This window comes from Urocitellus parryii, assembly GCF_045843805.1.
Source record: "Urocitellus parryii isolate mUroPar1 chromosome 13 unlocalized genomic scaffold, mUroPar1.hap1 SUPER_13_unloc_11, whole genome shotgun sequence".
Taxonomy (NCBI): Eukaryota; Metazoa; Chordata; class Mammalia; order Rodentia; family Sciuridae; genus Urocitellus; species Urocitellus parryii.
The window spans coordinates 1,061,577-1,205,755 of NW_027551763.1; the positions used below are offsets into that span (position 1 = coordinate 1,061,577).

The 144,179-nt window shown below is 40.4% G+C and overlaps 1 protein-coding gene and 4 pseudogenes across 1 annotated transcript; 3 read left to right on the plus strand and 2 right to left on the minus strand.

Moving 5' to 3' along the window:
- Positions 1-6,578: 6,578 nt before the first annotated feature.
- Positions 6,579-42,421, plus strand: LOC144251334 (phosphatidylinositol 4-kinase type 2-beta-like; annotated as a pseudogene).
- A 4,686-nt stretch (positions 42,422-47,107) lies between these two features.
- Positions 47,108-51,011, minus strand: LOC144251335 (phospholipid-transporting ATPase IG pseudogene; annotated as a pseudogene).
- A 12,910-nt stretch (positions 51,012-63,921) lies between these two features.
- Positions 63,922-119,219, plus strand: LOC144251336 (spermatogenesis-associated protein 31A6-like). The gene is made up of 10 exons (XM_077794335.1): positions 63,922-64,107; positions 65,096-65,141; positions 66,220-66,280; positions 66,549-69,645; positions 104,558-104,606; positions 105,641-105,701; positions 107,442-107,638; positions 107,758-107,809; positions 109,437-109,562; positions 118,976-119,219. Exons 1-10 carry the CDS (start codon positions 63,922-63,924, stop codon positions 119,217-119,219), a joined length of 4,119 nt encoding a protein of 1,372 aa, XP_077650461.1.
- Positions 119,220-126,472: 7,253 nt separating this feature from the next.
- LOC144251337 (glycerol-3-phosphate dehydrogenase 1-like protein pseudogene) lies at positions 126,473-127,483 on the minus strand (annotated as a pseudogene).
- Positions 127,484-138,396: 10,913 nt separating this feature from the next.
- LOC144251338 (uncharacterized) lies at positions 138,397-139,694 on the plus strand (annotated as a pseudogene).
- The last annotated feature ends 4,485 nt before the right edge of the window (positions 139,695-144,179 follow it).

The window sequence follows — 144,179 nt, forward strand, 5'->3', positions numbered from 1 at the left end:
AGATACTTTTCAATATCTCAATACACTCCTGTCAGAGAAGAGTCTTTCATAGTATGATCTATGCCCCTACCTGCCCAGAAATCCTTAAAGAAACCTTGATCCCCGTGTACCTAAAAATGTGACTATATTTGGAGAAGGGTCTTTGAAGAAGTGTTTAAATTAAAATCAGGTCATTGGGGTGGGTCCTAATCTGTTATGACCTGTGTCTTTGCTTTCTGTTTGTTTGTTTGTACCAGGGATTGAACTTATGGCGCTTAACCACTGAGCCACATCCCCAGTCCCCTTTTTAGTTTTTATTTTGTGAAAAGGTCTCACTAGATTGTTTATAGGCTTTCTTAGTTCCTGAGGCTGGCTTGGAACCTGAAATCCTCCTCTCTCAGGCTCCCAAGAGATTGGGATTACAGGTGTGTGCTACCATGCCCTGCTTGACCTGAGTCTTTGTAAGAAAAAGAGATTAGGACATTTGTACACAGAAGGGAGACCATGTGAAGACACCTGGAAAAGATGGTCATCTATTAGCCAAAGAGAGAGCCTTCAGAAGAAACCAATGCAGCCAACACCTCCATATTGGATTTCCAGCCTCCATAACTGTGAGAAAATTACTTTCTATTGTTTAAGCCACTCAGTTTATGGCACTTTGTTCTGACAGGCCTATGAAACCAACACATGTAAGATTCAGTTAAAGAGAGTTAACACTCTAAGAAGATAACTTACCCAAGATCACACACCAATAAGTGGCAGTGCCAAGACTCATTCCCAAATCCAACCTCAAAGACTCTGTCCTCTTCCATCCTGCCAGGTGGTTCTCTTCTGCACCCATTCCTCCTCTGAACTAAAGAGAGCTTACTTCCCCTAAGATTTAACTGCTCTACATTATGCTTGAATGTTCTCATCAAAAGGTAGAACACTCAGGAAAGATGTGCTCATCAGAATGCAGAAAAGAATGTTTCAGGCACAACTTCTGAAAACCAACCAAGACAAGATGGCAATGAAAATCACTTACCAACATGCAGCATGTTCAGGAATATTTTAAACACTTTAAATCATCCGTCAACCCAGATGGAAGATGATCGTTGATGTAGTCCCCATTGCACAATGCTTTAATATTTTAAGGAATTTTAACTTTTTTGGTTGTGCTATTCTTTTTATAGATCCTGGTAATTTTAAAACTGTTGATTCCCATGAAATTAGAAGGGCATTATTATTTATACCTTGCCTTAGGCAATGCTCTGCTATCTCTGGTAACAACATTTATAAGTAGTTTGAATTCCTGGTGGAGCAGATGATCACCTAGAAATCCCCTTCATTTAAAAATTAATGTCATATATACACATAGACAGGGCAAGAAGGAAAGTCCAACAGAGCTGAGACTTACTAAATGACAACAGCTGACCTGATCTGATAAACTTACTGACACTGAGATGTGAATAAAAGATGGCATCAGAATGAAATAACTCAATATCTTAAATGGAAACTCAATCACAAGATTCTGTTCAAGATAACAATTTGAAGCCACATCTTAATCTTCTCTTCATCCACAATCCTATTGAAATGAACAAGGAAGCATAAAAGTAAGAAAATGAGAGGCAGGAATGTAGCTCAGTGGTAGAGCACTTGCCTAGCATACCCCAGGCTATGGATTCAATACCTAGTACCACCAGGAAAGAAAGAGACAGGAAAATGTCTTTATATATATGGAGTAGGGAAGGTTAACATGAAAGGCTATGCATTCTGAAAAGTGTTTGCAATACATAAAAATCATAATGGGATTGAAGAGGTCCCTGCCTGCAAGTTAACATTCATGTTCCACTTATCTACTGCTGGCTAACTAAGCACCCCTGGATTTAGGGACTTAGAACAACATTTATTTTGCTCATGGATCTCATGTGGGCAAAGTTTGGCAGAATCAGTTTTTGTCTGCTCCATGGAGAAGCTCAAAGCCTGGGATATAGAATGATTTGGAGGCTCCTTCACTCACATATCTAGTGGCTCAAGCTGGGAAGACACATGGGGTCCCTGGGGGCATCTCTCTCTAACTCCATGAGGTCTCCTTACAATGTCTCTCCACCATGGGAGCTTCATCATAGCAAACATCCTGCAAGTGGGCCTGGGACTCCCTAGGTGCATCCATGCTAACAGGAGAACGGTCAGGGGAGAGACAGACAGGAAGAACTAGGATAAAGCCATGATACCATTCATATTCTGGCATCAGAGGCCATGCCTTTTATTCATAAAATCTAGACCATTTTCAATGGAAAATATATTTCCTTCTCAATGGGAAATATATTCCTTTTGTGATAGGAAAGGTTTCGAAGTCAGGCAAGAGAATGGCATGTCACCATTTTGAAAATACATCAAATATGTGACAGAAAAACACAATAGGAGGAAGTGACTGTGGTCACTAACAAAGTCAAAATACAATCTCAAGGTCAGTGGTACAAGGGCTAGAAGTATGGATGAGCTGAGGGGCAAATGGGCCTGGGAAAAATCTCACACAGGGCAGGTCCCCTTGGAGATCTTGCCACAAGGTTACTTGATGTGGGCAGGAGGAGACAGCAAAATGGAGCATTGTTTCAGCCACCTTTGAAGAGGGCATCTTCCTCAGTTAGAAAATACCACCAGTTAACTTCAGGTTGGGACAACACATGTGCATAAGAGTAACTTCTCCGCCCTGGGGCCTTCTCTGATCTAATTTTCTTCCTATCCTTGGCAGACAATGAGAAGCTCGGTTTAATTAAATTAGACTAGAGAAAATGCAAACTTCCTATGTTCTCTTTAGTCTGGAACTAAAATATTTGGACAATTACCCATATAAACTCTGATAAAGTCTCTCTCAGCACCTAAAATTGGATAGTATTTTCTCTGTGGTTAAGAAGGAAGGGAGGGAGGGATGAAATATTTTTGGATATACAAAAAGATAAAATCATTCAAAACAATTTTAAAGATTCAGAGCAAATACAAGCCCACCTCCAAGAAAGAGGGAGAACAGTAAAAATCTGAGACCTATGGTTTCAGAGATCTGAGAAGGCACAATGGGAAGTTATTTGAGGTTATTTTCAGATCTTAAAAAGTAGCAAATTAAAAGTTTGGTGTAGATAATAGAGGTGATAAAATAAGCTAAATACTAAATTAATAAATAAACAATATCAGAGAAGATTTTTGTACATAATTAACCAGGAGAGGATGAAGAAAATTGTGCAATGAGTCAACCTATAAGCACATAGAGATCAAATCCAATAAAACACTTTTCCCAGGAGAGAACAGTAATAATGTGCCTGAAGAAAGACTCAAGAGGCCTGATCAACTATATATAAATTATTTGAGGAAAAAAATTGACACATAGGCATACTCTGGTTAATTAGAAAAATTCAAATTAATCTTTAAATTTAATGGGTATGGAAACCCATAAGCACTGTAGTGTAAAAAAAATATAGTTTAAATGGAAATAAATTAGATTATCAGAATTTCTTGTAATACAAAAATCGCAAAATATAAAATAGTCAAATCCTGATAAATAATTAGAACAAATAAGGTAACTTGATAAGGTGGCTGGTCACAAAATAAATAATCTGAAGTAAAAATCTTTTCTTATTATGAACAATATGACAAAGTAAACTCGATTCTGAAAAAAGCCAGTGGGTAAGAGGGAAGTTAAAAACCTGAAACAATGGGAACCCATGGGAAGGTACAAGGTTTTGGGGTCTTGACTGAGGATTGGACAGAGGATGATCTGGCATGCTACAGAAAAGAGTACCATTGGCATTTCCTGGTCTTTGCCCTTCCACAGCCCCACCTTGCATCAGGCAATTCACAGCTGACTCTTACCCTAGTGGAACAAGAAAGCATCACCCTCAATCTGGTGCCAATTACATCAATGGAGGAGACCAGGCAATGTCACAGGCTGGTGAGATGAATCTGAAACAGCAGGTGGAGGTATCCAGCCCTGGGAATGTCTCCTCTCCCAACTCCTTTGGGCGACATATCTGTCCCTGTTGGCACATAACTCAGGGAGGCAAGATGAGCACACTCATCATTCTCTTACATAGAACTCTCAAGAACCCATGCCATTTAGCAATTCCCCACCCCAACTTAGAGTGCCTGCTTAACTTCATCTGTGGCAGAGAATGTGCACCAGAAGCTTATCTAGGGGTGTTTGCTGTTCATCATGGCAGATAGTTTCACTTAATGAGGTGGAAGCAAGAAGCCTTCCCTCCAAGGTGCTTGCGGTACCCACCACACAAACATACAAACATGCACTCATCACCATCACTATTACCTCTGCACCGTCCCCATCATCATACCATCTCTGAGCCACAAACACACCACACCACACCCAATGCACACACTTACCCAAAGCCACCTGTGCACACCATCACATCATCGTATTGTCTCCATCTCCTATACCACACCATGCTTCACACATACCACACACCACTGGAGACGCCACCCTTAACCCCCAGACACACATGCGTATACGGCACATGTGCACACACCTCATTTTAAGATTCTGTTTGTCTGAAGTAAAACCCGTGACTCTTCCAATATTCTCAGGTTAGTGAATAACTTAGGATCTGGTAAATAGGTGAAGATTTGGTACATAGATTTGGTAAATAGATGAAGAAGGGTTTTGAGGTGAGTCTAAAAAGGAAGCTATGCTGCCAGGAGGCCATTGTTGCCTCTGCTGGTGTTGCTGGGGGACGGGGGGAAAAAGGCTGCCCCTTCTGACTGTGGCATGGCTCAGCACCTTTCTGCATGGCTACTCCCCATGCTGCCCTCACACTTATAGATCCGCTCCCCCTCACTTCCTGCTGTAAATCTTTCTGAAGGCTGAGCATCCCTCCCTGGTAACGCGTCCCACAGGGCAGCTTGCATAAGCCCCACTTTATGAGCAGTTTCTCCAGGCTGCCTTCCTCCCTCTGGCCCAGAAGAGACTGAGTGAGATGCATGAGCTTCACCTAGAGTGGGGGGTCACAAAGTGGACAATCTCATGCTGGCATTTGCCTGTGAACTTTTCTTAAGTCCATAAAGTCAAGGCAAATACTGGTATCCTCTAAGTCCCTACTATTAGGTCCCCAAGGCAATGTGCTGGCTGGACCCAGTGCCTCCAGGAGGATTTGGATTCCCCCTGAGGGGTCGAAGAAGCTCTGTCCAGAGTTGGCCAGATCACTCAGTAAATAGCACACTTTCTGGGCCCAAAGAGGAGCAGCCTCCATAAGACCTCTGTCCCTCCATACTCAGACTTCAGCCAGAATCAGTCTAACTGCTTAGCTGCCCCAAATCTCTCAAGAGAAGGGAAAGATGTGAGCAGAGGACAAAAGTTCTAAGAAAAAGCACAGTATTTAATCAACTTCCTTTTAGCTTTATTTCTTAGTAATATCATACAAGAAGATAGACTTGAGAAATACTGACAGCCCCAATTAGCTTCAGCCCATTTAACTAGGCTCTCCTAAGTTTCACATTTGGAAAGAAGACATTTTCCCATAGGGAGGGTGTCATACACTGGGCTGGGCTCTGAGGACATTCATAAATGCTAGGTGAGCCACCTCAGCTTCAGACCTCATCTGGGGATATAATGGTTGCTATCCGTACTCTAGGGCTGTGCTGCAGATAAAGTAAGTTGTAAAAAGTAAAATGGGTAGCACTGTTCCCAGATCATTATAAATAAGTGTTAGTGTTTAGTGTTCAACAAGTATTGACTGAGCTTGGCCAGTGCTGGGTGATGGGATATGGTGGGAGTTAAAATAAGAAATCTATATTGCCTTCCCTTTTTTTGCTGCCCCCCAGGTCTTGGCAACAGCATCACCTTGTCCAGATGAGTATGAGGAACATGTCAAGGGCGAGGACCTCCTGTCAGGATAAACCCCAGGACACTTCCAAGTCCTGGGCCTGCTTCTGACCCTCTGCTTCCTGCTCAGCACTTAAGGACACATCTACCACACTCTCTCTTACCTTTGCGAAGCCTCTCTTCCTTCCCAGTGGCCGACAAGCTGAAAAGTTTTGCACTTCACTCCTCCTGCCTGCCGAGTTTTCAGAGGATGTTTTTCTGCTGATAACTCAGGGAAGAGCACACTCCTAGGCTTGTGGAAAGACCTCTCCCTTCCCTCCTCACCAGGGCCAAACTGCACCTATACCTGCACATGACAATATACTTACACATGGACCAAGGCACTAGCTCCTTAAGATGGAAAGGTGCCAGTAACAATGACCTGAACAAGTCAAGGATGTTTCTGCCACTCAGCTGAAAAAAATTGTATTCAATGGGTCTGCAGTGGCCCAGCCAGGAGTGGTTTTGTTTTGGTGTGCATGGAGTGAGGGTGTACTAGGGATTGAACTCAGGGGCACTCATCCACCAAGCCACATCCCCAGGCCTATTTTGTATTTTATTTAGAGACAGGGTCTCACCGAGTTGTTTAGTGTCTTGCTTTTGTTGAGGCTAGCTTTGAACTCTTGATCCTCCTGTCTCTGCCTCCCAAGCCACTGGGATTACAGTCATAAGCCACCACACCCAGAGCCATGAGTGTTTTAAAAATTTCCCTGGTGGTTCTGATGTTCACACAAATCCCAGTAAGATCGAAGGGATGCACAGCTCCCTAAGACTCCTGACCATTCAGTACAATACTGCAAGCAGGGTCTGGCTGAGTCCCAAGCCTGGTGGGAGGACGCTGAAGGTGGACAGCAGCTACAAGGGACCTCCTCTCACCCCTCCCCTGGGTCACTGCAACCTGGGAAGGGACAAGCAGGAAAAATGGCAGGACCCCCGTACACAGAAGGTAGAGCATTTGAGAATGATGGAGAGGAAAGGAGCAGAAGAGGAGGAAAACTCACAACAATGGGCAAGGTAAAGGATTCCTTCAGTTATGGGGCTTCCCAGCCAGTCTCAAGATCCTAAGCAACCTCCCTCAGGCCTCTCAGAGATGCCTGCAAATCAATTCACATAATTCAGGAACTGTGTGTGCTGCAAATTGCCATAGGTTTTTTCTTTCTTTCTTTTTTTTTTATTCAAAAGCTCCACTCCCCACCCCCTTTTTTTTCTTTTTAAGTCACAGGATCCCGGCCCTCCTGGCACATCCCAAGGGAGACAAATGGCTGCTGGAGAATGAGCTGTGTGCCCTGGCTCCAAACACGCTGAGACTGCAGCTGGCCCTTTGTGTGCCAGGATGCTGCTATCGCCCTGGGGACGGCCATGGGCTGTGTCCCCAGCAGGTGTGCCAGCAAAGAAGCGAGAGTCTGAAAGAGACAAGAGCTTTGTACAGGGCTGGACCTAGAAGCTGATCCAAGCTACGTTATTATGAAAAGTTATTAACTGATATTCAGTTACAGTATGGTGGGCTGAACAAAGAATGAGGCTCAGCGCAGCTCAAAACCATATGGTATTGGGGCTACGCACACCTGCGAGAGAGCAGCTGGCCTGGTTAGGAACCGTCATCAATTCTAGGAAAGCCATAAAGTTTGGACTTGCGTCATGGCACTTTCTAATTAACTGTGTGGTGAGTTTTCTCCACTTTCTTATAAAGGCCTGTGCCCCCTCCCCCACTCGTCTCTCTCTCCCACGGCCCAAGACATCTGGGGAGAAATTTCCCATTAAGATTCCTCAGCACTCAGAGCATGGAAGTTGTTGTGTGTAGGAAAAGAGCGTTCACCTCTGTGACCAAAGCAAAAGTAGAGGGGAAGCTCTTAGAAAGTTATCACAGGGAGATAATTGAAAAGGGAGGGGGGGGGAATGATGTTCTTAATATAACAGCAAGAAGCTGAAAGCCACTTGCATTGATCACATGTAGGAAAACAGTTTAAACAATATATTTATCCAACAGACCAGATAAGTAGAGAATAGAAGATGAATGTAAATTCTAGGTGGTGACCTGTAAAAAAGACTTAACATGAAATGTAGATTTTTTTTAAGTAGATGTAAAGATGGATGCCTGCTATCATTTTGCTGGTAAAATTACCTGTTCACATGACTCTGAATAAACAAGGGTGATAAAACTGAAGATAGTTTGGCTAAGAGTGGCAGCAGGATTGTGGGTTTTTTTTTTGTTTTCTTTTTCCTTGCCTTTTACTTAGAATTCTGTTAGTGCTTTCATAGTGTTTGCATAATGCTCATTTAAAAATAAAATGAAAAGGAAAACAAAAGTAAAAATTATTATTTAAAAAATGAGGTGGATGGAAGACAAAAACAGACAAGACTGTCAGCGCCAAACCTACTCCAAAGTTTTCCAGAACAGTCCTGTGAAGTGACTTTCATGAGGAACAATTCATTTTTCACTGCTTCTCATCCACATAAGAAGAAAAATGAGCAGGGTGTTGGAACAGAGCAGAGATTTCCACAGCCTTCTTCTGTGGGCGGGGCAGTGATTTGACCATCAGACTCAAAGTTGCTGGTTGGCAGTTCCAGGATGAGGCTGTGCCTGGTTTTACTCCATTTAACTTATGTGATGGGAGCCGGTCAGAGAGATAAATGTCAACCAAGCATAAAACAAGGCCCCCAGAGCCTGGGAGGATGAATGTGTCCCAACAGCTGCAGGGAGCCAGGCAGGGGGAGATGTGTGCAGAATTCTCAGAAAGCCACCCCTGGGCCTCTCTCAGAGGGAGACCTTGCTCTGGGGCAGGCTCCTCAAGGCTTTACTGGAAGACTTGGCCACTAGCTGCCCGGCTGATGGATCAGCAAAGCTGGCCGTGCTGGGGGCCCAGGCCACACTGCACTTTGCAAAGGAGTGGCTCATGAGAACTCAGAAGTTTACTCTTGATGGATTAACAGATCCCCTTCTGCTCTCGCAGGATTGGTGTAAACTCAGAGTCCAGGACCCAGATGGAGGATTGAATGAATATACTTAATATTTAAAGTTCAAGAGACTCCTTAAAAGAGGACAACTCATCTCGGGGCTAGGTTTTCATTCTTTATCACTCTGGATGTGAGAGGAAGATTCGGAAGAAAGGACTGTGTATTCAAAAGAGGAGAAGGGTCAGGGGAAAGGGTCCCCCACCCCCTACACCTCTGTGTGTTCTGGAGAATGAAACGAGCTTACAAAATAGCTCATATTCAGGCCCCAGAAGGGGGGCCGCTGCACTGTGGAATATTTTCAGTTAGGAGAAACACATAAATGTTCAAGAAACAGCCTGGAACAATCAGGGTTATAATTCCTGGCTGCAGCAAATGGAAGGGTGGGAGCAAAAGAAGCCACACAAGAGAAATTAGGCAATTGGGTGACAATGGCTCTGAACTGGCAATCACTGATAAACACAATATAAATTTTTTAAGGGCCACACTGCATGGAACACAACTTTGATATTTGAGAAGCAGTCAGACTTTGCCCTTACGAGGAATCAACTCAAAGCTTGTAAAATACACCTGTGATTCTAGCACATTTTTTTTTCAGGAGAATGTGCTTACTGCTTGCTCTTTGCAGCTCTTCAATATGAAACTGCTATTTGCATATCTTCTTTTGAGGAGTTGGCCTCTTGCTGCATCAGGGATGTTTTAGAGACAGTGGAAATAGTTTTACCAGTTGCTGCATCCCAGCAAGGGATTTCTCAAGGGCCATATTAAATCTGGGGGCAGTTAGCACTCCCTGGAGAAACAAATCCAAAAGATAAAAGTCTTTTTTAAGCCCTACAAGATTCTCTGCTTTCAAGCATCTTCAATGTTTTAAAAACCCCTCCTTTGCTATTGTTTCATGGCATTTACCTTTGTGTTTCAGCAGACACATGAAGATAGGATCTCTGTGAGGATGTCCACTGGAAGCAGGTCCAAAAGAAGAAGTCCTGCTTTTCCAAAGTATATTGTTCTTTCCTGCCTTTTGGTCAAAACTTCCCAAGTTCTTGCCTCTTGCTGCTGAGCATCTTGCAATGGGAAAGTGGGGGGGGGAAAGCAAGCAAGAAAAAGAAAATCTAGGAAACTCAATGGAGATTGAGTCTAACAGTCATAGGAAGACATGCAAAAGGAACAGTTGACCCCATCCCAGGTCACAGGTGTTGGCATACAGAAAATGTCTCTACTCTCTAGATGAAATTCCTTGCCCCCATTTCCAAACCTCCAGCTCCTACCTATTTCTTTCAATGCCTCATGTCCCCCAAAGTTTTCCCTGATCTTCTTAGTCCCATAGGCATGAGAGAATTCATTGTATGCCAGTTAAAGGCACAGACTCTGAAATCAGATTCCCTCTATTCACATCTCAACAATGCCACTTGGCATCTGTGCCCTAGTCTCCTCATCTACAAAATAAGATACAAAGAGCAACTACTTCCCAGTTTTTTATTTTGTTTTGTTTGGAGGGTACTGGAGATTGAAACCAGGGGTGCTTTACCACTGAGCGATATCCCCAGCCTTTTTTATTTTAATTTTTTGAGACAGGGTCTCTCTAAGTTGCTTATGGCCTCACTAAGTTACTGAGGCTGGCTTTGAATTTAAGAGCCTCCTGCCTCAGCCTCCCATGTGACTGGTATTACAGGTGTGTGCCATCACACCCAGCTCATACTTCTTTTAATTAAATGTCAATGCATATGAAGCTCTTATAAAAGAGTAACTATGTAGTAGTCGCTCAATATTTATTAACTACTGTTATTATCCTATTATTACTTTTTTAATTTCTCACAGGATTACTTAGATGCTGTCAATTGGCACTTTTTTTTGCCTTGATTTTTAAATTTTATTTATTTATTTATTTTTGATACTGGGGATTGAACCCAAGGGCACTTAACCACTTAGCCAGATCCCCAGCTCTTTTTATATTTTATTTAGAGATGACTTCTCTCTGAGTTGCTTAGGGCCTCTATAAGCTGCAGAGGCTGGCTTTGAACTCACAATACTCCAACCTCAGCCTCCCAAGTCTGAGGTTGGGTTACAGGTGTGCACCCCTGTGTCCACCTGCCTTGTATTATTCTTATTTGAAAGCATATCTTTTTGGGCTGGGGATGTGGCTCAAGCAGTAGCGCACTCCCCTGGCATGCGTGCGGCCCGGGTTGGATCCTCAGCACCACATACAAAACAAAGATGTTGTGTCCGCCGATAACTAAAAAATAAATATTAAAAATTCCCTCTCTCTCTCTCCTTCTCTCACTCTCTCTTTAAAAAGAAAGCATATCTTTTTTTTTCTTCCTTTCTTTATCTAGTAGAAAAGAGGGATTGTCTATTAAGTGAATAAATAATCAAAGGCATAAAAATGAGAGCAGATAAAAATGGTGTGAGGGTTGGGGAGGTAGCTCAGTAGATGAACACGTGCTTAGCATACACAAGATCCTGATCATGATACCGAGAATGGAAAGTAAAAGAAACTTTGAAATGTCATGGAGGCTTGAATTTTCAGCTGCATAAAGAAAAGGCATGGGGCTGGGCTGGGGATGTGGCTCAAGTGGTGGCGCGCTCGCCTGGCATGCGTGCGGCCCGGGTTCGGTCCTCAGCACCACATACCAACAAAGATGTTGTGTCTGCCAAGAACTAAAAAATGGATATTAAAGATTCTCTCTCTCTCTCTCTCTCTCTCTCTCTCTCTCTCTCTCTTTAAAAAAAAAAGAAAAGGCATGAAATAAAGAGAAGGGGAAAGATCCCAGGGCCACCCAGGCCAGGGAATGACATGTGGAAAGGCGGAGTACCACCAGGTCCAAGGTATGCAGTGTAGATGGTCTGGGCAGTGCTGGGAAGTTTTCTCCAAAACTCTAACCTCAGAGCACATTGTAATCTCCCTTTAGCATCCAAGTGCCCACATCTGTGTCTTCCTAGGATTTTTTCAGCAGCATGCAGAGCTGCTTTGGAAAGATGGAGAACAAACCCAAGGCTCCTGCACTATCTTCCAGGGGACCTGCTGCCCTCCTTGACCTCCCCTGTGTGCCACGCACTCCCCCACAGGAGCCACAGACTGGCCCTGTGCCCCACACTTCCTACCCACAGGCACTCCTGCTTCCCCGCCTCTCTCATGCTACTAGCAAGAATGAGCACTCCATCAGGAGGCTCTGGCCCTCTGGCCCTCTTTGTGCAATGGGGATATTCCCTGCAGTCTCAACCATTTGTGAGGGTAGGCTCCAAAGACACCAACCCAAGCAGTTACACCCATCTGCCAACCCTCAGGAACCACTGGTTGCCCAGAGCATCAGAGCTTGTGAGAGTACCAAGAGCTTGTGAGAACACCAAACATTGCCTGGCCCAGTCTCATTTCAGCAACATGGAGAAGGAGGCACAGGTCACAGGACACAATGGGTAACAAAGCCCATACTGGTACAAGCCAAGGGTGGCTCCAAGTCCTGCCCTCAGTCCCAGGCTCTTCCTGTTCCTTTTTCCTGTGGGAAATACATTTCCAAATTCAGATGCTGTCATTTTCTTCTTCTTGCTGGTCTCATTTTTCACATAGAAATTATATTGAGTCTTCATTATATTTAATAGGATATCAAAAGTATTTAGAACTATGATTTTAAACTTTTTGGATCATAATCCTCAAAAAGAAAGAAATTTCAGACATATACCTTTCAGTATACCTTCAAATATATAACCAAATCAAAGTGTTCACAATGGAGAACTTAAACTAACTATGATGCATACGTCTATATATAAAATTTGTTTATTTATTTATTTATTTATTGGCACCAGGATTTCAACCAAGGGGCACTTAACCACTGAGCCACATCCATGGCCCTTTTTTGTTTTGTTTTGTTTTTATTTGCAAGGTTTTTTTCATATATATATATGACAGCGGAATGCATTACAATTTATATTATACATATAGAGCACATTTTTTCATATCTCTGGTTGTATATAAAGTATATTCACACCAATACATCTCTTCATACATTCCATAGCCCTTTTTATATTTTGTCTTGAGATAGGGTCTCACTAAGTTGCTTAAAGCCTCTCTAAATTGCTGAAGCTGGATTTGAACTCATGATCTTCCTGCCTCAGCCTCCTGAGCTGTAAGGATTATAGGTGTGTGCCACCAAGTCCTGGCCTAATATTTTCTATTGTTCAAAAATGGTCGGCCCTGCTAAATGGAATTCATGGCAGATGGAATGAAAACATTGACTTAGGAAGTGTCTTTGGGTGGGAACCATGTGAAAGCACACTTAAACCTGGACTGTGTGAGGGGCGCTTTCTCCACAGGTAAGTCCAGGAAACATTCCTGACAGGGAAATGAGAAGGAAGTGGGGAAAAGCCACCAGTGAGTCATGTAAACAAGCTGGGGCTAAATCCCATTTGGAACATAGCCCCCAAATTACCCCACCAGGATTGGGGAACCCAGGGTTGGTCACTCACAAACTCCCTGAGTTTGCCGAGGATTCCTGCTGGAAAAATTAAACCTATAAAACTACTGCTGTGCTCTGTGAGTCTGAGCAGCTGCCATAGGGCAATAGGAAGCCCCTCGAACTGAAGAAAGCAGAGGATCCAGGTGCTTAAATTGGGAAACTGACAGCATCAGGAACTGTCCCCCTGGCCTGCAGGCCAACCCGGTGGTGGGTTAAAAAGACCTGCGGGAGGCATCCAGAGCACCTGCCACAGTGTCTCATGCTTCCTCCCCTCCTTGTAAATATCCTTAGTAGATTTCAGATCTTAAAAAGCCAAAAAGTGCAATGTTGGTAAGAAAGAAAGGGTTAGCATAATTAGCAATGCTGTGAGATTCAGTCAACTTGGAGAAAATACCAAACAATCCCTTCTCGGTTTTCATGTCACTGTAATATTGCTGACTTTAAGAAAAGGTGAAGAGAAAATTAACTACAATCTGTAATCAAACTCTGTGGGATTTTGCTGCTTGAAATGTTATGATTTGAAAGGTCTGTGGTAATCAATCCAAATGTGAACAGTATGAAGATTTTGACTTCCAATTTTTCTTCCTCCATTTGGATTTTCTACCCGCCCTCCAGCAGTGGGTGTCCAACAGCTAGCCACCCCCATAATACGTGGGCCTGCAGAATGACCCAGAAAGCCAAACAGAAGGCCCTGGCATATTTCTCATCTAGAACAACTTTGAAGACTTTGAGGTTGAAAAACTCCATGTAATTACAAATTGTCATCAGAACACAAATATGTCTGGGTAGACAAGTTCAAGGGAAGAATGGATTTTCACCAAGGACCAAGCCCTCGAGTTCACTGATCAAACACACATTTCAAATTTCCCAAGCCTGGCATGTTCACACTCCAGCATGTGCGGTCCATCTGGAACACATGGTCAGCGTAGGCAGACAGGCTCCGGAACTGCTGGTAAGGGACCTGGACGCTAGGCATGCTCTGCCCATAGCCATGGGATTTTGGATGAGCTGATTAAGTTCTCTGAGCTTGTTTTCTGTAAATGGTGAAAGCATTTTTTAAGGGTAGGAAAGGGCCATGCCATAATCCTGCACAAGGGAGCAAACAGAGAAGTGCATCTTAGTTGCAGAGTTGGGGACATCCCGCTTTGGTCACTCCCCTGAACTTTCCAGTCCATCTTTAGATGCACAAACTGCACCAAGGACAACAGACAATGGAAAAATACCAGTTTAATCAAAGGGGATTCTCTGTCCAACTGTTTGTCATCATCTTGCTTTAAGCTCCATATCAGATCCAAGAAATGGATATGTCCTTTTTACCTTTCTGTCCTCCTTTTCATATTTACATCCTCACTGTCAGCATCTCCTACCCTCACAGCACACTTGTTAAATTTCTACAGTGTACAGAGCATTGTGCTAAGGAATCAGTGGGGACACAGGGGCTCTTAGGCATGGTTCTCAGGAGGACTTCATTGAAAGATAAAAATCATTTCTATAAATTGAGGCATAACTGCACGAGGCATCATGTGATAAGGACTAGATGAGTGGCCTGACCGTTGGTGTGATCAGAGGTTACCAATGTCCCCTCGTATAAGGCTCTTACTCACAACTGTGCAAAAAAAGTGATTTTCTATTTTTTACTGTTATTTATGGTATTCTTTAATTAAACCATAGGATATTTACAGTTTTACTGTTCTTGGCCTTTTAGATATTTTCCAATTGGGGTTTATTATGAACAATGCTACAATGAATTTTAGTGCACCTATCTTTTGGTGCACATATGTTAAGAATTTCTGTTGTGCATATACCAAGAGGTATAATCTCTGTCATGTAAGATATAATATCCAGTAGATATTACTAGGGAGTGTCCATGGTTTTGGGGCCAACTTACATTCCAATTAGCAGAGCATAAGGGTCCCAGTTGGATTTGCTACCTGAATCTTCACAGAAAATATTTGCCAATCCCCAACTTCAGCCAAAGGACAAGAGGAACAAAAGTCCTAAGGAAGGAAAATACCTGATATGTCTTCAAGAAGTGTAAGAACACCAGTTTGTTCAGGAAAAAAAATTACAACTCAGAGGTCAGCAAACTCTTTCTGTTAAGGGCTAGAAGTAATCTAGCCTTCATGGGTCACATGGTCTCTGTTGTAATATTCAACTGGGCCATCATGGCTCAATTGCGTCCGCAAAGAGTGAGTGAAAATTGTTAGTGATATGTAGCACTAAACTTTATTTAGGGACACTGAAATTTGAATTCTATATCATTTTTACATTATCAAAGAATAATATTCATTTTTTTTTACTTTTTTAAACCATTGGAAACATTTAAGAATCATTTTTAATCTTGTGGGGCAAACAAAAACAGGCAGTGGGCTGGGTTTGGCCTGTGGGCCATAGTTCACTAGCCCTTTCTGCAGATAATGGAGATCTAAACCTAACAATCCAAACTTTATTTGGGAAGCAAAATACTTAGTATTTTTGAGAAAGCATAGGATGTATATAAAGCAGTGTTCTGGCAAAATTGAGGTGGTAGCAATTTTTAGGATGGATGAAGGAGGGAGAAATTAGAGGTGGTATGACTAAGAAGGCCACTGATGTAATCCTCTAAAGGATGATGTGGGTCTATTATTTAATGGTGAAAGAGAGTAAAAGCAAAGAAACATGGTAAAAGCAAGAAGATATTGGGGAAATATAAGAAAAGGGTTTGATGATGATGAGAGAGAAGAATCAGTGCCTGTTACCAGGATTTTGAACATTGGTTATACAATAAATGAAAATTTATTGATATAATGGCTGACAGATACTGAGGGATCAGTATTTAGAGTATGACTAAAGCCCAGATGCCTGAGTCTGAACTTTGCCTCCCTGATTTACCAGCTCCAATCTCTTTCCTCCTCTGCAAAACGGAATAAATAACAACATCTACTTAATGGGGTTGTTAGAAAAATTAAGTGCTTCATTCACATAGAGTGCTTAGAAACAGTGACAGGCACTGGACAAATGCTAGCTTTTATTATTAATTGTATAGTCTCATTTTAAAATTTCAAAAAGTAAAAATGTTAAAGATAGGAGACAAATTTAAGAAGGAATATCTGATATCTGGTTATAAGCAGGTGGAATTTCAGCTCATCCTGGTCATGAGACAGACATGACACTGGGGATGAAGGTTCAGAGAGGCCAAGGAAAGTGCTGGAGTTGGGGTGTGCTCATGTGGAGCATAGCCAGATTCATAGGAGAAAATGGTTCCCACACCAAAGATATCAATGCAAACACACATGGGGTTCAAGAGCTCAGGCTCCAGTTAAATCTCTTCTCTGACATTCTTAGTAGCCATAAAACCTCGTTGGGGATTGCTCTTTAACTTTCCTATACCTTAGATTTCTCATCTGTAAAATGAATATAACCATAATACTTACTATATAGAGTTAGTATAAAGATGTTTATAAAGTGAATGTGAAGTTTCTTAGTCAATTCTCTGTTGTTATAGCAGAATACCTGAGACTGGATAAGACATATAGAAAAGAGGTTTCTTGTGACTCAAAGTTCTGGAGACTGGGAAGTCAAGATCCAAAGGCCTCGTTTGGCAATGACCTTGATCTGCTTCAATCTACTGGTAGAAAGTGGAAGTGCAATTAAAGAGTCAAAATACAGAGGGCAGGCTTAATTTATAACTCATTCTATGTACTCATTCTTACTAATTAACCCATCCTGGGAGAAAGGCATTAATCCCTCTTAAAGACCTTAGTCATCTCTTAAAGGTCCACTACCTCTCAACACTGTTACATTAGGGATCAAGCCTCGACATGCCTTGGATGATGAGAAACCATACTCAGAGCATGAGCTGAGGCCCTAACAGAACCTATGACAAAATGAGTGTTTGAGAAATGTGAGCCTTTACTACTTGACATTTCAGGAAACTAGAGAACCACAGCAAAGGAGTTCCCAAAAGGCAAAGAAATTTGCACAATGCCATTGTCCTTGCAGAAGTCTCTGTCTCTTTCTTTCTCTACTGTACTGCATCAGAATTAGGAAGAAGGATTTTCTGAGAGCTTGATCAACTCTTTTTGGATCCATGGGTGAAATCCCCAACTTTCCATTTAAATGAAGTTGACCTAAATCTCCTGAATGGCAATGTCTTCAGGACAGCTCCTGGTGCTTTTCAAGTGACACTGATTGCATTGCCTAGAAAACCCTCTGTCTTAAGGAAATCTCCTTTTAAGTGAGACTGGGATAGGCCTCCAAATCACTCCTTTCTGCCTCAGGAGGAGGAGGAGCTGCTTTTTCACTGGAAAAAAATCAGCCTCCTGCTCTTATTCTGCCGTTGAGCTCTACATCACATCAGTCAGGTTCTGACACTACAGAGTTGCTCATCTTCTAATCCACTGTGACTGAGGGTTATTTCTTTGTAAGATTCTTAATTTGCTGCTTAGAAAATTACTTTTGGTGGAGGCAATTAGTGTTACTTACTTTTGATAAAAAATAATAGCCTAGCCTACTGACTGCATGGGCCGGAGATGTCCTCAACATCCCATTCCAGTTTCTTCTTCTTTTTTAATTTTTTTCATGACCTCTATTAAAATGTCTGGCCCCTTAAGCCTCCTAAGATAATATCTTGGTGCCATGTTTAAAATTCCCAGAAGCCACACTTGGCAAAAAAAATAAAAGAGCTTAGCTGTGAAGATGTAGTTGACAGTTTCCCAAATAAAAACTGACTTCAGGAAGGTTTTCCTTGTTCTTTGAACTGATAAACACTGCATATGGATCTTCAGTGTAGGGGTCTGGGAGAGGCTGGGCAGGAAATGGAGACTGATGTAGGAAACTCTGTAAATTTTCTTAGTGATTACAGCCTCTCTGATGTTGTCTTGGTCGTTCCTGGAAAAAATCAGAGTGGAAACCTCCAGTAAGCCATCCAAATAGAATTCACTAATGGGAAACAGTCAGAGCAAGCCAGAAAAAGTCTGAGCAGCTGACCACTGAGGAGGGCCCTGGGGATTTGTCAATCTAACCATCAGAGAGAGATCTTCCAAAGAATGGTGATGTTTATGCTATGAAATACCATACTTCTACTTATTTTATGATAGATATTACAGTTCACCCATGCCATAGTGAACCAGGCAAGGAGGCAAGGGAGAAATCTCACAAGTTACTTGGATACAAAGTTCATTGGTCTTGCAGACCCAGGACAGGAGTTGGCGGTGGTTCATTGGTGGTGTTCTTTGGAGAGCGTCTTGCCTGAATTGGTGCAGGCCTAAATAATGTTAAAGGTGAACCTCGTCACACAAATGTGTATGTGTGCAGGGTATTCAAAGCATGGAGTGTGTGAAGAATAAGTACTATCTTTTGGGCCTTTAGAAAGTCCTTATCTCAAATGAGCAGGAATGAGCCCTTCCCTCATCAATTCCCAGCTTTCATTCTGCCTGGATCCGACACCAAGGATTTCATCTCAGTGTGGTCAGCTTTCACAGACTGGTAGAGGTCAGGAGCTTTGCCTCCCTGATTGTGGTGGTACCAGCACTAGCCAGAGGCTGCCTCAGCTCCTCCTATCTGACTCCTGAAGCTGGCAGGTGTCCTGTTTAAACATGGTTGCCTGCCAACCTGCACTTGACTGTCTACCTAGCAGAAGGACTGTGTATATGCCTGGTCATATACACAGAGTTGCAGCTTAGCATTTTCAGGGTCCTTCTCTGACTTTTTTAGCCTCAGTTTCCACAATTCCTATCCCTCATGATCCTTCACACAACTCCTCACCTGAGTCATGTTCTCTGCTCCAGAACCTCAGGGGACAACCTGATGACCCCTTTACCTTCACATGACATGAGATATGGCTGGCTTTGTGTCAAAATCAGCCTGTCCTTCCTCAGGAAAATGGTTCAAGGTCTACAGGGTTATACATGAGGTCATCAGAGTCCAGACTGCACAAGGGAATCCGATTTCATGACAACTCCGTGGAGCCCAGGGGGTCTGCCTGCTCTGTGCCCCTGTGACATGATGGCAGTGGGGAAATTCCCCACTGACTGCCCACAGCTCCTTCCCCTGTCCCTGAGGCTTGCTTCAAAGGACTGAATTGCTTGGGCTCTAACTCCCTTGGCTGTGAAAAATCATGCCTCTCACGGCCCCAGCGTCTTTCTCAGAATAGAAAGTCAATCCAGACTAAAAGTGCTGTCCTGAGAGTCAGTCCCTGGAGGTTCATTCTCTGAAGAGTTCAGTATTTATTTACGGAGAGGAATAAAACTGTCATCCATCTCCAAATGTGTGGGAATGTTATTGAATTGTAATCAATGAGGAGTACAGCCTGAGTGAGCAGAACAGCCTTTCGCCCCTGATGGATTATCCTGTTCCTGGAAATCAGTCAGGCTGCTATGCTAGCAGGGCCTGGGTCTGGATTCTGTAATGCCTGGAGTGGTTTACTCAGTGGAGTCCTTCAGGCTTACAGTTAAGTCTTCCCCATAGGCCCACCCCCATCAACTTTCACACTCATAAACCCAACACTGCTTTGTCTGAAGTACAGCAGAGTTGCTTTCATTTTCATTCAAATTTGAAGGGGAAGGTTGCAAAGGTAAGGTCTGGGCTCTAAAAATAAGTACAAGTTATAATTATATTCTTCACATTATGCTTTTGATTATGTTTTGAGTTGATGGATTGCATACCCCCTACTGCACACACCAGGATCCTTTTGACAAAACTAAATACACATATTTTCCTTCACTTTCCCGGTGGTGATTTCCCAGAAATACTGTTTGTGAAGTTTCCCCAGTGTTCCATGACAGACTGTCTTGCTAAAATCTTACCTCAAAACCACAAAATGACTACCTAATAAGATAGACTCCTCACAGACCTGGGAACACTTCTCTTTGAACATAGAATCTGTTGAGGACCACTGGGGGAGGGGAGGTGCATTTTGATCGAAGCAACCATTTGCTCTATTCAAATACCAGTCCAGATTGATGGTCACCATCCTGAAGTGATTTCTCCTTTAAATGGGTGAACACTGACTCAACAAATCATTTGAGCTTATAGGGTGATGACCTTGGTCACTGTATCTGAGTTCAGCAACTATTTCCTTGTCATACAACCGCAGATAAAAATCACTTCCTGTCTCAGTTTTCCTGACTGGAAAATGATAAACAAAGATATCCACTTAAGCCCCAAAATGAATGCCACTCAACATTCATTATTGTTAGGCTGAGGTTACTATTACTAAGAAATCGTCAATACTTTTAATAATGATAACTATTATTTCTTGCATTGTTGGTCTTAAGAGGATAGGCATGGAAGGAATGGTTTGTTCTAAGTGTTAAAAGAGGAGGAACAATGTACGTTTACTTGGGTTCTTCAATGCCTGTGTTGCCAAGAAGACAGATGGCATGGTACAGAGGAGACAATTACCTCCCTGCTCCACATCTTAAGCTGGTCATGAGTTTTCTGCAAAGAGAAAAGCAGTGGAAGAAACTGGATTTCTCAGAGACTTTATCACAAAAACAACCTGGAGACCTTGAGCAAAGAGGAAAGCTAGTTTCCCCACTGCTACATGCAACCTGCCCCTTGTTTTAGTGAGCTTTTTCACTGCTGTGACTAAACGACTCAACCAGAACAATTATAGAGGAGGAAAAGTTTATTTGAGGGCTCATGGTTTCAGAGGTCTCAATCCATAGACAGGGGACTTTATTCTTCAGTTCTCCAGGTGAGGCAGGACAACATGGTGGGAGAGTGTGGCAGAAAGAAGCAGCTCACATGATGATCAGAGGAAGAGAGAGAAAGACTTGACTGTCCAGAAATATATGCCCCAAATCCATGCCCCCAATGCCCACCTCCTCCAGTCATACCCACCTGCCTCCAGCCACCACACATTTAATCCCATCAGGAATTAATTCATTGATTAGGTTAAGGCTATAACCCAATCCTTTATCTTCCAAACCTTGCATTGTCTGACATGAGAGTTTTTGAGGGACACCACATGTAAACCATAATATCCCCCAACCCCAGAACAGCTAAAAATTGACAGAAACATTGGAGATAAGGATATGGCACTGCAAGTGAACATGGTCATTTTCACATGGCACCAATGGGATTCCTGGTGGACAGTGGACTGAAAGGGCAGCTAGAGCCCAGAGGGAGTCCACACACATACTGAGGGCAGGGCTAGGGCTCACATGCTGCTCCCAAGGAAATGGAAAATTCTCTTAAGGAACATTAGGAAACACATAGAAGGAAGACACTTTAAGGCAGCTGAGAAATCTGGGGAAACTGGAGACCTTTCTGAGTGTGTGGGGAGAAGAAACTCAGGATTTTCTACGTCATTTAGAATTTCATTTGTAGCTGAAGAAAATAATAAAAATTGTCTCAAATATTTTAAAAATAATCAGAAACCAATTAATTGTAAATGTATGGTTTTATTTCTAGGTTCTACTTTGTTCCATTTGTCTGTATGTCTACATTCATGCCAATAACTCACTGTGGTTTATTATAACTAAGTCAATAAAAATAACACATCAAAATGCCATAATTTGACTCTTCTTTAAAGCTGAGTAATATTCCATTGAGTATATATACCACATTTTCTTTATCCATTCATCTATTGAGGGACACCTAGGTTGGTTCCATAGTCTAGCTATTGTGAATTGAGCTGCTATAAACATTGGTGTGGCTGTGTCACTTTAGTAGGCTGATTTGAAGTCCTTTGGGTTGTTGGGATAGCTGGGTCAAATGGTGGTTCCATTCCCAATTTTCTGAGAAATCTCCATACTGCCTTCCATAGTGATTTTACCAATTTGCAGCCCCACCAGCAATGTATGAGTGTACCTTTTTCACCACATCCTTGCCAATGTTTATTGTTGCCTACATACTTGATGATTGCCATTTTGAAAGGAGTGAGATGAAATCTTAGAGTAGTTTTGATTTGCATTTCTCTAATTTTTAGAGATGTTGAACAATGTTTCATTTATTTGCTGATCAATTGTATTTCTTCTTCTATGAAGTGTCTGTTCAGTTCCTTAGCCCATTTATTGATTTGGTTATTTCTTTTTTTTTTTTTTTGGTGTTAAGTTTTTTGAGTTCTTTATCCTAGGTATGTCTCAATAAATGACTGGATAAAGAAAATGTGATGTATATACTCAATGGAATATTACTCAGTTTTAAAGAAGAGTGAAATTATGGCATTTGCCAGTAAATGGTTGGAGTTGGAGAATATCATGCTTAGAGAAGTAAGTCAATCCCACAAAACCAAAGTCCAAATGTTTTTTCTAATATGTGGATGCTAATTCACAATAAGGGGGGGGGCAGTAGACAACAATAGCGTTACTTTAGGTAGAGGGAAGTGATGGGAGGGGAGTGGAGGGCATGTGGGGATAGGAAAGATAGTAGAATGAAACAGACATTATTAGTGTATGTATATATGTGACCACATGACAAATATGATTCTGCAATGTGTACACTCAGAAAAATGAGAGATTATAAGATTATATCCATCTATGTATGATATATCAAAGTTCATAAATGCATTCTACTGTCATGTATAAATACTAAAACAATTTTTTTAATTGTTGATTTTTAAATTTTTTTACAACTATTACCTGGACCTTGGACCTTGAATTCTTGGACCTTGCATATCTCTATGTTTTTGTACAAGCTAGTCAACTTATATTAAAAAATAAATCTTGCTAGGATTTGGATTGAATATGACATAGGTGGTAAGGCAATTCAATGGAGAAAGTGCAGAAACATAGTCTTTTTACAAATGTTACTGGAACAATCAGATATTTACATGAGAGAAGGAGGAAATAATAAATTAAAAAGCTTCAATCCTCACCTGACCATATATAAAAATTAACTTGAAATGGATCATGTAAGAAGAAACCAGAGTAGGAATTCTTTGTGACCTTGAGTTTATGGAAAGATTTCTTAAAAACAACCTAAAAGGCAGGGGCCATAAAGAGTTAATCAATAAAAATTATACATCATCAAAATTAAATACTTTTGTCCTAACTAAAACCCTTTGAAGGAACTGAAAAGACAAGCTACCAACTGATGGAATATTTGTAAAACATATACTAGACAAAAGACCCTTAGAACTCAATAAGATAAAAAATTCAATAAGATAAATGGGAAGTAAAATAACAAGTTGGATACTTTCCCAAAGAAGATTTAGGAAAAGCTAGTAAGCGCATGCAAAGATGCTCAATTTCATTTGTCATTAGAGTTTGAAACTATGGTAGCTCCCACTACCCATCTTCTAGACAGACTGAAATTAAAGACGTAAAATACCAAGTGCTCTTGAGGATGTAGAACAGCCATAATTGTCAAACATTGCTTTGGGGAATGCAAAATGGTAGTGCCACTCTGAAAAAAAAATTGGGCAGTTTCCTATAAAGTTAAATATATGCAGATGTGTATACCAGAAATCCCATTTCTAGCTTTTTACCCAGGGGAATAAAAAATACATATCTACTTGAAGACTTGTAACAATCACTTTCCAGTATAAGAAACTATCTTCCTAATATTTGTTTTGCTATTTTTAAAAAGCTAACATTTTCCTGTGAATAATTTCACTTTTAAGTGACTGGATTTTCTGGCTCTTTCCTTTATATCTTTCTTGACATTTAGAAAATGTGAAATAGAACTCTTCCATCAATTTTAGCATGGACTATTACATGATATTACGATACTTAGTGGATTAGAAAAGAGACTTTAGACCCAAATTGACACATATTATTGCTATGTGAACATCCTGCCAGGAGGATCTTAAGAAGGGTCTAGGTTTTTAGATTGTGTATGTATGTTGTCATCTTTGGAATTCCTCAAAACTTTAATGAGGCAATTATGATTCTTGCTTCAATTTTTTTCTTTCATGCAACTTTTCCATGTGACAGTCTTTACACGTCAAAATGTGTAACCACAGGAATAAAGCCCTCTTCCCATTTCTTTTTGTGGGTTTGATTCTCTGTAGCTACAAATCTTGACCCCTGACATTTTATGTCCCAAGAATAATGATCAAATCAGCCATCAGTACCTTTTAGCTTAAGAGGAGGTCAGCCAGGACAATCAGCTGAAAGTCAAGGTAACAAAAGAGTTAAGGGCTGGTGTGAGTCCTCTTCACAAGCCAGTGCACTTGATTCTTGCTTATTGGGATGTAAGGAATCTGGGGCTATTCCAGGAATGTCAGCAATTTGTCCTAGAGAGACTTTGATCTTCTAGCCTCTCCCTGAGCCTGGTGGGTCATGAACTGCCATCATAAAGACCAGGTCCATGACTGTGTCTTCTCAGAGCCCTGCTTGCTGCTTAAATAAATCTCCTCCCATTGTGCTCCCTTCCAGAAGAAAAACATCATTCTTCCTAACCAATCTGCAAGGAGCTACAACTTCTCGTTTTCACAACTTTTCACTCCAGCTGATGCCCTCTCTGGAAGCAACACCTTTGAAACTGGTAAACAAAGACCAGAGAGGGGAAATGAGTGTCCAACAGCCACAGCTTCCTGAAGACTTCCCAGCTCATCCTCAAAGCCCAAGAGGGAGAGGGCTTCCTGTGGCTTTAGGAAACTCCTTAAAAGGGTGAGGGAAAGAATTATATGTAACTTCTATTGAATCTGATCACAAGAAACCAATTTTGTTTCACACACTTTCTTTCCTTTTAAGCTTTTAACTGTTAATAGTGGCAATTAATATGAATTAGCCAATGCTGGCTTAGGCTTCATTCATTTGAAAATAGCCAGTTGGCTAATGGTTGGGCCTCTCACCTTGAAGAGCAGACTGTGTGGATTGTGCATGTGAAGAAATTCTCCCAAATGTGTTTTCACATAACCAAGGAGCAAAGAAAGATTCCCCTTGTCTCCTTTTTTAATTCTGCTTCCCCAAAGATAGCCTGAATAAAGTCATTTTTCATTCAGATTCTCCCCCACATATTTCTGAGGGTCAGAGGCTGTCATCTATAAGGTTTAGAGATTTGCATGCACTTTATGGTGTTTTCCAATATTAAGAGGCCAAAGTCCCTCAGAGCAATTACTAAGACTCATGTAAAAGTACCTCACCTTAGGAAAAGAAATCACCAACACACTTGTTCAAACAAAACCTGTTCCAGTTTTATCTATTTTATAATCTTATAAAAATGTTTTACTTACACCACGGGATTCGGAACATGTTTATGAACATTTCCAAATGTTTTGAAGTCCATGGTTGGGAGCCCAATAATTGTCAGCTGATGAGTTGGGGGAGCCATTGGAGGGCCTGTGAGCACTAGGCAGGCTTTCTCTTCTCTTCCCACCCACAGAGACCCTGTCTCTTACAGACTCTCAGTGGCCTTGGTGTGCTTGGCTAATTTTGGAGACCAGCTTTGATTTATGAAGCTCTCATGGGGCAATGCTTTAAAAACGAGCTGTTTGCACGGCCACCAGCCCAGTGGTTTCTTGCCTGCTTTCCCACTCGACATCTCCTGATTCCTATAATCACATCAGAGACAAAAAGTTCCAGACCTGGGATGTTCCTGTAAGTTCAGTCTTCTAGGTCATCGAAATTTCTCTCTTACACTATTCAATCAATGAATAAAAACGCATTGAGCACTTCCTAATTGTTCAGTTAGTACTCAATAAAACGTCTTCCAATTTAAAAAGTCTGCTGGGCAAGCTCTATGTACCTTTGGATGATTCAAAAAGTACATCAGAACGGAAACTCTGTTCTCATGCTCTTGGCATAGACTGTGGAAGCGCTCAACCCTGCATTATCCTACAAGTTCATTCACACACACACATTTCTAGAGTTCAACCTGGAATTCAGATTGTAGCAGGCCTTTAGCTAATGAAAACATGTTCTCACTAATCAGGTACACGTGGCGGTAATTATTCAACTTACTCAGGACTCACCTTTAAGAATTCCTTTGCATGGCATTTAAAGACTAAAGTGATTTGGATAATTTCCGATCACACCGAGAGTTTTACGAACATGCTCATAGTGTGTGCAGAGTCTGTGCACACCCTCCCACACATATGTCTCAGCACGGACCCTCTAACGTGCCTGGTCAACTTCCCTCCAAGTAGCAGAATAGTAGAATAAGATGAAGAAGAATCTCTTGGCTCTTCTGTGCTCACTCTGCCTTCCTCCTAAGAACAAAATGTGCTCCATGAGGTCTTTAAAACTATCCAGTATAATCTTATCAGTCTAATTTTATGGATGAGAAACTGAGACACAGAGATGTTAAATGACTTGGCCAAAGTCACAGAATATGTTAGTGACAAAGCTGGGACTAGGATACAAACTGTGGGAGTCCTGTCGCCAGCCTCTGCTCTTCCCACACAGTTCTGCTTCCATACCTTCCCTAGAAAGCTAAGGGTATTTTGCCCACAAAGACCTACAGAGAAAACAACATTTGTCTGAAAAACTCATTTTTCTATATTTAAAAGTGCACACTTCCACTGACACCCTTTTCTGATTTTATCTAATCTGAATTCTCCATGGTATAGAAAAGAAAACACCTGTCCAGGTGGAGATGGGTCAAGGTGGTCACCGTGTAATGCCTCATACAGCTTCTTCTACCTAAAGGGGCTATGAATTTTTTTTTTTCTTTTTTGGCGTAAAAAAATTTTTTTTTTAATGAGGCTTGTGTTCTGAATTTCTTCAGCTTCGTTTCAAAATCCTATGTTTTCCTCTTCAGTTGTATTTGTGGATTTCTCAAAACTCACTCTACATTCTCAGTATCCCTCTTAAAAGATGCAGCTCTAGTTGAGATGCACAATTGGTCACAGGTTTTGCTTGATGCTGACCTTTGTTCAAAGGTAGCACAGACTTACAATGTTGGCTGCTTTCATTGCACAAAATTTTAGCCCTTTCTTTTGATTAAAAGAGAATTCCCATGAGATTAAATGATTTCTTCTTGCAGACACAAGTGCTAAACCAGCCATTTATTTGGGCCCATGAGTAGAAACATAATTTCCATCATTACAATAGATTTTATTTTTAAACGACTTAATATATGACTTCTTGGAGGCCTGATTTGTCTCTTCTTTGAGGTGAAAATATTTGTTACAACCTTGTTCTGCTGCCCAATAAATCAAAATGTTGAACCTCTTGTAATAAAAATAGTTGCTTTGAAGTATGACCTTAAATGTCTAATTTTCTACCGGCAGTAATGAGGTTTTATCCAGCCATTTTGGGGGACTGGGTTTTCTTTTCTTTCTATTTTTTTTTTCTGTCCTTTTGTTTTTTTAACATGTGGACTGTCTAATAACAGGATTTTTGTGTCCCAGATGTTTTGGCGAGAGAAAGCAGTAAGCGCCAGTACACATCTCAGACCTCCATACCACCCAAGTGGCTGTGATGTCACTGGCCAGCGTGAGCCTCTCCAGATGATCTCTGCCCTCCCCTTTTTATTTAATGTTGTAACCCTTTAGTCAGCAACACGAAATAGCAGTAATTCTTGTGTGCAGCTCAAATCCAAAATAGAGGGAAAAGAATCTAAAGCCATACAGAAGTTAAACCCATGTGGTATTAATAAGAAGAAAAGAAAGAGATTGTTTAATTAAGTAATGAGACTCGACTCCCGGGTGGTTAATAAGGTAATTTGCCACATGATTAAAGGTAGATGCAGGGAGAATTTCTATGGTGACGTTCTTGCTCAAACGGATGCTCTCTGGAAATTGGGATTGGTAGTCGCTTAAATACTACAACTCTTTCAACAAGATAAGGGAACAACCAAAAGTGGCTTTGGGAATTCAGTCATTATTAGCTCAATCTTTTCAAAAGGACAGAGGGGACACAGCCCATTATGGAAGACCACAGTCCAGCATGGAGCAGTCAGAGTGAAACTGTTCCTCCATATTCTGGGCTGAGACCACAGGGACATTAAGTGGTCATGGAACAGAGACCAGGCCCTGCTCTGACCATTGCCTGTAATGAATTGAAGTTGGATAAACCAAAGACTCCAAGACACTAGCTCATTTTTGAAATGCTTCAAGGTCTTTACCACTGACCTTCCTGCTCCTGTCTATCCTCCTGAGGATCGCACTGGGCATGTCTCCGATGCTTCTTGAAGTCTTTTCCCTCCCTGGGGAATTCCCCTTCTTACCTTTGCTGTATTTTCTGATGACAGGGCCTGAGGCAGACCACCAAAGGCCTCTCTGCTGGGTAGACCATGAGGCTGCACAGCTGCCAGGAGTGAGACCATCTTGTTCCAGAGTGCTCTTCCAGGTGCCCATGTGCTCAGAGGCCAAGCTGTCCTAGCTAGACTTCAGCTCCTGCCTGCTACTCTCTGTGTGATCCTAAGGGTCCTCCTGCTTCTTACCTGAATGGAAGTAATGATGCATTCTCCACCTCATGTAACTATAGGTGCTGTAGTTCAAATGTTCTCTCAACTGTGAAGTGCTCCATACACATGGTGGATTACTGCCATGGTCTTCTCTCCTCAGTATTCTCCAAATGTCCCTGGGGAAGCCTTGTTTTGAGGCAACAAGGTCCCTGCCAGCTCTTATAGTCCATAATTAATCATTCATCTATCCATTCATTCAACAAGTATTTAGTGAACTCAGGCTATGGCAATGGATAGAAAGGCAAAATCCTTTTCTGGGGCCTGAATTCTAGGTAAATGGCAGAAAATTAATAAGAAAACAAATAGAAAAATCAGAAAGTATAATAAATGCTATGAAAAAAAATAGATAATTGTAACAGATGAGAGCTGCTTTAAAAAGGTATCAAAGAAGGCATCCTGATGTGGGATATTTCTTTCTTTTTTGTTACTTTTAGTTATACATGACAGTAGAACATTATTTTGACATATCATACTACATGGAGTATAACTTCCCATTCTGGTGGTTGTACATGTTGTAGAGTTACACTAGTAATGTATTCATATATGATCCTAGGAAAGTTATATCTGACTCATTCTGTCTTTCACATTCCCATCTCCCCTGTCTGCACCCCACTTTCTCCTATCCAATTCAGTGAACCTCCACCCCCAACACCTGTTGTAAGTCAGCATCTGTTCATCAGAGAGAACATTTAGCCTTTGTTTTAGGGATATTGGCTTATTTCACTTAGCATAATAGTCTCCAGATCTATTTATCGCAAATGGCATAATTCCATTCTTCTGTATGTCTGAGTAATATTCCATTTGTATATGTACCACCTTTTCTTTATGCACTTATCTGTTGAAGGGCACCTAGGTTGGTTCCATAGGTTGCTATTGTGAATTGAGCTGCTATAAACATTGATGTGGCTGTGTCATTGTAGTATGCTGATTTTAAGTACTTTGGATATAAACCAGGGAAAAATCACATGGTGGTTCCATTCCAAGTTTTCTGAAAAATCTCCATACTGCTTTTCCAAGTGGTTGCACCAATTTGCAGTTCCACCAAGCAATGTGTGAGTGGACCTTTTTTCTCACATCCTCCCCAACACTTATTGTGGCTTGTATTCTTGATAATTGCCATTTTGACTGGAGTGAAATGAAATCTCAGTGTAGTTTTAATTTGCATTTCTCTAATTGCTAGTGATATTGAACATTTTTTCATATATTTGTTGACCATTTGTATGTCTTCTTCTGTGAAGTGTCTGTTCAATTATTTTGGCCATTTATTGACTGGGTTATTTGTTTGTTATTTATTTGTTTGGGGTTGTGTGTGTGTGTGTGTGTGTGTATGTGTGTGTGTTAAGTTTTTTTAGTTCTTTATATATATTGGAGATTAACACTCTATCTGAGGTACAGGTGGCAAAGATTTCTACCATTCTCTTTATGTTCTTGATTATTTCCTTTGCTGCAAAGCTTTTTAGTGTGAAACGATCTAATGTGGGACATTCCAACCAGCATATAATAGATAAGACGGAGCTGCACAGAGTAGCAGGAGGCCCATTCCAAGGAGAGGGGTGCAGCCTAGAGGTTTGAAATAGCTTGCATGATGAAGGAACAGAAAAGTGGCTGGTGTACTTGAGCACAAGTCACTGACATGAGATCAGAGAAAGGGTCAGGAGCTCAGGCAGGCAGGATCCTTCAGGCCATGGTACATGTGCAAGTTTCATTTCAAGTACAAATGGAGCTACTAGAGATGCTAAGCAGACATGGGATGTGATCTGATATACATTATTAGACTATCACATGGGCTGCCATATGGAGAATGAAATTTAAGGGGGCAAGATGGAAGAAAGAAGACAAAGAAGAGAGTATTGACATAATCCATAAGGGCGATGAAAGTGGCATGGGCAAGGAAGACAGCAAAGGATAAAGAGAAGACTGAGAAAATTGGAATGTGGTTTGGAGGTAGAGCTTAAAAGACTGAGGGAAAGGTCTGGGTTGCTCCCTATCCCATTGCCAGGGGTAGACCAGCTGGGCACAGTGGTCAAACCAGAAAGAAGAGAAAGAAATTCCAAAGAAGAGTTTTTCTCTTCTGTGATTTATTCCTCTAGGAAAACTGCTTTTGTAGACCTCTTAAGTAGCCTCGTTGTTTTTCGGTCTGTTGGGAAAAACAACGTTTCTACATAAGCCATGTTCTGGTCACATATGGCTAGTAAATGAAAATCAATATATTGATTCCTTTGAAAGGGCACAGGAAACCAGGATGTGTTCCAGACAGAAGATCGTCTTGTTTCAGGTTGACCCACAGACTCCTCAATTCAATTAGTGTAGTTTCTGTCAGCCAGAACTTGACTCAGACATCTTTAAGCTACTTGGGCTTTACCTAGAACTGAAGCCAAACATCAAGGAATGCATGAGAACTACAGCATTCTGGACTCATTCATAATTCATATTCTCTCTCTCTCTCTCTCTCTCTCTCTCTCTCTCTCTCTCTCTCCCCTCCCCCCTCTCCCTTAATTTTGAAATAATTTCAAATTTATAGGAAAATGCAGAGAGTTTTCCTTCACCCAATTCTCCCAGTGTTACATCTTGATAGCAATAAGCCCAGGATGTCGACTTTGGCCTGATGTCTGTTGTCTGTGTGTAGCTCTATTCTGTTTTATCACATGTACAGATTCCTGTGACCACTATCACAATCAAGACACAAACCTCCACAGAGACCTGCTGGCGTCAATGCGTGACTAGTATGAGTGAAGTACAGAAACCTGATCTCCCTTTTAGTCCCTCTGTGCCAGTCTCATCACACCCATGTAATTTACAATACAACGGCCTCGATATTTTCTCTACGTACACTGAAATATACTTCAGACATGCCAAAGTTTTCACTTTGACTGTCCAACATAATTTAGAAAATCGAAGAACAGAAGGAACATCTATGGGTGTTGACTCTTTCTTTTACTCTTTCCATTGTTCTTTCTTCCTTCCAGGTGTTCCAAAATTCCTTCCTTTACCATTTCCTTTCTGTGTCAAGAATACCGCTTAGTTATTTGTTAGGGCAGGTAGGTCTGCAGGTGACAAATTTCCTTGAGTTTGCCTTCATTGAGACCCTCCCTTCCTGAAGGATAATTTCATAGGATAGAGAATTCAGAGCTGATAATTATTTTCTTTCAGCTCTTAAAAATGCCAGGTCACTCCTTTCTGGCCTCCATGGTTTCTGATGAGGAATCCACTGTCATTTGAGTGGATTTTTTCCTCTGCAGGTTAGGTTATATTTCTCTCATGCTGCTTTCCATGTGTTTTGGCCTTTTTTCTTTAGTTTTCTGAAGGTTGATTATACAATGTCTCTTTGCATGGATTTTGTTGCTTGTCAATGCATTTTTATGATGACTGCTTTACAGTCCTTGTGAGATAAAACCAGTGTGTGTGACATCTTGGTGCTGATGTCTGTTGGTGCCCTTGTGCTATGGTTTGAAGATGGGTAGTGACCCCTGAAGTTCCACGTATTAAAGGCTTATTTTTCAAGTGACACTATTGGGAGGTGCTATGGACCTTTAGGTGAGGCCCTATGGGGACCCCTAGGTCATTGATGTATGCCCCCCTAAGGGGACCCCACCTTATCTCTTTCCCTTCCACTTACCTTCCATGAGGTAAGCAGTTTGCTCCTCCACACACTCTGCACTTATTTGCCACCAGAGGCCCAAAGCAATGGGTCCACCCCATCTTGGACTGACACCTCAAAAACTATTAGTGAAAATAAACCTTTTTTAAAAGTGAATTATCTCAAGCATTTTATTATAGTAACATGAAACTGACAAATATACCTCTATTCTCTTTCATAAAACATTTTAATTTTGACATTGTCAGATGAACTCAACAGTCCCATTTGCCAAGAATAATCAAGTTTGCAAGTTTTCTGTGGATTTCTGAATATTTTGGACTATTTCAGTTTTTGTTGCAAAACACAGGCATTTTTCAGTGGTTAGGAGCACAGGCTTTGGCATATGATAGACTTAGGTTGAAACTATTCTACTACTTACCAGCTCTATGACCTTGTTCAAGTTACTTGACTTTTGAGTCTCAATTGCTCATCTGTCATGAGTTATGAATACATTTATTATTAAAGTATTTGGGAGGGAAGTGATAGATCACTGCTTTCCAAATTGGCCACACCAATTTGCAGTCCCACCAGCAATGTAGAAGAGTACCCTTTTCCCCACATCCTCTCCAGCACTTGTTGTTGTTTGACTTCAGAATAGCTGCCAATCTTACTGGAGTGAGATGGTATCTTAGGGTGGTTTTGATTTGCATTTCTCAGACTGCTAGAGATGGTGAGCATTTTTTCATGTACTTGTTGATTGATTGTATGTCCTCCTCTGAGAATTGTCTGTTCAGGTCCTTGGCCCATTTGTTGATTGGGTTATTTGTTATCTTATTGTCTAATTTTTTGAGTTCTTTGTATACTCTGGATATCAGGGCTCTATATGAAGTATGAGGAGAAAAAATTTGTTCCCCTGATGTAGGCTTCCTATTTACCTCTCTTATTGTTTCTCATGCTGAGAAAAAACTTTTAATTTTAAGTAAGTCCCATTTGTTGATTCTTGTTATTAACTCTTGTGCTATGGGTGTCCTATTAAGGAATTTGGAGCCCGACCCCACAATATGTAGATCGGAGCCAACTTTTTTCTTCTAGCAGACACAGAGGCTCTGATTTGATATCAAGCTCCTTTATCCATTTTGAGTTAACTTGTGTGCATGGCCAGAGGAGGGGATTCAGTTTCATTTTGTTGCATATGGATTTCCAGTTTTCCCAACACCATTTGTTGAAGACTCTATCCTTCCTCCATTGCATGCTTTTAGCCCCTTTATCAAATATAACATAGTTGTAACTTTGTGTATTAGTCCCTGTGTCCTCTATTCAGTACCGTTGGTCCACCCGCATGTTTTGGTATCAGCACCATGCTATTTTTGTTACTATTGCTCTGTAATATAGTTTGAAATCTGTTATCACTATACCGCCTGATTTACACTTCCTGCTTAGAGTTGCTTTTGCTATTCTGGGTCTTTTATTTTTCCATATGAATTTCATGATTGCTTTATCTATTTCTACAAGAAATGCCATTGGGATTTTGATTGGCATTACATTAAACCTATAGAGAACTTTTGGTAATATGGCCATTTTGATGATATTCGTTCTGCCTATCCATGAACAGGGTATATTTTTCCATCTTCTAAGATCTTCTTCCACTTCTATCTTTAGGGTTCTGTAGTTTTCATTGTATACATTTTTCACCTCTTTTGTTAGGTTGATTCCCAAGAATTTTTTTTTTTTTTGAGGATATTGTGAATGGAGTGTTTTTCCTCATTTCCGTTTCATAAGTTTTGTCGCTGATATACAGAAATGCCTTTAATTTATGCGTGTTGATTTTATATCCTGCCACTTTGCTGAATACATTTATTAGTTCTAGTAGTTGTTTTGTAGACCCTTTTGGGTCTTCTAGGTATAGAATCATGTCTTCCGCAAATAGTGATAATTTAAGTTCTAATTTTCCTATTTTTATGCCTTTAAATTCTTTTGTCTGTCTAATTGCTCTGGCCAGTGTTTTGAGAACTATATTGAATAGAAGTGGTGATAGAGGGCATCCCTGTCTTGTTCCAGATTTTAAGGGGAATGACTTCAATTATTCTCCATTTAGAATGATGCTAGCCTGAGGCCTAGCATAGATAGCTTTTACAATGTTAAGGTAAGTTCCTGTTATCCCTAGTTTTTCTAATGTTTTGAACATAAAGGGATGCTGTACTTTGTCGAATGCTTTTTCTGTGTCTATCGAGATGATCATATGGTTCTTATCTTTAAGTCTATTGATGTGGTGAATAACATTTATTGATTTCCGTATATTGAACCATGCTTGCATCCCAGGGATAAATCCTACTTGATCATGGTGCACAATTTTTTTGATGTGTTTTTGTATCCGATTTGCCAGAATTTTATTGAGGATTTTTGCATCTAGGTTCATTAGAGATATTGGTCTGTAGTTTTCTTTCTTTGAGGTATCTTTGTCTGGTTTTGGAATCAGGGTGATGTTGGCCTCATAGAATGAATTTGGAAGAACTCCCTCTATTTCTATTTCCTGAAATAACTTGAAAAGAATTGGTATTAATTCTTCTTTAAAGGTTTTGTGAACCTCCGCTGTATACCCATCCAGTCTTGGACTTTTCTTGGTTGGTAGTCTTTTGATTGCTTCTTCTATTTCATCCATTGATATTGGCCTGTTCAAATTGTGTGCATCCTCCTGACTCAGTCTGGAGAAATCATGTGACTTAAGAAATTTATCATTGTCTTCACTATCTTCTATTTTATTGGAATATAGGTTTTCAAAATAATTTCTAATTGTCTTCTGTATTTCTGTAGCACCTGTTGTGATATTGCCTTTTTCATCCCATATATTAGTAATTTGAGTTCTCTCTCCTCTTTGTTAGCATGGCTAAGGGTCTGTCAATCTTATTTATTTTTTCAAAGAATCTTCTTTTAGTTTTGTTAATTTTTTCAATAGTTTCTTTTGTTTCAATTTCGTTGATTTTCGCTCTGATTTTAATTATTTCTTGCCTTCTGCTACATTTGCTGTTGTTTTGCTCTTCCTTTTCTAGGGCTTTGAGATGAAGTGTGAACTCATTTATTTGTTGTTTTTCTCCATTTTTGAGGAATCACCACCAGGCGATGAGTTTTCCTCTTAAAACTGCTTTCATTGTGTCCCATAGATTCTGATATGTTGTGTCTGTATTTTCATTTGTCTCTAAGAATTTTTTGATTTCCTCCTTTATGTCTTCTGTAACCCATTGATCATTTAGTAACATATTGTTCATTTTCCATGTGATGTAGGATATTTCCTTCCTTCTTTTATCATTGAATCCAGTTTCATTCCATTATGATCAGATAAAATGCATGGTATTATATCCAGTCCTTTATATTTACTGAGGGTTGCCCTATGGCATAATATATGGTCTATTTTTGAGAAGGTTACATGTACTGCTGAGAAAAAAGTATATCCACTTGATGATGGTTGATATATTCTATATATATTAGTTAAGTCTAGGTTATTGATTGTGATATTGTGTTCTATAGTTTCTTTATTCAACTTTTATTTGGAGAATCTGTCCAATGGTGAGAGAGGTGTGTTGAAGTCACCCATAATTATTGTGTTGTGGTCTATTTGATTCTTAAACTTGAGGAGAGTTTGTTTTATGAATGTCACAGCACCATTATTTGGCGCATAAATATTGATAATTATTATGTCTTGTTGGTGAATGGTTCCTTTTAACAGTATGTAATGTCTTTCCTTATCCCTTTTGCTTAACTTAGTCTTGAAGTTGACTTTATTCCAAATGAGGATGGTCATCCCTGCTTGCTTACAAGGACCGTGTGCGTGCTATATTTTTTCCCAACCTTTCACCTTCAGCCTGTGTATGTCTTTTCCAATCAGATGTGTCTCCTGGAGGCAGCATATTGTTGGATTTGTTTTCTTAATCCATGTTACCAGCCTATGTCACTTTATTGGAGAGTTTAAGCCATTAACGTTTAGAGTTACTATTGATATATGGTTTGTACTTCCAGCCATGTTTGATTATTTATCTTTTTTTTTAATTTAGTTTGTTTCTCCATGATTAGCTTTCCCCCCGCCCTCTGTCTTTACTGAGGCATTTCCCACTGATGATTTTGGTTATTGTTTTTCATTTCTTCCTCGTGTAATGTTTTGCTCAAGGTGCTTTGCAATGCTGGTTTTCTGGCTGCAAATTCTTTTAACTTTTGTTTATCATGAAATATTTTTATTTCATTGTCATACCTGAAGCTTCATTTTGCTGGATACAAAATTCTTGGTTGGCATCCATTGTCTTTCAGTGTTTGAAATATGTTATTCCAAGATCTTCTCGCTTTCAGCGTCTGTGATGAAAAGTCCGCTGTTAACCTTATTGGTTTAACACCTGAATGTAATCTGCCCCCTTTCTCTTGTAGCTTTTAATATTTTCTCTTTGTTCTGTATATTGGATATCTTCATCACAATGTGTCTTGGCATTGGTCTACTGTGATTTTGTATGTTTGGTGTCCTGTATGCACCTACAATTTGTATATCTGTTTCCTTTTTTATTTCTAGAAAGTTTTCTGTAATTATTTCATTCAGCAGGGTACTCATTCCCTTGGGTTGAATCTCTATATCTTCCTCTCTCCCGATGACTCTTAAGTTTTTTTTTTTTTTTTTTTTTTTTTTTTTATGTTATCCCATATCTCTTGGATGTTTTTCTCGTGATTTTTTAGCAGCTTTTCTGAGTTGGCTAGACTCTTTTCAAGATGATATATTTTGTCTTCATTATCTGACGTTCGGGCTTCTACTTGCTCCACTCTGTTAGTGACACTCTCATTTGAATTTTTAATTTGGTTTATAGTTTCTTTCATTTCTAGAATTATTGTTTGATTTTTTTTTTATAATTTCTATCTCCTGATAAAGATGCTTAACTTCTTCTTTTTTCTGTTTATGTGATTCATTTTCAATGTGTTCTTTCACTGTTTGAATTTGCTATCTCATAACCTCTTTAAGGTTCCATACCATCTATCTAAGGTATTCCTTACGTTCCTTATTTGACCATTTTTTCTGATGCCTCTAGGTCCTCCTGAATATTTAGGCTGTCCTGCATTGTTTGTACTCCTTTTCTTCCTTGCTTTTTCATGCTACTCATATTACTTCTTCTTCTGTTTGACTGCTGAGTTACTGTTTATGCCTATAAATTTATTTGATGCTTGGGAGGAAAGGTATGAGAAGGGAAGGGAATGAGTCACTAAAGAGAATGAGAGTAAGCAGGTAGAATTCAAGGAAGGGGGAATAAGAAAATTGAAAAGAAATGAAAAGACAAAAGAAAAAAATAGAAAATAAAAAAAAGAAATTTAAAAAAAAAATAAAAATTTAAATTAAAATTTTTTTAAAAAAAATTTTAAAAAATTAAAAAAACAACAACTAAAAAATAAAAATTTAAACAAAATTAATAAATTCAATCTTCGAGTTTGATTTTAACTTCTCTTCCAGTAGGTGGTGCTGTGCCCACCAGGCCAAGCTTCTCCTCTCAATAGGCAGGAACCAATCACTATGCAGCAGCTCCTCCTCCCAGACTGGGCGGGTCTCCAATCCTGAGTGCCTAGGGCCTTTTCTTGTGTCTAGGCACTTCCCCACTTTTCCTCAAGCCAGGCCCTGCTCACTGGTGACCCTCACCACAATACTGGCTACACTCCAGGTCTGCTGCTCCTGGGAGCCCCGTTTTCATGAACGACTGGGCACACTCTCCCTGTTTGCCATTCCCTCAGACCCTAAGTTTGTAAAGCTTGAGGCTGAGAACCCTCAGCAAATTTTGCTTGCCCTCCGGTAGCCACGCCCCCGTAGCTGGTGCCAGAGACCTCAGTTGTCAGTACTGGTGGGAGCGGTATCCTGGAGTTCCATGCCGCAGGTCCCGCACCACTCCTGATTCCCTTGGTCTGGCTATCGCACTCAAGGGAGAGCTGGGAGGGACCCTAAGGTTTCCCCGCTGTGAGGAGAGGGAAGGCTAGGGGATTACACACCTGTCGCCGCTGGTTTCAATGAAGTTATCTCCTCCGCCGCATTCTGGTGACATCAGTTCTCTGCCATAGTGGTATCCCATGCAAATGGTTACAGTTCGTTCCCTTTGCCAGGTGATCAATGCAATGGGTGGTTCCTGACTGTCTCTCCCAAGCCCCGTTTCAATCCTGTGGCCACTGCCTATGAAGGCTCAGTTGGCATTAACCTCCATAGGATCCGAAGGGCCGACCAGTTGTTTCAGTGGGATCTTTTGGTGCTCAGTCACAGCAGTTTGTCTGCGAGAAGCAGGCGAAAGGGAGCTTGAATTCAGCCGATCCGGGCTTGGTGTGTGTTCTGAGAGGCCCAGACTGTTGCCCCAGATCCATGTCAGCTCAGCATTGCCTAGTGATCCTGAGCAAGCAGCATTTAGACGGTTTATGACTCCCTATGCCCGCGCAGCTTAAGAGGTCAGAGACTTGATCTCTCTGCGCTTGCCGCCATGTTGGATCTCCCCTCTATGCTTATTTTGTCTTTGTGATTCCTTTTAGATATTTTCCTTTAATCTGCCATGTTTTTCAATAATCTAATAGCATCTTCTTTAAATTTATCTATTATTATAATTTCAGATATTATTAGACTTTTTAGTTAAAAATAACTATTTTTTTTAAAAAATTCCCATTATCTTTAAAAATTCCTCTATTTTTTCTGTTCCCTGAATATATTGATCAGTTGTGTTAAAGTTCTTGTCTACATAGTTCATAGCTGAGCGACCCCAGGACTCTGTTTCTCATAGATCTTCTTTATCACTTATGTTGTCTCTCCTCTTTACATTTTTGTATTTTAAAAGACTGGCAAGATTCACACTTAACTTTTAATATCATTCATATACTTGTCAACAGAGACAGCAATAACAAGGTGAAGTTTTCTAACAAGAAATCTGCAACACAGAGTTCTCTCTCCCTTAGGGCACCAGAATCATATTTAAATTTACATTTTTTTTAAGATAGATATTCAGTTACTCCCAGAAAAATTGCATTTGGTCAGGTTTGGTTTGCAGTTTTAGCAGGTTTTACTGAGGTTTGGTCTTCTCTCTAGTTCACCTCTGCTACTGGCGTTTAGTTCCATCTCTAGGTTCTCCCTGAATGATGATGGAAGACCTACTTTTTCTTTTCAATTTACCCTTGATATAATCAGCCAACAATCTCAAAATCCCACAATCCCCTCCCTTCCCATAGATGGCTAGATGTGTGTTTCAAGGCCTTCAATTTCACCATTCTTACCTCCTCCCTCCCAGGCAGATGTACCCCTACACTGCCTCACTTGCTCCATAACCATGAAGGTGGGCTCTTTCTATGAGACATAGAATGTGGTAGCCAAATTATTGTGGAATAAATTTCAAAGAAACATGAATAGCACAAAATTAAGGAGTATAGTGAACCCCCAAGGGCAGAGTGCTCAGGGAACTCTAAGTTTCTGTTGAAAGTCAGTGGTTGATATTGACTGAGTACACACACTCCAAAAATGTAGGAAAGTTTGCAGAAGGATTTTAGAATTCAGAAGGGTTTCCATGTGGCAATTGGTAGTTTTAATTGATTCTTATTAATATGAACAATTTCACCTGTCACTAAACAAAATATATGAAAATGAAGTCTTATTTTCTGCTGAAGGTGTCAAAGATACCACAAATAAAAATTTTTGGAAAGAAAATATCTGGAGAAAAGTCAGTCTGTTGGATGGCCATCAGGAGGTAGCTTCATTTTGAGGCAGAGTTTCCCTTTTTTAATGTTTCTTGTTTATGTTTAAAGCATTACTCAATGCCTGCCTTACAAATATTATGTAACACTTAGGTGAAACAAATAAATTCATATGTAAACACCAATCATGTAATTTATAAGCAACAAATGTGTATTTTATATGAATAAAATACATGAAAATATTCTTTTCATTTAATGTGGTATATGGTATAATTTTACCATCTATTAACTCACTGGTAAAAATAATCTCTATGATTTTATCTACTCTATTTCCTTTACTAGGTTTCGGGCTAAATAGAGTGGAGTTACCATTAAGTAAATCTAGAAAGTAATCTCCAGTGATGACTGCAACGTGCACTTCTACCATCATGAAATGTTCCTTTGGCAGAGCTGCCCAATATGGTGGCTTCTAGCTACCTGTATGGCTGTTCAGAATTTGAATGGTGGATGGCAAAACTCAAATAAAGTACCCAGTTTTGGTTTTTGTTTGTTTGTTTTTATCGTATTGAGTTTTAAGTAAGTTAAACTTAAATTTAAACAGCCACAGGAGGTCAGTGAGTATCACAGATGTAGAGTGACCTTACCAGTTAACATTGTCTGAAATGACATTTTACAGAAGCCAGATTCTACTCTTGACTTATAAGAAAGTATATAGGGTTCAAATTCAAAGGTGCTTCCTCATTTAGGTAAGTTTTCCTAAAATGGAGAAACTTCAATTCAGAGCAACAAATTCAATCATTGATTAATGCTTTGCTGAATTTTTTAAAAAATACTTTATTTACATTATAATTATACATAATAGCGGGGTCATGCATGCATGAGATATTATTTACTCCATGTCATTCCTTAGTATTTTCTCTTCCCATCCCCTTCTCCCGCCACCTATTCCTCTTTCTGAACTGGTCTTCTATTTTTTTTTTTATTTAATTTTTTAAAAAGATACATGCTTAATCTACTAGTTGAAAACAAGTATTTAAAAAAAAAAAATTTATGAGAGGCCCGCCCCTCCGCCCCAATCTTTCTGCACAAACTCGAGGTGGACACCCTGCGGAGCCAAGAACTGGGGTTTGGCTGACTGCGTGGGGCGGGGCAACTGAGGGGCTGGCACTGATCTGGCCCTTTGGCTAGTGAGGTGGCGTAGGTGTGACGTAGCCGTTCCAGTTCCGCGTGAATCACTGGACTGGGCACCCGCTGCTCACATCAGGTATCAACACTTAAGGCAGAGAGGGAGTCCATGGTGAAGCCCTGTGAGCCTGGCCTGCGGATCCGCCTGCGGCGCGAACGTAGATGAAGAGGAGGAGGAGCTAGAATCGAGGCTGCGGTGGATCTCCTGGGCCCAGCCAAGGAGAGGCGTCTTGGCGGGGCAGGGGTTAGGGGCGCCCTGATGCTGCAGGAAGTGACTTGCTACAAGGGCGCAGCCGCCCTCCGCAGGGCCTGCGACTAGGAATTTCGGCTGTGCCCAAGGACCGTCCCGCGGTCTCTCATGGGCCTGGGTGAAACTTCAGAGATGAATGTATTTGTAGATGATCCATAATTTGTTGGTATTATTATATTGAGAGCAGAACAAACAATAAAAGTGGAAGTTTTTCCAGAAAGAATCTCTGAGGGTCAACTGGAAGTTACTTCGTAAAGGATCTTAAAAGGAATATTATTGATGTGTTTAAACCTAAATCAGAAGAGCCTTAGGGTCAACTGAATCCAAAATGGACCAAGTACGTCCACAAGGTCTGCTGCCCTTGCTGCTTTGGCAGAGGCTGCCTGCTTCTTAACCAAGGGCTCGCTTGACCTACCTTGGGATGAAAAGCTTCATCTGGACATTGTACCCAAAACAAATGTGGTTTGGCTTGTGAGTGAGACATTTAATATAGTGCAATTGACCATGCAAAACCTAGAGGCAAAAAGTATGCCTCACAGAAAGTGCCAAAAGTGGGTAGAAAGATTTATCAGATAGGACTCCCTCCTAAGATTGGTTCCTTTCAGTTATTTGTTTAAGGTTTCAAGGAGGCTGAATATTGGCTTAGGAAATTTGAAGGTGATTCTTTTCCTGAGAATATTAGAAAACAAATGTTTTGGATTACATCATCAGAAATATAAACAAGGCGAATGTTAACTGATTAGTCAGCTAGGAAAAGGAGAAATGTAAAAAGGAAAGCTGCCATGAGGGCTCAAACTGGATCAATGATAAACAATTACTTATTAAAATAGTTGCAGTTGATAAGGGTCTAGCATTTCCTTTTAAACATCTTGAATGGAGAGCATATCCATATCCTTCCTCAAGCAAAAGTTCCTTTTCTGAAGAAATCAAAAACTTGGTTCTGCCATGTATTTAGGACATGAACCTTGTGCAAGATCTTTATGAACTTTTTAAGACTCACAAGTTTTAACAAAGCTTTTGAAAGTCAGATGTTTGTAATGAAGGGTCAGATCTTAAATCTTGCTCCACATTGAGAAATAAGAAGAGTCTTGGTCATCTAGTACAAATGCCTGTGTGATGTGGAGCACAGGAAAGGGGGAAGTCAGGGTTGGATTACTCAGTTGGGCAGCTCCTTTATCCAGACCTTCCATTGCAAGAAGTCATTTTTTTTCCCCCCTCGGGATACCAGGTGAAACAACCCTTGGACATTACTACAGCAATGTAATCTGCTGTTCAGAACTCCAGGTGCAAAAACTTCAAATAATTTAAGTTACTTTATAAAGATTACATTTTGAATGTAATCAAAAGTTTACATTTTTTTGTCCAAATATTAAATGTCTATAGCAGGGAAGAAGTGATATGTCTTCTACATTGTATTTTTGTAGAAAATTTGCATTTTGTGTTTTTGTTAGTTTAAAAGGTAAATTCGTGGTTTACACAGCTAGAGTGACTAAATAACTGTATAATTCCAAGTAGAAAAAAAAGATATTTGTTGACTTTGAATATAATAACTTTTTCTATATTTTTAAGCACTGATAAGAATGTTCTTGTTAACTCTTCTTACATTGTGTTACAAAGGCCTTTGAGGTTGGGTAAATCTAAAATCACTCTTGTGAAGTTTAACAGAGTAGTCAGTACAAAAATAAATAAGAATAAATCAACACTGACTTAATTTTAAAAGCTGCTATTTTAGAACTCGAGTAAGTGCTGCTAAAGTGGTCATTTTAGGAGACCTAAAAATTAAATATTTTGTTGAAGTGACAGATGACCATTTTTGTTTCTTTATTTGTTTTGTATCTTAGAATTTTTTTTTTTTTTTTTTTTTTTTTTTTTTTTTTTTTTTGGTGTGTGTGTGTGTGTGTGGCAGGAATTGAATCCAGGGGCACTTAATCACTAAGTCATATTCCCAACGCTTTTTATTTTTTATTTTTTATTTTTTTTATTTTGAGGCAGAGGCTTCCTAAGTTGTTTATGGCCTTACTCAGCTGGCTTTGAACTTGTGATCTTTCTGCCTCAGCCTCCCCAGCCACTGGGATTACAGGCATGTTCTCCCATGCCTGGCACCTTAGAGTATTTTTGATGAATTGTTTTGTTTTAGTAAGGAAAGACATCTAAAAACAAATGGATATACTCAAATGAGACTTGAGTGGAATGCTATAAATTTAAGATAGACCTCTAGTACTTTGAAATTTCATAATAACTTTAAAAATTCCCTTTTGTTTCTTACATGGGATCAAGTGATTAATCAGTACTTCAGAATAGTGGTCTAATTCATTATTAAAGTCATTGAAAAGCAAACCATAGCCCAGAGTGTATATTGGATTGCATTTTGGAGTTCTTATAAGTTCTTAAAAATAATAGTGGTGCTTGAAATTAAAAATGATTTTATAATTAGAGTCAGTTTTAGGTTATTAGCCCAAATTAGAGGGAAACATGAGAACCACAAATCATTTATATTTGATTTTGAAGCTTTTACATTTTATTTTGAATATCAGTATGTCTCATATTCTTGGAATTTGTAACACTATTAAGTCTCCAAGTGTTTTAAATTGAAATGAGCCTGAAATAAAGATGTGATTCCAGAGGAGAGAAGTTTAATTTCTTCTTCAATCTCAAAGCTTGTAATTAATACTTGGACTAAACTGGGCAATTGGTAGTCTAGGTCTTTTGGTGTTTTAGGTTTACTTTCATGATTTTTTTTAAAATGAGTAATTTTGTGTAAAAAGCATATCCAGGTGGTTATTCTAGGATGTAGGACAGACCTGCAGTTTCTCTTCCTCAAATCATTCTCTTGATGTCCATGGGTGTGATTAATGAGCATACTGCTTCCTTCAAGGAACTAATTGGAAACCTGTGTTTTCCTATCATCTACAACCTTCCATTTGCTCATTGTGAGATAAATGGAAAAAATGACTGGAAAATGAAAAATCAAAGTACTATCTTTAGGTAAATACTAGTAATCAAAATGTGCCTTTCAAAGATATAGCTAAAAGAAAGGATATAAGTTGTTGTGATGTGGGTCTGACTTTCATAAAGTGTTTTTTCAATACTTTGAGGATTCCTATGTTAGTTTTTATAATGAAGAATTTAGTAAGTTACTATCATTTTATATCTTAAATTAGTGTGGACTGGGATTGTGGCTCAGCGGTAGAGTGCTCACCTAACACATGTGAGGCCCTGGGTTCAATCCTCAGAACCACACACACAAAAAAAAAATAAATAAATGAATGAATAAATAAATAAATAAATAAATAAATAAATAAATAAAGATATTGTGTCCACCTGCAACTTAAAAATAAATATTTAAAAAAAATTAAAACAGTGTGAGTATATTTTTACATGTCTGACCATTGTACAAAAGTAAAGTTGAGATATTAAAATAAGATAAAAAATTAGGGTATATTTGCTATGTTTTGTAAACTTTCATGAACTTAATTCTTATTTAAATGTTCTGTTTTCTTCTATAAGTATATTTATATTGTCAAACCTGGTTGACCAAAGGTAATAAAACTCATTGTCTTGAGGCTAAAAAAAGAATTTACAAGTAACTTTTTATGCTTCTGTGTTGTTAACCATTGCATTTTCTTCTTTCCAACAAAGAGTTCTTGTTATTCTTGTAATGAAGAGACAATGTTTATTAAGAAGAACCAGAAATATCAATATGTGCATAGCTAACATGAAGATAATACAATATTTATATAGGGCCTTTGGGAAGTAACCGGGTTTGGTGGAGGTCATGATTGGGGCTCCCACAAAGGGATTAGTGTTCTTATGAGACAGCAGACAGCTTATTTTCTCTGTGTCACAGAGGGACACTAGAATGTAGCCATCTGTTAGCCAGGAAGAAAGCCCTCACCAGAACCCAACCGTGCTGTACATCCAAAACAGAAAAATCAATATTTGGTTGCTTAAGCCACCCAGCCTATAGTACTCGATATGACAATCCATGCTGACTACAGCATAGGCCATTTCTCCAATTTATATAAACCACTTCTAATCTGATTTCCATAGCCAAGGCCTAAAAGAAGTGAAACTTGTCAGAAGGAAAATAAGAATGGAAAGCAAAGGACATTGCAGGAGCTGTGACCTGATGCTCTTTTGGGTCATCATTGGAGGATTTTTCAGTGGTAGAGCCCTTGCCTCGCATGTAGTAGACCGTGGGTTCAAGCTTCAGAACTGGAAATAGAAAGGAAAAAAAATACAAGAATGAGAGGCCTAGACATGCAGGGAAGGGGTTGTCCTTGCATGACTGGGGGACTTCCTGAGCTTGTAGGGACCATGACCTTAACTGTGTGGGTGGGACAGGTCTGAAGCCTAAGAGTCAACTCACTTGAGTGGCCTCCTCCCTGACCAACCTGGCATCTGAAGAAGCCTCCCTCAGGACATTGGAAAGTTTGATGATAGAATTTTTCCATGACTGTACAACCAATTAAAGAAAATGTGAGATAGAAGAGTTTCTTGATAATTTCGTCCAGCAAATAGGAGCCTAGATATTCTGCCTCTTCTCTCCAGCACAAGGGATGACTAAGTAATAATGTACAGTTAACTATTTTGTGTGTGCAACTTTAAAAGACCATTTTAATTTAGCAGCAAAATGTGAGATCATTTATATCAAATGTGTCTGATTTTACCACTGAATGAAATCATTTCATATTTCTTTTTAAGTGAACTCATTAGGAGTCTAAAGTCTTCTAGTCCAGTATGTTGAGGTTCTGACCAAGATCAATCTAATAGTTTAGAATTATACCACTTGCACTGGTCACATTATCTATGTGAGAGACACAGAGTCATGGTTCAACAGGCAAAACCATCTTGAGACAGATCTCATGACTTCCCAAATTGGCAAGTTAAAAAAGAGAAAAACAAAATGTGCTGCATTATGGTGCACAACTGCAATCTCTTTGAAAAAAAAAATTATTTTTCTAGTCTCTCCACATAAAATGATAGAAGGCTAATGTTTAGAATGGCTTTATTTTTGTATAAAAATTATCTCACCCACTTTACCTCAGATTCCAGTAAAATTAACATTGGAAAAAATCGGTTTATTCCCTATTTTGAGTGGCTATTAAGTAACTGAAATTTTTATGCTTTATTTTCGAGTCTAGTAGCCCTACACCTGTAAGTGATATTTAGTTCAGAAGAACAAAAACATTTTTTTCTGTTCACACAATAATACCCAAAGTCAACACATTTCACACAAGTGTTCAAGGTATTTTTGGGCAAAGATATTCTATCAAGACACAATTAGCATGTGGTGAAGAGAAAAGATGAACTACTCTGTCTGATGCATCAATACCATTTAGTCCTTCACTATTTTCAAGAATTCCTTCCATTTGTTTGAAAAAATAATAATTTAAGATGATCACTCAGCAGGAATGCGAAATATGACCCAAACATCCTAATATCTTCTGCCAGGCCAAAAAAAATGTAACATTGTATTTAGTAAAATCTATTCATTCCCATTGCATGACTTCTACTTTATACTATTGTTTCAAATCCATTCACAAAGTCAATGGGTTAAAAGAGCACCCATTTGGTAGTTAGATTATTTTATCTAAAGCCATAATTCTAAGTATTCTTGATTTAAACTTCCATAAATTCTTAACTTAGAACTTTGGCCATAATGGCTAATTACAATAATTGTAAATGCTTAGAAGAGTAATTGGTATTTTAATGAACATTTATTCTGAACCCTATACATAAGAGAGTGGTTTAGTTTTTGTTGCATATCGAATATCCTGAGATGATGACTTTTGTGGTGTTTACTTGTGTTTTCTTGTTTAGCTGTAACCACTGTCAATATGCTTCTGGGACAATAACATAGACAGTTAGAGATTTGCATTCATCTGCATTGGATAATGAAGTTTTTACTATAGTTTTTATGCAGACGAAGAAATTAAATGATGAATCCTGGAATTTGTTCTTTTTACATTCTTTAATACTATTAGGAGAATCTCAGGGAAAAGGCTGATAAATATTAGAAGAATTATGGCCAACCATGTGGATATAGGAGACAGCATTTGAGCAAATATGAAATACATTTTCTGTTGTTTGAGAAAAGGCCAAATAATTTCTCCCCAGAAGGATGAGAAAAAGACATAAAAGGCTAAAGAACCCCAAATGATTTATCTATGTCCAGAATCGAGTATCCAAGGCAAGCTTCAGAGTTACAGTGAATACTAAGACTGTAAAAACAATGGTTCCAAAAGTCCAGTTTCTGTTTACTTTCCATTATCTTCTAGAGTTGCAGTCTGAAAGAGAAAGCAAGTCCCAAAGAAGAATGTTGTCCCTTCAAAGGCAGCCAGAAATGTTCACTCCAAGAAGGGGCCCAACTCTAGCATAGCATTACCAGAAATTTTCATATACAATCATGGGTGTGAGGTCAGAGTGTCAATGTTGATGTGCCATTCCAGGAGACTGTAGGCTAGAATGGGCAGGGAGGTGAAGTGGATATTCTACATTGTAAGTAGCATCATACAGTGGCTATTGTGAGAATCCCCAGAAGAACTAGTATAAAAACTGTGGCAAAATGAAACAAAGTTCTTATAGAAGAAATACCGTACAAGATGTGCTATTCTCACATAGTATAGATGTCAGTGAGCCAATAATAGTTTCTTTAAATGTTTAAACCTGGGAACAGAATAATTGCTGTTCCTGGTTGCTCAGCTACCTTCTTTGCCTTTAATACCTATGCCCACATGGGATTCCAAGATCATGCTAACATTGTTGGCACCATCACTGATGGACAGTGTTATTGGGCTGCCTTTTAATTCTTCACCATTCTGATAATCTGGGCTTTCTCTAACCGTGCCTTCCAGCAGCAAAGCACTGCAATGCACTTCATACAAATTTGTAGGAAAATGCTTTCATAATTGTTTGAACTACAGTCCTGACTAGAATTTAGTATAAATGAGAATGTGGAATCATCAATGATTAATCCATATTCTTGATGTTCTGTCCATGCTTTTTTAAGGCTTCTAGTACTTTTAGAAAATTCATGCAGCAATTTCTTCCAATATTCTAACAACAATTCATGGACTCGATCTTCTTTCCTTTCACTTTCTTCAAGAGATTTTGTGGCCAATCCTAAGAGCTCAGTGCAAGTTTGGAAAAGGTAACAGGCATAGCAGGTGGATTTGGCTGTCTCCATCTTGGCCCCAGTAAGCACCCAGACTTTCAGGCCGACTGCATGCAGAGTTTCACTGGTCTCTTCAGCTTGATCTTGTAGCTTGTCTTCCACTGAAGTGGGTCAAATTAAATTCATGTTTGTCTCAATATCATAAAAAACCTTTTCCATCTTTTTTCTCTGTCTTATAAGGCCATATTTGCCTCCATAAACTGTCTTAATTATTTCATACTCATCTGTAGTAATTTTTTACATTCCACATGAGCTAAAACTCAATTTTATGTTTTTTTTTTTTTTTTTTTTTTTACCCTGGGAAAAACTGCTGAATCTGCTCCATTAAAAAACAAAAGAAGTATGTTTCCTCCTTGAATTTTCACAATTACCCTCAGACATTGGTGGATGGAATCAAAGTTTAAGGTGTGAAGAAGTTCATACTCTTCTATTTTTTTTCTTTGGTTTTCTAGTCTCTTACATCCATTCTGACTTCCTAAAATTGTGAACCCATACTTTTAGCTCCTTTCACCCAAGCTATTTTATCTGCTGAGGAGAAGATACAGGTTAATTTAGCTTATTCTGTAGCTCCATCAACAGCATCATTTCTTTTCATTTCTAAACATAAGGCATGCAGAAAGTGTTCTTCTTGATTCTTATCTGTTTTGTCAAAATATGTTAAATGTCTAAAATAATCCATCAGCTTCCTGAGTTACACCTTTATATCTGTGCCAATCTATGCAGCATTCAATAAATTACATGATATTTTCAGTAAGTGTTCCAGTCTTATCTGTAAGCACATAATCCACCTGACCGAGTTCTTCATTGAGATCTGATGTGTTAACCAAGTCTCCTTCATTAATCTCTTCATCATAAAAGTTTTTATCCCATGAGATGAAAAAGAAGCCCAAGAATTTCTGCATTTCTACTGTGATATACATGGAGACAGGGATGATAAAGTTGAATAGAACCATAAAAGATAGGAAGTCCATGAGCATTTTCAAAACATTTAAAGTCTCCACTTCTTTCTGTGTCTTTTGGTTATACCAAGGTTCATTCATTATATGGGGTACTTTACCATACCTACAATAGAGTAGTGCATCCTGCAGCTTTAGTGAATAAAATAAATAAATATACCATCAAGGAGGCATTAATGTATTTTTCAATAGCAGAACATTTTTGAGATTTCCCTTAATAGTTCAGAGCCATTTTGGTTTCCATCCCAGTGTAAACAGCAACTCCATGTATCTTCTTCTTTTTTTTTTTTTTTAAATGTAGCTCCCTTCATCAAAAGATTTTCAGGTCCTAAAGGCCTGGCAACAGTCTCAAGACTATGACTATAGATATTGATTCGCCCAACACACTTGTATAGGTCAAGTTGAGGCTCTTCAATCACTGCTTGGAGGTTATCACTGGACTCAGCTGTACACATTTCAATGGTATCCCATACTGCATAATCTATCTTTCAGTTAGATTCCCCATCAAGACTAGCTGTAGTGACATAACAGGTTTCATCAATGGTACCAGATGATAGAAGAATAAGATCACAGAGGAAGGTTTCATCTGCATTAACTTCTACTACATCACCAATGTTATTTTTTTTCACTTTTGTTTTGCAGTTGCTTTGCATTTTCAGTAATGTAAACAGTGCTCTTGTTGACTTCATTGTTGACTCTGTGTCTCAGCCCATCTTTATATCCCTGTTTGATGGCTGTACCAGTTATAACAAAGAAAAACCTAAGTCCACTGGTAACTGGGCTAATTGGTGGGTCTACTGTGACCTATACAAGGAAAATCATGAGAAAACAAAAATTTGCAATCCTTCTAAACTGTTCAAACAGGTTCTTAGGGAGGAAATTCCAAAGTGTATACTTAGATGAAATTACTCTATTATCCCAAAATCTGTGCAATGTAAGCTTCTGTTTCTGAAACTGGATGACTGCCAACAAATACTGTGTACGTAACAACTCATTTCTCTTCTCAAGCACAATTCACTTTCTCTATGAGGTTGTAAACTCAGGCTTTGTCCAGTTTAACAGTTTTTAAGAATCTGATCAATAAAATGTGGCTTGAGGTTCCCATCTCAGGATAAGATGAAAATCTGTGGCTGCCTGCCCAAATTCATTTTGTCTCACCATAAAACCTTACCTGATTTTATCCAGAACAAACTCTGCAAACTTACTTTTATATAGGATGTCAAGATTGGCCCATGTTCTACCATGACTTTTCTACTAACATATTACAGTTGATCCAGTTCTCTGTGACAACCCACTGTGGGCTGATCATGTTGAAGACAACTTCAGAAGAGCTGGTTTGTTTCCGTGAGGACTTCAGTGTGGCTTGGAAGAAGGAATTGTGGAAGCGCCCTCTGGACCAGGTGCAGAAGGTGCTTAGGCTCCTGACAGGTATCTTGTAGACTGTATGGGACAAACAGTGTTACTGATGCCACTTCATTACCATCCCCATCCTCAGGAGAAAGTGGTGACTTACTGAGTGACTTGTTACAAAGTCCTAATTCAGCCAAATTGTTGAATCATGCAGTTCCCACCCTCTAAGCTGAGAGATAGCATATTTATTCCCTTGCCTTGGAGTGCCTGGCCCACCTCTTCAGTTGTATTCCTCTGCCTGCCAGCATCACCCCATCTCTCCTCACCTACATCTTCCATTTTGCATACATTGGCTGTGACATCTGGACTAGAAAGATAGCATCAGTGAATGGCAGCAGCCAGAACTATGTCTTGAGTCAGGAGCATTGGCTGGCTTGGGATCCTGGCTGGCCTGCATCAATAAACTCATGTCCAAGAACTTTGTGCTCATGGAATTCAAGGAGTATTTACTGCATATGTTCCAGCAGACTTTCTACTTCCTGCAGAAAAATCACCAAGGATAACAATGCCCATACAGTGAAGAGCAGGCTAGAAGAGCTGATGAGAGAGTGTGGGGATCCTGGTAAGGAACAGAAAGATCTGAGGTGGTACAGGAACTGAGACTGCTGTTTCTACATAGGCAAGAACAGAAGAGGTCCATGGAGGTATAGGAGTTACAATCGCCTTTTATCACTTGGTGTTGCTTGATAATTTTTACTATTTGACTTTTTCCAAGTGAACATCATGCAATGTATAAGATTGTTGTTATTGTGGGTTTTACACAAATGACAAGTTTCCATCAAAAGATAGGAGAGATGTGAATATGGGTCCAAGTTAATGTGGTGCACACCCATTTTGCTCTGTTATGGTTCCCTGGAATGAAGTCTAAAATTTCCCTGGCCCATTTTTTTAAAGTACTTTAAAAGATGACATCATCACAGTAGTCAGAAGAAGTGATCATTATTTATTTTCTTTTCAGACGATGTCATTTATGTGTCTTACAACTTGCAGTAACATGATGCTACTGCTGTATAAAGACAAGGGAAATTGGAAACATATATAACAATAATGTTGACAGTTCAGAAACATCTAAGCTGATAAATTGTATTGAATTAGAAAATATTTATAAATTTCCTGACAGTAAAAATTGTTACTATCTTAATCGGTTTTCCTTGGACTGTCTGTTGTTATTAAGTTATGCAGAGTTAAGCTATTTCATTTTACTTAAAGTTAAATAGCAGAATATAAAGACAACTGCCTAAAGTTAAGAAAGTTTTATGCTTTTATAAATTGGACAATTTTAACTGTGTCTAAAGTTTAAAAATTTGATACATAAGATTATTTTGGTTTGGTCCATTATAAACAAGCTTTATGTGGCATTTGTTTTGTATAAATACAGAAATTCATGGTATAGAATATTTTTTATGACTTAATGATAACTTTCTATATGAACACAGAGGTTTTAGTATTCACATAATTTCATATCTTTTCTAACTTTGGTTAAGAAAGTCTGTCTTATCTTCATATGTAAATAAAGTGTAGCTGCTCTACAAACCATCAAAAACATAATGCTGGAATTCAATATACAAATGTGAATATATTTATGATGCAATATAAAAGACACATCTACTACTTAAAAATTCTTTTATCTACTTAATCTACCAAAGACTATACGTGTTATTATTGAATCTGTATTTAGTATTGCTTGTGAGTACTTTAGACATGAAATTATGGGGATTTAAATAGAATCTGTAAAAATAATCAGTAGTAATGACAATAAAAACAATAGGTGATTTTTAAAAATATTTATTTTTTAGGTGATGATGGCCTTTATTTTTATGTGGTGCTGAGGATCGAACCCAGATCCTGCCTGTGCTAGGTGAGTGCTCTACCCCTGAGCCACAATCCCAGCTTTTATATGAACACATACTCAGCACAAAAATGCCATGAATCAGGAGCAGCTATGATGTCCACTTTGCAGACAAGGAAAGGGAAGCAAAGAGTGGTTTTTCATTTTCAAATATATGCAGCTCATATAATATTATATTCAGGGATCTCACTGTAGAAATCATTAATAGATCATGTTAAAATTATTTTTTGTGCTTTTAAAATTCTTCTCAGAATAGAGATGTAGCTCAGTGGTGGAGCCCTTGCCTAGCATGTGTGAAAACCTGGGTTCAATTCCCCAGAACCACCAAAAAGAAAAAAAAAAAAAAACATCTCATGGCGTTTGTTTTATGAGTAATTCATCTCTTTGGAAAGTGATAGTAAGATTCAGGGACGCTATGAAAAAGGTTGACAATATTCTTTTAATTTCCAGTTACAACCTGTCTCTCATTTATTAAACAACTACTTGGATGACTGAGATGTGGCAAATGCACCTTTTTCAAATTTCTATTCAGTTAACTAATACATTGTGATTACTACTACTATTAACATTAATTAAGCTATGGATAATGCTCTAAAGTTACTTTTTGCAATAAACTTCCCCCCCAAAAAATGAAAATCTGTACAAGGAATTCTGTATACAGGATTTGGTTAAGTGTTCTTTTTTCTCACTTTTAAGAATTGAAATTTCTGACATGTTAAGATACTAAAAATAAAATGGTGTATGATTACATTTATATGTAATATCCAGATTAGGTAAATCTATGGAGATAGAAAGGTTCATAGTGGCCAGAAGGTGGAGGGATGTGAGAATAGGAAATGACTGCTTAATAAATACAGGTTTTACCTTAATGAGTATGTAAACTTTACCTCAATAAAATAAAGTTTCCACAAATATTAGGGGGGAAAGTAGATAGCTCCTCTCTCAAGGGACATAGCCATATTACAAATTCAGATTACCTTAATTTCTAGTAGTTAATCTCAGCCCTGAAAACTAGAGGAAGTGCATCTCTTAGATTGACCAATGAGAGAAGAAGAACCAAAACATATTTTGAGCCATTATAGTACTCATGTGTGTGTGTGTGTGTGTGTGTGTGTGTGTGTGTGTGTGTCCATCCATATCTGTTTATCCATAAATGTTGTTGCTGATGCTGTAAGTGAAAGGTTGTATTGGTCTTAATCAGGGCCCTCACCTTCACCTCATGAACAATCACAATGCACTAAGCAGGAGATTGACTAACTTGGCATACTTCTTAGAAGACCACCCTGGCTGCAAGAGAGTGCATGACAGAAATCAAGGGTGGAGGCTTGTGTCTCTGCTGAGGGCAAGAAAAGGTCAGAAAGATTTGGAAGATGTGAGAGCAAAGACTTCATGGCTAAATTTGAAGCAGCCTTAGGAGAGGACCAGAGTGACTGGATATTGGGAGACAAGGATGTCAGGGACACTGCTGGGTCTGCCTTGTACAGCTGGTAAGATAATAATACCCTCTCCCAAAAGACTAGGTGTGGAGTCAAGGGGTCCATTTCCCACATGGTGGTCTGTGGTGTATTTGATGATTCCTGACGAGGTGGACAAGCAATCCACACTTACAAGCTGAGGCTGGGGAGGCAATGCTCATTCTCTTCATAGTTGTTAACAGAAGCCACTTGCATAGAGAAGATAGATTATTAGATTTTAAAGTGAAATCTAGATCCATTTCTACTTGATGATTGGGGGCAGATCTTGAAGCTTTGGTGAATTTATAGTTGTAGGTCAATGTTAAAGCTAAAAGGGGAGAAATATTAATATTTAGGTTAAACACAAAATTATATTTTTGAAGCTTTGGTGAATTTATAGTTGTAGGTCAATGTTAAAGCTAAAAGGGGAGATATATTAATATTTAGGTTAAACACAAAATTATATTTTAACATTCATTCTAAACACAAAAATGCATTTGGATATTGTCTAACCAATCTGTCCTTCTGGCATTTTCTAATTAGTTATATATCTCACATTTTAGAGCCAGAGTGAATTCATGGATAACTTTGTTTCCTCTCATTTATAATAAGACTTCATGAAGCCAACTTTTACTCCAGAGAAAACCTCTGATGTGTTGAAACCCATGATCCTTGCTTTATATCTGCTTAGGGCTCACTGTCCTTGTCTTGAACTGCTTTATGGCAACCTGACTAATTTTTAAAACTTTGTGTCAAGGTTGACTTCTGTGTATTTCAGTTCTGATGGGATATGATGTGAATTTTCTTTTTTTCTTTTTTTAGGTGCTGGGTATTGAACCCAGGGGAAATGTATCACTGAATACAATCCTAGCCCTTTTTATTTTTTAATTTTGAGACAGAGTCTCACTAAGCTGCTTGAGTATTGCTACTGTCCTGAGGCTGGCCTTGAACAATCCTCCTGCCTCAGATTTCCAAGTTCTGGGATTACAAGTGTGAGCCACCAAGTCCTGACTGGATGTATGAGCCTCATAAACTTTCTCTTTTTTCCCTCTACAACTATCAAACAAACATATTTGTAAGCTAATTTCCTACAAATTTAACAAATATTACACCACTGTATATTTTATTCTATAAATGGGATAAATATCAAGAAGCATGTTCCTGCTTCAAGCATATATTCTCAAGCATACATTCCACCAATCAATCTCAAATGTATTAATACTATTTAGTGCTTACCACACTGTACTCTACTTGTTCCTTTCTTTGTCAGTTTCTTCTGCTGGACAGACAGCAAGTTATTTGATAACTGGAACTTTTTGTTTGTTACATTTTTGTCCCCAGCACACAACACAGGATAAGAAACTATTTGAAAATTGGCTGGAATGTGAGGGAATGTGCAAGAAATTATAAACATGAAAGTGATGGAGTCTGTTTGGGCAAGAGTTATCATAGAGAGACTTGTTGGTACCCTTAGAATGGCATTCTTACAATGTTGGCCCTTGCCTGGCATCCAAGAACTTGGATTTGAGGAAAATGCCCACAACTCTGATGATAATGATAGTGGTTTGCTCTGCCTAACGTACTGTACAGAGTGGGTTTTGCTGAATGCCTTCTTTCCTTCTGAGAGTCTGGAATTGGAGTGCATGCTGGACTGAGGATGCCTACATGACATGTGACCCATTAAAATCTTGGACTTCTAGGCTCAGGTCAGATTCCCTGATGGGTAATAGTTCACAGTACTGGAGGAGTTAAGCTTGCCTTGTGTGACTCCACTGGGAGAAGTATCTCAGGTGCTTGTACCTATATCTTGCAGACTTTACCACTGTGTCTCTTCCTTGCTGATTTTGCTTTATGTCTCTTGTCATAATAAATTCTAGCTATGAGTGAAAATATATACTATGTTCTCTGAGTCCTCCTGGTAAGTCATGAGATTGGGGGGTGGTCTTAGAGACCCTCCATACAAAATCCAATTTAAAATTTGGGGCATTAGATCATTTTCTCTCTACTTTCATCTTCTCTCTTCTACCTTACATTACCTTTGTCACAGAGTTTAAATCACTGTAACTCAGTTCATAAATCATTTATTATCATGGTAATTTATTACCATGATTTTTAAAAAATCATGGTAATTTATTATCATGGTAATTTATTATCATGGTAATTTATTACCATGATTTTTAAAAAATATTTATTCTTAAATTTTAGGTGGACACAATATCTCTATTTTACATTTATGTGGTGCTGAGGCTTGAACCCAGTGAAAAGTTTTTTCTCAGCAAGAGAAATAATAAGAGAGGTAAATGGGGAGCCTACATCCTGGGAACAAATTTTTACTCCTCACACTTCAGATAGAGCCCTAATATCCAGAGTATACAAAGAACTCAAAAAATTAGACAATAAGAAAACAAATAACCCAATCAACAAATGGACCAAGGACATGAACAAACACTTCACAGAGGAGGACATACAGTCAATAAACAAGTACATGAAAAAATGCTCACCATCTCTAGCAGTCAAAGAAATGCAAATCAAAACCACCCTAAGATACTACCTCAGCCCAGTAAGATTGGCAGCCATGACGAAGTCAAACAACAACAAGTGCTGGCGAGGATGTGGGGAAAAGGGTACTCTTGTACACTGCTGGTGGGACTGCAAATGGGTGCAGCCAATTTGGAAAGCAGTTTGGAGATTCCTGGGAAAGCTGGGAATGGAACCACCATTTGACCCTGCTATTGCCCTTCTTGGACTATTCCCTGAAGACCTTAAAAGAGCACACTACAGGGATACTGCCACATCGATGTTCATAGCAGCACAATTCACAATTGCTAGACTGTGGAATCAACCCAGATGCCCTTCAATAGATGAATGGATAAAAAAAAAATGTGGCATTTATACACCATGGAGTATTACGCAGCACTAAAAAATGACAAAATCACGGAATTTGCAGGGAAATGGATGACACTAGAGCAGATTATGCTCAGTGAAGCTAGCCAATCCCTAAAAAACAAATACCAAATGTCTTCTTTGATATAATGAGAGCAACTAAGAACAGAACAGGGAGGAAGAGCAGGAAGAAATGATTAACATTAAACAGAGACATGAGGTGGGAGGGAAAGGGAGAAAAAAAGGGAAATTGCATGGAAATGGAGGGAGACCCTCATTGTTATACAAAATTACATATAAGAGGCTGTGAGGGGAATGGGATAACGAACATGGAGGGAAATGAATTACAGGAGATGGGGTAGAGAGAAAAGATGGGAGGGGAGGGAAGGGGGGATAGTAGAGGATAGGAAAGGTAGCAGAATACAACAGCCACTAATATGGCAGTATGTAAAAATGTAAATGTGGATGTGTAACCAATGTGATTCTGCAATCTGTATTTGGGGTAAAAATGGGAGTTCATAACCCACTTGATTCTAATGTATGAAATATGAGATGTCAAGAGCTTTGTAATGTTGTGAACAACCAATAAAAAATAATAAAAATAATAATGTGGTGGTCCTGAACAGGAACAGGACAAATCAAGGTGACCAAAGCAGTTACTTGTCTTGAAACCATTCTCTGTTAACACTCATATTATTAGATTTGATTGCCTACACAGAAAGGAATCTTTAAAAAAACCAAAAAAAAAAAAAAAAAAAAAAAAACAAAAAAATCATGGTAATATGGAAAAATGGGATCCTGTTGCTTTCTGTTGAAAATGGAAATTGTGTAACCACCCTGCAAAATATTAAGCATAAAATTATCATGTTATCTAGCAAATCCACTTCTAGGCATATACTCAAGAACACTGAGCTCAGTGACTCTCACACACCAGTGTTCATAATAGCATTATTCATATTAGGCAGAAGATGAAAATAACCCAAATGTCCCTAGATAGGTGGATGAACAAGCAATATGTTTTATATGCATGTAATGTATCATTCAGCTGTGAAAAGGAATGAAGTTTGGATGTACGGAGAACATTAATGAACTTGAAAACATAATGTTAAGTGCTAACCATGCATAGAAAGACAAGTATTAAACAATTCTACTTAAAGGAGATATGTAGAATAGAAAATTTCATAAATACATAAACTACAACAGAAATTGGCAGAAGTTCAAGGAGAGGAAGGATGTGGATGAATTTTTTAATGGTATAGAATCTTTGCTTAAAAAAATGAAAAAAAAAATTAGGAATGGTTAATTCTGAGTATTGTTCAGCACTGTGAAATCAATTAATGTGACAGAATTGTATACTTAAAATCATTAAAATGGCATTTTTATTTTATGTGTATTTTTCAACAAAACTCCCATTATGGTATGTTTTTAGTATCAAAACATCATCAATTCAATTTCATTTAAGGTTATTAAGTATTTTTCTTAATTACTTTCTTTTATAAACATGGTGATTGTCATTTTTCTTCCTCACACCCAGTTTTTTTTAATGATGAATTTTCCTATTCTAAGTAAGCACAAGCTGCCCCAAGACCTAATGGTATTTCATAACGAAAAATCTGAAAGAAGAAATTTCAAAGCAGACCCTTCTGAATAGGTTGAAAGGGCACCAGTTTTGAGTGTCACGAACTATTTCAACCTAAGTGTGTACTTAATGGTAATCCCACAGTTCTCTGCAGAAACCTGAGCCTCCACATGCTTGCCTCCAAGACCCACAGCGAAGAGATTAACACAAGGCAGAGCAGCTGCATGAGAAAGAGGGCTTGACATGCTTTTTGATGAAGGGTAAAAATTACCTCTCACTCCGTTTCACCTGAAGAAAATTTATGTCTTCTGTACATCTAAAAGTTCTCTAATCTAACCAAGGATGTAAAATAATTGGACAAGCTGGTTTATAACCAGCCTGATCAGAGCTTAACTGAAGAAACTCTGACATGTGATACACACCCAGAGCACATTAAAGAAGAGGATATGTGTGAAGTCAGAACCAACACATGTACTATTCTCAGACCCAATGACTATCTATAACCTGTGTGGTACATAGACTTTGAAGTCCATAAGTGCAGAAAGAGAAGTTTCCTAAAGTTGGACAGACTTTATTTTAAGGATACCACTGTGTTTGTTCAGTCACAGATTTTGTCATGGTTACTTCCTTTTTGCAGTCCCCTTACTCTTACAGATTCCTTAAAGATGAAGTACACATGTTAATAAGCTATATTAGGCCTATCTTAGATTCCAGATGTCTATCGTTAGCCAAGACAGAGAAAATAATAACTTGTGGATAATCATAAGTTAAAAATATGGGTGCCAGACCTTGTTATGCAACTCACTGATCATATGACCTTGGGAAGGTCCTCTAACATCAAGGCACTTGGGTCTCACCTGACGAGATGTGCCATGACCTAAGGAACTGAGGGCATCTTGATGCAATTTCAGTTGCTTTATAATGTACTGGTGAATAGCTGTGCTGTCATTTTCTCATTGCAATGACTCATATTGCTTGGGTTAGTCAATTTTTTATCACTGTGATCCAAATACCTGACAAGAACAACTTCAGGAGGAAAAGCTTTTTTTGTTTGGGAGGGATCATAGTTACAGGGGTTCAATTCTTGGTCAGCTGACTCTATTGCTGTGGACCCAAGGTGAAGAGCATAACAGATAAAAACTTCTCAGCTCATGGCAGCCATGAAGGAGAGAGAGAGAGAAAGGGTAGTGGATAGAAAACAAAGAACAAACAGACATGGATAAAATATAACTCTAAGGATGCCCCCAGTGGCCAGTGACCTACTTCCTTTGGCCACATTTGACCTGTCTATAGTTACCCCAATAATTCAATCAAATTATTATTCCATCAAATGGATCAACTAATTGATTATGTTCCTGCTCTCATAATCTAATTATTTCACTTCTGGACAGTCCTGAATTAACACATGAGGTTTTCAGGTGACACCTCATATCCAAATCACAATATTACCAATAGATGGGGCTGGAGTTGTAGCTCAGTGGTACAGTGCTTGCCTAGCATGTGTGGGACATTGGGTTCAATTCTTAGTGCAGTATATAAATAAAGGTTTATCAACAAATAAAATAATTTTTAAAATATTACTGTTAGAAATATTTATGTTACAAGTCTTCTTCCTTATTACAGAAGCCCACTTAGAAATAGACCCTGATGCTAAGCAGGTTTGGGCAAGTTATGTGCTTCTAATTTGTGGATCTCTCTCCCTCCAACCCCCTTTCTCTATTATATATTTGCTGTAAGATGTTTCACTCAAAGTAAATCTAAAGTATTTGTTTCCTCACAGTGAGCACTGTGTTTCAGCAAGACAGATTCATTTTCTTGGACTTTGTACTCATTTAATTTGCTTTGCCTTTAGTCTCAGTGAAAATAAATTGCAGCAGAGTTGACCCAATCCTTCTTGTGTTCACTTAACAAGCACACACTGGGCAGCTGCTAGATAAGAAAAATTGCTGTGGTGTGTACACAGATTAGTTAAATTTACAAACAACATTAATTTTTCAAAATGCTGTATAACTCCCAACACATTATCTAGGAGAAAACTCAGGCACATATAGAGAAAACTCAAGCAGGCCAATGATTATGACGGACTTAAAGGATTTTTCAGGAGTTCGTGGAACATGAAGAAGGAGAGATTGCTTTTCGGAGTCCTTAGAAGTGATTTTCCAAAGTCACTATATAAATGTTGTGAGAGTACTATCAAATATGGACTAAGGTAAACTCACTTAGTTACATCCTATACTTATATACAGTAAGCAATTATGTAGTGCATAGTATTTCTTATACAGGAGTTTCTATTTTTTGGCAAGTATACCAGGTTTTCTTGGTGCTGCTTTGGTTAGGATGTTGAGAAACTGAAATGATTGCAAAAAATTCTCCTACTTGTGATCTTGTTACATCTTTTGATTTTTTTTCTCCCCTTAGGATCTGGAGGCACCACAATAATTTTTGCTGCTTGTTCTTTTGATTTGAATTCCACAAAGTCCAATTACTTTGCATCTCCAGTAGATTTATAATGTGGGATACTTACACAAACCATATTGCCACATTTCCCAAATACTCTATCATTCTAGCTGTTATTAGCCATTTGGGAAGTAAATCTTGTAATAAATTAGAAGTAACTTTTCTATGTAAGGTTTTACTAGCTGGAGCCTAAGATTTTCATAATTTCTATAACTTACTTAGAATGTCAATAATTTTAAATTTAATACAAAAAAGAAATAAAATGAAAAGAAAAAACAATATAATAAATAGATCTCTAGACAGGCTAACAAACTAAATAAAGTACAACTCAAGAATAACAAAAAATTAAGGAAGCATCATTAATACTGAATCCTATGGACATCAACCAGATAATAAAGGAACAGTCTGAACAACCCTTTGTCCACAAATTTAATGAACAACACAAAGTGGACTAGTTTCTTGAAAGACAATCTGCCAAAATTCACACAAAAGAATAGACAATCTGAACAGAATTATGACTATTGAAGAAATTGAATCGATACATTAAAAACCTTACAAAGCCAGGCACAATGGTACATGCATGTAATCCCAGCAGCTTGGGAGGCTGAAACAGGAGGATCATAGGTTCAAAGCCAATATCAGCAAAAGTGAGGCACTAAGAAACTCAGTGAGACCCTGTCTCTAAATTAAATACAAAATAGGGCTGGGGATGTGGGTCAGTGGCTGAGTGCCCCTGAGTTCAATTCCCAGTACCAAAATAAATAACCTTCTAAAATAGAAATCCTCAGGCCCAGATAGTTTTCTGGTTAATCCTAACAAAAAAAAATTAAGGAATAAATTCTATATAATCTCTTTCAGAAGGTAGAAGCACATGAACAATATTTTAACTCATTCTATTGGGTCTGTATTACTCAAACGACAAAATGAGACAGAAATAGAATAAAAATACTACAGACCAATATCTTTCAAAAAGAGATGCAAAAGGATTAAAATATAGACAAATATTCTTCAACAATTGATATCAAGAATTACATAGTAAAAACCAACTGAGATTTAACTCTGTGTCAACCCTCATAAATTAATTAATTAATGTAATCTCATTTTAAAAGACTGAAGATGGAAAATTATATAGATTTGGAAGGGAGAAATTAAATTATCTTTGCAGGTACCAGGATTGTCTAGGTAGAAAATTAAACACAATCAATAAGAAAACACATTGGATGAATAAGTAATTACACAAAGTTGCAAGAGAGAAGATTAATGTAGAAAAATCTGTCTCTTCATCACATCCTCTAGATGAAGATAATAAAATAAATTTGAAAATTTTTATTTAAAATTTAAGTAGAAGATAAATTTTTTAATTATTATTTTTATTATCGTCCAAATTAAATATTCAGAAAGAAAACTAACAAAATATTTATAGGACCAATATGAGGAAAACTTTGAAGCTGTGATAGAATAAATCAAGGAAGATCTAAATGAATGGGAAGGTATTTGACAACGTGGATAGAAAAACTGAACATTATTAAGATGTCACTTCTTCCCAATTTGCTCTCTATATTAAATGTGATCCAAACAAACTTCCAACAAGTTCATTTGTGAAGATGAAAAAAAAACAATTTTAAAGTTTATAAGGAGAGACAAAAATCTCGGAAGAGTTAAAACAATGCTGGGGATAAACAAAGCTGGAGGGTGGACAGTACTTGACTTTAAGACCTACTGTGGAGCAATGGTTATCAGGACAGTGGGATACTGGAGAAAGAATAGACAAATAGTTGAGTGAACAGATCAGAGAGACCAGAAACAGATCCGCATCAGACCAGACAATTGATGTATATTCAAGGAGCAAAGGCAACACAGCAGCATGGAGCAGAGATTCTTCCAACAAGTGGTGCTGCATGACCTGGATGTCCCCATCACCACGGCTACTGACACATGTGGAAGGAGAGACCAGAGAGAAAGGAGGGAGAAGGAGGAAGAAACACTTGCAAAATAAGGGCTGGAAACTTATCAAATTTATACACACACACACACACACACACACCATATATATATATGTTTGTGTGTGTGTGTGTGTGTGTGTGTGTGTGTATTCACTAGATTTAATGCTTTGCCTTTGTAAAATAAAAACAAATAGATTCATTCCTAAGCACATCACAGTCAGACTGTGAAAAGGCAAAATCTCTCTTTAGATCTCTCTTAGAAGCAGCAGAGGAAAACTTCTGGACCACAGTAAGGTTATCAGTTGATTCCCAATCAGAAACAAAGGAAGGAGGTAGTGGGATGGCATAATCAAAGGAAGCCAGGGAGGATCACCTTGAGATTCCATAACCAGAAAATATATCCTTTAATAATGAAGAAAAATAAAAATACTCTCAGATAAAGAGAGCATGAAAAAATTTGCTGCCAGCAAAATAAATCCTCTAGATGAAGATAATAAAATAAATTTGAAAATTTTTATTTAAAATTTATATAACTAAATAAACATAGAAACGATTTTAATTATATGTTGAGTTGATACAAGGCAAGAATATATTATATGGAAAAGTTGGAATTTCAAAGAGAGGTGATCCTGAAAATAATAATCCCTGAGAAATAAAAATTACAGAGATAAAATAAATTTCCAAAAGCTATGAAATTAATGGAGCTCAAGCAGAGATCTACAAGGAAGTGGGTCACGTCTGGGTTCTGGGGGGAAATAATATGGAATGGACAAAAGGCTCCTCTGACAGGGTGAGTAGGTGAAGTTGAAAGGAAAGATTTAGAAGGCACAGGAGGGTGGAGGAATTGCTTGGCCAGAGGGTGGGGCAGAGGTGTGGTGCTGCCTCTTCTTGCTACTCCCCTTCTGTCAGGACCCCTTTGTGATGAGAAGGCACAGCCTTATGACACAGGCCAGGACACTACTCCTTATTGCTGAAGCAAACTCTCAGGGCTCATTTGTCCAAACAGGACAGTGTGATTCAGATGATGGAGAATCCTTTCTTTCCTCTGAATAGCATTAGTACCTCATGGCTGAATTCCAGATTCACCACCTGGGAAATGGATATGATCTTTGCCTTTGTGTGTGGACTGGGGCTCTTTCTTCTCTTATTGCCCTTCCTCCAGAGTGATCCATTCTTCCCACCACCAAGGAAAAAGAAAAAACTCAAGAAGGTAAGAAACCCTCAGACCAGACTCAACAAAAACTAGATTCTGTTTTGTCTACTCTTCTTTCCATTTTTCCAAAATAAATAGATGCACTTCAAAAAAGATAAAACTCAGGACAGAAAGACCATCATTCTGGGACAGATGGTTCAGGTCAGGGAAAGACTCTCCCTAGATATAAGCAAAAATAACCAACATGATTTCAGCCCCATAATGAAAATACAAATAACCAGAATGGAAGCAGACCTCAAATGAATCAGAAAGCTGTCCTGTATGCTGAAGCACAGTCAATCCATCAGGCACTGGAAGGGCTCATTTTCTAGGTACAATAATGACCCATGGGTTACAGAAGGAGTCTGAGTTCTATAGTTTACAATGAGGGTGAATTAATCATTGGAAACTGTGAATGGCCCTTAAGAAAGTCATGGAATTAGTTGTGCAGGTTAAAATTTTAACTCAGAAAGGCAGGTGTAAAAAGTTTGAAACCCTTTGTTACTGGTAGAGATAGGAGTTCATATCCTTCCCATTGCTGTTCTTTTTCCTGTGAGACTCATTGATTACCAGATAGCTATTTACTGTGCCTCCTCTCAGAACTCATTTGCAATGGTGGAAGGTTAAAGTCCATAGCCCAGCCTTTCCTCTGTCTTGAGCTGAGGTGAGAGCTGTGCTGAGCCCTGAGGACTCCATCACCCACTGGAGAAACCTCTGGCCTCAGGTAGCAGAACCCTGTGTCACAGCTGAGAAGAGCCTCTATAAATAAGCCTGTTCCTGAGCTTGATCAGTGATTACACCAGGACATGCATTGTGTATTTCATGTAGAAAATCCCAAAGAAGAAAAAATGAAGTATTTTGCCACTTTTAAAATGTTCTCTGAACAAAGAGAACTAGCTAACTGTAGAACGTGATGCTGTTCAGAAAAAAAAGGAATGTCTGCAGCTGATCTAGGAGTGTGGAAGGAGAACTGGGCCACAGCCTCTTTTTCTTTCTTGTTGGTTAGCACCTGAAGATGAAAAAGAAAAGGAAGAAGAGCAACATTCTGAAAGGTAAGGCCCTGCCCTTCCACTCCAGATGGGACTTGTGGTCACCTGTCCCAAAGAGACCAGAGCCATGTCCCAGAGGAAATCAGTTGCAAAGATTTGAGAGGGAGGATCCTGGAAAGGAAATCATCAAAACAGACACACTTCTCAGGTCCTGCACTCAGAATGAAGCTGTGGTGGGCAAGGAGTGGGTGATGTCCAGTAGGGAGGTATGGGCACTATTGGAGTCATGCTATCTGTGATCCTGCCAGTGAGGAGAATCAATCAGGGCCAAGTTCTGTTTCCCCAGGGGTGAAGACTGAACACTCAAGAAATGCAGAGGCAAACACAGAAAGCAAGTTTTACTTAAAGGATAGAATAGAGACAGACTTCTCCACAGAAAAAGGGGTCCCAGGGCTGGGTATTCAAAAAAGTAGGGGTGTCTTGTCCCTTTTGTACACGTTAGAATTCCTCTGTTCTCATAACTTCCTTTTTCCTTTATCTTGCCTCTCCTCTCCCATCCTGCATACATGACCCAAAGATGGGCCCAATGATGAAATGGTCCAGGCAGGAAGGGAACAGCACAGTAGGCATCAATTAACAACTCCTACAACTCCCTGCAGGGAGGAACAATTTCTGGGGCAGTTAACCTAGCAACAGGTTGGAGGATAAGGGGGAAGGAAACATGGGAGGATGAGGGGGAAAGATCATTAGATTTCCGGTACTTTTTACTAGCCCCCATCTTCCTGATTGGAATAGTCATTTATTATTGACAATGACTTCCTTTTGTTCCCCTGCTTTATCTGGATAAGGAGGTGGGACTTCCTGGTCAAAGTGTAGACAAGCTTTCAATTCCCTAAGAAACTTTCCTCTTTGAAATTGTCCAATCTTTCTCCCAATACTGTGGTTATTAGTACAACGGAGGCTAGTGGAGATGGAAGTAAATGACAAAATGCTGCTCCTCTATGTTCTTTGCTATCCATGCCACTTGTCATGTAGACTTGAACAGTGGTGCTTTGCAACCAGAGTCTACCCTCTTTATCGGCCCCATGTGGATATTCCACTCATCCTCACTTCTCCACAATAATCAGGTCTTTTTTTTCAGATTATAGTGATTGCTGGAAGAAAGAGAAAGAGCCTGAAGATCTGCTTTCACTTCTACGAAAGTGAGTAACTTTCCACTTCATCCTGAGTCCTTCCTACTGCTGCCTATGACATCATCCAGCAACACAAAGCTCTCATAGGGGAGGAAGGAGCCTCAGGTGGGGCAGTATGTGTCTAAAGCTCTGGAGTTATGGGACAGCAAGGGCTTTGTAATATTAGTGAGTGGGGCAATGAGGAGCCATGGATCACAGGTGTTTACCCCTGCACCACCTGCCCTACCTCCTGTGCCCATCTGCTCCTGGCTGAAGCCTGTGCCTCTATCTCTTGCAGCCACCTACAGAAGCTCCAGGATGACAGCAGCTTTCATCAGCTCATAAAAGGAGATGACCCAGATAAGTCAGCTGGAGTCCACCAATCACATACACTGCCTGTGGAGGATACTTTGGCCACTGCCTTCTTCCCTTTGGCTTCCCTGATTTCTTTGAGCAAGCGCCCTCTGCTTCTGGCCTCTACTTCCTCACCAGACCTAATGACTTCCTCAGATACTCTTGAGTCTCACTCATCCCTGGGTGCCTCTAAATCAAGAGAGTCTTTGATTCCTCTAGAACAATGTTCACCTCAGCCACACAGAATTTCCTCTCCCCAATCTCATTCTCCTGATCACATGGCCCATTGTGCATCTCTGCCAAGCCCCAGCCTGAATTCTTCTCAGTGTGACTCAATGACACTTTCACTGGGAACCAACCCACAGAGCTCCTCTCCACCCAAAAAATATTGGTTGCCTTCTCCTGTCCCACTGCTATCTCCTGTCTCATCGCCTTCTCCTGGCCCATCATCTTCTCCTGTCCCATTGCCATTTCCTGTCCCACTGCCATCTCCTCTCCCAGAAATTTCAGGCCATATTATCTCCACCTGTCCCATCTCATCCCTCTCCTGGTGGCAGATGGCTGCCAGAGTCTGTGACCTCTCCCACTCCCCACACAGTAAATCCAAGAGAGATCATGCTTCTCACCCACCAGAGGACTCACTCTGGGGAAACGACCCACACTCTCAGGTAGAGACTGAAGAGACCTCTTTCATTAATTCCAACACCCAGAAACTATTGGAGATACTGATCAGCAAGAGAGCAGAAAGGAAAATTTGTAATTTGAAGACAAAAAATGAAACAGTCTACTCCCTGAATTCTCAGGGAAGCAAAGTAAAGTCACTGGGCAGGGAGCAGAATACTACCATCTGGAACACAAAAGGCAAGTCAGAGAAGCTTTCTGATTCTCAGAAGCTCTTTTACACTAGGGTCCTGAGAGATCATTTACAGAAGAAATGCAGCCAGTTCTTTTGGGGCCTCCCCATTCTGCACAGCGAGTCCCTGGTGGCTACTGTCAGAATATCTGGGCCCTCAGCAGACTTTTCCTCGATTGCATTCAATGAAGTGCCTAATTACATTCCAGTGCAGGTGCAGACTACACCTGGACCACTCTTTTCCTCTCAGTTGCTCCACCCTCTTGTTCAACTCCAGCCTGTGATTCCATCCTTATCCTGGTTGCAGTCCCCATCACTGGCTCAGATCCACCATCAGGAACATCTCACATTGTCTCTCCCAAGCATGCCATGCCATTTTCAATTGAATACTGCCTCTGGATTTCCATGCCCCACAAACCAAGAGGGGATCCAGTTGCTTTCCTCTTCTTCTCTGCAACACCTAGAATACCACATTTTAAGAAAACAAGTACAAAGTAGAGAGGCTTTACCTTATTTGGTCCAAAAGTCTCAGAACATCTTTAGCAATCTCATCTCTGAGAACAGGGCCTCCTGTGACCACAAGTCCATCAACAAGCCCCCAGGGAATTTCCTCAGCCTTGAGATTAAGGAGAAACTGGAACAACATCTTCAAAAGTGGTTCATGCTACACCAGTATGGACTACCACCCAATAGGAACCCATTTCTAAATCTGAAGGAGTCCTGGGACAACATCTCAAGAAGAGGTCAGGCAAAAGAAAATTGTGAGTCTTCCTGGAACCCTGTGTTTCTAAACAACAGAAGCCCTCCTATACAGAAGACTAGTTCAAAAAGACCAGAGATAATTCAGGAGGACATGATTCCTGTGGGTGTTTGGCATTCCAGGCTTGGCATATATCATGTCTTTGGCCCACCTGGAAATTCAAAAACCCACAAAAAAACTGGGGATGAAACATCCTTAAAAGGTGGGGAAGCCTTCAGGAACACCTCCCAGGAGATCTCCCTCCTTGATGCTGGCACTCAGCAGGCATTAGAGGCACATGTTACAAGTCTAAGAGCAAAGCACAGGTGGGACCTACCCCTCAAGGTCCTTAAGCACATAAATATTTTGAAGATGAGAAACTCTGAGGCTTCACTACTTCCACAGCCTTCCCTTTCCTCTTCAGTTCCCTGTGACTCCAGGGTTGACTCCATTGCCCATGATGCCAGGGTCCTGGGAAAACCCATTCAGAAAGGTACAGGATTGAAGGAGATAGCACAAACTTCAGTTTCCACCCAGAAGAGTCCTTTCTCTGGCCCATCTTTTGAGTCCCTGAGCAGAACTACATCCAGTGACAACTATGGGCTCTCAGATGCTCCTTCAACTGTACACAAGGGCAGCTTGCCCTCTCAGCCCCACACTTATATTCTCGTGGGCAGAACCTGGCACAATGATGCTGTCCTGAGATCTGGAAGAAACAGCCTAAAACCAAGTCTAGGCCTAGAAATGGACAGAAATGAGTCCTTGGAGAGTAGTGTGAGCTCACAAGTCTCATGCCACAGCGTGTCATCACTTCAGGTAGGGCCCCAATTTTTAAAAGGTGAAGTCAGAAAGATAGAGGATGATGAAGAGGAGTCTTCTGACTGGGGAATCACCAAGAAAATCAGAAAGACATCAAACTTCCTAAATGTTGATATTCATCTGAAGAATTTAAAATCTCAGTGGATCAGTAAAACACCATCCTCTTTCATAAGTTCTATTTCCCAAAGCCAAGGATACTCATGCCTAAAGGCACAGACTAACCCAGAGAAGCAGCCTCAAGAATGGACTACTGACATCATCCTGCAAGACTGTGCCACTGACATGTTTCATGAGGACTGTGGCCCCGAGGCGCTCTGGGCTGCAAATATCCTAACTTCAGAGGAGAGATGGTCCAGCTCCTTAAGCATGACCAGTAGCAGTGCATCAATTTCTCAGGATCTGTATGGACTCTTAACCAGTGAAGAGAGCAGTGAGGAACTGCAGGAGCCCAAGATTACTGAGCTCCAGGATCCTTGGAAGAGCAGGAGAAATAAGTTTAGAGCAACTTCCAAGAATAAGGACAGTGTGAAACTCAGGTCAAAAGCACAGGAAGAAAGGCTTGCAGGAGGGAGGCCCTTATGTGCAGGAGAAATGGGTCCTTCTACCCCAGTCAGGGAGATAGGAGACACTGTGAGTTACAAGTCCTTCCAGGCTCCTTCAAAGAGGAACTTCAGGGACAGAATAAAGAACTTTCTGCAGAATATTTTTTGCAGTAATACCAAAGGACAGGTACACTCCCTACCCAAAATTATGACCCCCTCAACTTCTAACCAAAGCCAAGGGTCAGTCACTGGCCGACTGCTTACAGACAACAGGGCATCAGAAACTCAGGCACTCATTTCAACTTTTGGGTGGATCATAGAGCAGAAAATGAGGTTTCATTATGAACATTCTGCCTTAAAGACAAACAAAGTTAAAGAGGAATACCAGGCCTCTATGGGTAGATAATCCCATTATTCTTGGAGTCCCATTATTCTGGAGCAAAGGAGAGTGATAGGAGCTACGTCTCCTGGTCACCAGGCCAGCCCTAGCGACCACAGCCATCCTCTGAACAGATGGATCAGAAACAAGGACAACAAGCAGGCCTTGCTGCTCAAAGAATCTGTACCTCTGCCCAGCCTCTACACACAGAGGACCAGGGTGGCAGGTATGTTGGAACACACTGTCCACTGTCCAGTGCACTGCGCTCTTCAGAGACGTTTGTTGACTCATCAACATCAACATGCTTCTGACTCCTGTCCTGCTGGGAAGAAATATTTCATATAATATTGATCATATTCAGAAAAACTGTCCCCATGTGAGACCTTTGTTTGAGAATGGCTTCTTCCTAATGTGGTGACAATGACTTAATAATACTGCTTTTCAATCAGAGAGGCTTCTGTCTGTGTTGTGCTGGGTCATAGGGACTAGAAAAGACTGGACATGCAGGGAGGTGACAGTGGCAATGAGTACCCAAATCTCATGCCAGATCCCCTCATTATACCTTAATAATTTATGACATGATCATTACAAAAATAACAGAACACATTTTGGGACTGGTCAAGAGGGGCAACTTCATGAGAACCCCACCCTAATGTTTGAGTCAGCCTTTCCCTTTATTCTGAAATTTGTGAGGCTGTAGGGATTGGTGTGCAGTGTTACCATGAGACTTAATAGCTTCCCATGCTACAAATGGGTCCAGAAAATTTGGGGAAAGATACAGTTTCCTGGATCTGAATTCAGAGATGCTTAGAGAGTCCTGCCTGATGGATGTCTTGGGGAACAGAGGACACCTGCCCTTGGAAACCCTCGCCTTTGGAGGCTAACATGGAGATCGGCCTTGCCAGCTCCTTCTAGCTCAGGCTGCATGCCATGGCCATGTCACCTGATTCTGCTCCTACCTTCCTCACTCTCTAGGGCAGTGACCAGAATGGAAATTGTTTGGTGGGAACATCAAGTTGGCTGCTGAGGGCTATGTCACACGCAGCTCACCACCTCTGTCCCCCAACCCCCAGATGGCACAAATGTGTATTCAATAACTATGCGACAGTGAGGCATAGAGGGTATAGTGGGATGTGGAGAATTGAAATGGAGCCAAAGAAAGAGGCAGAGTAACATGGGGATACCACAGATGGTGTGATGGATGGGAAGCTTCTGCTATCCCAGTACCAGAAATCATGGATTCACCATTGCCTCACCACTGTGTACCATGATCTGGCTCCCAGACCACAGATCTGGAGATGCCTCTTTAGCAATGACACAGGCAATAGAGGAAGCAAACCCTTTAGTAGGGCAGATTCATTTTCTGACATTATACTTAATGGGGCCACATGGCTTTGCCTCTTCAATTATATAAGGAATGAGTTGACAATTTGAGTAGTTAGGACTAGGGAACTCTAGCTGTGACTCCCAGTTTGGTGACCATTATGCACACACATGGCTCTAACTCTTATTCTGCAGTAAAAAGTCCAAAGGGGAGCCTGGGGTCACAAAGCAAATTCTCTGGGCTTCCAGAACTTACTTGCCCACAGACTAGAGGAGAAGAGATGGTTCAGTTAGAACTTGTCATAGCAGGGCAGTGACTTGTCCAAAATGTGGGAGCAAGCTGGGCAGGGGGCAAGCAGGAGTCTTTTATTCCCCCACTGTGCTTCCAGCACAGGCTTATTCTTCCCAGGATCTGTTCACATGGGAAAGCAGGCAGGCCTCACAGGAGGAAGAGGAGAAGCTGTGTCTGCAGAATGTTTGATGCTATGACCCACCTGGGGAAGGCAGGAGCCCCACTCCAGGGAACTCTGCCCTGTTTTTCCCTGATGCAGAGTCCTATACCATGAAGTGCCATCAAGGCAGATGACACAGGCATGGTCTTGCTCTAATGCCTGAAAGTACTCCACATGTAAAGCCAGGCAGTCCCTCTCAGGGTGAGCACAGACCTACAGGCCACCCCTGATTCAGGTCCTGTGCCTTGATCATACCAGATCCAGAGCCACACAGATGGCCCTTCAGAGATCCAACAAAAAGATTGCCACAGAGACCATCAGAGAACCTCCAACATAACAGTTATGGAAACACAAGGCCCTCCCTCAGAAATAACACCAACTTCATGGTCCTCACACAACAACCCTTCTCTGCCACATGGTCCTCATGCAGTGATCTCACAGAACCCCTGACAGACTTCCCAGAGGAACCTCTGACAGATATTTGTACCAAGAGAGGCCTCAGAGACCTAACATAGTCTCCCATAACAACCTTTCAATGCCACATGGTCCTCATGCATTGATTTCTCACAGAGACCTCCCACAGAGTTCCAGACCTTGGGGAACAATCACCACAGAGATGTCCTACAGATTTCCTCAGCAAGAATTTATCACAGAGACCACCCAGAGATAGTACAGAGACATCTTACACAAACACATTGACCTAATGGAGGGTCCTTACACAGAGACCTCATACAAATTTTACACAGATTTTGAGAGGCCCACACAGAGACATCACACAGACACCTCAGAATTCCCACAGGAACTGGAAACAGAGACTTTTCACAGACTTCCCACAGAATTCCCACATCCATTCCTCATTTCTGTAAAACTACTGGGAGCACAAGAGGGACACCACCAGCCTTGTCCTGCCCCTAGAATCCCAGTACACTGAGCCACTGTCAACGTGGCCTCCCAAATAGTGTTCTCTGCTTGGAACAATCTTCAGGAACTTCTGTTCCTTTGTAATGCCATTGCCTCTGAACCGAAGAACTGCAGATTCCAAGTGTAGATCTGCAAAATTCCTTCCTCTATGGGTTTGTACTAGCCTCAGCTCTGACCCACAGTTTAGAGAATAACAAATTTTAAACATGAATAAAATGCCACCAACTTCCAGTGACAGAAATTTCCTTACTTGTCCAGTTTTAATTATTTTCTTAAATGTAGAAATGTCACTTCTTTATTTTATTGGATACAAGAAATGAATTTAACACAGTTGGCTTATTTTGGAAAAATTATAAAGACCTGTGGCAATGGACTCTAAGAATGAAATGAACCAGAAAAGAAGAATCTGGACTCACATTCACTTCCCAGAGGCTGAGCACCCACATATCCTAGTGATCAACACAAACACATAATGTGCAGAAAAGATCAAGAGAAATTTATGGAGTTACAAAACGTAACGTGAGAAAGTAGAAAAGAAAAAGAAAGAAGTTTCCATTAACAGAAAGTGTGCAGTCTCTTGCTCTCACTCTCGCTCTCGCTCTCGCTTTCTCTCTCCCTTCTCTCTCTCTCTCACAGACACACACACACAACTATACCATAATTGAGGAATTGCTACACACTAAGCACTGTGGTTAAAGTGCAATAAATTGTGAATTAAAAGAGAAATAATTTTCTGCTGCTATGAATTATATAGTTCAGGGCAAAAAACACAAAAATAGGAATAGCTCTGCAGCCATCCAGCTACAACTACAACAAGGGCCTGTAACCACTGGCTTCAGCAAGGGAACTGTCAGACCCTCTCTGTACTGAAGCTTTGCCCTCTGCCCTCATCCCCCAGAAGAGTGCTCCACAGGTGCAGGCCTGAAGCACATCACAGTCATCTGGGGAGACAGAGGGAATGGCTCAGTCTCCCACATCTGGAAACAGATTAGAAACACAAGTGGGAGAGAGAGATCACCTGAATGCCCTGCAATACCCTCCTCATCAATAGCCTAGCATCCTTCCCTTCCCTTCCACTTCCTTCTTTTCTTTTTCACAGAGCCCAAAAAATCCCAGCAGAGAAAGCCAAGTGAGCCTCACTTTCCTCAAAATCCTCCTTATTCTAATTCATAAATAAAATATAGCATCATTTGTTAAAAAATAAGGGCAATTAGTATCTATACAATCACCTCACAGTGTTTAAGAGTTACTCATCTCTTATTTTTATATCAAAAGCCACACGTGGTCAAGCTCAATACAGAAGGCATGTGGAAAGTCAAGTCAGGCCAAAAGCCATACCAAGCATCCAAGCTGTAAATGCATAGAACAGGTTCTTATAGGAAATAAAAAGTGCTACTACAGTGAAATTTGCTCTTGGGTACTGAGAGTGTTACCCAGGCCAGAGGATACCCAGGGTCCAGGTGAGCTGAATTCAGTTGCTTACCCAATCACAATTAGGAAGAAATTACACAAAAAGGAAAAAATAGTTGAAAATAGTTTGGCCAAATCTGAGAAAAGGGCTGATCTACCTTTGCTGCCCTACAGAAATGTAACAATTTATAGGAAAAAGGAGCCAGGAAATATGCATATGCCCAGAATGCAGGCCAGGGAAGTGTCATGATTTTATTTCTACCTTTGTGGACAGCAGGACTTTGAGGGACAGCAATATTAGCTTCCATTCTCTTTGTAAGATGATGGCTTCTAGGAATCTGGGACAGAGAAATTAGTTTTACCAGAAAATGAATAATAAGTAGGAAAAATAGTATTTAATGGTACTTGGGGCTTCTAATTTTAAATGCTTGGTATGGCTTTTGGCCTGACTTGACTTTCCACAAGGATATATGTGGGGGTGGTTGGATTTGAATCCAGGGATGCTGAACCACTGAGGCATAGCCACAGCCTTTATCAGCCTTTTTCCATTTGAGACATGGGCTCACTAAGCCTTTTTGTTCTTTTAGATTTTCATTTTGAAACATTTTTATTTTTTAATTTTAAAACAAGTTCTCATTAAGTTGCTCAAGACTTTGAGAAGTTGCTGAGGCTGGGTTTGAATTGTGATCCTTCTGCCTCAGCCTCCAGAACCACTGGGTCTTCCTCCTGATTTTAAAGGAAATTTTTCTAATATTTTTTCATTGAGTAGTCACATACTGGTATCCATTTTCAGCAGCCAGAACAATCCAACCATTAACTTTTCTTGACTTTTGCAAGCCAGTGTTAAAATACAATCATTATTTTAACATTAAATTATATGAATATATACTTAAGCTAATCATATTAAAAACAATGGAAAGAAGTAATCAAAATGCACTATTTAGTTTATTTTATGATATCTTGCTATTTCCCATGCACTTTAGGCTATTTACATATTTTCTATGAAGCCAGTGGAAATACTATATAGGGATTTACTGCACATCTTTTTCCAGCCCAGTGCTAGTTAAGAGATGCCTTACCATTCAGGCTTTTCAAACTTTCTGAGGGCTGCCAATGGGGCTCTAGGAGTAATTTCTATACTTCTGTTCTTAGCATGAGAAAATTAGGAGAAAGAACAGGAAATGAGGAAGAAAAAATCACTTGGGGGTTTTTCCTTTCAAAAGGACGCCTTACACCAGGAGTTCATGTGTGAGAAGGCCAGGACAAGGTTACTGTTAAACATAAGGATCACCATCTTCTACCATGTGCAGGAAGCTAGGGCTGATTATTATGATTTTTTTGAGGTATATTAATCCATTTATGCTACTTGGGTGTCACTGAGTAAATTACTTTTTCTATTACAACAATAATAGTCCAATATTTAGCTAATACACTTAAATAATTACATTAGTTAAAACACATTAAATTCCAGTGTCATACAATCCACCCTTTTCTAACCTCCCAAAACCCAGAATAATTTAAAATTCAATGTGTTTTATTGTTTTTAAAGTAATTTTCTGGTTCAATACAGAGAACATATTTATTAATCAATTAAAGATGTTTCCACATTTTATATTTTGTTTTATATATTTGGTTTTAGTCATGTATTTTATTTACATATATATTTTTTTTTCAATTGATTTATGAAAAGCAATAAAATATTTCTTAGAAAAATATTTACAACAAATCAAAGAAAGGGCTCTTTGAAAGGTATTGAGAGGACTTTATAGAGAATTCTGGGCAGGTTTATGTATGTTCAAGGACCAAAATGAGTGAAGCAGTGCCCAAGGAGCTGAGCACCATAGCCTGTGATCTTGCCACTACATTTTTCAATGTATTTACTAGAATAACTGGTTATTGTGGAGATAGTAATGGCTTAGTATTACAATTAAAGAAAGAATTAAACATTCCTACAGTCTATTTTTGAAATCTCTTCTCCTTTTATTCTAGAGTTCCCATTGTTAGGGGACAGACAGATATGAATGATGGGAACACAAGGAGGGAAATAATTCTATAAAATGGGTAATGATAACTATATGCTTTATTTTCCAAGAAGAAATTTACCTGCAGCCCTGCCTGGCCTAAGTGGACAGGATATGTACATTCCTCAGCAAACTACTTATTATCTGCAGAAGAAATGCAAGCCTGGGAAAAATGTCAATAAGAGAAGCCCAAGTTACCCTGAAAGGGGAGACTTTTTGTGACACTTTTCATACACCAAATCCCAAAACTCAGGGAGATAAGGATGGTATCCTCCTAACCATAAAATCTGTAAAAATTTATTGTTAAGAATCAAATGAGGGGGCTGGGGATGTGGCTCAAGTGGTAGCACGTTCGCCTGGCATGCGTGTGGCCCGGGTTCCATCCTCAGCACCACATACAAACAAAGATGTTGTGCCTGCCAATAACTAAAAAATAAAAAAAAATATTAAAATTCTCTCTCTCTCTCTCTCTCTCTCTCTCTCTCTCTCTCTCTCTCTCTTTAAAAAAAAAAAAGAATCAAATGAGAGCTTAGTGTGCCTGTAATCCCAGCAACTCAAGAGGCTGAGACAGGAGAATTATGAGTTCAAAACCAGCCTCACCAATGGTAAGACAGTGAGGTGCTTAGCAGCTCAGTGAGACCCTGTCTCTAAATAAAATACAAAATTGGGCTGGGGATTTGGCTTAGTGGTTGAGTGTCCCTGAGTTCTATCCCCACTACCAAAAAAAAAAAAAAAATTCAATGAGAACTATTTAGGCATGGGCCAAATGAAATACTGTTGTCATGGCAGTGGAGACTTGAAAGTCTGATGTCATCTTCATATCAATCAAGTCAAGAGGTGGATCTAAACAAGACTCTCTGGAAACTTCTCTGAGGTCCCGATAAAACTGGAGTGCAAGAGAGGCACACCGTTCCTCAATCCTTTAAGAGTGTCCCTTTCCCATTCCTTCTAACAAACTCATTCCTGTTACTCAGAAATCTTTTGCAAGAATCAGGGTTTGAATTGGGGTGGGGTGGGGGGGTTCATGTTCCTTCAGTTTCCAGAAAGGCCCCAGCTCTGTAACACCATTTAAAGTCTAAGGTTGCTGAAGTTGTGTTTTCAATATACAGATTAAAAAATTGGCCCTGATATTAGAATATACCTTAACTTTTTTGTACAAAGAGGCAAATTGCTGAAAAGTTAGCATGTTAAGATATCTGAATAAAACTTTTCAAAACTTATGGATTTTAAGCAGTAAAACCTATAACTGCTTGAGAAAATTGATGCCATTAGATATAAATTTAAATACCTAAAAAATGGATTTGACTGGTTTTTCAATTGATATTTCTTAATTTCAAATAGTTAATATTTTCCATACAAAAGCATATTGCTGAAATTTCTGCATTCAAGATAAGAACATGCTATAGTATTCAACTTCATTTTTCTTCTCCAAAAATCTCCTTAAGAAATTTTGTGTTCCATAGTTATCCAAGCGAAAGTTGAAAAGCAAAAATAAACACCCAGAAAACTGCATCCAAAAGAAACAACGTGAGCCTTGCATTCCACATTTTGCTTGTGTAAGGAGTCCCTTGTTCTGCAGTTATTGTTGCTCTAGGGACCTTGGATCAAGCTGGCTCATAGCATTTACAGAGGCTGCTGCCTTCCAACCTCAACTATAGGTGCAGCCTTGGAGAAGAGAACCATGTTCTTGGCAGAGGTTGGTTGAAATTGACTGGAGAAATCATATTACGTTTTTTTTTTTTTCTTTTCTGCTCCCCACAAATGCTTGCAAACTCATTTCCAGGCCAGGACTGCTCTTTTCATATCTCAGTTGCTAAAATCCTGGGCTGTAAATCTAGAAGTGTCAACTGCTTGCAAGACTCTATCAGAGAGAGTGAACATTTTCAACTGCTTTGATTGCAACACAATCAAAATTAGCATTTAGAATATAGATCATTTATTCATACAACATAAAGTCAATAGAAACAAAAGGAACTGATTGGATTGTTCTGTTTTCTTGTAATTGTCAGCCTTTCCCATGCTGAGCCATTGAATTTGTTTCCTCAGAACATAGACTGCATCCATTTGTTGGTGGTCCAGGAAAATTATTTTTTTCCTAATGAATTCATGGATGAGCATTTTAGAAACTATTTTTAGCATTAAGCTACTTATTTCTCAATTCCATACAGTTACTATATTGGGGAAAATATTTAGATTTTTCCTTAACATACTAAGTGGGGGCTGGGCTGTGGCACAGTGGTAGATCACTTGCCTGGTATGTGCAAGGTATTGGGTTCAATTCTCAGCACCACATACAAATAAAATAATAATAAAATAAAGGCCCATTAACAAGTAAAAAAAATTTAAAAAGATACTAAATGGCTTTTTTCAAAATGAGACTTTATTTCAACTCTGCAATTTTCTAAGTAATATATAATACAAAATTTACTGTCTTTTAATTCAAATACTTTTTAAAATATTAAAATAATAAGTTATAATATCTAAAGATATGTCAAGTCTTAATTAAATCAGAACTATAAATCAAAATTTTGAGGAAAAAATCTTATAAAAGTAAAATTTTCCTGATATTTTTTATAAAACTTATTTTTTTTTCTATTCACATGGAGGATCCTGATGAAGTTGACCTGTTTCAGAAAACAGATTTATTCAAATCACAATAAAAGGGCTTGCAAATGAGATTTGTGTAAAGGTGCATGAATTACAGGGACATTTTTGTCTCTAAATGCAAAATACATAATTCTATTTATTTGTTCTAAAAGTTTTTAGCATATAAGGGCAAAGGGATGTTCTATTTTAAAGTCACCACTTTTTTTCTCATTTTTAAAACTTTTTGACCAAGTGGCCCTGCAAATGTACTATGGATATTGAGGGCTGTGCACAGGCCAAAGCTAATATAATCCACATAAAATATGTGCATGTGTGAGTGCACAGAGCACTGTCTTGGTAGACATGTACCGTTATTTAATCAAATCTTGTCTGGAATGTACAATGGTAGCACATGGGAAGAAATCCTCCAACATAACACAGCTTGGACAGAGTCTGCCATGAAATTGCCACATGGGAGCTCTTTTGTGATTTTCTTACATTCCTTTTCCAGCTTCAGAGTCTCTAAGTACCTGTACACAGCTCAAATTGACAAAAGAGACAAACAAAATAAATCAGTCCAGTTTTTAATATTGCCAGCAAACTTTAGAGGGGCATGATTTTTGTCTATCAACTATGCCAAATTACAGAATGACCCCCAGAATTTGTTCGTTATTTGACCCAGTAGTATCTTTCAGATGAGTGAACTTCTTTCAGGAGTGCCCAGATTTCTTAGTGCTATACCTGATTCTTTGCAGGATGGTATTTGAATGGAATTTTGTGATGGGTGAAGATGTCCTGCTATGTGTCAGCTCTTCAGGTTGGTCTTTGACTGCTAAGGCAGTTTGTCTGATCTTAACTCTGAAGATGCATAGGCATCTGCCCGTGAGTTCTGTTGGATTTCCTCATTAAAGTCTTTTTGGTAAGACCATGTTCCCAGTCATTATGCCCTGTTGAATGTGTTGCATGTCACTTCTTGCTGGTGGCGTAGCTCACTGAAGTCTGACTGTGAGTCTTGTTTCTGGTCTAAGCAGTCAGGCTGGGCCTTGGTTCCAGGTTTCATTTGCTCATGTCAAGTCAAGTCAATCTTTAAGCTCACGTATTTGTCTCACTTTGATGACCTATTGGGAACTCTGGGTCACAATGCAGAAGGGAAAGCATATTTGTTGATTTTGTCCTGACAATTCGGGCTCAGAAATGACCTATCAATTCCTCATTCAACTTATCTTTCAGAACTAATTACATAACCCTACAAACCAGAGGGCATGGAAGTATAACCCTGTCAGGAACTATAGTCTCTGCTTTACCATGGTTCAGAAATTCTCCCTCCAGAATTTCTACTTCCCAAGGCCTAGGAGACTCCTGACTGAGAGCAAGGGCTCTGCCAGAGAACCAGCCTCAAGATCTGGCCATTGGTGTTATCCTTCAAGACTGTGTCCCTGAAGTATTCCTTCAGGACTGAGGTGCTCCTGGTCACAGACATCCTGTCTTCCCAGGACTCTCTTCAGCTTCCTAAGCATATCCAGTAGCAGTTTGTCCATGGATCAGGGGCTATAGGGTCTCAACCAGCAAAGAGAACAGACAGAACCTGCAAGATCCACAAGCTCCTAGACCCATGGAAGAGCAAGAAGAAAAAGTTTGGTACGATAAGAGAGAGGGCTGTGTGTGGCCCAGTTCAGGCATGAGGAAGGAAGGTTTGAAGGAGAGAAGCCCTCCCATGCTGGGGGATGGCCCCCTGCCCAGATCAGGGAGGTAGGAGACGCAGTGTGGAACAAGCGCTCCCAAGCTCCTTCCAGAGAAAGGATTGGCTCCTTCAGAGAGGCACTTCAGGAACAGGATAAGGAACTTTCTACAATGCATGATCCTCAATAAGGGAAAAGAGATGGCATATTTCTTGCAAAAAGTCAAGACCCCATCAGTCATTTTCCAAGCTAGCAGCAGTAACACAAGCACAGAGCACCTGAAGAAAACACTGATAGTTTATGGCATGATGCAGCAACAGAGGTATGCAAAGTATCTCCACTGCACATTCCTAATCATAAGACAGAAGATTCTGGGTCACCATGTGTTTGATACTTTCGAGCATTTTCCTCAAACTAATAACAACTATACTGTTGGCTAGTGCCCCTAATTGTTATGGCAAAATAGACTAAAGAAAGGATAAACTCAGGGATTTGAATTCCCAGCTCAATTCTCACACAAATGACCACAAAGATTCTACATCTGCCCTGGAAGAAACCCTCATTCCTTGTAATCACAGAGCTGATATTGCCAAAAAGTAAACCCAGAATCACATCCTGTGAGTGGCTGAATTATGATGCACATTAAATTCCCAACATTGCAGAGTGTCTGCTGTGAGGGCATTGATTAGGGCCAGGGGTGGGGGTGGGGGTGGTCCATAAATTGAAATGGCACTGTTGGCAAGATCTTGATGACATTTGAGAGGTGGAACCCCTAAATTCCCAGTTCTCTTTGCCATTAGGAGCAGCTGCTCCTCCCCCATCTGAGTTAACCCAGCTTTGCCTGAAGGGACTCCAGTCACCTGCCCTGAGGCAGCCTCCAGGCAAAAAACTACTTATGCTCCTCAGGACCCACTCTCATTGCCCTTTTTGCTTCTAGGTCTACAACCATACTCTACTCCCAATAGACCTTAAAATTATGGTTCAAAGTGGATCCTTGAGGAGGTACACTCCATAAAGGCTACATGATTTTTTGTTCATTTTATATAGACATAAAAATGAGGAAATATGTGTGGCAGTGGACTTATGAGACACCAGTGGAAGAAACCCAAAGTTGGATGAGACCCAATGTACTGATTGAGGCCCACTAAGTAGGGATTCTGCTTTTAATATTTCAGCTCAGTACTAGCACAGGATCTCATTATTTGGTTTGCTGACTGAAATGTGGACCAAAAAGTGACCTAAATTCAATTATTTCTCTTGGAATGACAGAGAAATAATCCAAAGGTTAAGGAAGATATAACTTAGAATGACCTTGTCCTTAGTATCTGCTCACCTACTCTAAAACAAAGTACATAGAATACATCTTTCACAGTGATTTTGAGAAATAAATCTGTACAAATTCCCAAGACCCTTAAAAATATCACTGGTCAATTTTACTGTAGGCCAGAAATTAAATGGGAACTGCTGCCACTAAATTAGAAAACTTAAAGCATATAGTAGGAAAAAGTTGATCCTGAGATGATAGGGGCAAAATAGCAGCACTCAGGTGATTATGATTACCATGAGGATAGTGAGACCAAAGGATCAATTAGAGAGACCTATAGCACTGGTTACTTGATTACTGAGTTTCTAGGAATTAAATAGATGGGGAGTCTACTAAATTCTTACTGAATCTGCATAGCATAAGAGTTCTAGATCAAGTGAACAGAAGTCAAACTTGAATCACAAAAAGAGTTGAATGTCTTCCCTTAGTCAATTCCCAGACTGGAGCCAGTTTGCAGAACAGAAGGCCTTGAATGTAGGGAAGGTTGGGTGCCCTTGTGGAAAGACCCTCTACATTGCCAACATGTAAATGATTAATCTTTCTCCCAGACTTATTCCAAGAGACCTACCACTTCTTACCAGGATGACTGTGCACTGAAGATACTAGAAATAACCAGGTGTTAGGGAGATTATGGGACATGCCTCTGAACTGACACTGATTCTAGTAAACCCAAAACACTGCTATGACCCAAAAGGTAGGATAGAGGCTGGCTGACTGAGGTCAGGTGATCAATGGAATTTTAGCTCAAAAGCATCTCACAATTGGTTCAAAGGTCCCTGATCCCACCTGCTGTTAGTTCACCTATTCTTTAAGGAATCATTGAAATAAACATATTTAGCAGCTGTGGATTCCCCACATTGGTTCCCTGACCCTTGGAGTGGGGGGCTACTATGGTGGAAAAGGTGAAGTGGAAGACACTAGAACTGTCTCTACCCAGAAAAATATTAAATTGAATACAATACTGCATTCCTGGAGGGATTGGAAAAAATAGTACCACCATCAAGGACTTGAAGGATATAGGGGGTATGATTCCCACTGTATCCCATTCAACATTCCTGTGTGGCTTGTGCAAAAAAAAAAAAAAAGATGTATCTTAGATAATGACAGTAAATTACCATAAGCTTAAGAAGATGGTGACTTCAGTTACAGCTGTTCTACCAGATGTGGTTTTATTTCATGAGCAAATTAGCACATCCCCCCATACCTGGCATCATCAGGCAAGGACAACAGTATACTTCCCTTGTCTTACCTCAGCAGCCTTATGTCATAAATCAACTCATGGGGATCTTGATCTATTTTCCTTTCCAAACAGTGATCTAGAGATTCTCAGTGTACTCTGTTTTCAGTGTTTCAGGTGATGCTAGCCATGAAGCCTGAGATGTTCAAAAGGGACTAATAACATAGTCATATCATTTAAATTTATGTATTTATTTTGATATTGGGGATTGAACCTAGGGGCATTTAACACTGAACTACATCCCCAGCCATTTTTCTATACTTTATTTAGAGACAGGGCCTCACTAAGTTGCTTAGGGCCTTGCTAAATTGCTGAGGCTGGCTTCGAACTTGTAATCCTCCTGCCTCAGCTTTCCAAGCTGCTGGGATTAGCAACTTTCTTTCTGTCATGAGAAAAGGTCAGGGCTTGTTACCCTCAAGAATCCATGGCCTCAGTTCCTACACATTTGAAATTTACTCTTATTTGGATTAAAAACTGTTCATATCCACCATGAGGTTTGGTATAATCCATTTTTTTTGTCTAGTCACCATCACCCAAGTCCAAGGACCTGGGATGTACCCTGGGTGGAGACCAGGTGCTGCAGCAAGGGGCAGAATGGGAGAAAGGAAAACTGCCTCAGTCCAACACCTTCAATTTACTGGCAAACATCAAGAAGAAGCAAGTACCGGGGCTGGGGATGTGGCTCAAGCGGTAGCGCGCTCGCCTGGTATGCGTGCGACCCGGGTTCGATCCTCAACACCACATACCAACAAAGATGTTGTGTCCGCCGAGAACTAAAAAATAAATATTAAAAATTCTTTCTCTCTCTCTCTCTCTCCTCTCTCACTCTCTCTTTAAAAAAAAAAAAAAAGAAGAAGAAGCAAGTACCATGTACTGAAGAAGTGCCAGAGCCCCAATTTAAATGATCACAGTGCTTTTGCTAAAACCCAAGATGTTTCAGTCAGTACAGTAGGGAGGTATCAGCAAAGCTTCTCAAAATCAAATGTCACATTTGAATCCTAAAGGTGCTGAGAATGAAGACATGACTCCAGAGCACAACACAGTGATAGGATTCATGTTTTTTTCTCTGTTCTCTTTTTATGCTTTGTATGACACAGGACTCACTGAAAGCTTTTATTTATTCATTTTTGTCATGTCCACTTTTATTTCCTGTGCATTTTTTGCACTTCATTTTTATTTTGCATTTAAAACAGAGAATACCATGTTAACTTATGGGAAAGATGTGAGAAATAATAAAAAGATGAAACCTACCCACGTCCCATCATGTCTAGGTTAGGAAATACTACCCCTATCTTTGTTGGTGCTTCAGGACCCTCTACAATCATATCTGTTCAATATTGTTACTGATTTAATTATGTTTTTATCAAAATAAATGTAGTTTTGAATCTCAGCTAAAGGTCACCATGCCATACAATGCCACTGAAAACTGCTTCTCATAGCTTAAAAGAGTGTTGAGGGGTTGGGGCTGTAGCTCAGTGGGAGAGCATTTTCCTAGTATATGTGATGCACTGGGTTCAAATTTTAGCACCAAATAAATATAAACAAATAAAATAAAGGCATGCTATCACTTTGTAACTACAAAGAAATCTTTTTAAAAAAATGTGTTGACATGATTTGTTCTTATGGTGTTTACTTGTGCTTCATTTATTTTAACTTGAGTATGATAATCCAGCACTTTACAGTTTTAACTTTCTACTTGAGTAAAATTTGAGTGAACTAGGTGTAATCTCCACCAACAGCACCCCTGCCTTTGTTTGTTTGTTTGTTCTGGGGATTCAACCCAGAGGTGCTTAACCACTGATGCACAATCTGCAGCCTTTTTTAAAAATTTTATTTTGAAACAGGGCCTTACTAAGTTACTGAGGCTGGCTTTGCACTTATGATCCTCTTGCCTCAGCCTCTGGAGCCACTTGGATTACATGCCTGCACCACCACATCTGGCTCCATTTATTTGTTATAACCAAATGTAGGGGTTTGTCTGGGACATGTGTCCAGCAGCAAGGCCACTCTAACAAGGGCTTGTCATCTCTGAGGTGATGATACTGGTCCATATCTCCACCACAGTTAGAACTATAGTAGCATCAAATCTTCACCACTTCTGAATATTGGTCCATTTTTAAATTTCAGTGGCTTGGGTAAATAGAAAATCCTTTAGTATTTTGGATTAATTATGATTACCAAATTAAGACATAAAAAAGCACATAAATTTTGTGTAATTATGAGGGTCTCCTTCCATCTTCTATGCAATTCCCCTTCTCCCTCCCATTCCCTCCCACCTTTCTTCCCTGTTTAGTGGTAATCTTCTTCTCATGCTCTTCCTCCCTACTCTGCTTTGAGTCACCTCCCTTATATCAGAGAAGACATTCAGCATTTGTTTTTTAGGGATTGGCTAACTTCACTTAGCATAATCTGCTCCAATGCCATCCATTTATATACATGGCTGTATAACCAATGTGATCCTGCAATCTGTACACGTGGAAAAATGAGAATTCATACCCTATTTGAATCAAATGTATGATATGTCAGGATCATTGTATTGTCTTGAGCAACTAATAAAAAAAAAGCACATAAATTTAAGTGAAAAGTAACTGCCAATAATATGAAACAGGCAGAGGTGATAATGAGCTGAGAGGCACACTCTAGCGGTTCCTGTGAGTTGAAATATGACAGCAGAAGGAGTGGTCTCTGGTTCTATAATTTCCTTACAAATGATTTCTTTTTAAATACTGGGATTATACACAGGTGCTCCTCAACTTATGGTAGGTTTACACCAAAATACACCATAAGTTTAAAATACATTTAATATACCATCATACATCACAGACTTGCCGCACCCACCTTAAATGTGCTCAAAAAAATTACAGTAGTCTATAGTTGGGCAAAATAGTCCAACATAAAGCTTGTGTATTTTATAATATGGTACTGAATATCTCATGGAATTTTCTCAATACCATACTAGAAAAGAAAAACAGGATGGTTATAAGGGTGCACTGTCACACAATATGAAAAAATAGTTGAGTCAAATCATCATAATTTTACCTGGTAAGAGGGCAACAAACAAGACTCTCAGCAAGGGGCAGGAGTCTTAGACAAAGAGAATCAGAGAGAAAACCTTGATTTGACTACAGAAGGGTAATGGGTAGAAAATCTACTCAGGGCCTAATTACCTATAATTGGGGCCTGAACTAATTCGCATTATGAGAGGAAGTTTATATCACATTTAAAGTTAAATGATGTCAAAATATAGAACAAAACAAAGCAAATGCACCTGAGGAGGATGAGCTTTGCTTATCTTTCACAAATATTCTGGACATAAGAAAAACGTATTTATTTATATATGAGTTTTAAGAAACGTGCTCCACTGAATGAAAAATCTGTGTGAATTTATATGACAACAGCTGTATGTGAGTCCAACATGGAGCACCTCCAGCCCTCTTCTGAACCTGTAGCACAGAACAACCCAGCCCCAATATATGGGATCCAGCATCAAGTGTAAAAAATTAAAAAAAAAAAATTGCTGTATCACATCAGTTTCCCTTCCATTGATTGACATATTGCCTTTCTAGTGTCTGATGTATTCTGACAATTTGTATATGGGGTAAAAGGGGGAGTTCATAATCCACGTGAATCAAACCGTGTAATATGATGTATTAAGAACTATGTAATGTTATGAACGACCAATAAAAAATAAAATAAAAAAAAAGACAGAAGCAAGGTGCAGAGGCAAAAGAGCTGCTTGTCCAAGCTGTTGGCTTTATTTACACTATTAGTTTCCATTAGGTCAATGGCACCACTCAAACATTATTGTTATTATATCACTAAGTGTGTTACAGTAGGTTACAATGTAAACTGTTTTTGTTTAAGTTTAGATATGTGCTCTGGCCAAGCATGCATTGGATATCTTGGGACAAACTACAGAATGTTCTAGCTGTGGGAAACAAGATGCCTATTATTCTCTGGGAATTTGCTCACCAGAGAAACACTGTCCTGTATATTCTCACAGTCAGAACCCTTACAATCAAGATGCTATGAGACAAAAAGAAGATACAGGCAGATCTAGGATTCCAGAGTTCAGTTTATTGGGGGGATTTACTGACATACATGTGTGGTTCTGGGTGGCAGCAAGAGCAATTGCATTCCCAAAATTTTGGTGAGGACAAAAGGTGTATATTATATATGGGTTTGGTCAAAACTGACTTTATCCTAGCTGCAATGTAGCTGGTTCATATTAAATTAGTATCAAAGAGTTGATCATATTCCTAGTGCTGAGTTCCATTCATAAGGCTCCATACACTAATTTGCTGGGAAACAATGCAGGAGTAACAAACTGGGGTTACTCTGGGTTAATCATGGTGGTTACACTTAAGATGGCTGCCATCACATCAAGCTGAATGCATACATTCCACCCCTTATAATTGGCTCTTACAATCCCACATGCCCCTTCTTCCATGATGCGCCCTAAGCCTCTGAGGGGTTTTAGCATTGTGTAGACGGCATGCCAAAAGGCAACCCATCCAGTTTGTAAGCAGAATCCAGGGCACCAGTAGGGGGCCATGCACAAACAAGAGGCAGATAACAATTATGCATATGATCATAAAAATCATTTTTCCCACCAGGAGACTCAGGAAACAAATCAATGACTTAACTTGCTCCTAATCAGGGGTCAGAAATATAAAAGACATTACTTTGTGTTTTAATTTATAACTTGAGGTTTGTGACTATACACACAATATGTTGTCTTTATAACAGCAAATGTTTCACAGAAAATAGAAAAACAGTGCAGTTATGGATGGAAAAATAAATTTTGAGTAGGGACTTGTCAAGGTTAATCTGCACCTTCCAACAAGAAAGTACTGGTGGTATCATTTCTGTTTTAGGACATGGCAACAACACATGGCAAGATGCTGTAGAGCATCCCAAACATTGACCAATAGTACAGAGTCCATAAGTGACTCTAAAAGTGGATAGTGAGGGACATGTGAGACTAGGAGGTTAAGTTCAGCTCCCTAAATATTTTCTTTAACCCATTAGGGCATGATCATAGGTCCATAGCCCAACTAGGCCAACAGAAATCCACTTAGGAGGGCTGGAGATTCTTCACACTATGACAAGAAATAGCCAACCCATCTGTGGGAGACAAGCCACTTGAGCACCCATGGAATTGTCCCCACCCTGGACTTAATCTTACTGGGTGCAAAACCCCAGAGCTCTTTGTCTTCACATCAATTCTTGCAGTATACCATCTGGATGCACAGGTTGAACATGCATGATCTTTGGGGCAGGGGCCAGAGCTCCCAGGTGCTCATGAGAAAGCATCCAAGACTTATGGGCATTTAAATTTATTAACATTTTTTTCTTTTTTTGGTCTTTTTATATCTACATGGCAGTAGAGTGTATTTTGGTATATTGCACATACATTTCTCTAAAGATTCCAGTCCAACTGGCTAAGATGGGTTTGCCTAATAGGGCCAATATCTAATGCTTGAATAAGACTTGCTCTCTCTCCACCAAACTTGCTTGCCTTAGAGTTATATGGCAGATGGAAGTTTCCTGATGTATCATGTCCTTGGTAACAATGCTGAAAAGTGTGTCTGTGAACTGGATGTCCTGACACTGACAATCCAGCGTCGATATATTATGTTAGTTTTTCAAGACCTTTGAAAGTGGTGGTTTGAATAACTCTCTTGTTAGGGAAAGCTACACAGAGTTAGGCATATTTGTGTCCTTTATTGTTTGGCAAAAGGCTGATATGATCAATCTGCCAGTCCCACACTAGTTGGACTGTTCAGTGTATTTTTTCTTGAATGTGGCTAAAAAAAAGGACTGGAGCCAGGAGCACATCTCTCACAGATATGCGACCAAGAGCAAGTCATTATATTTTAAGGATAATCCTGTCACTTAAGCATTGTTCCATTCCATTTTGCACTTTCTAAATTACTTTCTCCGTACCCTCCACATCAGGTCCACTGTCTGGGTCCTGGCCAGAGACTGCACCATAGTTAAAGCATCCAGCTCCACATTTTCAGGGACAAATGTGAGTACATCATACAAAATCAATTCTTCCAGTTTCAAATCACATTTGTTGCCACATGTTGGCTTCCAAGAAAGGCTTTCCCAGTAATGATGGCAATTGTGCCATCTACAATGTGAGGCCATGGTAAACTGTCCAGTCAGTACAAATATCCAGTAACCAACTCACAGGTACCACCAAGCTGTAATGTATAATTCTGTCTTCTGGATGCTCATATTTTCTCGGGCCTAAAGCCAGAAAGTATGAATAACAAGTTGTAGTGCAAAATCAGTACAAATTCTTGACTTTTTCCATGATGGACCCATCTGTATACCAACAATTTTCAAGCATGAGGATCCACCTCACACACTTGTAAGATCAGTGACACTGGGTCAGTCACTTGTGGTAAAGGCACTACTCAACAAGCTGTTGGCGAGAACTCTTTATCCCTGCAATATACATGCCATTTATTTAGGGGCCTGTGCTAAAGAAGATTGATGCTGGTGAAATAGGTCAACCACCCACCATTATAGGTAGGCCATTTCACATTATGTCCAGTAAGTTTTTAGACAGTGGCTCCACCTGTGGTAGGTCATTTTGCACTCCTAACAAATGTTGTTGTCAAGGGTTGCATATACTAGTTTCAGCTCCCTGCCCACCTATGGACAAAATCCTAGAAGTATATTTTCCATTGTTGTTCTTTCCAAAAAGCTAAGTTCATCCCATCTGCTGTACAGGTGACATCAAACCACATTGGCAGCTCTGGTTGAGAGACCCAGAGATTGCACCTGGTCTATCAAATTTGCCTTTTCAAATACTCTCTGCTGGGGAACACTCAAGTTCCGTTTGGCTCCCTTCTTCATTAGCCCATGCAGTAGGCATGGATATTGATTTGGATGAGGAGTAAGCATGCTATTAATCCAGGCCCCCAAAAAGACCCCTATATCTTCTTTAATGCATGGGTGATGAAAAAGGTTTTCACTTTATTTCTCCCACCATGACTGGAATCAAATGGGTCTTACCTCACCAGATCACCCCATGAACTTTACAGGGCCTTTGATTTTGTTGAGGTTGACAGCCCATCTCCTAGCATGTACAAGTTGCTCTACTACATCCTATAACAGAAGATGATCCTTTCAGTTAGCAGGATATCATTGATATAATGAAACAAGTTAACATGAGTAGAGAATGAAAATAGATCAAGGTTCCAAGCTTCATGACATGACAGATGTACAGATATCCCAGAGGCTGTACCTGGAATGTCCACTGCCTTTCCCAATAATTGAGTGTGAACCGGCCTTGCAAGTCCAGTTTCAAAGGGTTGTTGAAAACAGCATTAGATAAGTCCAGAACACCATGCTTAGAGCCAAGAGGGTGTATTTAATAATTATAGGTTTTAATTTTGCAAGATGAAAAAGTTTTGAAGATCCATTCAGAACACTTTGAATATACTTAACATGGTAGAACTGTATTTTGAAGTGGTTAAGAGATTTAAAAAGGCAAAAACAACAAAAAATAGATTTAATAACTTAAATATGTTCAGTATGTGCAGTTTATGGTAAGTCAATTGTACTTAATAAATCAGTTAAAAATAAAATTAAGTAAATAAAAAAGGCAATCCACAGATTGAAAGAAGATATTTGCAATCCAAATTTGATGAAAAATTCTTACTGAGTTCTTATAACTCAACAACTAGGAAGCAACACAATTTGAAAATGGACAAACAATAGGCATTTTCCCAAAGAAGATGTACAAATAGTCAATAATCACATGAAAACATCACTGTCATGAAGGAAAAGCAAATCACCGATTGGTGGTATCACTTTACATGCATTTGTTTTAATGGCTATTTTAAGCTAAATGGAAAATAAATGTTGAGAGGGAAGATAGAGAAAACAAAACCATAAAAATTTTCTGGTGGGTTCCAGCTATGACAACCCAGATGTGGTTTCTGCCTTTAAATATCCTAAAATGCTGAGGCTTGGGGCTGCTCTTTGCAGAGATAGTTCTGTGGAGAGCAGTTGGTGGCTGGCCAGCTAAATATTCTTCAATTTGGACAAAAATAAAATAAAAAGAAAAAGAAATTTTTTTCTGGTGGGAATTTAAATTAATCAACAACTACACAAAACCGTACAATAGTTCCTCAAAATATTAAGGTGGAATTATTACATGATTAAGCAAATCCACTTGTAGGTTCCAAGAGAATTGGAAGGACAGACTAAAACCAACACCTGCACACCAATGTTTATGCACCTTTATTCACATTAGCCAAGTGGTACAAATACCCCGAAATTCCTTCCATCTTCCATGTAATTCCCCTTCTCCCTCCCATTCCCTCCCACCTCTCTTCCCTGTTTAGTGGTAATCTTCTTCTCATACTCTTCCTTTCTACTCTATTTTGAGTCATCCCCCTTATATCAAAGAAGACTGCAATCTGTACATGTGGAAAAATAAGAATTCATACCCCATTTGAATCAAATGTATGAAATGTCAAGATCATTATATGTCTTGAGCAATTAATAAAAAAATCCAAAAAAAAACCCCAAAATTCCCTACATAAACCAATGAATAAGCAACATGTTGCATGTTCATGCCAAGTTGTATCATTCAGTCTTAAAAAGGAATAAAGCTTTTAAAAATGCAATAATGTAGATGAATTGGGAAAACATTATTCTAAGTGTTAAACCAGGAAAAAAAAAAGTATGATTTTACATATCAGGTCCTTTGAACAGGCAATTCCATAGAGACAGACAGTGAAGTAGAGGTTACCAGCAGTTGGAGAAGAGAGGGAATGGGGCATTCTTGTTTAACTGCATGGGAATTCTGTTTGGAAAATTGGAAAGCACTGGAAATGGAAAATAGCCATGGTGCACAACATTGTGAAAGTATTTAATACCATTTCATTGTGCCCTTCAAATGGTTAAAAGGATAAATTTTACTTTATGTTACATTTTCCAATAAAACCCCAAACATGATATGCTTTAAAACAGCTCAAGAGAAAAATATTTAATATTAATTTATAGTATTTAAGATGATTGCATTCAGGCACACAAGGCAGCTGCTACATGTGAGAAATGGCTCTGGAGTATACAGAGCTGAGCTCAATTACTACAATATATGAATTTAGCCAAGTGCAATGATGGTGGTGCACAATTGTAATCCTAATGACTAGGGAGTCTGAGGCAAGAGGATCACAAGTTCCAGGTCAGCCTCAGCAATGTAGCAAGACCCTCAGCAATTTAGCAGGACACTGTCTCATAAAACAAAAAGGACTAAAAAGGTCAAAGGATGTAGCTCAATGGTCAACCATAAATGGTTCAATCCTCAAACATCGGTATACATTTGTTTAAACTGATACGTAAATTTATAACATACTTTTTAATAATCCCTCAAAATTCAACATTTAGGAGAAAACTCAGACATATGCCAAGACAACTCAACCAGGCAGATGATCCTGAATGACAAAGGATTTGCATGAGTTTATGGAAAAAGAACAAGGGGAGATTGCTTTTCAGGGTTCTCAGAAGGCTTTTTTAAATAATATTGTTCTTTTTAGTTATACATGAGAGAATGATTTTTGACAGACATACAGAGAGCATATCTTTCCGTTCTTGTGGTTGTACGAGATGTGGAGTCATACTGGTTGTGTATTCATATATGAACATAGGAAAGTAATGTCTGATTCATTCAACTGTCTTTCCTATTTCCATCCCCTCTCATGCCCCTTCATTCCCCTTTGTATAATCCAAAGAATTTCTATTCTTCTATCCCCTCTCCTTACTGTGTTAGCATCCACATATCAGAGAGAACATTTGGACTTTTGATTTTTTGGGGGGGATTGGCATATTTCATTTAGTATGATAGTCTCCTTTTACTGGCAAATGTCATAATTTCATTCTTCTTTATGGCTGAGTAATATTCCATTGTGTATATACACCACATTTTTAGAAGGCCTCTTAAAATACTATTTCCAATGGAATTTGCACTGTTTCAAATATTGAATATTTCAAAATATTCAATAGCTGGTAGACAGGTTTGGAGAAGGAGAAGGAATAACTGGAGCCAAGCTGGAATAAAATGAGTCGCACACTAACCAAAGCAGGAGCCACATAAAATATATATTGGTGAAAGAGTTATATACCAGAACTCACTAGTGAGAACTCCCAATGAGAAATCAGAATTTTCATAGCTTTATCAGTGAAAACAATAAACCTGAGGAGCAGGAAGACACATAAGCAGAAACAGAGACAAAGCCATAATGCAAAATAGAGACAGAGGAGATAAAAACAAACCACCCAGAATACAACTATCTCTAGCTCAAAAGCTAGGACAACTAACTCTAGTGCACAGGGGAAGAAATAACACAGGACACTGACATCTGAAGACCAACATTGTGGGCCATTGAGAAGCATCTGTTTTGACTTTCAAAATGGAATGTCATCAGTAGATTACACAGTAATGCAAATTCACATATATGTACCTATATAAAGAGCAAATGATTATTCATCACCTAGGATACCATATACAATAAGCTCTTATTCCTTCTTATCACCATTTCCTCACTACTGATATAAATGGCTCTTGTCTATGATAGCAGCCAGACCTGGAGCATACCCAACATGGTTGGGATGGGGCTTCTCCTCCTTCTGTACCGGGCTCCCCATGCTGCCCCAAAGGAGGCAGCAGAGCTCTGCATCCATCCCTTACTTAATGTGGAGATCCATAGTAATTCCAGAACAGGGTAAAAAGAGCAGGAAGATGTCTACTCACTGAAGCAGAAGTGTTCATTTATAATAAAAACAATCTACCTAATTCACATTGAGTCTAATATTTAGAAATAAGACAATGCAAATAAAGCAACCTATTTTATCTTATCATAAGGATTTACATTAATATTAAAATGACATTATGATATTAATATTAAAAATGACTTCACTTTAAATTCTATTCAAATTGTCAATGTTGAAGGCATCAATAACTATTGTTTCATAACAAACACAGTTACTTCAAGCACCATCATTTTAGGACTTGTGGCTCTCTGGTTTGGTTGTAGTTTATTGAGCTAATTTTGCCTGAACCATTCATGAATCTATAATCAATTGATGAGTTGGCTAAACCTACAGTCTAAAAGAGCTTCACCCACATATCTGGGTCTTGGAAGGGTGCATAAACAGTAGAGACCTGTGGTGAGCCGTTTCTGTGAACTGTGGCCGCCATTACAAGATGGCGCTGGTTTCCCCTGTAGTCTGTGACAAACAACTCCTTATCAGAATGAGTTGGCACGCTGTGACTTGGCACCCTATGAGAAAAGTCCACGTGGCAGTTGTGCATTGGGGCTTTATCTGCTTTATTAAGGCTGGGGCACACGGGAGTAGTAGTAGTGGCAGTAGGAGTAGCAGTAGTAGTAGTGGCAGTAGGAGTAACAGTAGAAGTAGTAGTAGGAGTAGCAGTAGAAGCTAAAAGACATGTCAATACAAAGGCCTGAATAAACAGCTGAAAGAAGAAAAAGTATCAAGGACCTGAATAAACTGCTGAGAGAAGATTCCCGAGTTGCGTCTTCCTTGCGGGCAAGGGGTCGCGACAAGTGGTGCCGAGACCCGGGAACCAGAACTTTCAGTCAGTCAGGGGTGGTGCACCGGTTAGTCCCAGGTAAGTGGGATCTGCGATCAAAGCAGGGATAGTCCCAGTAAGTGGGATCCGCGTCCAAAGCGGGGTCAGCTCCTCTACAAAGAAAGAGAGAGCCTCATATTTATTGCAGCTGCACTGTGTACTTTCACTTTTGTTTTCTGTGTTTCTTTTGTTGTGTCATTTCGCTTTTGTTTTTTGTGTTTCTTTTGTTGTTGTGTCCTCTGTAGATAAAGAGAGTGGGGAAAAAAAAAATAAATAAATAAGACGCTCCTCTGTAGATAAAGAGAGAGCGGGGTTTTGTATTTTCACTTTCTTTATACTGCTTGGAACAGTATGGGTGCTACTCCCTCAAGCCCAATTTTGCTGGCCTTGGACGGGTTACTGCGTTCTAAGGGACTTAAAGTGAAGCAGTGCACATTACAGAGGTTTTTAGAAGAGACTGACTCTGTAGCTCCTTGGTTTGCTTTTTCAGGGAGTCTCACGATTTCCAGTTGGGACAAATTAGGGAAAGATCTGGATTTCGCTTACAAACAAGGAACTTTAAGGGGCGGTACCATTCCGCTTTGGAAATTAGTGAGGGGGTGTATAATGGATGGTAAATGCCAGAAAGCTGTGAGCGAGGGTCAGGCCGTTCTTGAGCAATTGCATGAAGAAAAATCGGAGGGGTCACATAGCGAGGTAGCAGAAAGTATTAGGAGTAAGAGTGGTGAAAAGATAAGGGAGTCTGAAGTTAAACAGAGGAGAAGGCTCTATCTGGACTTGACTGAGTTAAAAACTCCCAAGGACACAAGTAGCTCGGACAGTTCTGAGGAATTAGATCCACCCTAGCCGCTCTCAACCCCGCCTTCTCATCTTCCCCCTCCCTATCAGGCCCACAGAAAAGTCTTAATTGACCTTCTCCAGAATATTCACCATGGCTTATTTTAGGACTTTCAGCAAAAGAATCTCTACAAAAAGGTTTAATGTAGATAAACTTCCTATTTTCATGTTGCCCTGTTTTATTTGGCTACTGTCTGAAAAAATCAGCATTCCAGGCACTGGACACTCCCTTACTAGTTTTTCACAAAAATATGTAACAAGGCCTCTGGCCTTGAGCTGGGCTTCACAGTGCTGACTACATTTCTAAGATAAGGGAGTTACTAACTGGGCTCCATGGTAACAGCTGGCAGGAGGAAGAATTGGAAAGGGAGATAGAGGAACTGGAGGGTCGATTGAAAAAGTCAAGATTTAAAGCACCTACAGCCCCGATCGCTGTCACGCTCCCTCCTTATAACCCCGATTGGGACAAGGACAACCCCAGAAGGTTGGGGGGTGTTCAGTGGCAGCCTAAGACGGCCCAAACTTCCCAGTAATTGAAAACTTGGATGGACAGCCGGCCAGAGTGCATGTTCCTCTAACCTTTAAGGATATTAAGCAACTAAAGGAGGCAGTTACTAATTACAGACCCCATGCCCCCTTTACATTGACTCTCTTCGAGTCTTTCTCTGCCAATCAGCTGACACCTAGTGACTGGCAACAGCTTTGCATGGCTGTGTTGTCCGGAGGGGATTTTTTGTTGTGGAAAAGTGAAAATCAAGAGAGCTGTCTCGAGCTAGCCCGAGTCAATCAGGACGCCGGCTTCCCACGGCATAACCTTGAAATGTTAACAGGCTTGGGACAATATGCTATCATAAATCAACAAATTAATTATAATCCTGGGGTCTATGCTCAGATAGCTACAGCAGCCATTTAGGCTTGGAAGGCTCTACCTATTTCAAATGCTAAAACAAAAATTTCAAAAATTGCTCAAGGACCCTCTGAGCCTTATTCTGACTTCCTTGCCTGATTGATATAGGTAGCAGAAAAAATATTCCCTAACTTGGAACAAGCCATGCCGGTCATTAAGCAATTGGCTCTTAAATATGCAAATTCCTATTGCCAAAATGCCAGTAAATCTACCAGAGCAAAGAGTGTTGATGACATGATTCGAGCTTGTAAGGATATTGATGGAGCTCATATTACAGGACAGGTTCTGGCCGCTGCCCTCAAAACGGAAACAGGGGCCCGGCCCGGGCCCCGGAAGCCTAGGTGTATGGGGCAATCCAGGGATGGAATGGTACCCCGGGGAGTGGGCGACTTCGTCACCTCCCAGGGACCAACCCCTTTCTATCTGTAGACTCCCTAGGGGAATGCCAGGAAGTACAGGATGTACAACTGCAACCGCAGGTCACAGAGACAGAACAAGCTGCTACCGCAGTAAGATCTTGGCCAGGCGGGGGAAAATGCAGACAAAATCAAACAAAATACAATCGGCTAAGAAAACTTGGAGAACTTTTGCCCTGAAAATGGGCACCAGACTCCATGTTGTTTGCATCACCATGGTAACCATGGGGTGCCTGGCCGGCAAAGCTGCTTCCTGGTCCCACCACCCACACTTTTGCGGGCTTCTGATTGGTTCTTCCACAGTCACTCAGACAGGACTTCTGGTCCCGCTTTCCAGCCACTAACCTGTACTGCTGTGTTTCAGGTTTCTACCGGAGCTGCTCAGAGCCTGTATTTTTTTTACAAAAAAATGCCTACCTGTAAATGCTAATGAAAGATATCTTTTTCAGACAAAATTTAATTCCACAGGTTTCTATGTTACAGTCCTAAATTTAAGCTAATTCTAAGTTAAATAACTTGACTTTTTCTCTATGGTTGTGTTACTGAATAAAGTTCTATTGATGAGAGATATCAAATATGCTTCTTTATATTTTACTTTTAATTTTGAAGGTTATGAGGATGCATTTGCTCGCCACAGGAACAAGCCGGCAAAGTTCCTGTGATGACCAAAAAATCCTTATTTTCATTGCTAACTATAAAAATAAAAATGTATACTCAAGGATCTTATTTCAGTTACATCAAGTGACGTCACATAGAAGAGTGCACTCCTAGTTAAAAATAAATTACAATGGATCCAAATATTTTAAGACCACGTGGTTACATAAAGTTAATACAATTATAAGTTATGTTCTTATTCTTAATATATATATATATATATATATATATATATATATTTTAGATATTTAGATAACCTATATTTGTTAATCTATAAATTAATTAGCACATGCCTAATTAATTAGTTAAGTTAATATATATTTGCCTAATTGTTTTTCTTCAACAGAAAACCTATAATTTATGTTTTATATTTACATTTATCAGATACTCTGCCTTTTCAGTTACAGATATTTGAGATAAATGTGTTTACTATAAATTTGCTTTTAAGTAAAAATACAATCAAGTAATTTCTAATTCTCAAGGTTATTGTTCAAACTCATAAAATGATACATTATTATAATTCTCCAAAATATCTAAAGGGTTTAACTTTATTTTCATTGATATTTCTTATCAAAATATAATAATTTGTTTATAGATTCTAAGGTTTTCAAAAATTGTTCCAAAGTATAAAAAGAAATTAAAAAAAAAAAAAAAAAAAAAAAAAGGGGCACACATGCCTCCTCCTGGATGAAGAACCTTGGTGTCCTGTGATTTAGAATTAATCAACACATTTTATCTGGGATTTTGGCTGCTAATCAAAGGATAGATTTGCCTCAAGCTCAAGTTGAGGAATTGTCTGACCTAGTACATTTGGGTTGTATTGATCAACGAGCACATTTATGTATAACCTCTGTCAGATTTTATGATTCCAGAAATGCCTCATACATCATCGGAGAGTATTTATCCGAAACCTGGTCCATGGAAGCAGAAAATTTGATCCAGTCTCAACTGACTCAGATAGCTGTTTTGAACGACACCCGTGTCATACCGGTGACTTTGGGACAATTCACCCTTTGGATTTCTTCTGCCTTTTCCTTTTTTAAGGAATGGGTGGGAATAGGCATTTTTGGTGCAATGTGTTGCTTTGGTATGTTTCTCTACTTGTGGTTTCTCTGTCGCCTCAAGGCCCGCAGTGCTCACGATAGGGCTATGATCATACAAGCTCTTGCTGCTTTAGAAAATGGCAACTCGCCACAAGTCTGGCTTGCGCATCTTAAACAGTAAACCTTTGACATGGTCGTTGCACCCCAAGTTATTATAACATTGCACTGGGATCGACATGTCCTTCTTTTGTCACTCTTCTAATGCTGGAACTTCTACCATATCTTTCCTTTGTGCATACCTCTCCTCCCTGCCTTTCTGCACTAGGATCTTTACTAACTAATCTTACGGTTCAACTACACCTGCCATTTGACAGTGATGGTCATGGGTCCTGTACATGGAGGCGGTTACCATAACACTGTCCTGTTGGCCACAACACGCTGAGCTGATCTTGTAGTACCCAGTGACGGGCAACTTCCACGCTTGCACTGCAACCTAAGACAGGGGAATGGGGCCTCCCCAGAGACGGGTAAGCAGTGCAGGGGCGGTGGACGACCTAAGACAGGGGCTACTTGATTCCCTTTGACATGCAATAAACAAAAGAGGGGAACTTGCTGATAGCAGGCTTTCCCTGGCCCCCTGGGGCCCAGCCCCCAATTCTTTGTTCTGCATGTCGAAGTGGCCAGCTCACTAGGCCTCCTGTTTATCCGCCTGAGATTCCACGGGAACGTCTTGGCCTTTATCTAACAATGGCAGATGTCACGACCGAATTTCTCCCCTTTTCTGCTGTCCGTGCCTTTCTTTCAGGGTGCTGCCAACTTGTTTGTCATCGTATTTCTATACAGCCACAGTTCAGCCTCAGCTGTTCCCCTTTGTCTACCATCATCATGATACAGGATGCGAGGCAAGGCACTGCACTTGAGTGATCCTTGAAGTGGACCTCAAGGAGAGCATGTCCTATTGCATGAGGGTTTGACGTCCACGCCCCGCCCCACGAAAAAAGGCGTCGGCTGATATGGAGCCAGATCTGGGGAAGGGCCCTCCTTAGGCTGGACCATATGCAGCCACTTCTGCACAGTGGGATAGGACCTCTACTCTCGCCTGTATTGTCGTAATAAAACAAAAAAGGGGGAACTGTGGTGAGCCGTTTCTGTGAACTGTGGCCGCCATTACAAGATGGCGCTGGTTTCCCCTGTAGTCTGTGACAAACAACTCCTTATCAGAATGAGTTGGCACGCTGTGACTTGGCACCCTATGAGAAAAGTCCACGTGGCAGTTGTGCATTGGGGCTTTATCTGCTTTATTAAGGCTGGGGCACACGGGAGTAGTAGTAGTGGCAGTAGGAGTAGCAGTAGTAGTAGTGGCAGTAGGAGTAACAGTAGAAGTAGTAGTAGGAGTAGCAGTAGAAGCTAAAAGACATGTCAATACAAAGGCCTGAATAAACAGCTGAAAGAAGAAAAAGTATCAAGGACCTGAATAAACTGCTGAGAGAAGATTCCCGAGTTGCGTCTTCCTTGCGGGCAAGGGGTCGCGACAGAGACCTAAGAACCATTTATTCTCCATTGTGTCAGAATGAGCTTCCACAGACAACAGCAGTCTTAAGAGACAAGCCCAACATGTAAGCTCTTTTCTAGCCTCTCTTACATTAATTCAATAAAGGCCTATTTGCCAAAGCAAATAATATGGCCAAGCTTGAAGTTATTGGGACAAGGAATCACACAAGAGTGTGAGTATTTACTGGGAGATGTGGTTCACTGGGGATCATCAGTGTAGCAGTCTAATGCAATCCCCTCATATGTGCCAGATACACCTAAGAGTATCAAGATCATATTGGAAAATGGAATAAACAATGCACAAATAACACTAGGGGGGTTGTCTTTCCAGTTCATCATGTGAGGAACTTAGAAATCACCATCTGGCCAGGCTTAGTGCTGAATATCTGTAATCCCAGCTGCTCAGGAGGTTGATACAGGAGGATCATGAGGTCAAAGCCAGCCTCAGCAATGGTGAGGGGGTAAGTACATCCCCAGCCTTATTTTTGTGTTTTATTTAGAATCAGACCCTGACTCTAAATAAAACACAAAAATAAGGCTGGGGATGTGGCTCAGTGGTTGAGTGCCCCAGTACCAACTCTACCCTCAGAACATAAAAAAGTAAACAAACTGAAAAATCAACAAGTCAGATTTTTCAAAGAAACTGAATCCGAGGACCAATTCTTATCCAAAACTGGTTAAACAGAAAGACATATACAGAGATTCATAAGTTCTTGATGTGGAAACCATGAGCAGTAGCTTCTTTGGAAAGCAGTACTAGACTAGGAATACCTGAACAATATTGAGCTCAGTGTGGATAAGGCTGATTCAGTCACTCAGGGCTCTTTCATACTTTGGTGAGTTTTACCTCCAGGATCTCAGCCAGATTATCACAGGGCAACCAAAGCATTCTGTTCTTCTTGAGAAGTTTCAACCTTAGGAAAAATTATTTTACAAAAGAATAGCCTACTGAAATTTCATCAGACCCTAAATGACACAAGATAAGAGAATACCACACTCAAGCCTGCTCCAGCCCTCTACCTGGAAGAAGGAACACACTCAACACCAGCTCCCACTGCTCTTCCATATGAGAGAGGGAAACATTCAACTACAACTGCCTGCAGACATCTTGTCCCTGAGAGCAAGGAAAATGAGGAAATCGATGCAGCTCCTTTCAAGAGCCCAGACTCACTAAAAGATTGAGATCTAATCATTGGGCTAATAACCTCTTCCCTCAAGAAGCATGGAAAATGCAAAACAAAACTAAACACCACAAAAAAAACACATACTCAAATTGCAGAAAATGAAAGGGTGAGGAAGTCGTTTTTCTAAAGGCCAGAAAAAAATGGTCATTATCATAGTTTAGATCTGGGAATGTCCCCCACAAAAGCACATGTGTTCGGTAATGTAAACATATTCAGAGGTGAAAAGGTTGGATTATGAGATCTGCAATCTTTTAGGTAGACTGCTCCTTTAGATGAATTAATTTGAATGGACCACTGAGAGCTAACTGCAGGCAGGTGGGAGTGGCTGAAGAAACTAGGTCACAGGAGGTGTGCCTTTTGAGGGCATTATGTAACATTAAGAAACTGTGTCAGGCCCAGGTGTCCCTCCCCTCCTCTCTCCCCTTCCTCTCTCTCTCTCTCCTTTTATTTTCATTTATTTATTTATTTATTTATACTAGAGAATAAATCCAGAACACTTAACCACCAAGCTACATGTGCAGCCCTTTTGTGTTTTATTTTGACACAGGTCTCACTAAGTTGCTTAGGTCCCTAAGTTCCTGAGGCTGGATTTGAACTTGCAATCCCCCCTGCCTCAGCCTCTGGAGATGCTGAGATTTCAGGCATGCACCATCACACCTGGCTTTCTATGCTTTTTGCCTGCCAATAGCTGAGCACCTTTCCTCTGCCATGTCTTTATGTTCTATCTCACCCTGGACTCAGTGATGGAGATGGCAAAATCCAAAATAAACTTTTCTTCCTGTAAGTTATTCTTGTCAGGTATTTAATTCACAGAGACAAAAAGCTGATTAACATAGGGACTACAGTTCACATTGTGTATTTCAAAACTGCTAAAATGTAGAGTTTAAATTTTCTCACAATAAAGAAATAAGTATGAGAAGCAATGGGTAGGAGATAGTAACTGACCTGACATAATATATCATTACATTACATTAGGCCCATTATGCCCTATAAATATGTGTGATTATTTGTCAATAATCAGTATAAACAATGAGCCTCTAGAAAATATATTAAAGAAAAAAGATGATAAAATGAGAAAGATCAGAAGTTAAAAGGGTGGCATCAATACAAATTCTATAGACATTAGAAAGCTAGTAAAAGAATACCACAAACAATTCAATGTTCTTAAATTCAAGAAACTACATGAAATGTACTAATTTCTTGCAAGAAAAATATGCTAGATTTAACACACACAAAAAGATCAATCTGAATAAAACTGTAACTTATCAAAGATACAGAACCAATAAGGCCATCCCACCAGTTCAAGATATGTTCCTGGTATCTAACAAACACTTAAGAAAGAAATTATGTCCATTCTCTAAAATCTCTTCCAGAAGACAAAGATTATAAGAAATTTACAGACTAAAATCTGCCATGAAAGAGAGTATAAGAAAAAATGCAATGAAGTATTAGCAAATATTACCCAGAAACAGATCCACATCAGTATAGCCAACCTGTGTACAGTAAAGGACCAGAGGGGACACAGCAGCATGGAGCAGAGATCCTTTCAGCAAGTAGTGCTGCATGACCTGGACATCCCCTTCAGCACAGCTACCGGCACATGTGAAAGGAGACACTGAGAGAGAAAGGAGAGAAGGAAGAAGAAAAACTCCTTGTAAAATAAGGGCTAGAAACTTACCAAATTTGTTGTAAAACACAGACCTCTGGATTCAATATTTCCTCTTTGTAAAGTAAAAAAAAAAATCCATTTCTACACAAATCACAGATATTTGGTATTCATATCACACATGAATACTTGGGTTTGCATCTGTTTGTGTTTGTCCATGTTTGTGTTTGTACAGAAATTCCCCAAAATATCTTTTGCCATTGAACATTCATTGATTTTAGAAGCAAATATACTAGAAACATCCAAAAATTTCTTTAAAGTTTTTTTTTTCATTTTCTGTACCTGTTCTTCTGAATTCTTAATAATGGTATGTTTAATTTAGTTATTTGTTGTTGATGTTCAAGACCCTCTAACTGAAGATAATAACTAGAAAAAATTATGAAAAAATTTTATTCAAAATTCACAAAAATATATATGTAAAGAAGAGATTTCAGTTCTAAGTCTGAGTTGGTGCAATACAAGAAAATATTATGTGAGAAAGATGTAACTGCAGACAGGAGAGAATCTGAGAGTAACAATCCCTGTGAAATAACAGAGAAATGACCCAGTTTTCCAAAGGTGTGATATTAATGGAGCTAAACAGATCTACAAGGAAACAGATCATGTCCAGGTACCAGGCGGAAACAACAGGAAATTGATGAAGGTCTCCTCTGGCAGGATGAGCAGGTGGAGTTGGAAGAAAGGATCTAAAAGACCCAGGAGGGTGGAGGACATGCTGGGCTGGAGAGTAGGGCAGGGGTGTGGTGCTGCCTCTTATTCTTGCACCTCCCCGGCTCTCAGTATCCCTTTGTGATGAGAGGGCACAGCCCTGTGTGACACAGGCCTGGGTATTACTCCTCATTGCTGAAGTGAACTCTTGAGATTCATTTATCCAAACAGAACAGTGCAATTCAGATGATGGAGAATCCTCTTTCCTCTGAATAGTGTTAGTGCCTCATGGCTGAACCCCAGCTTCACCTCCTAGGCAATGGTTATGATCCTTGCCTTTGTGTGTGGACTGGGGCTCTTTCTCCTCTTATTGCCCTGCCTCCAGGGTAATCCATCCTTCTCACCACCAAGGAGGAAGGTAAATTTCCAGAAGGTAAGAAACCCTCAGGCCAGACCAAACAAAAAACAGATTCTCTTTTGTCTTGTCTTCTTTTCATTTTTCCAAAATAAGTAGAGACCATAAAAAAAAAAATCTCAGGACAGAACAGAGAATCACTCTGAGATAGGTGGGACATGGCAGAGAGAGAGTGTGCACTAGGACTTCTATCTGAAGATCTCAGACCATCCATGTGGTGAGCTGCAGATCCCAGAGTGAAGCACACACTGTGACTCAGTGGCTGAGGTCTGGACTCCTGAGAGATCTGGGAACCTCTGGTGAAGAACAGGCCTTAAGCACTACTCTATCAGTCCTTCTCCTGGAGGGTGTCTCTAGAACAAGCATTTCCTGTGTTGGGCTCTGGTCAGGGCTGAGCCTTGAGGGCCTCCATCACCTGCTGGAGAAACCTCTGGCCTCAGGAAGCACAACCCTGCCTGACAGCTGAGAAGAGCTTGTGGAAATGAGTCTGTTCCTGAGCCAAGGATCAGTAACTAAGAACATCCATGGTTTAGTTTATACAGAAAATCCCCTTTTGTGATTTCCAAAGGGAAAAAAATGAAGTTTTGCCACTTTAAAAATGTTCTCTGAATAAAAGATTCTCCACTAGCTATAGAAAATGATGCTATTCAGAAACAGAATGTTTGTAGCTGGCCTAAGAAAGCAGAGAAACTAGGCTCTAGACACCCCCCTTTTTCTTGTTGGTCAGCATCTGAAGGTGAAAAAGGGACAGAGGAAGAAGAGTGGCATTCTGAAAGGTAAGGCTCTGCCCTTCCATTCCAGAGGTGACTTGCTATCCTCTGTCCCCAAGAGACCAGAGCCATGTCCCAGATGTAACTTGCAGAAACCTGAGAGGGAGGATCCTGGGAAAGAAACCATACTAGAGACACTTCTCAGGTGCCCAGAATGAAGCTGTGGTGGGCCGGGGTGGGTGATGTCCTGTAGGTTGGTGTGGGCACTATTGGAGCCATGTTGTCTGTGATCCTGCCAATGATGAGAATCAATCAGGGCCAAGTTCTGTTCCCCTAGGGGTGAAGTCTGAACACCCAAGAAATTCTGAGGCAAGCATAGAAAGCAAGTTTTATTTAGATTTCTCTGCAGAAAAGGGGTCCCTGACACATGTATCCAAATAAGTGGGGATGTCTAGTCCCTTTTGTATTTTAGAATTCCTCTTTCTCATGTCCTCCTTCTCCCTTTTTCTTGCCTCTCCTCTCCCATTCTGCATACATGACCCAAAGGTGGACCCAAGTGATCCAGGCAGGAAGGTATCAGCCCAGGAGGCATTAATTAACTCCTACAACTCCCTGCAGGGAGGAACAATTCTAGGGCAGGCTACCTTAGCAACAAGCTGTAGAAGTAGTGGGAGGGCACATGAGAGGAGAAGGGAGAAAGACCATTTGATTTCCTTTCCTTTTGAACCAGCCCCATCTTCCTGATGAGACAGATATATTATCTACACTGACTGTCATTTGTCTACCCTTCAACACACATACTTCATCTGGATATGGAAGTAGGACTTCTAGTCAAAAGTGTGAACAAGTTCTCATGCCCCTAAAACGGATTCCTCTTTGATATGGCCCAATATTTCTCCCCATAGGGAATACAATGGAGGCTAGTGGAGGTATAAATGAATGACAAAGTGCTACCCCTGCATGTGCCTTGCTATACCTGTCATCTGTCATATGGCTCAAACACTGGTGCTGGCCCTCCAGAATCTACTCTCCCAGTCTGCCCCACATGGACATACCACTCACCCTTCCCTTGTCCAAAATAACTCAGTCTCCATTTTCAGGTTATAGTGATTGCTGGAAGAAAGTGGAAGAGAATGAAGATCTTCTTTCACTTCTAAAAATGTGAGTAACTTTCTATTTCTTCCTATGTCCTTCCCACTGCCTGTGATAAGATCTGACAACACAAAGCTCTCATGGGGGAGTGCAGAAGCCCTCAGTTGGAGTAGGATCTGACTAAAGCTCTGGGTTTTTGGAGAGGAAGGGCTTTAGAAATTCAGGGTGTAGATAGCAAGGAGCCATGGGCCACAGGTGCCCACCCCTCCCCACTAGCCCTACCTCATGGCCCCATCTGATCCTGGCTGCAGCCTGAGCCTCCTATTTCTGGAGCCACCTAGGGAATTGCCATGATGACAGCAGCTTTCACCAGCTCTTAAAAGGAGATGACCCAGATGAGATGTGTAAACCAGAGTCAGCTACAGTCCACCAATCACATACACTGCCTATGGAGGATGCTTTGGCCACTGCCTTCTTCCCTTTGGCTTCCTTGACTTCTTTGAGCAAGCACCATTGCTCCTGGCCTTTAATTTGTTACCAAACCTAATGACTTCCTCAGTTCAGTGTGACTGTTGAGTCACACTAAATCCTGAGTGCCTCTCAGTCACCAGAGTCTGTGATTCCTCTAGAATGACATTCATCTCAGCCTTATGAACTTTTCTTTCTCCCATCTCATGCTCCTGATCCCAGAGACCACCTTCCATCTCTGCAGGCCTCAGCCTGACTTCTCGTCAGTGTGACTCAATGACACTCTCACTAGGCATGAACCCACACAGCTCTTCTCCACCCACTATTGAGTGCTTTCTCCTGTGCCAAGGCCATCTCCTGGCTCATTGTCATCTCCTGGCACACTGCCTTCTCCTGGCCCATTTTCAACTCCTGTCCCATTGTCATCTCCTGTCCCAGCAATCTCAGGCCATATTCTCCCCACCTGTTCCCACATCTCTCTCCTGGTGGCAGATGGCTGCCAGAGTCTGGGGCCTCTCCCACTCCCCACACAGTAAATCCAAGAGAGATCATGCTTTCACTCACCAGAGGATTCATACTGGGGAACCACCCACTCTCACAAGTAGAGGTTGAAGGGACTCTTTCATTAACCCTGATGTCCAGAAACTATTGGAGATACTGATCAGCAAGAGAGCAGAAAGGAAAATTTGTAATGTGAAGACAAAAGATGAAACAATCTACTCCCTGTATTCCCAGGGAAGCAAAGTTAAGTCATTGGGTAGGGAGAAGGACATTACCATCCCACAACACTTCTGGAACACACAAGGCAAGCCAGAGAAGCTTTGTTTTTCAGCAGCTCTTTTACACCAAGTTCCTGGGAGATGTTTACAGCAGAAATGCAGCCAGCTCTTTTGGGGCCTCCCTATTCTGCACAGTGAATCTGGCTACTGTCAGAATGTCTGGGCCCTCAGCAGAATTTTCCTCGACTGCATGCAATGAAGTACCTAATTACATTCCAGGGCAGGTGCAGGTTACACTCTTCCTCTCAGATGCTCCACCCTCTTGTCCAACTCCAGCCTGTGATTCCATCCTTACCCTGGTGGCAGTCCCCATCATTGGCTCATATCCTCCATCAGAAACATCTCACATCATCTCTCCCAAGCCTACCATGTCATCTTCCTCTTAATGCTGCCTGTGGATTTCCATGCCCCACAACCAAAAGGAGACTCAGTTGCTTTCCCCTTCTTCTCTTCAACACCTTGAATGTCAACATTTGAGGAAACAAATAGAAAGTAGAGAGGCTTTACCTTGTTTGGTCCAAAAGTTTCTGAACATCTTTAGCCATCTCACTTCTGAGAACAGGGCCTCCTGTGACCACAAGCCCATCAACATGCCCCCAGGGGATTTCCTCAGCCTTGAGCTTCAGGAGAAACTAGAGCAACACCTTCAGAAGAGGTTCATGCTACATCAGTATGGACTACCACCCACTATCTACCCATTTCTGAATCTGACAGAATCCTGGGACAACATCCCAAGGACAAGTCAGGCAAAGGACAATTGTGAGTCTTCCTGGAACTCAGTGATTCCAGACAAGAACAGCTCTGCTGTATGAGACTGGTTCAGAAAGGCCAGTGATAATCAAAGAGGGCATGATTCCTGTGAGTGTTTGTAATTCCAGGCTTGGCACACACCATGTCTGTGTCCCACCTGAAAGCTCAAAGACTCAGAAGGTAACTTGGGATGGACCAAACTTAAAAGGTGGAGGAGCCTTCAGGAACACCTCCAAGGAGATCTTCCTCCTTGATGTTGGCACTGTGCAGATGCCGAAGACATGTGTTAAAAGTCTAAGAGTAAGGCACAGGTAGGGCCCACCCCTCAAGGTCCTTAACTACATAAATATCTTGAAGATGAGAAACTCTGTGGCTTCATCATCTCCACAGCCTTCCCTTCCCTCTACAGCCACCTGTAACTCCAAGGTTGACTCCATTACCCATAATGCCAGGGTCCTGGGAAAATCCATTCAGAGAGGTCCAGGGTTGAAGGAGATAGCAAAACCTCCAGTTCCCACCCAGAAAAGTCCTCTTTCTGGAACCTCTTTTGAGTCCCTGAGCAGAACTACATCTGGTGACTACTGTGGGATTTCAGATTCTCCAACTGTACACAAGGGCAGCCTGCCCTCTCAGCCCCACACTTACATTCTTGTGGGCAGAATCTGGCACAATGATACTGTCTTGGGATCTGCAAGAGATTGCTGGAACCAAGTCCAAGCCTAGAAATGGATACATGAGTCTCTGGGGAGTGGAAGTTTGAGCTCACAAGTCTCATGCCACAGCATGTTATCACTTCAGGTATTTTTAAATTTTTAAAAGCTGAAGAAATCAGAGAGCTAGAGGATGAGGAGGAGGAGTCTTCTGACTGACTGGAGAATCAACATGAGAATCAGAAAGATGTCAAATTTCCTAAATGTTGATATTCATCTGGGAAATTTAGAATCTCAGAGGACCAGTAAAAGACCCTCCCCTTCTTAGAAGTTCTAATTTACAGAGCCAAGAATACTCATGCCTGAAATCACATACTGAGCCAGAGAACCAGCCTCAAGAACAGGCTACTGACATCATCCTGCAAGACTGTGCCACTGACATGTTTCATCAGAACTGTGCCCCTGAGGTGCTTCTGGCTGCAGACATCCTAGCTTCCCAGGAGAGATTGTCCAGCTCCATAAGCATGTCCAGTAGCATTTCATCAACTTCTGAGGGGCTGTATGGACTCTTGATCAGTGAAGACAGCAAAAATGCAAGATCCCTGAACTCCAGGATTCATAGAAGAGTAGGAGAAATATGATTAGAGCAACTGCCAAGAGGGAGGACAGTGTGTGGTCCAGGTCAAAAGCACAGGAAGAAAGGATTTCAGGAGGGAAGCAATCCTGTGCAGAGGAAATGGGTTCCTCTGTCCCTCTGTCATGAAGGAAGAAGACACTGTGGGGGACAAGTCCTCCCAGGCTCTTTTAAAGAGAAAATTTGGGGACAGAATAAGAAACTTTCTACAGAATATTTTCCACAGTAAAGCCAAAGGGCAGGCAAACTCCTTATGCAAGTCATGACCCCATCAACTAATACCCAAATATAAGGGTTACTCACAAGCCAACTGCTTACAGACAATGGGGTGTCAGAAGCCCAGACACTCATGACCACCGTTGGATGGATCATAATGAAGTTTCATTATGAACATTCTGCCTCAAAGAAAAACATAATTAAAGAGGTACTCCAGGCCCCTAAGAGTAGACAATCCCGTTATTCTAGGGGTTCCTCCTCCCCAGAACAAAAGAGAGTGATGGGTGCTATCATTCCTGGTCACCAGGCCAGTCCAAGGGACACAGCCATCCTCTGAACAGGTGGATCAGAAACAAGGACAACAAGAAAGCCTTGCTGCTCAAGGAGTTTACATCTCTTCCCAGCCCCTGCCAGCAGAGGACCAGGATGGCAGGTATGTTAGACCACAATGTCCACAGTCCAATGCACTATGCTCTAAAGAAATGTTTGTTGTCTCATCAACATCAGCATGCTTTTCACTCTTGTCCTGCTGGGAAGAAGTTTTTCCCATAATAAAAACCATACTGAGAAAAACTGTCCTCATGTGAGCCCAACATTTGTTTGATAAAGGCTTCTTCCTAATGAGGTGACAATTGCTTAATAACATTTTTTTAAAATCAGTGTTTTGCTGGGTCATAGGGAAGGTGGTCATGTCTGTTCTTCATTATTCTGGTTTGTAGAAGAGACTGGACATGCAGGGAGGTGACAGTGGCATTGAGTACCCACCCTTAGGTCAGATCCCCCTGTTATGTCTTAAGAATTCATGACTTGTCTTGCCCCTCCTTTCCTCTTATATGACATTTTGTATAACCCTGAGGATCGCCTTCCATTTCCATGCAATTTCCCTTCTCACTCCCTTTCCCTCCCACCTCTCATCCCTATTTAATGTAAATCTTATTCTCAAGCTCTTCGTCCCTGCCCTGTCCTTGTTTACTCCCCTTATATCAAAGGAGTCATTTGGTATTTGTTTTTTAAAGATTGACTAGCTTCACTTAGCATAATCTGCTCTAATGCCATCCATTTCCCTCCAAATTCTATGATTTTGTCGTTTCTTAATGCAGAGTAATACAGTAGAAGGGGTAGAGAGAGAAAAGGGGAGGGGAGGGGAGGGGAGGGGAAGGGAGGGGGGATAGTAGAGAATTGGACAGACAGCAGAATACATCAGAAACTAGAAAGGCAATATGTCAATCAATGGAAGGGAAACTGATGTGATACAGCAATTTGTATACGGGGTAAAAGCGGGAGTTCATAATCCACGTGAATCGACCGTGTAATATGATGTATTAAGAACTATGTAATGTTATGAAAGTCCAATAAAAAAAAAAAAAAAAAAAAAAAAAAGAATTCATGACTTGATCGTTACAGAAATAATACAATGCCTTTGGGACTCCTCAATATGGGGCAATCCCACAAGGACCCCACCCTAAAGTCTAAATAAAAGAGCCTTTCCTCCATCCTGAACTTTGTGAGGCTGTAGGGATTGGGGTACAGGGTTATCTGGAACTTAGTAGCTTCCCATGTTCAGGAAAGTTGGGGAGAGAGGGGTAGTATCCAGACCCTGAGTTCAGAGGTGGCTGGAGAGTTCTGGCTGGTGGATACCTTGGTGGGAATCAGAAGACACCTGCTCTGAGAATCCCTGCCTTATGGAGCCTAACATGGAGATGAGCCTTGCCAGCTCCTTTTAGCTCAGGGTGCATGCCATGGCCATGTCACCAGCTTCTGCTTCTGCCTTCCTAACTTTCCAGAGCGGTGTCCAGAATGGAGATTGTAGATTGGTGTGTGAGTGTCTGGATGGGAACTGTGAGTTGGCTACTAAGGGCTGCCACTTGCAGCTCACCATCCCTCAAAATTCCTTACAGCTGACACAAATACGCATCTACTAACCATCTGACAGTGGGGCAGAGTGGGCAGAAAATGAGATATGGAGAATTAAAATGGAGCCAAAGAAAGAGGCAGAGTAACATGGGGATACCAAGATGGTGTGGTGGATGGGAAGATATTACCAGCGACCAACCTGAGGGAGGAGAAATTATGGACTCACCCTGGCCATACCCAGACTAAAAACCTAGAGAAGCCTCTTGAGCAATGACACAGCCTAGAGAGGAAGCAAACCCTCTTATAGGGCAGATTCATTTTCTGACATTATATTGAATAGGGCCTCCTGGCTTTGCCTCTTTAATTATAGAAGGGATGAGTTAGCAATTGGAGTAGCTAGGACTAGGGAACTCTAGCTGTGATTTCCAGTTTGGTGACTTTACACATACACATGGCCCTAGCACCACTTCTGCAGTGGAAAGGCAGAGACCTAAAAAGGTCAAAGAAGTAGCCTGGGGTCACAAAGCAAGATTCCCTGGGCTTCGAGAACTTACTGTCCCCAGACTAGAGAAGAAGAGGTGGTTCAGTTAGAACTTATCATGTGAGGGCAGTGACTTATCCAAAAGGGAGGGGTAAGCTGGGTAGGGGGCAACCAGCAGACTTCCCTGACTGCACTTGTCTTCCAATATAAGCTGCTTCTTCCCAGGACCTGTCTAAATTGGAAAGCAGGCAGGCCCCACAGGAGGAGAGAAAAAGCCATGTCGACTGAGTGTTTGATGCTGTGGCCCATCTGGGGAAGCAGCACTGCTCCAGGCCCTCTGCCATTTTTGTTCCCTGGTGGAGAGGTCTATACCACAAAGTGCCACTAAGGCATATGGCACAGGCATAGTCCTGCTCTAATGCCTGAAAGTACCCCACATGTAAAGCCAGGTAGTCCCTCCCAGTGTGAGAACAGGCCCTACAAGCCGACCCTGAGCCAGGTCCTGTGCCTTTTATGATCAGAGAAGACCCCAGAGTGGGCCTAGAATCAAGAAAAGACTTAGGCACAGAATGAGCTAGAACAGAGTCAGGTCCTTGAATCTGGCTCTGCTAGGCTCTCTCAAAGCACAGAGACAGGTTCTCAGTGCAGAGGAGCTGGATGTGGATCCCAGGGATCCTGAGGGGATAATGCCACAGAGACTGATACTGATGGACAGCCAGAAGCCTGAGAGAGGAAGTCCTGTTGCTCTCTGCTTCTGCCAGCTTTGTAATCTATGAGGGGCAGTAATTCCAACAATCAGGAGATATCCCAGAGACCCCCACACAGATATGTCACAGAATCCTACATACACATAGACCTTCACAGGCCCAACTTAAAGATGGCCACAGAGACCACCACAGAATCTCCAACATAGCAGTCACAGAAACACAAGGACCTCCCTTAGATAATAGCAGGAACTTCAGGGTCCTCACACAGAGATCTCACAGAACCCCTCACACCGACCTCCCAGAGGAACCTCTGGCAGAGATTTGTACCAAGAGAGACCTCAGAGACCTAACACAGAGTCTCCCACAACAAACTTTCACTGCCACATGGTCCTCATGCAGTGATCTCACACAGAGACCTCCCAGAGTTCTAGACCTTGGGGAAACATCTCCACAGAGATGTCCTATAGATTTCCTTAGCTAGAACCAAGAGATAGTACAGAGACATCTCACACATACACATTGACCTCATGGAGGATTGTCATACAGAGACCCCTACAGAATTATTTCTCTTTTAATTCACAATTTAAATTCCCACTGGGACTCAGAACTCCCACAGAGACTGAACAGAGACCTTTCACAGGAATTTTCTACAGAAAACCCCACATCATTCTTCTTTCATGTGAAACCCCTTAGCCAACTGGAAGCACAAGGAGGACACCAACCAGACCCCTGAGACACTGTCAACATGGCCTCCCAAATGACATTCTCTGCTTGGGAAAATCCTCAGGATCTTCTGTTCCTTTGCAATGTCATTGCCTCTGAACAGAAGAACTGCAGATTCCAAGTGCAGACTTGAAAAATTCCTTCCTGTACAGGTTTTCACTAGACTCAACTTTGACCCATAGTTTAGAGAATCACAAATTTTTTTTTATTGTTGGTCGTTCAAAACATTACATAGTTCTTAATACATCATATTTCACAATTTGATTCAAGTGGGTTATGAACTCCCAATTATACCCCATATACAGATTGCTGAATCACATCAGTTACCCTTCCATTGATTGACAAATTGCCTTTCTAGTGTCTGATGTATTCTGCTGTCTGTCCTATTGTCTACTATCCCCCCTCCCCTCCCCTCCCCTCCCCTTTTCTCTCTCTACCCCTTCTACTGTAAATCATTTCTTCGATTTGTATTATCTTGTCTTACCCCTCCTTTCCTCTTATATGTCCTTATGTATAACCCTGAGGATCGCCTTCCATTTCCATGCGATTTCCCTTCTCACTCCCTTTCCCTCCCACCTCTCATCCCTGTTTAATGTACATCTTCTTCTCAAGCTCTTCGTCCCTACCCTGTCCTTGTTTACTCCCCTTATATCAAAGGGGTCATTTGGTATTTGTTTTTTAAAGATTGACTAGCTTCACTTAGCATAATCTGCTCTAATGCCATCCATTTCCCTCCAAATTCTATGATTTTGTCATTTTTTAATGCAGAGTAATGCTCCATTGTGTATAAATGCCACATTTTTTTATCCATTCATCTATTGAAGGGCATCTAGGCTGATTCCACAATCTTGCTATCGTGAATTGTGCTGCTATGAACATCGATGTAGCAGTGTCCCTGTAGCATGCTCTTATTAGGTCTTTAGGGAATTGACCGAGAAGGGGAATAGCTGGGTCAAATGGTGGTTCCATTCCCAGCTTTCCAAGAAATCTCCATACTGCTTTCCAAATTGGCTGCACCAATTTGCAGTCCCACCAGCAATGAACAAGAGTACCCTTTTCCCCGCATCCTCTCCAGCACTTATTGTTGTTTGACTTCCTAATGGCTGCCAATCTTACTGGAGTGAGATGGTATCTTAGGGTAGTTTTGATTTGCATTTTAGAGAATCACAAATTTTAAACATGAATAAAATGCAGCCAACATCCAGTTAGAGAAATCATCTTATTTGTCCAGTATTAGTTATTATCTTCTCAAATGTATAAATGTCACTTTATCTCATTGGAGTCAAGAACTGAATTCTGGATTGTTGACTAGTTTAGAAACATGATAAACACCTATAGCAAATGGACAATAGGAATGATATGAACCAGCAAAGAAGCATTTGGACTCACATCTACTTCCCAGAAGCTGAGCAACCACACATCATCCTAGGCATCCACATAAACACAAGGTGTGCAGAAAATATGGAGTGGAATTCATGGAGTTACAAATGTAAAGTGAGAAAGTAGAAAACAAAAGGAAAGAAGTTTCCACTAAGAGAAGTGAGCAGTCTCTCCTTTCCACCTCCTCCCTGCCCCACCCCCGCACACATACAAATATACCACAAGTTGAGGAATTGCTACACACTAGGCACTATAGTTAAAGTGGATTAAATTGTGAATTAAAAGAGAAATAATATTCTGCTATTATGAATTATATAGTGCAGCACAGAAAACACAAAATTACCCCAAATCCCTCAACCATCCAGCTGCAACTACAATGAGGAGGGACCATAATCACTGGCTTTAGCAAGGGAACTGACAGACCCTCTCTGTGATGAGACTTTGCCTTCTGCCCTCATCCCTCAGAATCGTGTTCCACAGGTGCAGGCCTGGAACACATCACAGTCATCTGGGGAGATAGAGGGAATGGCTCAGTTTCCTACATCTGGAAACAGATTATAATGTCAGAAACACAAGTTGGAGAGACAGACCACATGGACGCTCTGCAATACCCTCCTCATCAATAAGCCCACATCCTTCCCTGCCCTCCCCCTTCTTTCCGCCCTTTATTGTTTACAGAGCCACCAAAATCCAAGCAGAGAAAGTCAAGTGATCCATTCCTTCTTCAAAATCCTCCTGTGCAACTCACCTGGTTAGAACCACCTCAGGTTCTCACCCAGTACCTCAAAGTCCTGCAAGATATGGTCCCTGGGAGCCTCTGTGGCCTCACTCTCACCATGACCCTCCCCCATGGCACTCAACCTATACTGGGTTTTTTCCAGAACCATTCTGGATTCTCTTCCTTCCCAGAAACCCTGCTTGAGTTCCCTGTGCTTGGAATGCCCACTCCCCAGTGCTACAGGGATCCTTCCCTTCTGAATGGGCTTATCCTTGAGAGCCCATCTCAAAGGTCTTCCATGTTCCCCAGGAGAGCTGGGTCTGTTCTTCTTAGTCCATGTCCCTTCCTGGCCCACTGCTATCCACAGCATTTATTTATTTACTCAGGTCACACCCCTTCCCATAAGTACAAGGTCATGGAAAGCTGTGTGCCAGAATCAGGCACTTGGAATATGTCTCTAAATAATGCATGAGGGCATAAATGGATTCCATGGGAAGTGGGAACTTAGGGCCAGAGGAGACCTGGATTTGTCCTTAGAAAGCAGTTAGAGACACTCTAAGAGGTGATTTCCCTGAGCCCAGAAAACTCCTCTCAGAATGGGCTTGTGCTGGTCTCTGGTGACAGGAGGATAATCCGATGTCTCCAGCAGTAGATTTGAGGGGCTGCTGTGCAGAGGCTGCTGAACTTGTGGCATCCTATATTACTCCAGTGAGGAGCTACAGAGTGTTGGTGGAGAGGCCTGGAGAACTGAAAGAACTGTGCATCTCTTTTTTATCAAGATTACCGGGGCCTGATCCTACTGTCCTGGCAGAGCCCAGCTTTAATGACTGAGACCCACTGCCTATCAGCCATTCTCTGTATCCATATTCTGGGCCCTTGGAGGCTGTGGTGACCATTCTTACTTTCTGTGTTCACTAAGTCCAAGATCCCAGCTACTCCCATGAGGTCCTGGTCATCCATGTGCAGGCTACTCAGGGTGGCTGAGACCAGGTGCAGAGGACCTGTAGGTGGTGGGAGCCAAAGCTCAGAGGTCAGAGTAAATTGGTGGAATCAGTCCCTGGTACAAGGCTTTGATGCATCCTAAGAGCCACATCCAGACAGGCCATGCCCTAGGCCACTACCCATCCCTAGGCCACTCCTACTCTGACCTGCTCCAGTCAGGGGACAAAGGAATGGTGATGACCTGAATTCGTCTGTGCCCTGAGTCCTCTGTCTCTGAGCCCAGCTCTGTCATAGCACATAATCTACTGGGGGTTCAGTATGTTCTAACAATACTGTTCTCTCCTCAGGGGCCCTAAAGTCAAAAGTCATCCCCTGCTCATCAAAACAAGGACACCATGAGGGTATGGCAGACCCCTTCTGTGGGAACAGTTGGGTATGGTTTCCTTAGTTTCATTCTAGTTCACCTTAGAGAGTTCTTGGTTTCTACAGGAGTTTTTGATACACTTCTGCATCTTCAAGTAAAATCTATCCTATTCCTTATTGTCATTTTACTTTATTTCCATTCCATTTTTGCAGTTCTAGAAACCTAGTATCTTCAGAGATGTACCCTCAATAACATGACCATTATTCTACCATTTTCCCTCTAGAGAATGCTGGTATGTTCCAGCTACTGTTTTCCTATTATTTACTCACCCAGACTCTGTCTTTGTGTCCTGAGCCAGGGGCAGTGAGGACCTGAGCATGTGACCATGAGGCACAAGTGTCCAGTTGACCTAGAGCCACCACTGAGAGCCTCAGGCCTCATGAGCAGAGGCCTGTGCCAGAAGATTTTCCCTGGAGTGTGCATCAGGGTGCCTCAAATAGGTCAGCAGAATATGCTGAAGTTAAGTAACTACCACCAGTAACTTGAGTTCCATTGAGCTTATTTCCTATCTCCTTCCATGTAAAGGAGTATTTTAAGGAAAGAACTTCAGAGTTTTAGCTGCAGCAAGTTCTGGCCTTCCCAGCAAAGACATAATTTCAAAGAAAGATCATGAGCAATGGAGATTAGCTATGATTCATGACCAGGACAGGTGCTTTAAAATGTCAGCAAACCTGCTCTACTGGAACCGAGCACAACTATCACATGATGGGAAGTTCATTTTGCAGATGATTCTTTTGGATTTTAGCAACCCAAACTATGAACACAGTTTAACATGTATAAGAATCATAAACTTGCAAAGGTGTGCACAGTGTTTCATTTAGTATCAGAAACAAATACTGTAAATATTCCTATTTAGTTCCTCACTGTCATTTCCACCATGAAGGAAAGTAATTTCCATGCAATTAGGCCAAGAATAATTATATTGAGATAATCAATCAAGAACTAACTTGAATGAAAAAAAATCTGAACCAAATGAAGACTTAACTAGAAGCTTTTAAAATGTTCTGTTATCTGTTTAAAATGATGTTATCTGTTTTAGTCAGCTTTTTTGCTGCTGTGCCTAAAGGAACTGATCAGAACTGTAAAGGAGAAAAAGTTTATTTGTGGGTTCACAGTTTCTGAAGTCTCAGTCTATAGAAGTCTGGTTCCATTCCCTGGGGCTCGAGGTGATGCAGAATATCATGGCAGAAGAGTGTGACAGAGGAAAGCAGCTCACATGGTGATCAGAAAGCAGAGAGAGAGTCCACTTTCCAGTATACATTATAACCACACCCCAATAAATCACTCACTCCTGCCACACCCTACCACTTCAGTTAACACTCAGTTAATCACTGACTGGGTTAATAATCTCACAACTCAATCATCTCTTCTGATTGTTCTTGCACTGTCTCACACATGAGCTTTTGGGGGATATCTCACATCCGAACTATAACATTTTCCTATTGCCATTTCTTTTCCCATTGCCTTCTCCTGTCCCATTGCCATCAGGAACCTAACCCATAGCCTTCTCCTGTCCCATCACCATCTCCTGTCTCATCATCTTCTTCTGTTCCATTGCCATCTCCTGTCTCAGCAATCTCAGTCCATGTTCTGTCCACCTGTCCCATCTCATCCCTCTCCTGGTAGCAGATGGCTGCCAGAGTTTCATGTTCTCCAATTATTCACACAGTGAATACCAGAGAGATCATGTTTCCCACCCACCAGAGGACACATTCTATGAAAACCATGCACACTTTCAGGAAGAGACTGAAGGTACCTCTTTTGTTAACTCTGTTGTCCAGAAACTGCAGGAGATACTGATGAACAAAAGAACAGAACTGAAAATTTGTATGTTGAAAACAAAAAGATGTTATATGACTCCTTTTATTCTCTGTGGAACACAGTAAAGTCACTGGGCAATGAGCAGGACACCACCACCCCACAACCCTTGTGGAAAACAAAAGGAAAAACACAGCAGCTTTCTTTTTCTCAGCAGCTTTTTTACCCCAAGTATTGGGAAACCACTTACAGCACAAATGTTGTCAGATTTCCTGGGAACCTTCTAAAGAGCAAAGCTCTGGTGCCTACTATAGGGATCCCCACTAAGCATTTTTCCATTTTATTCAGTAGACTCTCTAATTCCATCTCAGTACAAGTTCAAACTAAGGAACCTGCATGGCAATTTTTTGTCTCAGCCCTTGCTCCACCATGTAGTCCAACCTCAGACTTTGACTCCAACCTATCTTTATCCTTGGCCCCACCAGTGGCTCAGATTCAGAACAAGGGCCATCTAACAATTAGTGCTCTATCTGATGTGTGAGGGGTAAAAATTTGCTTCCAAAGATGTAAGCTCTCTGTTTCTTTTGCTGAGAAGAAACTTTTTAGTTTGAATCCATCCCATTTATTGATTATTGGTTTTAATTCTTGTGCTATAGGAGTCTTATTAAGAAAATTGGGGCCAAATACCACATGATGAAGATTAGGGCCTACTTTTTCTTCTATTACATGCAAAGTCTCCTGGATTAATTCCTAGGTCCTCGATCCACTTTGAGTTGAGTTTTGTGCATGGTGAGAGATAGGGGTTTAATTTCATTTTATTGCATATGGATTTCCATATGGACTCTGCTCACTACTGCAGTGGGGGTCAGGCCCTTGCCAGTGCCTACTGCTGTCAGGTACATGCCCACCATGACCAGAGCCTTGACGAAGAGCCACATCAACAAGAACCACTGGACCTCACCATGCCACCAGTCCAGCTGATTATGCTGCAAATACCCTGCCCGCCTCACCCCAGCTTCCTGGAGCAGCCCCCATGCCAGGACACAGAGTCTACTGGCTGTGAGCACAGGACATCCACTGGTGGCCTGCCAGAAGATGCATAAGTGTGTCAGCCCCAAGCCCCAAGAGGCGTGGAGACTGGAAGCCTGAGGCCAGGCAGGGTGAACAGGGAATGAATAACTGGCTAGAGCCAGGTGGCCAGAGCCTGGCACATCTGGCAAAAGGGAACATAGGAACATATCCAGCAGCCAGAGGGCCTGATTAGCATGACTCTCTTCATTGTTTTACAAATTGAATTTTCTAAAATATCATTGTTATTAATCATTCATTACAGAGAGTCAATGAAAGCACCATCAAACTAACAACATTCTTTACAGAACTATGAAACAAAAATCCTCAAATGGAAGAACAAAAGACCCTGAACAGCAAAAATAATCCTGAATAAACATAGCAATGCTGGAAACTTCACAATACTCAACTTCAAAATATCCTGCAGAGCCATAGTAACAAAAAACAGCATGGTCCTAGCATAAAAGCAGTCATGTAGAAAAATGGAATGGAATAGATGGCACATAAAGAAACCCACACAACCACAGCCATTTGATTTTTGACAAAGTTGACAAAACCAAGTGCTGGAGAAAAGACAGCCCCTTTAACAAACAATGCTGGGAAAACTAAATACCCATATGTAGAAGATTGGAACTAGATCCCTATCTCTCACTTCTGTCAACTCAAAATGAATCAAAAACCTTAATAAATATCTGAAACTTTGAAAAGACTAGAAGAAAACCCAGGGGAAACACTTTCAGACAGTGGAACAGGCAAGGACTTCCTGAATAGAACTCCAGCCTTCTCTCAGGAAATAATACAAGAATCAACAAATGAGACTGCATCAGTCAAATAAAGAGAAAAGGTATATTCTGGCTCACAGTTTTGGAATCCATGCTTGATCACACCTATTGTTTTTAGGTGTCTGATGGCACGCAAATGATCATGGAAAGACGGTTGTCCAAGCAAAACAACTAGCCTTAAAGTCAGGAAGAAAAAGAGAGGCAGAGAATGGGGTCTTAAAATCCTCTCTAAGAGGACACCCCTGGTAACCTAAAGACTTCCCACTAGGCCCCAATCTCCTACAGAATACATCAGACCCCAAAAGCACCACCCTGGGAACCAAGCCTTTACTTCATGGACCTTTGTAGGACATTCCAGATCCCAACTCTAATGTATCCAATCTATAATTCTACCTCCATAGTGTACAATAATAGCACACTACTTTGGGATAATGCTGTTGCTGTGTTTATAAAAACCCTCTGCTTAGCAATGTTTGGGGGTCTGAAAAAATGTAAAATATCCAGAATAAATCTGGATATGTGAACTGTGTGTCAACCTACTTTGCTTGTTTGGTTTTGGTCTCTTTTATGCTGTCCAATTTTCATATAAGCTTCGATTCCTATATCTTTATCTGGCAACATCAACTTTAATATTTAAATGAGCACTTCCATTTGTTTTTATCAGAATCATTGTGAGTATTGTAGAAAAAAACTGACACTGAAAATTTAGGGAAAGAATGTCTTTCTTTTAAAATAATTTCCTTTAGAAGTATTTCAAGAATTAAAATTGTCATAGTCTCCATCTTATTTCCTAGGCTAGATATGGTATATAATATTACACAGTGAATACTTAAATCAACTTTATAATAGATATAGAAATTCACATTTCTAAACTCATAGTTCACCCAATAATCCAAAATGTCAAACACATTTTTTTCTGCATTATTCAGCTTTCTGTTGATGTGATAAAATACTTGAGAAAAACTTAGAGGAGAAAAGATTTGGGCTAATGACTTCAGAGGTTTTCATCTATAGTCACATGGCTCCATTGGTTCTGGGCCTCTGGTGAGGCAAAACATCATGGTCAGAGGGTATGGCAGAATAAAGTTGTTCACCTCATGGCCAGGAGAAAGGAGTGACAGAGAAGCACCACAGACAAAATAAAACTTCAAAGGCACACCCCCAAGTGACCCAACTCCAAGGGGGCCCCAACCTCCTAAAGTCACCACCACCTCCCAACAGTGCCATCAACAGGGGACAAGTAACTAACACATGAGTCTTTGAGGGACATTCCAGCTGCAAACTATAACATTTTCCTAAAAAGAAATGCTAAAAGTAAGTGGTAGCTCTCACACGAGTCCTTTAAAATTACATGCCAATTTCACATCTTAAAATCTGGTCCTGATTTAGCAAACTGCATGTCCCTAGGTTCCAAAGTGAACCCCACACCTTGTAAAATATCAAGAAGTGCGTTAAAATTAAGTTGACATAATTGTACAAATTAGTTTGAAATATTAAACTCTTGGCACTTTTTCTTCTAAGATTATTTTTTTAAAAAGTTAATTGTCACTAGGTACAGTGGCACTCACCTTTAATGCCAGCAGCTTGGGAGGCTGAGACACTAGAGTTACAAGTTCAAAGACAGTCTCAGCAACTTGTGAGGTCCTGAACATCTTAGTGAGAATCTGTCTGAAAAATAAATAAATGAAAAGAGCTGCAGATTTGGCTCAGTGGTTAAGATCCCTGGATTCAATTTCTAGTACCAAAAAAATATATTTATCAATTAATGGGTACCCAAATAGATAAAGTATGTTTTTCTACTATAGAGCATAATGAGGGGACTATACTTCAAAATAGTCTATCATTTATTTTATAAAATAGCCCAAACCTCAAATTCTGGGGAGACCTCACATACCAGCAAGTAGAGGCTGGGGGCCTCTCTTTCATCGAACCTCATATCCAGAAACTGCTAGAGATGCTAATCACCCAAAGAGCAGAATTAAAAATGTAGATGAAAATGCTAAGAATGAGTCCTCTTTCAAACCAATGACCCCAGACCACTACCTGGATTCTCTGGGGAAAATGTTGAAGTCACTGGGAGGCAAGAGACATACCAGTACACACACGTTCTGGAGCACAAAAGGGAAACCAGAATACCTACAGTATTTCTCTTACCACAAGGCCTTGGGGGACCCTTTAGAGCATACAGCCAGCTGTTCTGGAGCCTTCCCTCTCTGCAAAGTAAGTCCTCAGTGGCTACTGCCTGGGTCTCTAAGAAGTCCTTCTCTGCACAATCTAAAGCTGTTACATTAACAAAATCTCTGACTGTTCCCCAGTTCAATCTCAGGCTGAAGAATCTCATAACTTTCCCAGAACTAGCCCTTGTTCAACTATGTGGTCCAATTGCAATTTTTAACACAAACACTACCTTCTTCTGTGGCTCAGGTCCAGAACCACACACATCTCACATCCTCACTCCCAAACCTACCACCTTCTTCTCCAAGCCAGAAGAGGACCCAGAAAACAATTTTCCCTATATCCCAGGAGGAAGTATGGCCTCTCATCTCAACTGAAAATCAGCACATGGAATGGCCCTTGCAGAAGAAACAGAAACAGACAAAGGTTTTACTCTCTTCATTCCAAAAATCTCAGGGAGCCAACAGCCAATCCACTTTAACCATATCAGAGCAGTTGCCCCTCCCTGATCTCCAAGTCAGCCTCATTCCCTCCTGGGGATTCTAACAGCACTGAGCTCCCTAGAGGCCTAGCAATGAACAGTTTGCTTTAAAGAAACATTCTCATCCATCACTGCACATGTATCTGTCACATGTCACCGCAATGATCTGTGTGTCCAATTTCCATGGCAGAAATCCAAAATTTTATCCAGAAGAATAATCCATGGGGTTCAATCCATTACAAAGATATTCACACTACAGATTTTATGATCCTCTGTATTTTATTTTAATAAGATTTACCTACTGTTGGGCTGGGGTTGTGGCTCAGCAGTAGAGCACTCACCTAGCATGTGCAAGGCCCTGGGTTTAATCTCAGTACCACATAAGAATAAATAAATAAAAATTAAGTTATTAAAAAACTTTTTTAAAAATTTACCTACTGTAAGTCTCATAAACATTTCAGCATTTTAAACATATTTTTTAGTTATAGATGCACACAATACCTTTATTTTATTTGTTTTTATTTTTATGTGGTGCTAGGGACCAAACCCAGTGCCTCAAGCGTGCTAGGCAAGCACTTTACCACTGAGCCACAACCCCAGCCCAATTTTTCAGCATTTTTTATACATACCAAGAAATAGATAATCAGTGATGAATCCTATGAAAACTACCGCATTCATAATAGCTTCAAAAAATAAAATAAAATACTGGGGAATCAACTTAACAAAAGAGGTGAAAGACCTCTACAATGAAAACTACAGAACACTAAAGAAAGAAATTGAAAGATCTTTTTTTTTTTTTTTGGAGGGGTTAAATGTTTATTAAACCAAGATTTAAATCATACATCCACCTACCGTCTGTAAACAAATACAGTCCACGTGTAAGTAAATGGGCAGCAGATCAGAACCAGTGGGAATACTCAAGTTCCCTTTGCACACTAGCACCTCCCCAGAACACCCTCCACAGGCCAACCCCACAGGTAAGGGCGAGAGGAAAGGAGCAGAGAGGGAGCTCCACTCCATCCCGAGGGTGGGGGTCAAGACAGGCATCTGTTCCACACCAGGCAAGGTGGACCACAGCAAGGCCACAGGGTAGTTTTTACATTCAAAGATTGGCTGAAATAGTAGAAATGAACTTTCCTCATCTCGGTGCCTCCCTTCCTATCACCATCATTGGTAAGAAGTGTGAATTAAAATAAAGGACGGACCACAGGTGGTTACAAAAATAGATGACTTGTAGAGTAATAAATATCTATAAGTAGCAGAGCATAAACTTATATAAAATTTACCTTTTCCCATAATGTGCAGATTATCATAAGTATGTTCAAGAGGTATGGTCAGCAGAATTCAGAGCGGTAAGGAGGGATTTTTTTTTTTTTTTTTTTTTGGTACCAGGGAGTATATCCAGAGGCACTTAACCACTGAGCCACATCCCCAGCCCTTTTTATACATTTTATTTAGAGACAGGGTCTTGCTAAGTTGCTTAGGGCCTTGCTAAGTGCTGAGGCTGGCTTTGAACTCATGACTCTCCTGCCTCAGCCTCCCAAGGTGCAGGTATGATAGGCATGTGCCACAATGCCCAGCTCCAGTAAGAGGGGATTTGGAAAGAAAAAAACATTCAGGTTCAAAACCCAGAGGAGGCCGAATGCAGATGGGAAAACACAAAATCCCAAATCTTCCCAGCACATGATCCTACTTAGTAGACACCACAATTAGCTTACAGCCCTTTTTATATCTTAAAAAGTAACTCTTTGTTACCTATGTACAAACTTTAAAAAAGATTTATCAGGAGACCCCAAAATTGATTTAACAGCGGAATTAAAACTGCTGAAACCTGTAGCATTATGTGCGCTTCCATGTACTTCTGTGTATGAGGCTGAAAAAGGCCCCAGAAGTGTTTTAGATAGCTTTTAGAATTCCCACAGAAATCAATTCTACAATCATTTCAGTTATAGAAGAACAAAAGAAAGAAGGGAATAATAACCCCTCAAACTAGGGTTGGGGTTGGGTGGGGTGGGGCAAAAAAAAAATCTCACAAAGTAACTAAAAATTCATGAATATATAAATGACATTCATAGGTTCTTTTAATACTTATGGAATGCTATATAAGGTAACTGTGGAATGGTATTCTGAAACCAATCTCATTTTGAGGGGTACAGTCATTCCATTCTAATTCTAAAATTAAAAGCACTTATCCCACATGATGTGTGTTTCAGCGAGGCTGACAAGTAGACTTGGTTGTACTCAACAGTGTCACCTTAAAGCTCCATAAAAGATTTATGGCTGACCTGAACTGCAAAAGTTCAGAACTCACAATTCCACAGGTAGCTAGCTATTCATGCTCATTGCTTGCAGAGAGCAAAGGATCCACTGGAGCTGTCCTAAAGTCACCTCAGCCTATAACAGTGTTCCCTGGAAACTTTGGCTAGTTTCCTTAAAGCATCTCCCTAAGCCTAACGTGTTTGGGACTCACTGGGATAAGCAAACAGCTTCCCTTGACACTAACACACATTCTACACCTTCAAGAGGGATGGACGTATGCTGCTTCCCCCAGGTCTCCTGTACTCCTGGAACAACCCCTGGAGTCCAGGATGCTTGCTTCCTGTGGAACACAATGTTGTGACAGGCCAGGATGAAATAAATTTTTGAAAGTAGTGGTTCTCAAATTAGAGTGAGCATCAGAAACACACAGAGGTGTACTGAAGCAGAGACAGCATGCAGGGGTCCAGGGCAGGGCCTGGGAAACTGGATTCCAAAGAGTGAAGCAGATACTACCCGACTGTGGACCACACCTGGTGTGGCAATCATCAAGACCTTGACCCCCACACATCTCAGTGTCAGGATGTCCTCCTGTGACCTCAGGAAAGGTTGCATGGGACACTTGCCACAACCAAGTAGCTGGAGGCCAGAAAAGCCTAGTAGTATCTTAAAAGGTCCCACATGTTGGCAGGTAGAGAGTGCCGCACTCCATTCCTGGCTCTGTTCCCACACACCCAGATGATCAGGTATAGCAACTGCATCTTACAAGAGGAATAATAGCAGCACCCTCTCAGAGGATCTGGGGGACTTAAGAAATGTTTGCATAAAAGCACTGTAGTGTCTGTTAATCAGAAGAACATCAGTCACGGCAGGAAAATCCCAGTGAATTTTCTGTCTTCTCCCACTGCTAAAATCTTTACAAAAGCACATTCTGGCAGCTAATGAAGAGAAAGAAGGCTAAAAATTCAGAAAACTGCAGCAAGAGGGGAAGTATATAAGTGGATTATCTAATTGTAAAAAAAAAAAAAAAAAAAAAAAAAAAAAAAAAAAAAAAAAAAAAAAAAAAAAAAACTACCAACCCACAATCAAAGTAAGTTAATTATGCTGGTTTGAGATAGTGTTTAAATGTTAAATACGGTGATCTTTGAACACATTCCCTTCCTCATCCTACCAACCATTTTAATGCTGGTTAAATTTATCATCAAAAGAAGGAGAAAAAAAAATAATTCATCCACTCAAATACATATGAAGTACATCTAAAAAATTTAGCTGAGATAGTCCCAATCTTATAGAGTACCACAGTGGGGAAATTTCAAATGTGATCTTTAAAAAGGATGTATAATATTGATTAGTAGAAACACCCACACAATGAGAAATGAACACACATGCCCACATGTGTGTTTAGTTGTTGCCCTGTACAGTTGAGCCAAGGAACTGCCTCTTGTAATTCAAAAACGAACCTGTAACAATTCATACATGTCCATGTTGGGAGCACAATCGGGCAAATCTCTTGTTGCCAAGTGTTGGTTTTCACAAGAACCCAAAAGACTGAAGGGAGAGGCAGGACTTTCCCCAGCCCCTTATGTGATTCCTGTTAGATGTGCTCTGGATGGCTCTGGAGACAGGACAGCATCTCTGAGACAGGTCGGCCTTCCTAGCAGATCTGATACACCGCAGTAAACAATGGAAACTTATCCATGAGTCCCTTCTGTTTGAGGATGTGGTATACTTCAGCAGAAGTCTGAGGTCCTTGGAGCTTCTGCCCATTCAGCATCTCCTTCTCCAATTCTTCAGTGGTCTTCCCGGTTCTGGCGAATGCCTCTGCCACCCTGCAGTTCCGCCCTCTGTAGCAGGTGGTTATCAGGTTGGCCACCCCGCAGCTCTCCAGGAAGGTGGCTGTGGACACCTGGCCCTTGCAGAAGATCCTGGCGAAAGCAATCATTTCCATGAGGCTGAGGCGGATGACGGCGGCTTTGGTGTTGTCTCCACAGAGGAGGCCATTGCAGAACCCAGCTCCCATGGCCACAATGTTCTTAAGAGCACCACAAAGTTCAACAGTGTCTGCATCATCAACCACAGTTATATGGAAATTGGGGGTTTGCAGAAGTTCTTTGAAGAGAAGGCCATTCTCCATGATTTTGCTGCCAATGGTGGTCTCACAGAACTTCTCCGCAGCCACCTCGCTGGCAATGTTGGCGCCCATCAGCACACTGATGTCAATGCCCATCTTCTCCCGGATGATGTCAGAAATGAGTTTCAGTCCCTCAGGGCCCTCGTCTATGCCCTTGATGAGGGTGATCCCCAGTGCTTTCTTGGGTCCTCTGCCAGTGATCTCATCTCAGATCTTGTGAATGAACTGGTGGGGGATGACAAACACCAGCAGGTCTGCATCCTGCACAGCCTCGCTGAGATTGGAGACGGCAACCACATTTTCTGGCAGCTTGTGTCCAGGGAGATATTTGACATTTTCGTGGTCATTATTTATGATGTCTGTCAGTTTTCTCCCATTCACTGTTTCCTCAAAGACCCATATCTTGACTGTGGAGGCAAACTTCTGTAGTTTCTTGACATTATTACCAATTATTTTTGCAACAGCTGAACCCATTAATGGGCAGAGCTTGCCCCGCCAGAGACCCGAATAGCAAGCCCTCTGTGCTTCGGTTTGCCCAACATCAAAACTACACTAATTCTTGGGCCTCCTTCAATTCTTCGACCCAGGCGATCAGTAGGGAGAATTGAGAACGACCTCAGAATATTGCACAAAACATCAGGGCGTGGTGAGCAGGTGGTTTCTGTGCGCTCGCCACGCGGATACCTAGGCGCGGACAGGTGCCCATGGGCAAGCGGTGCCCTCGGTCTGCGTTGACCCCGCGGGCACGAGGGCCCAGAGATTTCCAGGCTAGGACCTCGGTGTGGCCTCCCCTGGCGTGCAGTGCCCAGCCTGGCCCCGAGGTCGCCCACCCCACCTCCCTGCGGGCGGTGCCCCGTGCCCGAAATTGAAAGATCTTTGAAGATGGAAAGATCTCCGATGCTCTTGGATAGGCAAAATTAATATTGAGAAAATGGCCATAACTACCCAAAACACTATACAGATTCAATGTGATTCCAATTAAAAGCCCAGCATCATTCCTTATAGAAATAGAAATAGCAAGCATGAAATTTATTTGGAAAAATAAGAGACCCAGAATAGCCAAAGTAAAAATGTTGGTGAGGATGTGAGGTAAAAAGCAGGAGGCATCACAGTAGCAATCATTAACCTATACTACAAAGCTATAGTAACAAAAACAGCTTAGTATTGGTACCAAAATAGACATATAGACCGCTGTTAAAGAATAGAAGACATAGAGACAAACTCACACAAATACAGTTATCTCATACTAGACAAAAGCACCAAAAACATACATTGGAGAAAATATAGCCTCTTCAACTAACAGTGCTGGGAGAACTGGAAAAATTAGGCCCAAATCTTCATAATGTCACTGTAGGCCCCAACTTTCTTAACAAGACTCTTAAAGCACAAGAAATAAAATCAAGAATTAATAAATGGGATAGACTCACACTAAAAAGCTTCTTCTCAGCAAAAGAAAAAATCAATCAGGTGAACAGAGAGCCTACATTTTGAGAGAAAATTTTTGCCACACACACGTCAGACAGAGCACTAATCTCCAGGATGTACAAAGAACTCAAAAAACTTAACACCAAAAAACAAACAACCCAATCAATAAATGGGCTAAGGAGCTGAACAGACACTTCTCAGAAGAAGATATGCCTTTGATCAACAAATATATGAAAAAATGTTCCACATCTGTAGTAATTAGAGGAATGTAAATCAAAACTACTCTAAGATTTCCTCTAACACCAGTCAGAATGGCAGTTATCAGGAATACAGACAACAATAAATGTTGGTGAGGATGTGAGGTAAAAGGCACACTTACACATTGCTGGTGGGACTGCAAATTGGTACAACCAATCTGGAAAGCAGTATGGAAATTCCTTAGGGATTCTTAGAATGGAATCACTATCTGACCCAGCTATCCCTATCAGTCTATACTCATAGGACTTAAAATCAGCCTGCTATAGTAACACAGCCACATCAATGTTTATAGCAGCTGAATTCACAATAGCTAAACTGTGGAAGCAACCTAGGTTCCCTTCAATAGATGAATGGATAAAGAAACTGTGGTGTGTATATACACAATAAAATATTACTCAGCATTAAAAGAGAATAAAATTATGGCATTTGCAGGTAAACAGATGGAGTTGGAGAATATTATGGTAAGTGAAGTAAGCCAATCCCAAAAAATCAAAGGCTGAATGCTCTCTCTGATAAGTGGATGCTGATCCATAAAGAGGGTGGGGGAGGCATGGGAAAAATGAAAGAACTTTGATTGGGCAAAGGGTAGGGAGAGTAGAGAGGGTGCATGGGTGTAGGAAAGGTGGTGGAATGAGATGGACATCACTACCCTAGGTACATGTATGACTACATATATGGTGTGATGCTACATCCTGTACAACCATAGAAATATAAAATTGTGCCACAATTATGTACAATGAATCAAAATGCATTCTGCTGTCATGTATACCTAATTCAAATAAATAAATATTTTTTAAAAGAGTAAGATATTAAAGAAAATAACAAAAATACATCTTTTAAATTTTTTCACATTAACACATTTTGCTGCAAATAAAGTAATTTGTTTTGTTTTGTTTCATAGGACTAGAGAATGAATCCAGGGCCTAGTATAAGCAAGTGCTCTACCACTGAGCTACACTCCAAGCCCCTTTATTTCATTTTGAGACGGTCTTGCTAATTTGCTGAGGCTGGTTTCCAACTTGGAATCATCTTCCCTCAGACTCCTGAGTAGCTGGGACTACAGGTGTGCATCACTGTGCCTACCTTGAAGTGATTTTTTTAAATACACAGATGACTTTCTAAATGATATTTAGAATCTATTGCAAATTCAATTTGGAACAGACTTTTATTTAACACAGGTTTCACACTGACTTCAACAAATCAGGCATTCCAGAAGACAATGTGGAATGGTAAAATATGTGATGCCTTCTTCATACTCTAAGGGAAAAAGCTGTATTGCAAATAAGCAAACTCAAACAAAACAAAAACACAGAGGTATTCTACAATGTTATCTCTTAAGAACAATTCCCCTTCAATAGACTATAATGCTGTTGACAATGTCAAGCACTTTGACTTCTAAAGAAATCCCACAGAAAAAAAGTTCCTCCGAGTTTTTCCCAGACATAACTACACTTTATGTCCTTCTCACTACCTTAACAGTATGACACATCCAGCTCCAGACAATCCCAATGGCTTCCCCCTGTTTTCTCTAAGGTTGGTCACATTCACAACCACTCTTTTAACGCAATCAATTGCTGTAATTATTTCTGGGGCCAATATGGATTGCTGCATTTTCCAAACAGGTGCAGGCCTCTGTGGTTACTCAAAGGTTTGCTAGGGTGCCCCTCCCTGGGCTGAGTTGTCATGACAAGAACACCCATCTCCCCATAAACATGTGGTCCACACATCTCACACCCATGAAACCACAGTTATGTAAACCACACAGGTGAAACTAATGCCCAGAAAGCTATAAAATAATGCTGTACCAGCCAGTGTGAATGGGGATTAGAAAATGCTAAGCTCTCTTCTAGGGAACATGGCTGGCACAGTCCTGGAGTCCGGAACATTTTTGTGCATTAGCTTCTCTCACCCTCATTCACTCTCATTATGTATGCAGTTCTTCCCTTTACTCTTTGTCCAAAACTTGAAATTGCTGCCACCTGCTCCTTGATGTTCTCACAATCTACCATTTTTCCCAATAGCTGCTTCACAAGACAGATATCTCTCAGCTCAGGAATCATCCTGAAACTTTGCAAGCAAGAACATTCCACTATCCTTTTATATTCCTACCATAATCTGCTGCCAGGAACACTTCTCATACCTATTTCTAACATGAAGAAAAACTATATAAGGTGTATGAATTTCTTTTGTGCACTGTGGTCTCTGCAGTGCAAGAGACTTTCCAAATTTCAGTTATACTTTTCACATTTCAATGGAGACACTCAGTGTCTCCAACAATCACTTCCTAACATGAGAAAGAATGTTAATAATGTTGCAGTGAAGGGGAAATGAGTTATAATATTAAAACACTGCATGATTCCTATTAGATGAGTTTGATATTATCATTTTTAAATACTTTTTTACTTGTCAATTAACTGTTATTTTATTTATTTATATGCAGTGCTGAGAATTTAACCTAGTGCCTCATACGTGCTAGGCAAGTGCTTTACCACTGAGCCACAACACCAGCTCCATTTTCATTATTTTTATTTCTACTGCATAATTGCCAACTTTTACTTGTGAAACAAAGGACACACAATTGTGGTATATTGTTCCAAGAATTAAGCGATTAATTTTCTAGCACAAAAGCTAATGTTTAATACACACTAACGACTTACAGTTCTGAGAAAAAAAAATATTCTTTTAAGTAATTTTTCAAACAACTATTTTGAATATATTAATGTGTTTCTACTAATTTACCTTGGTGTTAGAGGACTGTTTTCTGTAATCCCAGTTACTGCTGTTTGACTGCAAACAAGCTGCACTCATGGAGTTCTTCAAAACTGACTGTTCTCTTCACACTGCCTATGCACAACTGCTCCTGAGTGCTAAAGTCTCCAGCCCTTCAGTTAAATCTAGGGTCCCCATGGCTTACCTGCTTATGTTCAAATAAGAAAAAATGCACTGGTTCTCTTCAGGGACAAAATGAGGTCTGGATGTAGTAATTATACTGCTGGTCCCAGGTTCATAGTCAAAACAGGACACTGCTCTGAAGCAGGAGGTTTCTTTCAGGAACAGCCAGGCTTGGTGGAATTCTGCAGAGCCAGGCCAGCAAGCAGCAGGTAGACTTGTCCCTTTGCATTTGGCACAACTACATCTTCTGCCAGACAGGCCCAGTGGTCTTGTCTTCTGACCACTTCAAGTCCAGCAGCTACCCTGGGAGTAAAAGAGCAAGAAAATGTTACTTGATGGGTGCTGCTTTTCCCTGACCCCACAGGATGCTGTCTGGTTTCCAGGGACTCAAACCTGTACTTCCCCTGGTTGGTCCTCACAGTTATCTTCTGGAACTCTATTCATCAGTAGTATTCTTGCTGTCACCATCTCCCTCCCCACCCCAGGGCTCTCAAGCTGTGGTCTAACTTTTGACACTATGGTGGAAAAGCAGTTAATTCCAACTCAGCCTCTTCTGTGTCTGGGTACTACAGCTTACTTTACTCCTAGATGGCACAAAGATGGACAGAAAACAGTCTTTGAGTTCCGCCAAGTGACAGAAGGAACACAGGCAGGTTCTCACAGTTGGTTCCTAACGGGAATTAAAAACTGAGAACTCTTCATTTAGCAAAGCTTGATTAATAAATAAATAAATAAATAAGGTTCTAGCACAGTGTTGCACTTGGGACCAAAGACGGTTAACCGTACCACCTCTGCAGATTACACTCACTGCCAAAGAAAAGGAACTGCCAAACTGAAACCACCTGATTGGACGCAGTAAGCTTCTGACCATTTGCGTATAGTCAGATCAGTGATTGTTTGGAGCTGCTCTGCTGTGATTGGTGGAAACTTAGTTGTTTGGTAAGAGGCAAGCCACCGCCACTTCTCCACGCCACGCCCCCAACACCCATGCCCCCCCCCACCATTTAATGGATTACAGTTCATTTGCATAGCAAGCTAGGTTACAGATCACATATATGGAGGCTACTTTGGGACAAATTCATCATGCACGTATGGAGACAAGTTTAGGACAAATTTATTTCAATTTAATAATTAGCCCCATTTTGTTCATTTTTTAAATCTCAACAGAGTGACCAAAACCATGAATGTGAACAGTGACACTATCTTCTACAGTCATCAAAATGGATCTGTTTGATTTCCCTACAGACTTCACAATTGCAGAATGTCAAATTAGTTAGATGAGCCGGGCATAGTATGGCAGGCCTATAATCCTAGCCAGTAGGAAGCTGAAGCAGGAAGATCAAAAGTTCAAGGCCAGCCTTGGCAACTTAGAGACCAGAAGCAACATCCTGAGACTCTAATAAAAATAAAATATTAAAAATAAAAACGACTGGGGTTGTGGCTCAGTCACAAAATAAATACCCTTGGGTTTAATTTGCTGAACCTTCTTTCCCCCACCAAAAAAAAGTTAGATGGCTTGTAGATTTTATGCCTACCATAACAAGACCACTGGGTTTTCCAGGACAGCAGTATGTCGGTTCTTAAACTTTGAGTACATGATTCACTGTCCTTACAGCCTGGGGACTGTCGTGCTTTGGTCTCATCATTAGGAGAAAACATGTGACACAGCCCATTCACGCATGGCCCTATTCTATGACCATCATATAGAATCTAGCCTTTTGCATCATGAAACTATTTTCTAATAATTTCTCTTATATGCCTATGATTTAAAATGAAAAAATAACAAAATAAGATTGAACTTGTATTTTTTTAATATTTATTTTTTAGTTGTAGTTTGACACAATACCTTTATTCTTTTATTTATTTGTTTTCATGTGGCGCTGAGGATCGAACCCAGGGCCTCGCACGTGCTAGGGAAGCATTCTACTTCTGAGCCCCAGCCCCAGCCCCTGAACTTGTATTTTTAAAATCTCATTAATTTGCTTGATTTTTCTCCTTGATACAAAGTGACTTTTAGCTTTTAACTCACTAAAAAAATGGCACAGACATTAATGTGAGAAAATAATTGTTTTGCTAAAAACATATAGTGGAGCAACTCATTAGAAATGCTTGGGACAAGAATTGTTTTGTATTTCAGAATTTTTGATTGTGGAATATTTCCTCTGATTTTACCCGTTGAACATGCCTAGTTCAAAAATCCAAAAGTTAAAAAGTTCCAAAATCTAAAATGTTTTGAGCATTACTCTAATGTTCACAAAATATCAGATTTTGGATCATTTTCTGTTTGGATTTTCAGATTGGGAATGCTTAACCTGTATGTAAATTATGGCATATGAACACTTGATAAATTTTGTTTTAATTTTTGTGGATTTGAACTCCAAAGAGCTCCTGGCTCTGTTTGCTTCTCTAGTTTGTTTATAAAATATGAGAAATACCCACCAGAATGCAATATACAATATCATTAGCAAATCTCAAACTCCAAACATTGATCCTGGAGGAATACGTGCATAAAAAGAGCAAGAGAAGGGAGGTCGCTCAGCTAACCTCTGGGGTATCTGCTCAAAGTGGTTTTAAAAGGCAGTAGGAGCAAACAGGAGGGTTGAGGTGACCCTATGCACAGTCTGCAATCCTGCAACAGTAGCTCCTCAAGAAGGTGAGGCTCAGTGGTGGCAAGTGGCAAAAAATACATTTGAGGGACATTTTCTCTGTACTCTACTGGGTTTTTGAATGGAGCCAGAGATTTCACCCTTATTTAAGTGTTTCTTTTTTCTTTCCAGGGAGGGACATTTCACACACACCCTTCCCCTCTGTAAAGCAGCAGCTTCTCCTTTGGGTCCCCTCTGTCTGTCATCAAATACATCAAGGATATCTGCAGAGTACTGGCACCTCCCTGAGTGTGGATGACACTCAACATCTCTCAAAGGGCAGGGTGGAATCCTTGCACAGTTCTCATTGGCATGAAGGGCTTTTTGTATTAAGGTGAACAACAAGCTCATGAGAGTGCTCTGGGGTACCTGGATTCTAGAGACGTAGTCTGTTTCTCTTTGTTCATATGTATGGTTCTCCTCCCTTAGCCGAGATTGTATTTCATTATTTTTTGGAGGAGCCAGATTTTATCTACTTATTTTTATTATAATTATTATCTCATAATAATTGTACACAGAAATCGAACTCACTGATATTTCCACACATGCATACATTGCCCTCATATTACCTCCCTCCCCCAGCACCTTTTCTGATTCCCAGCAATCTCTCTTCTACTTTCAAATCTCTCTTTTTTTTTAATTTAACATTTGAGAAAAAAAACATGAAAGATTTGTCTTCTTGCTTTTCTGTGTCATTTCATTTAACACAATAAAACCAGTTCTATCCACTTTGAGGCAAATGACAGGACTTCATTCTTCTTTATGGTTAAACAATAGTTATATATATAATGATCTATGCTATATAGGGCTGGAGTGGTGGCTCAGTAGTAGAGCATCTGCCTAGCATGTTCTTCAGCACCACATATAAATAAACAAAAAATAAAGGTCCATTGAGAGCTAAAAAATATTTTAAAAAAGAATTAAAAGAAGATGTGTATACATATAAAGAAGATATATATATATATATATATATATATATATATATATATATATATATTATATAATATACATATATATATATATATATATATATACATACTACACATACACCTGTATGTGTGTGTGTATATATGTATACACACACACATGTAACCATAGTTTCTTTCTTCATTACCATGCTGATGAATACTTAGGTTGATCCTTTATCTTAGCTATTGTGAATAATGCCACAATAATCAGAGGTATGCAGCTATCTCTATATGCCAACTGAATTTCCTTCAGATAAATACTCAGGTGTGGGATAGTTGAGACATATGCAATTTCTATTTCCAGCCTTTTGACAAGCTTCTAAACTATTTCCAATGTGGATATACTAAATTCCATTCCCACACACAGTGTATAAGTATTTCTTTTTCTCCATATCTTAGATTAATTTTGTTATAATAGATAGCTATTCTAACCTGGATATAATAGAATCTTACAATTTTTATTTGTATTTTCCTGATGACTAGTGAGATTGAGCATTTTTTCATGTATTTATTGGACATTTGTATTTCTTCAAAGAAGTGCCTATTCTGATTAAACCATTTTATTGATATATTTGTTTTTATTAAGTGGTTTTGAGTTTTTATATATTCTGAATATTAATACTCTTTCAGATGTACAGCTGGCAAAGATTTTCTCCCTCCCTGATGGTTGTCTCTTCTCTTTGCTGATTGCTTTCTTTGCTGTGCAGAGAAGTATTTTAGTTTGATGTAATCCCATTTGTCTTTTTTTTTTTTTTTTTTTTTTTTTGCTTTTGTTGCCTATGATTTTGGGATCTCATCAGGAAATTACTGACTGTGCCAAAAATCTTAAAAAAGTTCCCCAAACACATTCCCCTTGCAGTTTCAGAGTTTTTAGGTCCTACATCAAGGTCTTCAATGCATTATGAGTTGATTTTTTTGGACAGGAGGAGAAATTGGAGTCAAAGTTCAGTTTTCGGCATGTGATTATCCAGTTTTTCTAGTACCATTTGTTGAAGAGACTATCCTTTCTCCAAGGTATGTGTTTGGCACCTTTGTTGAGAAGCAGTTGCTTATGGGTTTATTTCTGTTTTTTCTGTTCTGTTTCATGGGTCTGTGTGTCCATGTAAAGGTCAATACCATGCTCTTAGTCCCTATGGCTCTTTTAATATAACTTGGGTTATCTCCATCTTAGGGCAAGGTGCATTGTTCCTGATGGGAATATAAATCTGTATTTCAGACATCTTCTCAGCAATGTCTGATTCTTGTGGGTATGATTAGTTTTCCATTGGTTTTACCAGTCAACTGGCAGATAAAGCACTGTTGAAGGAGCAAGACTGAGGGCACCACTGCATCCTCCTTGCTCCTGGCCCTGCATTGCAATACTAGCACCATAAGGCTGCATATCCTTGATAAGTACCTTCTGGAGCCACGTGCCCACTCTGTGAAAGTTACTTGGATTTAACTAGGCAATATCATTGACAAGTTCCCATAAAGGGCACCCATAATCAGATTCATCACCATAAGCTGAGAGGGGATGATTGACAGAAAGCCTACTCACAGCACCTCTGTATAGGAGACAACTCTTTCCTGGGAACCCTCCGGATCCACAGGGACCTGATATTCCCACTTCTATGTGGAGCACCAAGTTCACTCATCCTCTCAAACTCACTTGACTCATGTCCCAATAACCTGCTGACCAGCTCCTTCTCATGTTAACCAGTGGACATGCAGAAACTCTACCTCTCATCTTTTAGCAGCCTTTCCACTGCCTGAAGCACCCATCTGTAGTTACACAGACAGCTAGGATGCAGCCCTTCCTTGCCCTCCCCTGGACACAGACTTGGACACTACACTGCCCTGTCTGCAGCCAGAATATTCTACAACTGAACCCTCATCCTACTCCAAGAGCCTATTAGTTGATTTTATTCAATCTTCATATCACTAATTTCTTAAACACAGAGGAAAAAAGATTTGTCAGTAGTTTCCTGAGATGAAGCAAATCTTAAGGAAAAGATTAGTTAGGTTATGGAGCAATTACAGAGGCTATCAAGAAAAGGGAACAGATCCTGGAACAAGTTTCACATCCACAATGCTATATTGCAATTTCAACAATGTCCACTGGAACAAAGAGCCAAGTGTGTGTTTATTCTGAAACTTTGAGGAAGGAAAACAAATTGTTTGCCTTGAATCTCCATTGGCTATAGATTAGCAGGTAGGATAATGCAAATCACGGAAAGCTTTGGGATAAGAGGACAAAGTAGAGGAAGAAGTGCTAACTGCTTCTGGACTGGTCAGTGTGAATAGTCCAAAGAGTTTTCACATAAAAGGGCATGCTATGCCTGCTGGTCAGCCATGGGATTTAAGTCAGTATTTCAACATATATGCAGGAATATGCAAACTCAAAGCTGTATTAATCAACTTTTCTTAGCTCTCTATCCCAACAACCTACTGATTCTTGTGACTAAAGTTAAGACACTTTTTCTTATCAATATAATAATGAATAAAAACCTAAGCTAAGTTTTATTAGCTTCCTTTAGTGAAATATGCACAGATTCAAATTATTCAACAAGATTCAATGTTATGTCTTTTCTATCCAAATTGACTTATAAACCTAATACAATCTTGACCACAATCCCAGCAGGCTTTTTTTTTTTTTTGGTAGAAATTAACAAACTGATTGTAGAAGGTATATGGGAATTGAAATGACCTAGAATAGCCAAATTATTTTTTTGTAGAAGAACTAAGGATTTATATTACCTGATCTCAGAGGTGAAAAAATAATTAAAGCTACAGTAATCAGAATAGTGGGGTATTAGCATGGAGGTTGGCATACAGACCAGTGGAACTGAGGAGGGAAGTCAGAAACAGTTCCACACACAAATGGTCATCTGATTTTCCAAAAAGATTCTGAGATGATTTAATGGGGAATGAATGGCTTTTGAACAGAAAATAATAGAATAACTGACTATCCAAATATAAAAATAATGACCTACAAACTTTCTCTCCCATCATGTATGTAAGAGGTTGGATTATGATCCCCCAAGACAGACATCTAAGTCATGGGCTTCAGTACCTGCAAAAGAGACCTTGTGCTTAGATAAAGGATCTTTGCGGAGATAATAAAATCAAGACTTTCCAATTAGATCATCCTGGATTAGTTGGCAGCCTGTGTATCCAATGACACAAAATGAGGAGGAGACACAGACAAGAAAGGATAAACATGGAGAAAGCTATGGAAAGAAGTAAGGGAAGCCTTCAGCTATGCTGCCACAAGCCAGAGAACACCTGCAGCCCAGAGCAGGAAAAGGTTTGGAGGACTCTCCCTCAGAGCCCCTGAGTGAGCAGGGCCCTAGCAACACCTTGATTTAGGCTTTGGGCCTCTGGAACTAAAAGGGAGTAAGTGTCTGTTGTTAGGAGCCCTCTTGTTTGTCAGTCATCCCCAGAAAACTGTCAGAACACACAAAAATTAGTTCAAATGTATGATAAGTCTAAATTTAATCTAGGAGTATAATCTAATCTAGAACTATGAAATTCACAAAATGAAACAGGAAAGTCCTCATTACCTTGGTTGAAGTAAGCAGTGATTTTATTTTTATGAAACAAATAAAAAATGTTAACCATTAGGGAGAAAAATAAATGAAAAAAAATCTTTTAAAAAGACACTACTAAGGAGCTGCTGAGGAGAAGTAGGAGGAAATAGTGGCTGGGGGAAGATGCTGCTCTTTGACTTAAATTGCAATCGATTAGGGATCATTTCTCAGAATCACTCTAGAAGTGAGAGTTTCAATAAGTGAGGCTGCCATTGCTGCTTTGAACACCTCTAGGAGAGAATGGGGATTTATCAGAAGTGAAAAAGAAGAGCTTGCTAGGAGCCAAGGAAAATAAGAAAAAGTCCAGAGCTAGGGCTCCTCGTCCTACCAAATGCAAAAAGCTCTCAGATGAGAAACCCAGGGATCACTCTAAAGACCTATGGACAACCCACTAAGGAGTCAAGCAAGAAGGACTATGGCAGAAATAAGCTCGAAGAGATGCAAGGCTTGCAGTGGAAGCAGTAGGTCCAGCTCCACTTTCAGCTCAGGATCCAACGCCAACACAGGCTCAAGCAGAGGCTCCATGTCCTCTGCACGGGCCGCTGGGGAAGCTCCAGCACATCAGCTCCAGTCCAGCAGCTCCTCTGGATCTCCCAGCCATTCTTGGCGCAGACATGACAGCAGGCGGCGCTCCTGCTCCAAATCCCAAACACATAAAACCGATAAAAAGGAAAGAAAAGGCAGAGAGCCCTTCCCCTAAACCCACCAAAGGCTCCTCTGGAATGTGACCAAGGATCACATCATGGAGGTATTTTCCACTTATGGAAAAAATTAAAATGATTGACATGCCTGTAGAAGGCTGCGTCCTCAGATGTAGCTGAAAAGGCACTGAAGCGTGTGGACTGAGGACAAATTGATGGCTAGGAAGGAGATCACTGCTACCGCTGTGTTGGCCTTCTGGCCTAGGCCAACCCCCCACCCACTCTAGCTTTTCAGCCCTCCCAGGAGAAGGCGGCCGCAGCTGCAATGTCACTCCCATGGATGAGGAGGAGACCACACTCTCCAAAACGTAGGTCCCTTATGTGCAGGTGTTTCTGCTTTTCTCACCGCCACCACCACAGAAGCCGCTCCAGTTCCAATTCCTCCCAACACACAGAGTCTCTGAAGCTCATCTATACCTTGCCTTTCACCTGGCTCAGCTGTGTCACTTTTCTAGACACAGGATTGTTGGCAGGGAAGGCTCTCTCACTGGGACAGGCTTCAAAGGCAGCAGTTGCGGCCTTTCCTCTGCAGGCAGGCTCTGGCTGCAGAAGTGCTGATGGTTCAGAGCTGTGCCCATTGAGGGGCCCTGCAGTTTTCTGGCAATAAGCTCACCCATTCCCTTTCCAAAGTCTGTTCAGTGGCAGAGCCTGCGGGGGACCAGCAATCTTCCAGGTGGCAGTGGGGCCCAGTCTCTTCACAGATGACCTGAGCTAGTCTGGCAAATGTGTTGCTGTTGCTATGCTATGTCCACAGGAAAGGGGACAGAGCTATCATTCCTGTTAGGCCTGGCCTCCACTCACCCTGAATTCTCAGGATTGTGTTCCCCCACCACCTGTTACTGTAAATGGTTCTGTCTTTCTGAGCCCTCCCACACACTCCACTGCCCCACATACCACTTACTCTTTGAAACTGATGAGCAAGTTGAGAGCCAGCTCTTCGAGGTCATTACAGAGCCCCCTGTTCTGACAGCCATTCAGGGTGGTTTTACAGGTACAGTGCTTTTTTTTTCCCTCTTATTGTACAGTCAGTATTAAAAAATTTGTTTTAAGTTTTGCAAATTTGTAGCATTTTAGATAAGGCTGGATTTGTTCATTGTTGTGTAGAGTGATGAAAATGTACTGAATAAACTTAGGATTAGAATGAAAAAAAAAAAAAAAGACTACTGGGAAAGTAAAAGCAAGCCGTACCTGGGAGAAACATTTCATAATACAGATATCTGAGAATGAACTCATATGTACATGTACAAAGCAAACTTAATATTTTGTAGTAACAAAAAAATCTAATTATTTAAATAAACATAAATTTGGTGGGGGGCTGCATACCAGGAATTGAACTCAGGGGCACTTGATCACTGAACTGCATCCCCAGCCCTATTTTGTATTTTATTTAGAGACAGGGTCTCACTGAGTTGCTTAGTGCCTCACTTTTGCTGAGGCTTGGTTTGATCTCATGATCTTCCTACTTCAGCCTCACAAGCAGCTGGGATTACAGGCATACACCATTGCACCCAACTAAATAGACATACAAATTTTAAAACATAATATATGAATGGTTATTAAGCACACTAAAAACACTCTTAAGTCAATAAATAAATGAAAATTAATACCACAATAAGATATGTCTATGTATGGTACTTATTAAAATAGATCAAATCAAAAAGACTTGATAGTACCAACTCATGATAAGAATACAGAGGGACTAGAACTCCTGTATTCTGCTGCTAGATTAAAATGGTACAACTACCCTGGAAAACAGTTTGGCAATTTCTCTAAAAATTTAAGCATGGAACTACTATATTATTCACCATCCTACTACTAGAATTTACCCAGGAGAAATAAGAGCATGCATCCATACACAGTGGGTAATTAGAGAATTAGAAGCCACTTTGCAGGCTGGGATTATGGCTCAGTGGTAGAGTGCCTACCTAGCATGCATGAGGTACTAGGTTCGATCCCTGGCCCCACATAAAAATAAACAAATAAAATGAAAGTATTGTGTCGATCTACAACTAAATATATATTAAGGAGAGAATTAGAAGTCACTTTGCTAAAAGTACTGACTCTTCACTCAGGCCTTCCAATGTCCAAAGAGTAACTAACAAGCAGGATAAAGCTTGGCATCTCTGCTTTCAATTTGCATTTTATTATCTTAAATTTTGGACCAGGACCCCGTTCACTTCTGTTCAAAGGCTAATTAGTTATTTTGGGAGTAGAATACAAGGTTTATTAGCCCTAAATTTATCTAACCTATCTTGTCCCCCTTCAAGACTGAGGACATCAAGAGAGATATTTTTGAGATTTGCAGGGACATTAAATTGCCAGCTTTTACAACCCTCCACCCTTCAGTGGCTCCCACATGTCTCCTGTGACTGCCCTAAACCTGCAGTCAGTCGTCTTCTAGGATTAGCAGAGCCTCACAGACAGATCAGGCCTGATGAGATCATTCCACTAAATGGGAGCAATTACCTCCCATGGGAACTGAGGCTGCCCCATGAAGCAGGAGCAATCACCCCATGTGTACTGATTGTACCACTTAACTGTGATAAGGCCTTCTGCAGAGCCACCTCATAAAACCAGTTCTGAAATAATGATCAACCAGAGCATAGCCTGACCAAACTGAGCTACTTTGCTATCTATGAAAACTCCCATTTGAACCCCCAACACTTGACTTTGTTGCCTTTTCTATAAATCATGAGGTTTCTGTCAATGCCTTGAAGAAGATCTATGGCCACTGTACCCCTACACCTGTTCTTCCTGATGTGGTCACACTGATTAAAACTCCTTTCCTGCCCTTCACCACTACCTTTGTCTTTGATTGGCATATTGGGACAGGTGGCCCAGCCTGATCTGTTGGGACACCCTGGGGCTAGGGTCTTCAAGAACTCCAGTAACACATTCATAGCAGCTTTATCAGTGTCAAAACCAGGAGATGAGCCAAATATCCATCAACAGAAGACATACCCAAAACAATAAAATCAGATTCAGCAACCAAAAGGAGCAAACTACTAATGGATGCAATACAATGGATATTTCTCAAACACAAAAAGTAGGAAAAACGCAAAAGAATATAAGCTCTAAGATTGCATTTATGTAATCACAAAGTTTATATGAAGGGTTAGAAAAGTTAAACCTAACTCATGGCATCAGAAAGAAAATCAGTGGTTGCCAAGGGCTATGGGTTGTCTGCAAATGAGGCAGAAGAGAACCTTTGGGGGATTATAGAAAATGCTGCATCTTGATTCATGTTGTTTACATGGCTGTATGTATTTATCATTGATTAATGTGTGCATTTTGTTTTATGTGAACTTACTCCAATATTAGTGGTATTTTAAATGAAAACAAGTTGAACCAGTATCTGCACACTTCTGTGAATTCTTTCAAGAATGAGAAGACAGTCTACTTGGTGAACTAACTTTGTTTAAATGAGTCCACTTTTGAAACTACATCAAAATCCCAATGTGTTCTGTTCATAAGTACCCATGCCCTGCCCAGGCTGCTCTTAGTCCTCCCTGAGGATAGGGAGACATAGGCTGGGGCCTTTCTATCCTGGTCCCTGCTGACATCAGTTCCAAAGTGCTTAGTTGTCTGAAAGATGATCAACTGATTAACATGATATACAGTCTCTAACCTCAAGCAGATGTTGGCATACGTGGAAAAAGCAGATCACTTCAAGAAAGAAAACATCACTCTAAAAAATGGGGTATTTCCAGTAAAAATTGACTGGGGTTAAAAGGCTAGAGATAGGGAAAAGTTCATAGAAAAGTTGGAGCCAATGGATCTTTAAAAGGAAAAGTCTAGGATCAAGGAAGGGTCAGGAACTTCCTGCCAAAGGTCAGCTGAAGGAAAATTGAAGAGGAGGTAAAATGTGTGTTATCTTTCTCTTAGTGATTTTTACATTAATATAGGACCATATTAAGTGTTACATATGATTTCCATTCCTTTAAATCTGCTAGGTTTGATCTAAGATGCAAGACATGATCTGTCCTTATTCATTTGGCAAGAACACGTACCCTCTGTGTTGGGTGGAGGGTCTATGAAAGTCCACTCTGTGTACTTGGTTTCTGGTGTTGCTCTGGTCACTGCCCTTGATGATTTTCTATCAGTTTGATTGATGATTTAGAGAACGGTGTTGAAATCTTCAATTCCTCTTATGGATTTATCATGTTCTCCTTCAAGTTCTTTCAATTTTATCTTCCTGATTTTCAAGTGTTAGACCAGGATGCAAGAAAAGACCACTGACTCCAATTAAAATCAAATTAAAGCAAACTTATTATTTCGACCGTCTAGGCTGCCTCTCCCTCCCAAAACGGCGGGAACAAGACAGCAGCAGCAGCTTTCCTGCAGTCCAGCTTTATAGCCCAGAAAGTTACACAAAGGGGGGGTTACAGATAACAGAATTCTGATGAGCATAACACTAATGGTAGTTTACATTTTTTGCTGGCCCCAACATCAGAATTTATGAGGACCATTAGAGCCTCAGAGAAGGTCGTTGTCTGGCCAGGGAAGGCCAATATTTATGAGGTGTCACTAAAGTTTCAGAGAGGGCTGCTCTCTGGTCAGAGAGCCAGGCATGAATGAGTTCAAGGCATGGGCAGGCATTCCAAACAGGTTCAGAATTTGCAGTAATTTATAGTAAAGCCAAAATTATCTTTTCATGGCTTTGTGGCGAGATTGCTCCCAATTTTAAGAAAAGATCAGGTTGGGTCTATCAC

Bases quoted from the DNA above. Each gene is read 5' to 3' on its own strand.
- LOC144251336 (XM_077794335.1), top strand. From the start codon at position 63,922: ATGGAGAATCCTTTCTTTCCTCTGAATAGCATTAGTACCTCATGGCTG. The intron at 65,142-66,219 runs GTAAGGCCCTGC...CTTTTTTTTCAG, and splicing joins GAAGAGCAACATTCTGAAAG to ATTATAGTGATTGCTGGAAG. The intron at 66,281-66,548 runs GTGAGTAACTTT...TATCTCTTGCAG, and splicing joins CTGCTTTCACTTCTACGAAA to CCACCTACAGAAGCTCCAGG.